This window comes from Scyliorhinus torazame, chromosome 12 (genome assembly GCF_047496885.1).
Source record: "Scyliorhinus torazame isolate Kashiwa2021f chromosome 12, sScyTor2.1, whole genome shotgun sequence".
NCBI classification, from domain to species: Eukaryota; Metazoa; Chordata; class Chondrichthyes; order Carcharhiniformes; family Scyliorhinidae; genus Scyliorhinus; species Scyliorhinus torazame.
In genome coordinates this window covers 80,178,743-80,322,921 of record NC_092718.1, presented here as the reverse complement: position 1 = coordinate 80,322,921, position 144,179 = coordinate 80,178,743, and the positions used below count along the sequence as shown (strand labels likewise).

The following is a 144,179-nucleotide window of genomic DNA, read 5'->3' as shown; positions in this document are numbered from 1 at the left end:
CTGATCTCAGCCACATTCCTGGGCCCTGGAGCTTTTAAAAAATAAATAAATTTAGAGTACCCAATTCATTTTTTCCAATTAAGGGGCAATTTAGCGTGACCAATCCACCTACCCTGCACATCTTTAGATTGCGGGGGCGAAACCCACGCAAACACGGGGAGAATGTACAAACTTCACACGGACAGTGACCCAGAGCCGGGATCGAACCTGGGACCTCGGCGCCATGAGGCAGCAGTGCTATCCACTGCTCCACCATGCTGCCCGGCTCTGGAGCTTTCTTAATCACTCCAACTTTCCCTTCCACTGGAAATAAGCCTGATGCAGTAATTCTGTGACCGCGATATACCATACTCGGTGCCTGGAAAATGCACTTGCTCCGCTTCAGATGCAGTCCCACCTCTGAAAACCCTTTTAAAACTCGTTCCAGGTTTCTGAGGTGCTCCTCAGTTTTACCTGTAATTAAAATGTCATCTAAGTTGATTTCAACATGAGGAATGCCTTGTAACAGCTTGTCCACCATCCTTTAGAAAATCGCTAGACTGGAGGATACGCCAAAAACTAACGATTATACTTGAACAAGCCTTCATCCGTGTTGCTGGTCACGTATTGCTTTGAATCTTCCTCCAGCAAGATTTGTTGATTGGTCTGGCTCATGTCCAGTTTTGAAAATATCTTGCCTTCTGCAAGGATTGAAACGAGATCTTCTATCCTCAGCAAATGATCAGCTTGGAAACCTGATTATTGGTAAGTTTGTAATCCCCACAGTAGCGCACAGTAGCATCACTTTTAAGAACAGGGACAATTTGAGTTGCCCAAGGTGAAAGCTGAATGGGCTCAATGATTCCCAGCCTTTGCAGCCGCTCTAGGTCCTCCTCCACTTTGCTTTTCATGGCGTACGGCACTGCCCCCGGTTTGAAAAAGCAAGGAACTACCCGAGGATCTACGAACAATTTAACTGTAGTGCCCCGCAGTGTGCCCAGTTCATCTTTGAAAACCTCAGGATATTTCTGAATGACATGCTCTGCCACTTTTGTGTGCTTTATCTCACCCCAGTTCAACTGAATTTTCCTGAACGAACTAGGCCCTAGTAGACTAGGTCCATGTCCTTTTACTACCCGGAGCCATGTTCTTGCTTCTTGGCTGTTGTATGCAATGTCCACCTCTAACGTTCCAATCAGTGGCATCGTCTCACCAGGGTACCTTCGAAAGTTGATTCCTGTCTGAGTCAAGGCTGGTACCTGCTTAGAGCCCCAAATCATCCTGACGATCTCCTCACTGATTACAGATGCAGAGGCTCCTGTGTGCACCCCGTCTTGATTTGCTGTCCATTGACCTCCAATTTTAGCATAAATAAGCTCTGCACGCCCCTCACTCATATTAAACATGTCGTAATAATACTCCTCTGATAGTCTGAGTGTTCCAAGCAATGTGCCGTTGACTGATGCTTCCTTGCATTCGAAGTCCTCTGTTCAACCTTCGACTTTTTCTTAGTACCCCTGCATTTCTTCGCTAAATGCCCTTTGTGTTCCATTGGTGACAAACAGTGCCCATTAACTTACAATGATTCACATACTGTGACCCTCCACACCTGAAACACTCCACTGTCTTCACATTGTTACTTGCAGCTTCTTTTTCTACTTGATGCTTGTCGTCATTGGCCTTCTGAATATCTTTTGCATTATTAGTATTCATTTCCATGCCCTGTGAAATTTCTAGAGCCTTCTCAAAAGTAATTGTGGCTTCTCCCAGCAAACGCTGCTGAATGCTATCCTCATTAATGCCACAAACTAGTCTGTCCGGAAGCAGGTCTTCCAAAACTGCTCCAAACTCACAATGTTTGGAAAGCTGGCACAGTTCAGCAACAAAGTTAGATACAGACTGTCCTGTCTTACAAAAAATGACTGTGGAATTTGAAACAAAACCAGAAAATACTGTATAATCTCAGCAGCTCTGACAGCATCTGTGGAGAGAGAAAGGAGCTAATGTTTCAAGCCCGAACGATTCTCTGTCAAAGCTTGTTTATTTTCAGAATTCAGCATCCACAGTAATTTGCTTTTATCTTCATCTGAAATTTGAAAAGTTGTATAATTACTGAGGGCTGAGGATTATGGTGATTCTGAATGAGTGTAACTGAATCCACAAATGAAATGTCCCCTGTTTTCCATACTAAATTTCTCACTAGCATGCAAGACTTTGCCCCAGGAGAATTGAGCATTTTCTAGCCTTGTTTACGATCCCATTTGCCAAGGAAAAGTGTTCCACCCTTTCCACACATTCAGTCCAGTTCTCCTTCATCTCCTTCTCTTCCACAAACTCACTAATAGACCCAAACATGGACATGGGGTTGCAAACTTGTCTTACTTTGTTAACTAACTAAAACTTCGCTCTAAACATCCTTCAAATTTTCTTTATTCTCGTTGCCAAAAAGTTGTGGTACCTTTACCACAAAAAGGAAGTCGAAACATACTGTGAAATTTAATCTTCTTTAATATATAACAATAATGAGGTCTAAAGTACAGTACAGACTCAAAAATGGAGCAGCTAGCTAAACATTGAAAGAACAATAACTGAGTGAATCAGAAGCCATGGCAGTTAAATACGAATATACATAGGTAACAACAACTAATAATATCACAGCACTTACTGATGACATCAGCAATGGATTTAATAAGAAGATGCATAATAATAACACTGAACAAGGTTAATAATTAGGAATCAAAAGGATTATACGAAAAAAACAAGACACATAACAGTAAAATAGCGAGGAAATTATATCGATGTGGACTAATTATGTTCTAAGCCTGCTTTCCCTCAACTCTACAACTCGTAATGACCGTTCTGTAAATATTCGTGTTGAGCCGACAGGCTGAAAATTGACTCGAACAGCAACTCATATTTATTTATTACCTGAACACCATAAAACTTCAAAAGGTGCTTCAAAGTCACAGAATAAAGCAAGATGAATCAATGCTGACACTTTGGTGCCCTACTGAGGGAGTGCTGCACTGTCAGAGAATCAATGCTGAGGGAGTGCTGCACTGTCGGAGGGTCAGTGCTGATGGAGTGCTGCACTGTCAGAGGATCAGTGCTGAGGGAGTGCTGCACTGTCAGAGGGCCAGGACTGAGGGATTGCTGCACTGTTGGAGGGTCAGTACTGAGGGAGTACTGCATTGTCAGAGGGTTAGTGCTGAGGGAGTGCTGCACTGTCGGGGGGTCAGTACCTTGAACATAGAACATACAGTGCAGAAGGAGGCGAATACAACACTAAGTAATCCTTTAAGCTTTCCTTTTAACATCCATAAGACTTAAAACACATTTTACCAGAAGCACATCAGGTTAAAGTCACTACTGTTGTTAGTTTTAAATCACCAGGATCGATTTACAGTCTTTAGATTACAGAGAGATACTCTAATACGCCTTCTGGCTGTGACTGCAGCTGTCCAGCTCTGAAAATGAAACAAAAATGCACCCTGCAGCAAACACGGTAACACGCAATACCTTATGGACAGAGACTAAAACAAAAGCAAAAAGCTGACAGACAGTCCAGCTCCACCCACTCTCTGACATCACTGCAGTAATAAACACCCATTTTGTAAGGGTACTCTCACTACAGATACTTATATACACACGCCCATTTATAAACACCCATTTCTTGAAGATACTCTCACATGACACCTCCCCCCAAGAAAAAAAAACCCAATCAACTTCAAGATGATTTCATTTTTCACCTTTTCACTAACCTTTAAGAAATGCACACAGTAAATATACTTTTTTGTTTCAAAAAACAACACACGCAAACAGGTATAATAATATAGTCCATTTCTTTTTTTTTCTTCTTCCTCCAACTGAAATTGCTTTCTTTCATCACATTCATGACAAAGCATCGGCTATCACGTTTTCTCGTCCTGCCACATGTATTATTTTAAAATGAAATGGCTGTAACAATAAACTCCAGCGAAACAGCCTTGCATTGTTATTCTGCAATCGCTCCTGTAATGTGACAGTAACTTTAAGAAATGGATGTTTAAGCAATGTACCTTTAAGAAATGGAGCTGATCATATTACTGAAGTGAGGGTGGGGGGAGCTGAGCTACTTCTGCTGTTTTGAGTTTCAGTTTGAGAAGGCAGCTGGGAATGTCTGTGTGTTTTGCTGTGAGCTGCAGGAAGAAACACAGAGCTGGTCTGTTGATGTCTGCAATCAAAAGACTATAAATATATTGAATGTAACCTAATGTGTTCTTATTTTTGACGGTTTGAAGTCTTTTGGATGTTTAAAGGAACAGTTTGAAGGATTATTTAGTGTTGTAGTCTTTTGGGGTTATCTTTGAAGTAATGGGTGTTAAGATATTCAATGTTTGGATTTAAAAGGTTAACTTGAGTTCATAGAATAAACATTGTTTTGTTTTAAAAACCATTTGCCCATTTCTGCTGTATCACACCTGGTGAGTACGCCGTGTGCTTCCCACAATCTATTAAAAGTTGTGGGTCGGTTGAACTCCATGAAACACTTTGGGGTTCTGTAAACCCGGACCCATAACAATTGGGGACTCATCCGGGATGAAAGTCTATCAATTGGAGTGGCTTAGTGAACTGAAAGACAGTGAGGGGTGAGCACATTGTGGTTGCTTTTCAGGTGTGGTATTTTAGTTTAAGTGGGGAGTGTGTTGTGGACAATGGCTCTTTCAGAGGCTCAGAAGTTTTTGGGGGTGGACACGGTAACACGCAATACCTTATGGACAGAGACTAAAAGCAGACAGTTAGATTTGGCAAAAGCATTGCAGTTAACATTGCCTGGCAAAATGCGAAAAGATGAGGTACTTACCATGGTAGCTGAGCATTTACATTTGCCTGAGATACATTCTGACTCATTAGAAATGGCAAAGCTCCAGTTGCAGATTAAGCAATTTGAACATGAAAAAGAATTAAAGCACCTTGAATATTCAATGAGAGAAAAAGAAAAGGAGAGAGAAGAAAGAAACAAAGATAGAAATAGAGAGGAAAAAGAAAAGGAGAGAGAAGAAATAAACAAAGAAAAAGAAAGAGATAGAGAGGAAAGGGAAAAAGAGAGCGAGTTTGAACTTCATAAAATGGCTATGAAACATGAAAATCAGCGTAAATTGGCAGTTCTCACTACATCAGGAATTGAATTTTTAAACTCCTCCAAAAGTACAATTTCTCTGAGAGCTTCATACGTTTGGTCTATTTTCTTTTTTTTTTTTTAATTTTATTCTCCTTTTTCACGTTTTCTCCCACATTTACACCCATCAACAATAAACAATAATCAACAAGATATGTCAATCCCCATAATAACAACTATCCCATCCCCCCACCAACCCCCAAACCTCAACCCGCCTGTTTACATAAACAAATGACAAAAAGGAATCAGGGATTACCCGTAGTCACCCTTAATCTACACGGCTCTTCACCCACCCACCCTCCCACCCCCACCCCCCAACCAACGCCATCCAGCCTCTAAGAGAGTACCGTACATGATACCCCAAAGTTGTACCCCCCCCCCACAAGTCTCCAGCTCCTCCTGTCCAATGCCTCTTGTAAAACTCCTCCTCCCAACCTCTGTTCCCTCCCCCAGCCTCGGTTCCCTCCCCCCAACTTTCCACCCCGGCTAGACCACTCGGACCCCGTTCTGTCAGGCTCCGATGGCCGCAGCCCCTCCCCCCACCTCACTCCCGTTCACTGGCCGGCTTAAACCGGCCAGCGTGGAGGCCCCCGCCTGGGTTCCTTTCCCCCTTGCCCAGCCCTAGGAAAGCCCAAAGATCCCCTTTTAGCACACAAACCCTGCATATCCACCTACACCCCAAAGAGCCCTCCTTTTGAGTGAAAGTCCCGTCCCTTCCCTTGTCCAAATATATGCAACATTGGCCCCTTTAGCCTCTACACCCGCGCGCAGCGATACAAAAAAAAAAGAAGAAAATAAAGTCATGAGGTTACATCGGCACATGACCATTCCTCAATTTGTCAGTTCTGCCACAGTCCTTCTGCCTTCGCAAACTCCTCCGCTGCTTCCGCCGTTCCAAAATAAAAGTCCCTGAGCGTGTAAGTCACCCTCAGCTTCGCTGGATATACAATGCCGCACTGCACCTTGCCAATGTACAGTGCCCTCTTCACCCAGTTGAAGGCAGCCCGCCTCTTCGCCAGCTCCACCGTAAAGTCCTGGTATACACATATACCAGCTCCAGCCCACTGCACCACCCGCTTCTGTTTGGCCCAGCTCAGGACCTTCTCCTTCACACTGTACCTACGGAAGCACAGAGTCACTGCCCTTGGCGGCTCACTCGCCTTTGGTACAGGCCTCCACGACCGATGAGCCCGATCCAGTTCATATCGGGAGGGGTCCTCCCCCTCCCCCAGTAGTTTTGCCAGCATCGCGGCAAAATACTCAGTCGGCTTCGGTCCTTCAACTCCTTCGGGCCCCACGACCCTCAAATTCTGTTTCCTGGATCTGTTTTCCAGATCTTCCATTTTTCCTCTCAGATTCTTGTTCGTGTCCATCACCTTCCGCATCTCCTTCCCCATCGAGGCAAGTTGATCACCGTGCTGCAATACCGTCTCCTCCACTGCCTTCAGCGCCCCCCCCTTGCTCTCGCACCTCCGCCACTGCGCTCGCCACCACCGTCTTCACCGGGGAAACCACCTCCTCCACCAGCACATTCAAAACCTCCCTCATCTCCTTCCTCACCATCTCCATACATTTCTCAATCTGCGCCAACTGCTTTTGGAATTCCGCAGCCATCACCTTAGTTAGTTCTTCAGCCATGAGCAATGCGGCCTCCCCTGGTGCTCCAGCCTCCATTTTCTTTGTTGACCTTTCCCCTCTCCAACGGACTTTCAGCCGCTTTTTTCCCGGCCGTTTGTTTGGTGATTTTCGACATCCTTCTTCTCCTTGCGCTATCCCCCGACTTTTACTGCCGTCGCTGGCCCTAGGACCGGGCATTACTCCGCGCAAATGCCGTTCCCGAACGGGAGCCCTCCAATGTGCGGCTGCCTCCCGCCCGCCGTCACTGGAAGTCCGTTTGGTCTATTTTCAAAGCCCTTATCCACCTATCAAAATTATCTGTTTGATCCTTTCAAACTCCATGTATGTTTGACCAGGTTCTTTCCTTAAATTTCTAAACCTTTGCCTGTCGGCTTCAGGCACTAGTTCAGATGCACCTAAGATGGATTTTTTCACCTCCTCATACGTCCCAGATACCTCAGATAGTGATGCAAATACTTCACTAGCCCTACCTACGAGCTTTGTTTGAATCAGTAATGGGCAGCACGGTAGCATTGTGGATAGCACAATTGCTTCACAGCTCCAGGGTCCCAGGTTCGATTCCGGCTTGGGTCACTGTCTGTGCGGAGTCTGCACGTCCTCCCCGTGTGTGCGTGGGTTTCCTCCGGGTGCTCCGGTTTCCTCCCACAGTCCAAAGATGTGCAGGTTAGGTGGATTGGCCATGATAAATTGCCCTTAGTGTCCAAAATTGCCCTTAGTGTTGGGTGGTGTTACTGGGTTATGGGGATAGGGTGGAGGTGTTGACCTTGTGTAGGGTGCTCTTTCCAAGAGCCGGTGCAGACTCGATGGGCTGAATGGCCTCCTTCTGCACTGTAAATTCTATGTAAATACCCTCATGCCCTGTGGCCATTTCATTTGTTCAGCCACCTTCTCAAATGAAATGAAAAAGGCTTTTACCTCCTTCTCATCAAACCTTGGCAATGCTTGGACATATTTAAATATATCCCCACCAAGCCTTCGACTATGACGCTCTTTCTCTTTATCCTCATCACTATCCTCCAATTGTACGTTTCCCTTTACATCCACCAATTTTAACTTACTGTCACATTTCATGGCCATTTTCTGAAGTTCAAACTCTCTCTTTTTTTCCCTTTTCTCCCTTTCTCTTTCTTTTTGTTCTGCGAGGGCTATTCTTTCTTTGTTTCTTTCTTCTCTCAACTTTTCTTTTTCCCTGATCTGCATCTCCCTTTCTTTTTCTCTCATTGCGTATTCAAGCTGCTTTAATTCTTTTTCATGTTCAAATTGCTTGATTTGTAACTGAATTTTTGCCATTTCTAATGAGTCAGACTGTATCTCAGCTAGCGCCGTAAGTACCTCTTCTTTTCGTATTCTGTCAGGTAATGTTAACTGCAATGTTTTTGCCAAATCTAAAAGCCAGTTTTTAGTCTCTGTTCGCAAGGTACTGCGTGTGACCGTCTCCACCCCCAAAAACTTCAGAGTCTCTGAAAAAGCATTGTCCACAACCCACTCCTTACTTAAACTGGAATACCACACCTGAAAAGCAACCACAATATGCTCACCCCTCACTGTCTTGAAGTTCACAAAGCCAACCCAATTGATAGACCTTTATCCCCCTCGAGCCCCCAATTTATTACGGGCCAGGGTTTAGAGAACCCCAAAGTGTATCATGGAGTTCACCTGACCCATAACTTTAAATAGATTTTGGTTATGGGGAGCACAAGGGCCCACTTTACAGGTGTGGTGCAACAGAGAGCTAAAGTATGTTTAAACAAAAACAATGTTTATTCTATGACTCCAGTTAACATTTTTAAACACAAGCAATAAATATTTTAGCAACTATCAACTCAAATACGCCTCCCAAAGAATACAGTACTCTATAAGTAACCCTTAATTTTTCCTTACAACATCCATAAGACAAAAGACCCTTTTTACAGAAAGACAACAGATTTAATTTCTCTACCGAGAGCAGTTATCATTGTTAAATTAACAAGTGATCTGAAGGCATTGTTTTCATACAGAGAGAGATCAGAATTACACCTTGTTTCTCTGGATGCGGTTCCCAATCTGCAAAATGAAACCAAACATACACTGTAGCTGCTAGCGAAAGTAAAACAGACAGACAACCCAGCTCCACCCACACTCTGACATCACTGCAGCTAATTGACAATTACCCATTTCTTAAAGGTACACCCACTGCATCTATTTGATAAACACCCGTTTCTTAAAGGTACACCCACTACATCTATTTGATAAACACCCATTTCTTAAAGGTACTCTCACATGACAGCAGGTACGATGGTCGGCGCAGGCTTGGATGGTCGAAGGGCCAGTTCCTGTGCCGCATTGTTCATTGTACGCGCACCCTTCCCCCTAGAGTATTTCTCTGGGGTCAACCCTCGGTTATATTCACTCCCTGACCATCTTCTCCCCCCCGCCCGATCAGAGTCCGATCTTCACCGTCGCTGTGCTTGGGGATCACCCCACCTTCCACAGAATAGGGGGTAGTCCCTCACCAACCACACACCCTCGTCCTGTCATCTGTCCTTGGACACCCAACATATTGGCATTGTGTTCCTGCTGGTTATAACCCACCGGTCTATCCAGAGCTAGAAAGTAGCCCCTCCGAGGAATACACACTCGTCCTGTTCTTCAACACATTCGGGTCGTGGAGTAACGGCATTTCCCCCGCCCTACCCAGGGATGCACAGAATCATTCAAAATGCTCGATTAGTGGACTGGCGGCATTTCCCCCGCCCTACCCAGGGATGCACAGAATCATTCAAAACGCTTGGGTAGTGGAGTAGCGGCATTTCCCCCACCTTGCCCGGGCTCCCACAGAATCATTCAAAACGCTCGATTAGTGGAGTAGCGGCATTTGCCCCACCCTGCCCGGTGTCCCACAGAACCATTCAAAGCGCTCGGGTAGTGGAGTAACGGCATTTCCCCCGCCCTGCCCAGGGACCCACAGAACCATTCTAACGCTCGGGTAGTGGAGTAGCGGCATTTGCCCCGCCCTACCCGGGGTTCCACAGAACCATTCAATATGCTCGATTAGTGGAGTAACGGCATTTCCCCCGCGCTACCCAGGGACCCACAGAATCATTCAAAACGCACGATTAGTGGAGTAACGGCATTTCCCCCACCCTACCCGGGGACCCCACACATTCTTTGCCTGCCAAGGACCCTCCGCCCCTCTCTCACCATTTACCCCTCCTTTTCTCCGACTCCCACTATCTGGAATCGCTACTACGGACCAGAAGCGTTGCCCCACACCCCACTGTTTGGTTGTGGGGCGGACAATGTATTCAGTGACTCAGGTCACAACTCATCCACTCCTTCACTCTCCTGCAGAGATCCCTGTTCCTGCGCTGTATTGTTCTTTGCACCCTTCCCCTAGTGTATTTCACTGGGGTCGATCCACGGTTATATTCACTCCCTGACCACCGTCTCCACCCTCGCCCGATCAGAGTCCGATCTTCACCGTCGCTATGCTTGGGGATTTACACTTAGCAACCCAATGGTGATTGCTGCTATGAAGGAATCGGGCTGCCCTACAATTGGCAACCCCCCTCCCTCCCTCCTCAGGTCAGACCTCTGTGCCCCTGGGACAAATCCATATCCAACTGGCCGCCCTGGAGTTCCGCTGGTTAAGCCAGACCTCAACCAGCATATGGTTACGTTAAGAAGGGGATGGTCGAATACAGGTTCCGACCACTCCAAGCCTCAGGCTGTGTTGGGTTTGAACATGTTTAGATGAAATGTGGAAAATGGGGAGGGTCACGGACAGTGACAATATGAACAAATAGAATGAACGTAGACATTAGGTGTGCAATAATAACAGAAACTATGCTTGGCTCCCTGGGGCGCCCGGAGACAGAGCAACCCCAGGATGTCACCCAACAGATACAGAAGGCACAGCCAGAAGTTGGTGGGATGATTCCTGGGATTGTGGCTCTGACCTTCGGAGACACCCCGTTGTTCGACTCCGCCCCCAGCTGGCTGATCCTGTTTACGTTGATCTACCTCATCATCCTCACGGTCCAATTCCGGAGGTGGACAGCAGAGATCACGGAGCGCCAGAACATGGGACCCATGTTTACTGCACAGGCCCCTTTAATTCAGCAAGACCAATGATCACACTTGTTTTGCACTGAGTATCCAGGTTGGCTTGTAGGCCTTTGTAGAACTGTAAATTCTTAAGGCCAGCCTGTTTATATTGATCTGCACTGCTGTCTGTATGTTCTGTAGCTTGTACCGGACAGTATTCCTCCACTTCTGTATTAGGTTTTCGATATTGTCCCACCTTTGCATTAGACTGCCAATTGTATCTTACAGATCGGACACTTCCATTTCTCTGAACATAGTAGGTCCGTTATGGAATGTATATTTATATTTATATTTGTTATTCATGTATTCTGTATTAGGGAGTTGTGCATGTAGAGCAGGGTCTTACCTAACGGGCAGGTGACTGGGGATGCAGGGTATGTAATGGTCCGAGTGTGTGATCCACCACGGTTCGCCTTAAAGATCAGGAGGGGGGATGTGTGAACTTCTGAAATGGCCGCCCGCAAACACAGTGAGCACCACATGGACACAGGTTGCAAATGTACAAAGCTGCAGGTCAGATGGAGCCTCGGGACACAGCGGTTGAACGTAGGAGGGGGCCGTTCAGACCCTCGGGTCTGCTCCGCCATTTGCTCTCTTGACCACCGTATGGTAAACACCATGAGTGATATATTGTATGTATTACGGCACTGCCCGTATATTACAGGTACGACGGTAAATCCCTGCCTGCTGGCTCAGCCCAGCAGGCGGCGTATAAAAGTGTAAGCTCTCCTGTGCTGCAGCCATTCTGGTTCCAGCTACAGGAGGCACAACATCTTGTGCAATAAAGCCTCGATTGTTCCACCAATCTCGTCTCATGGTAATTGACGGTACATCACACCGACGGCAATATCTACACCAGCCAAGGCGAGGAACATCCACGCCATCCACAGAGGGACCAGAACCGGGGACACAGACAACCAGCGACAGCCATCCAGCACTGCCAGACGATGGATTCCAGATAAGGCCATCTGTGGTCTATATTTGCCAGTCACTGGATGTGAAGTTAGGGGCGTTCTCGTGTGTTAGTTTAGAGTGCAACTTGTATGTGTGTGTTCACTGTGTGCGCGTGTAATAAACTATTACCGTATTAAACAACTTATGTGGTCATTTACCCATCATACACGGATTACAGACACACACGGTGGTTTAGAAGGTACAACAGGGGTCGGGGGGGGGGGTGGGAGGTGGGGTGGATGGTGTACACAAATTTGTCATGGGGATGCGCAACTAAGCAGGATCTCAATTGCCGCTGACCTCCACCTCGGTGACCTCCCTTTCCCCCGGGCCGCCGATCATGTCCAGTGCCCTCTGCTCGGGCACGGTGAGGGGCCACAGGTCTGGTGGTCCCACTCCGGTCATCTCCCGCTCCCAGCAGTTGTGAGTGGCCTTCTCCTGGGGGAGGGGGGAAACGCAAACAACGACAGTGTTAGACGGTCCGACGCATGCAGACCAGGGATGAGGTGAATGATGGCATCAGCGGCCAGGGCACCCGGCCATTGCGGCTGGCATGGGTGCTGGTATGTGGAGAAGTGTGGGTCCATCCATTCCCTTGGGGGGAGTTAAGGTTATGGGTGTATGTGTGGGGGGGGGGGGGGGGGAGGGCGGCTTAGTGCCAGGGGCAGCCAACTCACCCTGAGGGGTGGTGTAGTATCTCCCAGCACTGCTGCTCAGTCTGGGCAACTTTGCCCATGACACTGACCGCCTCTGCCACCTGCGCTCAGGCTGAGCGAACAGTGGCGCCTGCTGGCCTTCCTCCCGGGCTGGTGTACAGCGTCATCCTTCTCTCCTCCACGTGAGGTTTGCTAGTGTCACACGGGAAGGTTTAAACTAGTATGGCAGGGGGGTGCGCACGGGAGCAATAGGTCGGAAGGTGAGAGCATTGAGGGAGAACTAGGGAATAGGGATAGTGTGGCTCTGAGGCAGAGCAGACAGGGAGAAGTTGCTGAACACAGCGGGTCTGGTGGCCTGAAGTACACATGTTTTAATGCAAGAAGTATTACGGGTAAGGCAGATGAACTTAGAGCTTGGATTAGTACTTGGAACTATGATGTTGTTGCCATTACAGAGACCTGGTTGAGGGAAGGGCAGGATTGGCAGCTAAAAGTTCCAGGATTTAGATGTTTCAGGCGGGATAGAGGGGGGATGTAAAAGGGGTGGCGGAGTTGCGCTACTGGTTACGGAGGATATCACAGCTGTACTACGGGAGGACAACTCAGAGGGCAGTGAGGCTATATGGGTAGAGATCAGGAATAAGAAAGGTGCAGTCACAATGTTGGGGGTTTACTACAGGCCTCCCAACAGCCAGCAGGAGATAGAGGAGCAGATAGGTAGACAGATTTTGGATAAGAGTAAAAACAACAGGGTTGTGGTGATGGGAGACTTTAACTTCCCCAACATTGACTGGGACTCACTTCGTGCCAGGAACTTAGACGGGGAAGATTGTGTAAGGAGCATCCAGGAGGGCTTCTTAAAACAATATGCAGACAGTCCAACTAGGGAAGGGGCGGTACTTGACCTGGTATTGGGGAATGAGCCCGGCCAGGTGGTAGGAGTTTCAGTAGGGGAGCATTTCGAGAACAGTGACCACAATTCAGTATGTTTTAAAGTGCTGGTGGACAAGGATAAGAGTGGTCCTAGGGTGAATGTGCTAAATTGGGGGAAGGCTAATTATAACAATATTAGGCGGGAACTGAAGAACATAGATTGGGGGCGGATGTTTGAGGGCAAATCAACATCTGACATGTGAGAGGCTTTCAAGTGTGAGTTGAAAGGAATTCAGGACCGGCATGTTCCTGTGAGGAAGAAGGATAAATACGGCAATTTTCGGGAACCTTGGATAACGAGAGATATTGTAGGCCTTGTCAAAAAGAAAAAGGAGGCATCTGTCAGGGCTAAAAGGCTGGGAACAGACGAAGTCTGTGCGGAATATAAGGAAAGTAGGAAGGAACTTAAGCAAGGAGTCAGGAGGGCTAGAAGGGGTCATGAAAAGTCATTGGCAAATAGGGTTAAGGAAAATCCCAAGGCTTTTTACACGTACGTAAAAAGCAAGACGGTAGCCAGGGAAAGGGTTGGCCCACTGAAGGATAGGCAAGGGATTCTATGTGTGGAGCCAGAGGAAATGGGTGAGGTACTAAATGAATGAATACTTTGCATCAGTATTCACCAAAGAGAAGGAATTGGTAGATGTTGAGTCTGGAGAAGGGTGTGTAGCCTGGGTCGCATTGAGATCCAAAACGACGAGGTGTTGGGCGTCTTAAAAAATATTAAGGTAGATAAGTCCCCAGGGCCTGAATGGATCTACCCCAGAATATTGAAGGAGACTGTAGAGGAAATTGCTGAGGCCTTGACAGAATTCTTTGGATCCTCACTGGCTTCAGGTGATGTCCCGGAGGACTGGAGAAGAGCCATTGTTGTTCCTCTGTTTAAGAAGGGTAGCAAGGATAATCCAGGGAACTACAGGCCGGTGAGCCTTACTTCAGTGGTAGGGAAATTACTGGAGAGAATTCTTCGAGACAGGATCTACTCCCATTTGGAAGCAAATGGACGTATTAGTGAGAGGCAGCATGGTTTTGTGAAGGGGAGTTTGTGTCTCACTAACTTGATCGAGTTTTTCGAGGAGGTCACAAAGATGATTGATGCAGGTAGGGCAGTGGATGTTGTCTATATGGACTTCAGTAAGGCCTTTGACAAGGTACCTCATGGTAGACTAGTACAAAAGGTGAAGTCACACGGGATCAGGGGTGAGCTGGCAAGGTGGATTCAGAACTGGCTAGGTCATAGAAGGCAGAGAGTAGCAATGGAAGGATGCTTTTCTAATTGGAGAGCGGTGACCAGTGCTGTTCCGCAGCGATCAGTGCTGGGACCTTTGCTGTTTGTAGTATACATAAATGATTTGGAGGAAAATGTAACTGGTCTGATTAGTAAGTTTGCAGACGACACAAAGGTTAGTGGAATTGCGGATAGCGATGAGGACTGTCAGAGAATACAGCAGGATTTAGATTGTTTGGAGACTTGGGCGGAGAGATGGCAGATGGAGTTTAATCCGGACAAATGTGAGGTTATTCATTTTGGAAGGTCTAATGCAGGTAGGGAATATACAGTGAATGGTAGAACCCTCAAGAGCATTGAAAGTCAGAGAGATCTAGGAGTACAGGTCCACAGGTCTCTGAAAGGGGCAACACAGATGGAGAAGTTAGTCAAGAAAGGATACGGCATGCTTGCCTTCAATGGCCGGGGCATTGAGTATAAGAATGGGCAAGTCACGTTGCAGCTGTACAGAACCTTAGTTAGGCCACACTTGGAGTATAGTGTTCAATTCTGGTCGCCACACTACCAGAAGGATGTGGAGGCTTTAGAGAGGGTGCGGAAGAGATTTACCAGAAAGTTGCCTGGTATGGAGGGCATTAGCTATGAGGAGCAGTTGAATAAACTCGGTTTGTTCTCACTGGAACGACGGAGGTTGAAGGGCGACCTGACAGAGGTCTACAAAATTATGAGGGGCATAGACAGAGTGGATAGTCAGAGGCTTTTCCCCAGGGTAGAGGGGTCAATTACTAGGGGGCATAGGTTTAAGGTGAGAGGGGCAAGGTTTAGAGTAGATGTACGAGGCAAGTTTTTTACACAGAGGGTAGTGGGTGCCTGGAACTCGCTACCGGAGGAGGTGGTGGAAGCAGGGACGTTAGTGACATTTAAGGGGCACCTTGACAAATACATGAATAGGATGGGAATAGAGGGATACGGGCCCAGGAAGTGTAGAAGATTGTAGTTTAGTCGGGCAGCATGGTCGGCACGGGCTTGGAGGGCCGAAGGGCCTGTTCCTGTGCTGTACATTTCTTTGTTCTTTGTTCTTTGTCCAGGAAGGTCTCCAACTCAGCGTCACTGAACGGTGGCGCTGCTCTCCTGCCAGCCATCTTGTACTGTCAGAGGGTCAGTACTGAGGGAGTGCTGCACTATCAGAGGGTCAGTACTGATGGAGTGCTGCATTGTCGGAGGTCAGTACTGAGGCAGTGTGCATGTCGGAGGGTATGCACTGAGGGAGTGCTGCATTGTCGGAGGGGCTGCACTGAGGGAGTGCTGCATTTTCGGAGGGTCTGCACTGAGGGAGTGCTGCAGTGTCGGCGGGTCTGCACTGAGGGAGTGCCGCATTGTCGGAGGGTCAGTACTGAGGGAGTGCTGCATTGTCGAGGGTCAGTACTGAGGGAGTGCTGCATTGTCGGAGGGTCAGTACTGAGGGAGCGCAGAGCTGTCAGAGGGTCAGGACTGAAAGCGTGCTGCAATGTTGGAGGGTCCATTGTCCATCCAACACAGTATCCACCCAAAACTCACAAATTGAGATACATCCAGTGCTGATTTACAAAGCAGGAGAATGGATTAGGGGCCCTCAGAAGTCCCACATTATCACCGTCATGAATCACTGATTAGCCTCACCTTCCTGTTTGCTCTTTAACACAGCTGATTGCCTCGTTTGAATCAATCTAATGGGTGCAAATTGTGACTTCATTGCCCCAGGGGCCTCTTTAGATCCTCATTTTCAAAGGGATGTCTTTAAATCCTCATTTTCGAAGGGATACCTTTGGATCCTCATTGTACAAGGGATTATTTCTGATCTAAACCCCATATTGTTATATTGTTGATTCTGATGCAGGATTGTAGACTGACTTGTCCCCAATCTCAGCACTGACTCCGCTCCAGCAGACACTGAAACACACAAGCAAAGTGCTGAGCACTGCATGTGTCGGAGGTGTCATTGTGTTAGGTTTTCGACCTTCACAGTCTATGTTTTGGTTGAAACTGAACTGTGACCCACACTAAACACTGGTGTAAACCACAATCTTCTCTTCAATTCATGATTTCAGCAGAAGAGGTAGTGTTGTTGAAAGGGAACTTGTTCATCGTATCATTGAATCATATAGAACTGCAGCTGGCTATTCAACCCATCATAGCTTTGCCAGCTCTATAAAGGAACCAGACAATTAGTCAAAATCTTCCGCTCCTCCCCCATAGGCCTGAAAATGTTTCCTCTTCCAGTCTAAATCCGAATGCATGAACACAATCCGCCCCATCTCCTCTCGGACTGAATCAACCATCACTGAGCCATGAGACATAACCAGTTGTTGTGATCTGGAATGTGCTGCCTGAAAGGGCAATGGAAGCACATTCAATAGGAACTTGCAAAAAATGGAGAATTGGATAAACACTTAAAGATTTGCAGATGATCCAAAGTTGGGTGAGAGGGTGAGCTGTGCGGAAGACACAGAGATGCTTCAGCAGGATTTGGACCGGTTGAGTGAGTGGGCACATGCATGGAAGATGCAGAATAATGTGGATAAATGTGAGGTTATCCACTTCGGTAGCAAAAATAGGAAGGCAGATTATTATTTGAATAGGTGTAAATTGAGAGAGGTGGATACTCAGCAAGACCTTGGTGGCTTCGTGCATCAGTCGCTGAAAGGGAACGCGCATATACAGCAGGCGCAAATGGCATGTTGTCCTTCATAATAAGAGGATTTGAGTTTAGGAATAGAGATGTTTTACTGCAATTGTACAGGGCATAGGTGGTCACACCTGGAAGATTGTGTGTAGTTTTGGAGTCCTTATATGAGAAAGGATGTTCTTGCTATGGAGGGAGTGCAGCAAAGGTTTACCAAGCTGATTCCTGGGATGGTGAAACTGTTGTATAGGAGAGACTAAATCATTAGGATTATATTAATTGGAGTTCCGAAGAGTGAGAGGGGATCACACAGAAACTTACAAAATTCTAACAGGATTAGACAGGGTAGATTCAGAAAGAATTTCCCGATGATGGGCCTGTCCAGAACTAGGGGTCATAGTTTGAGGATAAGGTGATAACCTTTTCGGACTGAGGTGAAATGACTTCACCCAGAGAGTGGTGAATCTGTGGAATCCGTTATCACAGAAATTAGTTGAGGCCAAAAGGCTGTGTAGTTTCAAGAAGGAATTCGATATTGGGGTTAGCACTGTGGCTCACAGCGCCAGGTTCCCAGGTTTGATTCCTGGCTTGGGTCACTGTCTGTGCGGAGTCTGCACGTTCTCCACGTGTCTGCATGGATTTCCTCCGGGTGCTCCGGTTTCCTCCCATTGTCCAAAGACGTGCAGGTTAGGTGGATTGGCCATGCTAAATTGCTCTTAGTGTCCAAAAAGGTTAGGAGGGGTTATTGGGTTAGGGGGATAAGTTGGAAGTGAGGGCTTAAGAGGGTTGTTGCAGACTCGATGGGCCAAATGGCCTCTTTCTGCACTGTATGTTCTTTGTTATTCTATGTTTTATGATTTAGCTCTTGTGGTTAAAGGGATCACGGGATATGGGGGGGGGGGGAAGGCGGGATCAGGGTATTTAACTTGATGATCAACCATGATCAAAATGAATGGCGGAGCAGGTTCGAAGGGCCAAGTGGCCTCGGCCTGCTTCTATTTTCTATGTTTCTATCATTGTGAAAGAGCGGGAGATTGGGACTGTGGTACTGTAGGTATTATGGTACCTGATAGGCTAAAGCACCATTGGTGGAAACTGTATGCTTTCTATTGGTTAGAATGTATGATAGCTCCGCCCTGCTAGGCGGGGTATAAGAACCCGTGCCGCCCCAGCAGCCTTCATTCTGTACCTGAGCTGCTGGGGGAAACATCTAGCTTATTAAAGCCTTCAGTTGGACTACAACCTCACTTCAGTGGTCATTGATCGTGCATCAATTTAATAAGCTAGTTTTTTAAGAAGAAAGGATGGAGCTCCGAATCAAGCCGGAGTGTCTGCAACTTAGCCCCCACGCACCAAACTCAGCGGCAATCTTCAAGCACTGGCTGGTGTGCTTTAAAGGGTATCTCGGACGGCCGAAAACGCACCCACGGGAGAGCAGAAACTGCTTGTCCTGCACTCAAGGGTGAGCCCGGAGATTTACACGCTCATCGAGGAAGCGGAAGACTTCGATGCAGCAATAGAGCTGCTAAAAGGACACTATATTCTCCCGGTAAACCAGGTATTCGCCCAGCACCTGCTTGCAACAAGGCGACAAACCCCTGGGGAATCGCTGGAGGAATTCTACCGTGCACTCTTGGTGTTGGGAAGAAGCTGCAGCTGTCCGCAAATTTCGGCGAGCGAACACATGGAACTCTTATTCCGGGACGCTTTCGTGGCAGATATGCGATCTTCACAAATCCGCCAGCGTCTGTTAGAAAAGGACACCCTGGGTCTCAGGGAGGCACGGGCCCTTGCAGGCTCCCTGAACGTGGCCTCCAGGAACGCCCGCGCTTACGTACCCGACCGCGTGGCAGGCCCCTGGGCAGCGTGGAACCCCTCCGCGGCCGACCCCGAGACTTCCCCCATTACCACACAGGCCTGCGCTGCAAGGCGGCCTGACAACCCCGAGGGACCCCGCTGCTACTTTTGCGGGCAGGCCAAGCACCCCCGCCAGCGCTGCCCGGCCCGCGCATCCACCTGCAAGGGATGCAGCAAAAAGGGCACTTTTGTGGGGGTATGCCAGGCCCGTGCGGTTGCCGCGTTCTCCGGCGGCGAATGCGGACCGCAACCACAAACCTCTCCATGGGCCCCATGCGGCCAGCGGTCGTCGCCATCTTCAGATTCCAGGGCCATGTGCGGACCCCGGGCGCCGCCATCTTGTTCCACGGACGCCACATTGGAGGGACGGGCGCCACCATTTTGTGCACCCCCAGCCATGTGCAACCAATGGGAGCCGCCATCTTGGATGAACCCCCAGGACCCCAGCTCGGCTGACCACGCACTGCCCGAAGAGAACTCTCAACTGCTGCGATTAGCCTCGGTGACTCTGGATCAGTCTCGGCCTCGAACACTCTCAATTGCTACGACGACCGTATTCATCAACGGGCACGAGACGTCCCGCCTAATCGACTCTGGGAGCACGGAGAGCTTCATACACCCTGACAAGGTTAATCAAAAAATCTCCCTGGCTTCTGGTTCACACTCAGTGGAGATGAAGGGGTTTTGTGTAGCAAACCTCACAGTCCAGGGAAGGGAGATCAATAATTTCCGTCTCTACGACCTTCCCCACCTCTGCGCGGCTACACTCCTGGGTTTAGACTTCCAGTGTAACCTTCAACGTCTGACCTTCAAATTCGGCGGCCCTATACCCCCCCTTACTGTCTGCAGCCTCGCGACTCTTAAGGTCGACCCGCCTTCCCTGTTTGCGAACCTCACCCCGGATTGCAAACCCGTCGCCAGCAGGAGAATACGGTACAGTGCCCAGGACCGGATCTTTATTAGGTCAGAGGTCCAAAGGCTACTGAGGGAAGGGGGCCATTGAAGCCAGTAACAGCCCCTGGAGAGCTCAAGTAGTGGTGGTAAAGACCGGGGAGAAGCATAGGATGGTCATCGACTACAGTCAGACCATCAACAGGTTTACGCAGCTGGACGTGTACCCTCTCCCCCGCATATCCGACCTGGTAAACAGAATTGTGCATTATAATGTCTTCTCCACGGCGGATCGTAAGTCCGCCTACCACCAGCTCCCCATCCGTACTAGTGACCGCAAATACACTGCCTTCGAGGCAGATGGGCGGCTCTATCACTTCTTAAGGGTTCCCTTCGGTGTCACCAACGGGGTCTCGATCTTCCAACGCGAGATGGACCGAATGATTGACCGGTACAGTTTACGGGCAACATTCCCGTATCTCGATAATGTCACCATCTGCGGCCATGACCAGCAGGACCACGACACCAACCTCCGAAAATTTCTCCAGACCGCTAAAATCCTTAACCTTACATACAACAAGGATAAATGCGTGTTTAGCACCGACCGCCAAGCCATCCTCGGCTACGTAGTGCGAAATGGAGTTATAGGCACCGACCCTGAACGCATTCGCCCCCTTTTGGAGTTCCCCCTCCCTCATTGCTCCAAGGCCCTGAAACCTTGCCTCGGGTTTTTTAGCTACTATGCCCAATGGGTCCCCAACTATGCGGACAAGGCCCGTGCCCGATCCAATCCACAGCTTTTCCCCTGTCGATAGAGGCCCGCCAGGCCTTCAGCCGCATCAAAGCAGACATTGCAAAGGCCACGATGCATGCCATCGACGAGTCCCTCCCCTTCCAGGTCGAGAGCGATGCGTCCGACGTAGCTCTGGCGGCCACCCTCAACCAAGCGGGCAGACCCGTGGCCTTCTTCTCTCGTACCCTCCATGCTTCCGAAATCCGCCACTCCTCAGTCGAAAAGGAGGCCCAGGCCATAGTAGAAGCTGTGCGACATTGGAGGCATTACCTGGCCAGCAGGAGATTCACTCTCCTCACGGTCCAACGGTCGGTTGCTTTTATGTTCGATAATGCACAGCGGGGCAAGATACAAAACTCAAGATCTTGCAGTGGACGATCGAACTCCACCTACAACTACGAGATCTTGTATCGTCCCGGGAAGCTAAACGAGCCTCCTGACGCCCTGTCCCGCGGCACATGTGCCACCGCACAAGTGGACCGCCTCCGAGCCCTCCACGAGGACCTCTGCCACCCGGGGGTCACTCGCTTTTTCCATTTTGTCAAGACCCGCAACCTGCCCTACTCCATCGAGGAGGTCAGGACAGCCACCAGGGACTGCCAAATCTGCGCAGAGTGCAAAGCGCACTTGTACCGACCAGAGAAAGCGCACCTGATAAAGGCTTCCCGTCCCTTTGAACGCCTCAGCATGGACATCAAAGGCCCCCTCCCCGCCACCGACCGCAACACGTATTTCCTGAACGTGATTGACGAGTACTCCCGGTTCCCATTCGCCATCCACTGCCCTAACATGACAGCAGCCACCGTTATCAAGGCCCTCCATAGCATCTTTGCACTGTTCGAGTTCCCCGCTTACATACACAGTGATAGGGGGTCCTCCTTCATGAGCAACGAACTGCGTTAATTCCTGCTCAGCAAGGGCATCGCCTCGAGCAGGACGACCAGTTACAACTCCCGGGGTAATGGACAGGTAGAGAGGGAGAACGGAACGGTCTGGAAAACCGTCCTACTGGCCCTACGGTCCAGGAATTTCCCAGTCTCCCGCTGGCAAGAAGTCCTCCCGGATGCCCTCCACTCCATCCGGTCACTGCTTTGTATGACCACCAATCAGACACCTCACAAACGTCTCCTTGTCTTCCCTAGGAAGTCCTCTGGGACCTCGCTCCTGACCTGGCTGGCAAAACCCGGACCCATCCTGCTCCGAAAATACGTGCGGGCGCACAAGTTGGTGCCGTTGGTCGAGAGGGTCCATCTATTCCATGCTAAACCCTAGTACGCCTACATGGCGTATCCCGACGGCCGACAAGATACGGTCTCCTTACGGGACCTGGTGCCCGCCGGAACCCCATGCACATCCCAGCCACCAGTCCCACCCTCCCCTCCACTGCAGCACATTACAGGAGGACTGGTCCTTCCGCCGGCCCAGTCTAGACCCCCCCACCCACCAAAGCCTCCCGCAGGCGCTCCCTTCCCAGGTCAACCGTTTTCCCCACCAGCACCGTCTAGGGGTGCCGAAGTTGCCATGGAGATCAAAGCCACACTCCCGGAGTCACAGACGCCCGAGCCTCCACCGGAGTCACCACCGAAGCTTCGACGATCACAGAGGACGACCAGGGCCCCCGATCGACTGATTGCTTCATTTTAATTGTAAATTGTAAATATAAACGATCAAATGTACATAGCTATCAGAATTGTAAATAGTTACTAAATACTGTACGGAGGTATTACGATACCTCCATAACTAATTATACCATGTTGCCATGTTTTGTAGTTTCAGGCCACCACCCCGCTGGACTCTTTTTTAACAGGGGGTGAATGTGATATTATAGGTATTACGGTACCTGATCGGCTAAAGCACCATTTCTATTGGTTAGAATGTATGATAGCTCCGCCCTGCTAGGCGGGGTATAAGAACCCATGCTGCCCCAGCAGCCTTCATTCTGTACCTGAGCTGCTGGGGGAAACATCTAGCTTATTAAAGCCTTCAGTTGGACTCCAACCTGACTTCAGTGGTCATTGATCGTGCATCAGGGACCAATTGGATCACTCTACTAATGAACCAATCAGATCATAGATCATAGAATTTACAGTGCAGAAGGAGGCCATTCGGCCCATCGAGTCTGCACCGGCTCTTTGAAAGAGCACCCTACCCAAGCCCACACCTCCATCCTCGGGGTTTTGTATAGGCCTCCGAAAAGTTCCAGAGATGTAGAGGAAAGGATTGCAAAGATGATTCTGGATAGGAGCGAAAGCAAAAGGGTCGTTGTTATCGGGGACTTTAACTTTACAAATATTGACTGGAAACGCGATAGTTCCAGTACTTTAGATGGGTCCGTTTTTGTCCAATGTGTGCAGGAGGGTTTCCTGACACAGTATGTAGATAGGCCAATGAGAGGCGAGGCCGTATTGGATTTGGTACTGGGTAATGAACCAGGACACGTGTTAGATTTGGAGGTAGGTGAGCACTTTGGTGATAGTGACCACAATTCGATTACGTTTACTTTAGTGATGGAAAGGGATAGGTATATACCGCAGGGCAAGAATTATATCGGGGGGGAAAGGCAATTATGATGCGTTGAGGCAAGACATAGGATGCATCGGATGGAGAGGAAAACTGCAGGGGATGGGCACAATGGAAATGTGGAGCTTGTTCAAGGAACAGCTACTGTGTGTCCTTGATAAGTATGTATCTGTCAGGCAGGGAGGAAGTGGTCGAGCAAGGGAACCATGGTTTACTAAAGCAGTCGAAATACTTGTCAAGAGGAAGAAGGAGGCTTATGTAAAGATGAGACACGAAGGTTCAGTTAGGGCGCTCGAGAGTTACAAGTTAGCTAGGAAGGACCTAAAGAGAGAGCTAAGAAGAGCGAGGAGGGGACATGAGAAGTCCTTGGCAGGTAGGATCAAGGATAACCCTATAGCTTTCTATAGATATGTCAGGAATAAAAGAATGACTAGGGTAAGAGTAGGGCCAGTCAAGGACAGTAGTGGGAAGTTGTGCTTGGAGTCCGAGGAGATATGAGAGGTGCTAAATGAATATTTTTCGTCAGTATTCACACAGGAAAAAGACAATGTTGTCGAGGAGAATACTGAGATTCAGGCTACTAGACTAGAAGGGCTTGAGGTTCATAAGGAGGAGGTGTTAACAATTCTGGAAAGTGTGATAATAGATAAGTCCCCTGGGCCAGATGGGATTTATCCTCGGATTCTCTGGGAAGCTAGGGAGGAGATTGCTGAGCCTTTGGCTTTGTTCTTTAAGTCATCTATGTCTACAGGAATAGTGCCAGAAGACTGGAGGATAGCAAATGTTGTCCCCTTGTTCAAGAAGGGGAGTAGAGACAACCCCGGTAACTACAGACCAGTGAGCCTTACTTCTGTTGTGGGAAAAATCTTGGTAAGGTTTATAAGAGATAGGGTGTATAATCATCTGGAAAGGAATAATTTGATTAGACATAGTCAACACGGTTTTGTGAAGGGTAGGTCGTGCCTCACAAACCTTATTGAGTTCTTTGAGAAGGTGACCAAACAGGTGGATGAGGGTAAAGCAGTTGATGTGGTGTATATGGATTTCAGTAAAGCGTTTGATAAGGTTCCCCACGGTAGGCTCCTGCAGAAAATATGGAAGCATGGGATTCAGGCAGATTTAGCAGTTTGGATCAGAAATTGGCTAGCTGGAAGAAGACAAAGGGTGGTGGTTGATGGGAAGTGTTCAGACTGGAGTCCAGTTATTGGTGGTGTACCACAAGGATCTGTTTTGGGGCCATTGCTGTTTGTCATTTTTATAAATGACCTGGAGGAGGGCGTAGAAGGATGGGTGAGTAAATTTGCGATGACACAAAAGTCGGTGGAGTTGTGGACAGTGCGGAAGGATGTTACAAGTTACAGAGGGACATAGATAAGCTGCAGCGCTGGGCTGAGAGGTGGAAAATGAAGTTTAATGCAGAAAAGTGTGAGGTGATTCATTTTGGAAGGAATAAAAGGAAGACGGCGTACTGGGCTAATGGTAAGATTCTTGGCAGTGTGGATGAGCAGAGAGATCTCGGTGTCCATGTACATATATCCTTGAAAGTTGCCACTCAGGTTGAGAGGGTTGTTAAGAAGGCGTACGGTGTGTTAGCTTTTATTGGTAGAGGGATTGAGTTTTGGAGCCATGAGGTCATGTTGCAGCTTTACAAAATCTGGTGCGGCCTCATTTGGAGTATTGCGTGCAATTCTGGTCGCCGCATTATAGGATGTGGAAGCATTGGAAAGGGTGCAGAGGAGATTTCCCAAAATGTTGCCTGGTATGGAGGGAAGATCTTATGAGGAAAGGCTGAGAACTTGAGGCTGTTTTCGTTAGAGAGAAGAAGGTTAAGAGGTGACTTAATTGAGGCATACAAGATTATCAGAGGATTGGATAGGGTGGACAATGAGAGCCTTTTTCCTCGGATGGTGATGACTAGCACGAGGGGACGTGGATTTAAATTGAGGGGAGATAGATACAAGACAGATGTCAGAGGTAGGTTCTTTACTCGGAGAGTAGTAAGGGCGTGGAATGTGCTGCCTGCAACAGTAGTGGACTCGCCAACACTAAGGGCATTCAAATGGTCATTGGATAGACATGTGGACGATAAGGGAATAGTGTAGATGGGCTTTAGAGTGGTTTCACAGGTCGACGCAACATCGAGGGCCGAAGGGCTTGTACTGCACTGTAATGTTCTATGTTCTATGTTCTATCCCCATCACCCAGTAACCCCACCCAACACCAAGGGCAATTTTGGACACTAAGGGCAATTTAGCATGGCCAATCCACCTAATCTGCACATCTTTGGACTGTGGGAGGAAACCGGAGCACCCGGAGGAAACCCACGCACACATGGGGAGAACGTGCAGACTCCGCACAGATAGTGACCCATGCCGGAATCGAACCTGGGACCCTGGAGCTGTGAAGCAATTGTGCTAACCGCCATGCTACCGTTCTGGCACAATGGGCCGGATGGCCTCTTTCTGTGTTATAATTCTGTGATTCAAGAGATTTTTAGTGCATTGTCAGTCATGGACTAACAGGAAAGCCGTGTAAATTTCTCACCTTTCTACACTGTGCTTTATCCTATCTTCACTTTACAGTTTCATAATTTCCTTATTGTGGTGACTGTTGGTGAAACTGGGCAGGAGGTGTGGGGGCTGCACTCTCTGTTTGGTTTGATTGCTGCTGCGTTGAACTCATGGAGACTGCTCAATGAAATGAGATTTTCTCATCTCCTCCATCTCTCAGGTTTAGAGAAAGAATATCACAGCTTAAGTTCCATAAGACCATAGGCGTAGGCCATTCAACCTCTCTCGCCTGCTCCGCCATTCAATTGGATCATGGCTGATTTGACATTCCTCGCATCCACTTTCCTGTCCTTGCCATGTCATCCTCGATTCTCTTACTGATCAAGAATCTATCTATCTCGCGAGTAATATAAGACGGCTGTTGAACGTGGTGATGAATCCGTTGGGGGCTCTGGTACCGGAAGTGGTGGTGTCCATGGACACGGAGAAGGCATTTGATCGGGTGGAGTGGCGGTACTTGTTCAAAGTTTTGGGAAGGTTTGGGTCGAGATTTGCGGCATGGGTGCGGTTGCTGGATGCGACACCAAGAGCAAGGGTGAGGACAAATGATATGAGTTCACAAAGCATTGACTTACACAGGGTTACGAGGCAGTGGTGCCCGCTGTCGACGTTGCTGTTTGTGCTGGCCATAGAGCTGTTGGCGATGGCTTTTAGGGGGTCGGCGGAGTGGCAGGGAATTATGAGGGGACGGAGGGAGCATCGGGTGTCGCTCTATGCCGATGACTTCTTGCTGTATGTTTTGGATCCGTTGGAGAGTATGGGAAGGATTATGTGCTTGCTGGGGAGGCTTGTAGGGTTCTCGGGGTACAAAGTGAATGTAGGGAAAAGCGAGGTATTCCCGGTGAATGAGCTGGGACAGCGGGCTAATTTAGGGGGGATGCCATTTTAAGTGGAACTTAACGAAGCTGGTGGAGGAGGCCAGGGAGGATCTTAAGAGATGGGATAAGCTGCACTTAATGTTGGCGGGTAGGGTCCAAGTGGTGAAAATGAATATTCTGCCGAGGTTCTTGTTTATCTTTCGGGCTCTCCCAATCGTTATACCAAAGGCCTTTTTACGGAAAATGGACACAATCATTTCGGACTTTGTATGGGCGGAAAAGGTGCCGAGGGTGGGGAGGACACTACTACAGAGGCAGAGGTAGCAGGGGGGGATTTGTTATGGGCCAGGGTTTAGAGAACCCCAAAATGTATCATGGAGTTCACCTGACCCAAACTTTTACTAGATTGTAACTGCATTAACCTTTCTATAGTCCACACACAACCATTGGGTACCGTCTGATTTTGGTACCATCACTGTGGGTGAGCTCCATTGGCTGCAACCCACTTCAATTGTGCATTTTTAAGCATACTCTCATTCTCTTTGTTAACCTGTGCCAATTTTAAAGGGTTAAGCTGTATGGATGTTTGATTGGAACAGCATTTCCCACATCTACATCATGTATAGCCATGTTAGTACTTCCCAATTTATCTCTACAAACTTGCCCAAGTGATATCAATAACTCTTTCAGGTCAGTCCATTTTTTCTCTGGCAGGTAACTCAACAATTTATCCCAATCTTTTAGAACATCCTCGTTTTCCAATTTAATTTGAGGTATGTCAAATTCACAGTCATTTGGATTTGGTTCGTCACTTTGAGTTAGAATCATTAAAACCTCCTCCTTTTTCTCTCCTTCCCTTTCAAAGTACCTTTTAAGCATATTCACATGACACACTCGGTGAGTCTTCCTTCTCTCTGGTGTTTTTACCACATAATTCACCTCACTTAATTTCCTTTCAATCTGATAAGGTCCACAAAACTTTGCTTTTAAAGGTTCACCTACCACTGGTAACAACACTAAAACTTTATCTCCACAGGCAAAACTACGAACTTTGGATTTCTTGTCCGATACCCGTTTCATCACATTTTGTGCCACTTTTAAATGTTGTCCAGCCAATTCACCTGCTCTATTTAGTCGTTCCCTAAAATGTGACATGTAATCCAATAATGTAAGTTCCGATTTCTCACTCACCAATTTTTCCTTAATCAATTTAAGTGGTCCTCTTACCTCATAACCAAAAATTAGTTCAAAAGGACTAAATTTGGTTGACTCATTAGGTGCATCCCTAATTGCAAACAGTACGAATGGAATTCCTTTATCCCAATCCTCTGGATAATCTTGACAATAAGCCCTCAACATTGTCTTTAATGTCTGATGCCACCTTTCTAATGCTCCCTGCGATTCTGGATGGTACGCAGTAGTTTTAAATTGTTTTATTCCGAAGCTATCCATAACTTCTTTGAATAAAATTTGATCCTTGATCCGATTGAATTTCTGTGGGTAGTCCATGTGTAGTAAAGAATTTAAGTAATTCCTCCACAATCGTTTTAGCTGTAATATTACGTACTGGAATGGCCTCTGGAAACCTAGTAGACACATCCATTATCGTCAAAAGATATTGATTCCCACTTTTTGTTTTGGGAAGAGGTCCTACACAATCAATTAAGACACTTGTTAAAGGTTCCTCAAATGCTTGAATGGGTATTAAGGGCGCTGGTTTTATCACTGCTTGAAGTTTCCCTATCACTTGACATGTGTCACATGATTGACAAAATTTAACCACATCTTTATGTAGTCCAGGCCAATAAAAATGTTCCTGGATTTTAGCTTGAATTTTCCTTATCCCCAAATGATCTCCCACTGGTACCTCATGTGCAACTCGCAACACCTCCTTTCTATGCCCTATCGGCAATGCTACTTGATGAACCTCTGCCCACTTTTCATCCGCCTGCATATGTAAAGGTCTCCATTTTGTCATCAAGACATCCCTTTTACGGTAACATCACTCTGGTATACACGCAGATTCCTCTTCCATGTATGCTTTCTGATACATCTGTTTTATTTCTACATCTTTTTGTTGTAACTCCGCCAATTTTCCTGAACTAAAAATATCCGCCTCATCCTTCACCTGTTCTTGTTCTTTTTCAACCATCTGATCAAAAATCGTTTCTGATAATTGCACTTCAACTTCATCTTCACTCTTTGATTTCTCCTCTTGTCTTAATCTGTAACCTTGCGGCGACCTTGTTACTACACAATCCGGAAAAATCCCAGTATATTCGTCCTTCAACACTTCAGTTGTCTGATTTTCCACTGGCTTATCAACCACAGTAAGCATCACTCCCACCTGCGATCCAGCTATATCATTACCCAAGATAAACTGTATTCCTGGACAAGATAGTTTCTCTCTTACTCCTACTACCACTTCACTACTCTTCACTGGACTTTCCAACCTTACCTTATATAATGGAACGCTACTCCTCTCACCCTGAATTCCACATATCACCACCTTTTCTGGCAACATTCTTCCCAACTACATAACTCCTCATCTCTTACCATTAAAGATTGACTAGATCCCATATCTCTTAAATTTGTGACTTCTTTACCTGCTCCTCCTGATACACATGAGTAAACTTTACCCACACAAGTAAATTCTTTAAAGAGATCTGGCACCTTCTTATCACCTCTTGATCAGGCTGTACAATCTTTTGCACCTCCTCGCTTCACTTGGGCTTTCCTTTACCACTTTCACATACCCCACTGTCTTATCCTGTTTTACCACATCATCCTTCCCAGTGCTTTTCTTCAACCACCAACACTGTGACTTTACATGGCCTAGTTTATTACAGTGAAAACATTTGAAACTTTTCATGTCCCTTCCACCCTCCTGGATTTCTTTTCTAATCTGAAGTACACTCTCCTTATTATCTCCCATCACATCACCTTTACCTTTACCACTTGAGTATTTCTCATGTCCCCAGTTTCTATCCCTCACAGACTGAAACTGATGTCGGAAACCAAGCTTTGCTTTATGAACTAATTCATAATCATCTGCGATTTCTGCTGCTAATCTCACAGTTTTAACCCTCTGTTCTTCCACATGAGTTCTCACTATATCAGGAATTGAATTTTTAAACTTCTCCAAAAATATAGTTTCTCTGAGAGCTTCATACGTTTGGTCTATTTTCAAAGCCCTTATCCACAGATCAAAATTACTCTGTTTGAGCCTTTCAAACTCCATGTATGTTTGTCCAAATTCTTTCCTTAAATTTCTAAACCTTTGTCTGTAGGCTTCAGGCACTAGTTCGTAAGCATCCAAGATGGATTTTTTCACCACCTCATACGACTCAGATACCTCCTCTGGTAGTGATGCAAACACTTCACTAGCTCTACCTACCAGCTTTGCTTGAATCAGTAATACCCACATGTCCTGTGACCAAGTCACTTGTTTAGCCATGTTCTCAAATGAAATGAAAAAGGCTTCTACCTCCTTCTCGTCAAACATTGGCAATGCTTGGACGTATTTAAATAGATTCCCACCAAGCCTTCGACTTTGACGCTCCTTCTCACTCTCCTCATCACTATCATCCAACTGTACGTTTCCCTTTACGTCCGCCAATTTTAACTGACTGTCATGTTTCATGGCCATTTTCTGAAGTTCAAACTCTCCCTCTTTATCTTTTTCCATGATCTGTATCTCCCTTTCTCTTTCTTTTTGTTCTGCTCGGGCTATTCTTTCTCTTTTCCTTTCCTCTCTCTCTTTTTCCTCTCTCTCTCTCTTTCTTTTTCCTCTCTCTCTCTTTCGTATTCAAGCTGTTTTAATTCTTTCTCATGTTCCATTTGTTTAATTTGTAACTGAATTTTTGCCATTTCCAATGAGTTAAACTGTATCTCAGGCAACTTTAAATGCGAAGCCACCACCATAATTACCTCATCTTTTCGATATTTGTCAGGTAATGTTAACTGCAATGTTTTTGCCAAATCTAACAGTCTGCTTTTAATCTCTGTCCGTAAGGTACTGTGTGTGACTGTTTGCACCCCCAAAAACTTCAGATCCTCTGAAAGAGCCATTGTCCACAACACACTCCCTACTTAAACTGAAATACCACACCTGAAAAGCATCCACAATATGCTCGCCCCTCACTGTCTTTAAATTCACAAAGCCAATCCAATAGATAGACTTTTATCCCCCTTGAGCCCCCAATTGTTATGGGTCAGGGTTTAGAGAATCCCAAAGTGTATCATGGAGTTCACCTGACCCACAACTTTTACTAGATTGAGGTATGGGGAGCACATGGCCCACTCGACAGGTGTGATACAGCAGAAATGGAAAAATATTTTTTTAAAGCAAACCAGTGTATATTCTATGAACTCAAGTTAACCTTTTTAAAACAAACAGTGAACATCTTAGCAACCATTAATTCAAATACAACCCCCAAAGAATACAACACTAAGTAATTCTTCCTTTCCTTTTAACATCCACAAGATTTAAAACACCTTTTACCAGAAGCACATCTGGTTAAAGTCACTACCGTTATTAGTTTTAAATCACCAGTATCGATTTACAGTCTTTAGATTACAGAGAGCGACTCTAATACACCTTCTGGCTGTGGCTGCAGCTATCCAGCTCTGATAACGAAACTAAAACACACTCTGCAGCAAACAGCCTAAAACAAAAGTAAAAAGCTGACAGACAGCTCAGTTCCATTCACTCTCTGCCAGCACTGCAGTAATAAACACCCATTTCTTAAAGGTACTCTCACTACAGATATTTATATACACACCCATTTATAAACACCCATTTCTTAAAGGTACTCTCACTACAGATATTTATATACACACCCATTTATAAACACCCATTTCTTAAAGGTACTCTCACATGACAGTTGGCATTGCCGAACTTGCTTCATTATTATTGGGCGGCGAATGTGGACAAGGTGTGGCGGTGGTGAGAAGGAGAAGGGGTGGTGAGAAGGAGAAGGGGTAGAGTGGGTTAGGATGGAGGAGGAATCTTGGAAGGCAGTGTTTTTCAAACTTTTCTTCTTCATAATTTCTGGTGATAGGTTAATCATTTTTTGATTGAACCTAAAAGCATCACAGCCTCTCTCCAATGATTGGTCTTACTAAAACCTCTGTTGAAGAGGCAGGAAACTCCAACGTCCAATACTTTGAATCTAGTTTGCATAATGACATATAAATCAAGCATCTCGCTCAGGCATTGCAACACACAATGCCAAGAACTTCAGAATGAGATCAGACTCAACAGTCCCAGTTTCCATTGTCACAAAAACCAAAAGTGATTTAGCCACATCAAATTCATCACGAGTAGACAATAGTTGCTCCATCATGGTTACTTCAAAACGAGTTTTATTGTACCTTTCTACTTTCAATTTCTTCCAATCGTCTATCCTTAAAGGCTTTATTGGAACTGACGTTGTTGTAACTTTAGCTACTGTTGAAACAGCACCCAATGTGTCCCCCGTTTGGCTTTATGCGAACTACACTTGTCCTGGCTACTAGGCTGTGAATAAAGGAAACAAAAAGCCGATCTCGCCCCAATGACAGTTATTTCTTGTTTAGTGTCTGCTGCTTTCCTCTTGCTTCCATTATTCTGTTGGTGCTCAGTTGACATTAAAACTTTTGTCGAGATGCACAGCTGTGGGGCAACGCAACAGGATAAAAGCGTTGCTGCACCTTGGTGCGGTGCGAACAGAAACCCAATGACACACTGCAAACGGGGGACAACAGCATGGAGGGAGGGGGGGGAGTCTGAGCCGACTTGGTGAGCAGCGATTGAAGGGGCTGCTCTCTTTAACCTCAGCCTCTGCCTAAACATCAACTCAGCACAATACATTCACTTAGAGACTTTACCACACTGACAGAGGCCTTGGAAGTGGCGCCAGGTTGGTCGCTTCCCCCGAGATCAGGACCACCGCAGGAACGGTATGACCGATCGATCCGCGACCCTCCCAACACCCAACCGCGATCCAAAGTTAGGGATTTTATGCAAAAGTTCTGGAGGAGGTTCCTGAGATTGCCGGGATACACGCTGCTGGAGCGACTGCTGCTTCCGGATGTGGAAGGGGAGAGAAGAATTGGGGATATAGAATATAGCACATGCAGTGCAGAAGGAGGCCATTCGGCCCATCGAGTCTGCACCGATCCACTTAAGCCCTCACTTCCACCCTAGCCCCGTAACTCAATAACCCCTCCTAACCTTTTTTAGTCACTAAGGGCAAGTTATCATGGACAATCCACCTAACCTGCACGTCTTTGGACTGTGGGAGGAAACCGGAGCACCCGGAGGAAACCCACACAGACACGGGGAGAACGTGCAGACTCCGCACAGACAGTGACCCAGCAGGGAATCAAACCTGGTGATTGTGTGAAACTAGAACCTTGCATCTGATAGGAATATGCCGTCTGGCCAGGCTGGGGTGCAGCAAATCCTGGGCTGTAACTAAGGCATCCAGTCTGTGGTGCAGATTGCGCTTGCGGTAGTCCTCCTTCGGTCTTGATTCCATTAGTGGGCAATCCGTAATGCTGGCCTGTTTGAGAATATGCTGCATAGACTGCTGGCTGCTGCATGCCTGAATACTGGGTTTGTCCAGCATGAGCTGTCATTGGCTGCACTGCTGGTGTGGAAAAAATGTGTGGACATAGCTGTGGTGAATATTGGTGTATTCCTCTTGGACTGTAGCAGCTGCTTGTTATTACTGACCCAGTGTAATTGTTAAGTGATCCATCTCCTGTCATTGGGGCATCTGCTGTCACCCTGAGCGTGCCATCACTGAGGTTGCGGCACTCCCTGTCTGGAGTAAAGTCCGGCTTACGTGAATCAGAGTCGGCGTTTGGTTGCTCCCCATCTGGAGTGTGGTCTGTTTTAACTGAGTCAGTGTTGGTTTGTTGATGCTCCCCGTCCGGAGTCTTAGCAGGTTCACTGGAGTCAGCTGAGATTTCTTGAAGCTGCACGTCTGGAGTCGGAACATGCAGGAATGCATTGGCTTGTGGAGGTTCGAGCGAATGAGGGTGGAAGTATCGTGGTGTCACTGGACTCACCAGTGGTCTCACAGTGATCGGTGAGTGCCTCTGTACACACTAGCTGAGGTCTGTCACTTTGCACATCTTGCATGGGAAGTGGGATGCTGTCGTCACTCGTCTCACATACTGTGGGTAGAGCCTCAGTAGCTGCTTGTTGTTCACTTGGGTTGGGTAAATTGTCAGAGTCTTCATCTGGTGGTGCAAACAATGTGGGTGGACTGTCATTGTCTTGCGGTTGTCCTTCATTTGGGCTTAGACTGTCATTGTCGCTTTGTTCTTCACTGTAGCATGATAGACCGTCATGGTCGACCTGCTGTGCACTGGAGCATGGTAGACTGTCATAGTCTTCTTGCTGTTTAGTTGAGAATGGCAGACTTGCATCGTCTGCTGCTAGTTGGTCAGAGAAGGTTGCTAGACCCTCATGGTCTTGTTCCTGCAAGGACTGCGTGTCGGAGTCTTGCGTTACTTCTATCGTGGAGGCTGTCCACAAGCTCGCCGCGGAGGCTTGTGAAACTGGAGTCACGTCTTGTGTGTGCAAGGACTGCGGTGTGGAATCTTGCGTTTCTTCTATCGTGGAGTCTGTCTATGAGCTTGCTGTGGAGGCTTGTGACACTGGAGTCACTTCTTGCTCGTGCAAGGACTGCGGTATGGAGTCTTGCGTGTCTTCTTTCTTAGAGTCGGGAATCCTGAGCGGTGCGTGGACCACGCTCTGTGTGGCAGCAGGCCGCTCTCTGTGGGCTTGTACCGCTCTCTGTCTCTTGGTGTCAGGCCGCAGCATCATCCTGCACTCACGAGTTGGGATGTCATATCTGCTGGGCTGAAGATTCTCAAATCCGAAGAACGAATCCGCGTCTGCGTCGGATTCAGTACGGGGGTCGCCAATGTGCAACACGTCTAGTTGCGGTTCGGATTTGGTACTGGGGTAGCCTCCCAAGGTGAAAGGTTCGTCCGAGTCGTAGTCTTCTAGGACCATATCATCACTGTTTGCGTCAGAGCCGGCATTGGGCTCGCGAGGTCCAGAGAAAATGTAAAGGTCGGTATCGAAGTATTCAAGGTCGGAATCATCGGTTTGTGCGTAGGTAACTGTTTGTTGCAGGGTTCTTCGGAGGTTAATTTCATTTCCTGGTTCAAATTGAGGCATTGTGCTGTCATTCCAGGTGAAAGAAGGTTGTTTTACAGATTTAAAAGATTTTTTCTTTGATTTGGGACGTTTCCCCTTTAAATGGGCATGGTCCGGGGCCTCTGACGTCATGACGCATGTGACGTAGCGCGTAGGAAGCGATTGCGCATGCGCAGATCGCTGTTCCTTTACTGATGGCCGTTTTCGTGATTGTGCATGCGCGTTGTCTTGCGCATGCACAAACGGACCTTCCCGTTCTATGCGCTTCTCGCGCAACTGTGCAAGTGCAGACCTTTTAGAAAGATGGCCGCCGATCAAAACTGTTCTTTGCTCCGGGATCTCGGCATCGTGGTGAGTACTGGCGCTTCTCTTACCTTTTCTTGCTGGTTGGAGTGTGTTTCCCTCACAGTATTTGCCAAATTTGTCCAGGACTTCTGTCCTGGCACCGGCGATGGTGAGGAGAAGCTCTGTTTTTTCAGCATCGGCCATGTCTTCTAGTTTGGCTGCTACCAGGAAGATTTCAAACTTTTGCCGGAATGCCAGCCAGTTTTCGCGGAGATCGCCGTGGCACTGGAGCCGCTGCGGAACCCGGATCTCGAACATCTTGCCTGGGTATCGTTGCTGGTTGTCACTGTACACTGAGGTATGGCTATATGGATTGAAACAGTTCAGGCCTGGTACCATGATTTGTTATGTTGTAGGTGTAACAAAAGCAGCTTCCTTGTGGTGCACTTGACAAAGGAAGGTTCAGACGTGGAGATAACTTCAACACGTTTATTAAACTATTTGCACTTCTATTACTCGGGTTCGACACTACTGCTAATCCTACTATAGCTACCCAGACTGACTAACCAGTTGCTGCAATCCACGTGGTGGGTGTAATATTGAATCAACCCTTTGTCTGTACTCACTGACTGTCTCCACTGGAAAGAGGCAGATCATGTGTGTGGTGTCCTTTATATATGGGTTGGTGTAATGCCCCCCTGTGGTCGTGTCACCTCCTTGTGTATCATGAATGTCTATTGGTCGTGTCCTATCTATTTGATCTATTTGTTGAGTGTGTGTGTGATGTCTCTTGTGCTCCCTCTCGTGTCTAGCTAGCCTACATGTATTTACATTGATGCACATCACCACAGAGGTTACAGAGATCGGGATGGTTGTTGGGCCTGGAAGAGGCTATAGAATTGTGGAGATTTCAGGGCCTGGAGGAGGTTCAAGCTCTACAATCACAGAGTGATGAAAACCTCCATTTTGGATCCCGATTGGGGACTGGGGGATGGGGGGGGGGGGGGGGGGGGCTGAAACATCGGAGTCATTCAGGTGAATCTGAGTAAACAAAAACATAGAATAGAATCCCTGCAGTGCAGAAGGAGGCCTTTTGGCCCATCGAGTCTGCACTGGCCCTTGGAAAGAGCACCCTAACTAGGCCCACGCCTCTATCCTATCCCCCATAACCCAGTAACCTCACCTCATTTTTGGACACTAAGGGGCAAGTTAGCATGGTCAATCCACCTAATCTGCACATAATTTGGACTGTGGGAGGAAACCCACGCAGATACGGGACGAACGTGCAAACTCCACACAGACAGTCACCCAAGGCCGGAATTGAACCCGGGTCCCTGGCGCTGTGAAGCAGCAGTGCTAACCACTGTACCACCGGCATGAATCAAATCAAGTAATTCCAGAAAATCTCAGCACCTCTGTCAGCATTTGTGGAGAGAGAGAGAGAGAGACAGAGTTAATGTTTTGAATCCAATATGACCCTCCTTCAGAACATGGAAATTCAACCCTTTCCCCCCGGTGGACAAAGGGCGACAGAGAGAGTTTCCCTTACCACAGCTCTGTCACATTTCAGAAAGACAATCACCTCAGGACACCCCAAAGTGATTTGCAGAAAACTAAGGACTTTTTTTGTGGCACAGTCAAATTGTAAAGCTGGCAATGCGACAGGCCATTTGCGCACAGCACACACAGCAATGTAATAATGACCCAGATCATCTGCATTTTTTAAAGTGATGTCGGTTGAGTGATAAATGTTGGTCCCTGGACATTGGGGGAACTCCTCTACACCCACCCCCATCACTCTTCTTCCAGATAGTGGCCATCTGAAGTGTCTGCCCTGTGCCTGTTCCAGGATCATGAGTTTCAAGACCCAACAGTGGCTTCACATCAAGTCCATCCAATCGGACACAGGAACTGATCCCATGAACTCTCAGGCTCTGTCTCAAGCTTATTGTTCCCTCTTGGCATGAGGGGAATGGTGGGTTCGAGAACATCTTTCATTAGAAACCTGCCAGAGCAACATTGTAAACCGGTAAAACTGGTCCACTGTCACTGAACGAGATTGTTAATGTGCACAAAATGCTACCCTTGGTTGTAACTGTGTGTAATATGGTAAACAGTGGAAATGTCCCTGTCTCCGAGGCAAAGCTGTGATACTGGAGCACCACCACTGGAAGGAGGGTGCAATTGAATTACAATGTGATGTGTGTAGATGGAATTTTTCTCAACAAATGACGACACTGGATTTTCAATAATGAGAAGGACATGTGGCAACAGGAAGTGCTGCCTTGGAGATAGCAATATTATTTTGAGTGTGAAATTTAATTTGAGAGATGTACAGAACCATCTGAATATCTTATTGCTTGTATGAATAGGCATAAAATTCTGCAGAATTCATTTCAATTTCTTGCAATCTGTGACAGAATGAAAAAGGTGCAGCATTCAGAAAGCAAGTTCGCAACTAATACAAAGGTTGAGCAACATCAAATTTTTGTTCATTACCATTTGACCCCATTGTCTTCACATACCCCAAAACCCCTCTCCCCGTTTCACACTCAGTTTCTCTGGAATCTGCTGATCCCTGTGTATTCCGTGTCCTCACTGGTGCGCACAGTCCCGTCACCACTGGGCAGCTTCGAGAAGTTCATTTTGGTGCAGAGGGGGTCATCGGGTTTGTAGCTATGCCCATGGAAAAGCGAGTGAAAGCAGGTGCACCGACTCTCATCTCCGGTACTATAGGGGAAGGAAGGTCAAAGGGAAATGTCATTATGGCCACAAGATTCCCCAGTTTATATTGGGATGTGATTCAAATTCAAAAAGTTTAAGCAGAATCATTCAGGTAAAGGAGGACATTCAGCTCAATTGGTCTGCACTGACACTCCACATCTGCCTCATGACTCTAGTGCCGTTCGTTCCCTTGTCTTTTTCCCCCTCGCCCTGTAGAAAGTTTCTGTTCACAATCATCTTACGCCCTCTTGAATGCCTCGATTGAAACTGCTTCCACCACACATTCAGGCCGTGCATTCCAGACCCCAACCAACTTGTTAAGTGAAAAACAGTTTCTCACATCTCATTTGCTTCTCTTGCAAATTTCTTTTAAATCTGATCCTACTCGATCCTTTTAGGACAGGAATAGTTTCTCCCTATCTGCTCTGTCCAGCCCCCCTCGATTTTGAACACTCTGATCAAATCACCTCTTAGCCTTCTCCTCTCCAGGGAGAACAATCCCAAATGATATATCCGTGTATCTGCAAGTTATCTTCAATGACAGTGAATTTGACGATGTTCTCCAAATTGATCCGGTACATTTTGCACAATACAAATCACAGTAGCTACCAGGAGAAATGGTGAAAGGTCCTACAATGCAGAAACTGTGGAAACTCGCCATCGAAAGACGGTCAGATTCAATTTGAGGAACATGTGATACCATTTTAGTCTTATTGCCATTAGCCACGCATCTCCCAGGCAGGCAGAGCATAGGTTGGATGAGAAAACTCAAACTGTCGATTGGCTAATTATGAACAATAGTACTGAGGTCGTCACCAAGAAGGACAAGACATTGAAGAGCATATCTCAAGTCAGCACAAAAAACCACTGATTCCACATGAAGTTCCTCCCCATCCTTGGTCCAAAATCACATCTGACCTCTTTCAAGTGTATGGTACTGACTTCATCCCCAACATTGCCGATTTCCCAAGTACCCTATTGTTCAACAATTGCACATTATATCAAGTACAACTGTCACGTACACTCTTATGTGTTATGTTCAGTTTATTTGGCATGCCCAGAAAAATCATGACATATAACAAGTCATAATTTATTGTAAGCCGTTTCAGGATAAGTGTGAGAAGTGGGCTATTGATCACACTACTTCTCCTCATTACCCTAGATCTAATGGCCTTTAACTACAACTATTCCATCACCAGCAGAGCTCATGTTTGGTAGATTGGTGCGCACCAATTTACCGACTCTTACCCATTCTGTTCTCTCAGGAAACAGACAGCAACTTTCAAAACTACCAATAGTTTTGAAACTACCAAGATGACCAATATGCACAATAAATGTGAGAGTACCGAAGTTCCAAGTTTACAGTGGGAACAACAAGTTCACATCCAGGATCCCACAGTAGGTTTGTGGCAACCAGCCGAGGTGACAAGGATGTGTTCAGAACCAGGCCCCTATGAGGACAACACACGCAAAGTCACAATGAAGAATAACGCAGGACAAATCAGATCCATTCTAGCTCCTTAACTGCTGTGCGGTCCAATTGCATCAAGGACAAGAGCACAAAGTAAACCAGGAACAACATAAATAATGACAATCCCACAGATCACTGTGCATGATTAATGAAACCTTCAGAAACAGTTCCTATTGCAAGATCTGGGCCTACTAGCAGATTACCTTTATGGATGAGAGACTTGTAGATGATCAGTTCAATACACTTTAGTGGTAAATAAACATGAATATATTTTATGCCCATGGATATATATTATGCCCTTTGGAAGGGGGATTTCTCTTTAAAAAGAAAGGGGGATGCTGTATAATGCCTTTCAAAGTACAACAGCATTATATCACAAAAATTTGTCATGTGATCCAGTCTTAGTTTCACTTTTGGTTTGAGCAGAGCACACACATGTTTTCAAGTTTAATCCCTCTGTATAACTGTTCTCATGTGTCTAGTCTCAATAAAGGAATCCACAATATATTTACATGATCCCTGACAAATGATTGCTGCCTTGAGTCCTGTACTATAAATAATCCTAAGATCTCAGATCACTATAATAACATGACATTTCTTCTAACACACCCATCCCAGCTTTGTCCCCCATAGCCCAAATATTTTTCTCTTCACATATTTTTCCAATTCCTCTTTTGAAAGTTCTGATTCCATCTGCTTCCACCACATTCCATATCACAAGTTGAGTCTTCACCTGGATACAGGACAAAGAAAGACACACTCCGGATCATCAGGGGCAAAGAGACCACTTACGGGAGGGGCCAATGATGCTTAATCCAAGGGAAAGGATCATTCACTTAGGAAAAAAGATTGAAGTCGATACTTTAGAGAAACATCAATTTGAACCTTCACACTTACTTTTTCACATTCACAAAGATTAAGATTCCAGCCACAAAAACACTCAACATGATCCCAGCCATGAGTGATCCAACTGGCCATTTTCTGGAGCCTCTACCTGTAAAAACAACCATTAATTACTGCGCCACACTTATAGAATGACGCTCTGATATATCTTGAGAAGCAATACACTCAATTTTGAAATATTAATTCTCGGGCAATGTTGACATTTATTGTCCATCCTTAGTTTCCCCTTGGGAAGTGGGTGGGGATCTTTCTCCTGAACCACTGGTTTGGCATAAACTGGGAGATCAGTTCAGAGGGCAACATAAAAAGTAACAATTTTGGTGTCAAAAAACCATCCACTCTTGGCAACAGTTTCAGAACCGCTCAGACAGTAGGAACATGAGGAGTCTATTCAGCCCCTTGAGCATGTTCCACCATTCAAGGAGATCATGGGTGATCTGTGACAGGGCACCTTTTCGCCATATACATAATACGTTTGGATACCAAATCTCATATTTGAATTTAACAATGGGTCTAAACACAGAAGTAAATTCAAAATTTCTCCCAGCCTCTGTCATAAGGGTTTCCGAAATTCATTCCTGAAAGGTCTGCCTCACAGTTTTAAACTCTATACCCTGATCCTTGACTTTCCAACCCACGGAAACGGTTTCTCTTTAATGACCCTTATCTGCTCTCATTAATATCTTGATATGAATAACTTACCTTCTTAGGTAAGAGTGCTTGAACGTAATGTCATGATGCTGTTAGATGTGCATGTGTGATTAATCTTCCGTCTGCTGCTAAGTATATATTGAATTACTTTAAAGGGACCTTTAAAATCAAGCAGAAGACACCGACTTATGATGGCTGACACAGGTCACCTGATATCTGGTATTACCAGTTGGAAATCGCCAATGTGAATTGCAATTAGGACATGTAGAGACAACCCCTTGTGGAATGTCATGCCTGCTGATGTCTATGATTGGTATAAATTTGTACAGAAACATGCTGGCCTCACTATTTGCATTTCTATAAAGCACACCTTTCAGGCAGAAAGTCCACCAGGACAATGGCTATATAAAAAGTGTTATGCCTAATTTATCACAGGAAAGAATGGTCAATACAGAAGTGATAAATAATGAAAGGGCATCGGCAATAAAGTAGTAACCAGGGGATTTCCAGACATGAACTAATCAAGTATATTTTCAAATAAGTCATCTGACCAGGATAAGGATTTTGAAAGATACCCAAGCTGTTAAAAACAGAATTGGAAGAAGTTTCCCAGTGGAGCAGTAACACCATCTCTCTCTCTCTCTCTCTCTCTCTCTCTTGTCCTCTCAAGTTCAAGACCCCATAACATTTTGGAAGCCACAGAGTGATTGAGAAATTCCATCAAAAGGTGCCTCGGGTACAATGAAATTGACTTTTGGAAATAACAATTTACATTTAAAAAAGAGATGGTCTCCAGAAATTGCAGTTCACACCAACTTCAAATCCAATGCAATTTCAAGACACCCGTGAAAAAATTTGGCTTCAGCCTCAAGATACCAGCAAATGATTCATAAACAGAAAACTCTCTATTTTTCCCTTTTATCATCAAATCGTAAATTCAACCCAAAACTAACCCCATAGTATAACTTGTTATTTTGCATGTGGGAATGTCTGTATGCGGATTTGTGTGAGAGTGAGTGTTCAAGAGAGTGTTTGCGGTGTGTGCGCGCATGTGTGTGTCTGTGTTTGTATGTGTGTGTCTGCATGTGAGTGTTTGTATGTGTGCATGTTCACCATTTTAAATAACTATATCTTATCTGGGTGGATTTTCTGCTCAGTAAAAACTATCCCCTTTGTGTTTAAACACGAGAAAGCCTGTCAGATTGGTTTGTTTGCAATCAGCACATAAACAGTTCAGCACAGATATTTTTTCATACCTTCATCCTGATAATTGAGGATCAGAGATCAGATAGATACTCAACATCTTTTACCAAAGTTCGGGGAGTCTAAAACTAGAGGGCATAGGTTTAAGGTGAGAGGGGAGGGATACAAAAGGGTCCAGAGGGGCAATATTTTCACAGAACGTGGTGAGTGCCTGGAACGAGCTGCCAGAGGCAGTAGAAAAGGCATGTATAATTTTGTCTTTTAAAAAAGCATTGAGACAGTTATATGGGGAAAATGGGTATTGAGGGATATGGGCCAAATGCAGGCAACTGGGACTAGCTTTGTGGTGAAAACTGGGCAGCATGGACAAAGTTGGGCCGAAGGGCCTGTTCCATTCTGTAAACCTCTATGACTCTTAATTTACAAAAATATCTTCCTCTGATCAAAAAGAAAGAAAAGCCAGGTGCTGACACATGTGATCCCCAGTTGGAACACTGGTTTGTGTAATTTATATCCATTTTCAATGAAACAGCTTTGTTTGCGGGGAGCGAGTTCCAGATTTCCAATGGTCTTTGGGTGAAGAAATGCTTCCTGACATCACCCCTGAACGGCCTGACTCTAATTGATTGAGTGTTGACATTGCCACATGAGGTCAGGTGATTAAAAGCTGCGTCAAATAGGTTAGTTGTAAAGAGCATCTTAAAGGAGCTGGAGAGAGAGATGGAGAGGGTGAGGGAGGGATTGTAGAGTTTAGAGATAAAGCCAGCTGAGTGGAGGTCTATCCTTAACCATTCTCTCACCTCTGACCCACAGATACACCTTGAACATGGCTTCCCCATGTGTGTTTCGAACCGAGCAGGATACCATCACTCCCTTCTCATCCTGGGGTCCCGTCAGGATCAGGGAGCCAATCACCAGGTGCCCATCTCTGACCCGCCTTGACAACAGACGTCCGCGTGTTTGGTTACCACTGATTTTGGCAGGGGGCAGGTGCCAGGTGAGGTCTCCGGGCGGATTGGAGTTGGCCACACAGATGCAGGTGACCCCTTCTGACCTCCGGGTGCACTCCAACTCCTGGGAAATCTCCGGATTATCTGAGGAGGGAAGAACAATGCTGAGACAATGTCGTAGCAGAGTTAGCGTGTAAGATAAAAACACACATCCGTGCCTTTGTTACCTCCAGTCCCGACCATCCCAACCTTCTCCAGTCCAGACTTCCATCTTCCAATCTCCATAAACTTCAGCTCATCCTAAACTCTTTGGCCCCTATGTCCTAACTCACACTGAGTCCCGTTTACTCATCAACCACTTTTGATTGCTGAGACACAATTTTTTTTTAAATTAAAAAAAAATCCAATTAAGGAAAAATTTTAGCATGGCCAATCCACCTACGCTGCACACCTTTGTGGGGGTGAGTGCCACCCGGACACAGTTCACTGAGAGACACGGTGATCCCTGTAACCTTCTCCAGCTCCTACAACCCTATCTCTGTAATCTCCTCCAGTTTCTACAACTCTCCCTCTCTACAACCTCCTCCAGCCCCTACAACCCTCCCTCTCTCTTTGACCTCTTCCACTCCTACAATCCTCCCTATGTCTGTAAACATCTGCAGCCCTTACAACCCTTTCTACCTCTGAAACCTCCTTCAGCTACTACAAGCCTCCCTATTGTTAAGCTCTAATGGTAACTCTATAATAGAACTAAAATAATGGAACTATAATAGAACTCTTTGGGCGAAATTCTCTCCAAACGGCGCGATGTCCGCCGACTGGCGCCCAAAACGGCGCCAATCAGACGGGCATCGCGCCGCACCAAAGGTGTGGAATGCTCCGCATCTTTGGGGGCCGAGCCCCAACATTGAGGGTCTAGGCCGGCGCCGGAGGGATTTCCGCCCCGCCAGCTGGTGGAAAAAGCCTTTGTTGCCCCGCCAGCTGGCGCGGAAATGACATGTCGGGGCGGCGCATGCGCGGGAGCGTCAGCGGCCGCTGACAGTTTCCCGCGCATGCGCAGTGGGGAGAGTCTCTTCCACCTCCGCCATGGTGGAGACCGTTGCGGAGGTGGAAGGGAAAGAGTGCCCCCACGGCACAGGCCCGCCCGCGGATCGGTGGGCCCCGATCGCGAGCCAGGCCACCATGGGGGCACCCCCCGGGGTCAGATCGGCCAGCGCCCCCCCAGGACCGAGGTGCCCGCCCACAGTGCCTTGTCCCGCCGGTAAATAGGTACTCTAATTTACGCCGGCGGGACAGGCAATTTATCGGCGGGACTTCGGCCCATTCGGGCCGGAGAATCGAGCGGGGCGGGGCCCGCCGAACGGCGCGGCCCGATTCCCGCCCCCGCCGAATATCCGGTATCGGAGACTTCGGCAACCGGCGGGGGCGGGATTCACGGCGGCCAACGGCCATTCTCCGACCCGCTGGGGGGTCGGAGAATGACGCCCTTTGACTCTAAATTGATGTGTTCAGCAATTACTTTTCCAACAACACCACAGTGCCACCTGTATCCCCTTTATATTTGACACATTCTATTAAACAATAAGTGTGGTTAATCAAACAATTAGAACCCCAATTCCAAATGAAGTATTGGATATTGGATTTGTTTATTGTCATGTGTACCAAAGTACAGTGAGAAGTATTTTTCTGCGAGCAGCTCAACAGATCATTAAGTACATGAAAAGAAAAGGAAATAAAAGAAAATACATAATAGGGCAACACAAGATACACAATGTAACGACATAACACCGGCTCGGAAACATTAACTCTTTCTTAACACCTCTCTCTGTAACCTCCTCCAGCCCTTTCAACCCTCCCTATCTTTGCAACATCCTCCAGCCCGAAAACCCTCCCTATCTCTGTAACTTCTTCCAGTCTCTGCAAGCTTCCATATCTCTTTAATCTCCTCCATCCTCAAACAGACCTCCTGTATCAGCCTCGAGAATGCCCTCTGATTTCCATCGCTTCACCTTTGGCAGCCGTGCCTCCAAGTGCCTGGGAGGCTCTAAGCTCTGGAATTCCCTCCCTGCGTCTCTCTGTCTCCTTTTGTCCACATTTCAGACATTCCTCATGAGATAGAGGAATCTGTCTCTTTCTCCGAGATTTGAGCACCCGTATCTAATATCTCCTTCTGTATCGCGGAAAGGCAAAGGGTGAAAAAACCACAGCGGTTCTGCTAGTAATGCTAAAATGCAGCAAGTGGGCTGGCCTCAGACAGAAGGTGCTGCTGTTTTAAGAAGAGCCAGATAGAGTTAAATGCTTACATTGCACATCCAGGTGGGTAATGTTGGAGGTGCTGTTACCCAGTGGGTTCCTCACTGTGCAGTAGAAACTTGCATCATTCTCCCGTGTTACAGGATTGAAGGAGAGAGTGCGGCTACTTGTGTTTAACTGGGTGCTGGTGTTCCCCTCGATCCTGAACCAGGTGTAATGGGATATCGGTGGGACACTTTCACTGGAGCAGGTTAATGTGATATTGCTTCCCTCTCTTATCCCATCAGTGGATCTGCTGATGGACACCATCGTCTCCTGTGGGGGATCTGGAACAAGAAAAGAGGGAAATCAGCAGTTAATCCCCAAGCCCCACAACCCTCTGAGATCTCTGTGCCCCTCCAATTCCGGCCCCTTGGACATCCTCCCATTCCCATCGTTCCACCATTGGCGGCCGTGTTTTCAGCCACCTTGAACCTAAGTTCTGGAATCCCCTTCCTCGTTTCTCACCTCCTCAGAACTGGATCTGACCCCGAATCACACCAGGAGATATTAGGGACGGGTGAACAAATGCTCGGTCAAAGAGGCAGGTTTTAAAGAGCGTCTGAAAAGTTCTGAGAGGGTTGGAGATTGGCGATCGGAATTTCCCATCCAGTCTGTGGATGGTCAAGTACAGAGATTGGAAATGAAAGCCCGCTAGCCTTGTCCTGACAACAACTGAAGGAGAACTGAGAATAAAAATAAAAGAGGAAGAAGAAAAATTGGATGAGTGGATAACATTGGGATGTGGACTGAGGGGGGATTGAAGGAAACCAGAGAAGAATCAAGACGATGCCAATGGCTCCACTAACACTGTCAAGATAATGAATGAGTGAATGCGATAATGAATGAAAGAATGTATCTCCACACTCAAGTTTCACAGTGATAGTTATGGACCCCTCCACTGCTCCATATTCATTCTCTACCGCACACTTCTCATTTCCAGTGTCTCTGGATGTAACGAGAGGAATCACCAACCACATCTTGTGTGTGTGTGTGTGTGGTCTATGTGTGTGGACTGTATGTGTGTGGTTTTTGTGTATCTGTGTGTGTGTGTGTGGTCTGTATGGGTGTTTGTGTGTGTGATCTGTGTGCGCGCCTTTGGTCTGTGTGTATTTAGTCTGTGTGTGTGTTCTGTGTGTGCGCATGTGGTCTGTGTGTATGGTCTGTGTGTGAGTGAGTGGTCGGTGTGTGTGTGTGGTCTGTGTGTGAGGTCTGCGTGTATGTGTGTGTGGTCTGTGTGTATGTGGTCTGTGCATCTGTGTATGGTCTGTGCGTGTGTGTGTGGTCTGTGTGTGTGTGCGTTTGGTCTGTGTGTATTTGGTCTGTGTGTGTGTGGTCCGCGTACTCGTGTATGGTCTGTGTGTGTGGTCTGTGTGCATCTGTTTGGTCTGTGCGTATTTGGTCTGTGTGTGTGGTCTGTGTGAGCGCATGTGTGTGTGGTCTGTGTATGAGTGTATGGTCGGTGTGTATCTGTGTGTGGTCTGTGTGTATGTGTGTATGTGGTTTGTCTGTGTGTGGTCTGCGTGTATGTGTGTGTGGTCTGTGTGTGTCTGGTCTGTGTCTGTGGTCTGAGTGTGTGTGTTTCGTCTGTGTGTATTTGGTCTGTGTGCATGGTCTGTGTGTGTATAGTCTGTGTGTGTGGGTGTGTGTGCATGTGGTCTGAGTCTGTGTGGTCTGCATATGGGTGGTTTGCATGTGCGTGTGTATGCACGTGCGGTCTGTATGTGTGGTCTGTGTGCATATGTGTGTGTGTGGGGTCTGTGTGGACTATATGTGTGTGTGTGGTCTGTGTGTGTGGTCTGTGTGTGTGATCTGTGTGTGCACGTTTGGTCTATGTGTATTTAGTCTGTGTGTGGTCTGTGTGTGCGCATGTGGGCTGTGTGTGTGTTGGCTTTGCGCATGTGGTTTGTGTGTATGGCCTGAGTGTATAGTCTGTGTGCATGTGCTTGTGCACATGGTCTGTGTGTGGGTGTATGTGCTTGTGGTGTGCATGTCTATGTGGTCTGCATGTGTGTGGATGGTGTGTGTGTGTTTGCACGTATGGTCTGTGAGTATATGGTCTGTGTGTGGACTGTGAGTGTGTAGTCTGTGTGTGTGTGTGTGGTCTGTGTGTGTGCGCATGGTTTGTGTGTATGGTCTGTGTGCATGTGATCTGTGCGTGTGCATGTGGTCTGTGTGTATTTGGCCTGTGTGTGGTCTGTGCGTGTGTATGGTGTGTGTGTGTGTTTGGTCTGTGTGTGTGTGGTCTGTGTGTGCGCATGTGTTTGTGGTCTGTGTATGTGGTTTGTGTGTATGTGTGGTCTGTGTGTATGGTCTGTGTGGGTAAGGTCTGTGTGTGAGTCGTCTGTGTGAGTGTGTGGTCGGTGTGTATCTGCATGTGGTCTGTGCATTTGTGTGTATGTGGTTTGTGTGTAGATGGTCTGTGTGTGTGATCTGTGCGTATGTGTGTGGTCTGTGTGTGTGGTCTGTGTGTGTGTGTCTGAGTGCATGTGGTCTGTGTGTGTATAGTCTGTGTGCATGTGGTCTGTGTGACTGTGGTCTGCATGTGTGTGGTTTGTGTGTGCGTGTGTATGCACAAGCGGTCTGTGTGTTCTGTGTGTCGACTGTGTGGTCTGTGTACATGTGGTCTATTTGTGGCATGTGTGAGTGGTGTGTGTGTGGTCTGTATGTGTGGACGGTGTGCGGTTTTCGTGTATCTGTGTGTGGTCTGTGTGTGTGATCTGTGTGTGTGTTTGGTCTGTGTGTATTTAGTCTGTGTGTGTGTGTGTGGTATTTGTGTGTGTTATCTGTGTGCATGTGGTCTGTGTGTATGGTCTGAGTGTGTATAGTCTGTGTGCTTGTGCGCGTGGTCTCTGTGTGGGTGGATGTGCATGTGGTCTGTGTGTGTGGTCTGCCTGTGTGTGGATTGTGTGTATTTAGTCTGTGTGTGTGGTCTGTGTGTGCGTGTGGTCTTTGTGTGTGTTATCTGTGTGCATGTGGTCTGTGTGTATGGTCTGAGTGTGTATAGTCTGTGTGCTTGTGCGTGTGGTCTCTGTGTGTGTGGATGTGCATGTGGTCTGTGTGTCTGTGTGGTCTGCCTGTGTGTGGATTGTGTGTGTGTTTGCGCGTGCAGTCTGTGTGTGTGTGGACTGTGTGTGTGTGTAGTCTATGTGTGTGTGTGTGGTCTGTGTATGGGCGTGTGGTCTGTGTATGGGCGTGTGGTCTGTGTATGGTCTGTGTGTGTTGTAATTGAAAATGTGGAATGATGTGTCATTTGAAACATGGAAGTCTGGCAATATCTGGTCTGAGAGAAACATGAGAGGATACAGGGAAAGATCCCACAAAGGGTTAACAGCAGCTGCAAAAAGCAGGATTATAAAATGCAGATTCCTTCTCCCAAACAGGCTTAGCAAACAAACAGGATTTTTGTATGAAGCTAAAAACAATGGTTCACACCTTCATTGAAATTAACCATCTTAGTAAGCATTTGGAAAAACATGGATGAGGGTTTCAGTTGAGTTAGGTGATAAATGTAAACCTTTCAAGTTATAACCAAGTGGATTTTTAGCATTACGCGAAAAGCAATGATTCACACCTTCATTGAAGCAAAATCAGTAGATAGAAAAGAATGACTAGGGGGACAAATATATAGATGTGAAGCACTGCTGACATCAGGTAAATTAAAAGAAAATTGGAGACTATCAGTCTACGAGAAACATAATTTAAAGCCAAAATCAAAGTCAAAATTATGAGCTGGGGACACAACTTGAAAATAAAACTGTAGAAATGACAGGGATCGAAATTCACATGGCTATTGAAATCAAAGCATTTTTGAACATCACAGAGGACACAATATAAACAGACCTGAGAGGTGAGGTCAACCCAAAATGAATACTTTGTTGTATTAGAATGTTTCGATCAAAGATACTTTTTATAATCCAAGTGAAATAAAGATTACTTTATGAAAAAGCCATAAAAACGTAATAACTGTTAGAAAGAGAATATAACCCCAAAGACCAGAGCAGGAACTTCCAGAACTCAGCGAGAACTTAGAGAGAGAGAGAGAGAACCTCACTCGGTGATGGGAAAGCAACATCGGAAGATCGAGCAGCCCAGAAGAAACGAGCCGAAGATCCGAAGTTAAAGAAAACTGATTGTCAAGAAAGACTTGAAAGTCTGCAACTGGTCCCAACAAGACAAGGGGCGGCATTACAGCAGCGGGACTTTGGCCCATCGCGGGCCAGAGAATCACCGGGGGGGGCCCGCCAACCGGCGCGGTGTGAATCCTGCCCCCGCCGGCCGCCAAATTCTCCGGCACCGGAGATTGGCGGGGGCAGGAATCGCACCGCGCCGGTTGGCGGGCTCCCCCCGATGATTCACCGGCCCGCGATGGGCCGAAGTCCCGCTGCTGTAATGCCAGTCCCGCCGGCGTGAATTAAACCACATACCTTACCGGCGGGACTAGCGGCACGGGCCGGCTCCGGCATCCTGGGGGGGGGCGCGGTCAATCTGGCCCCAGGGGGTGCCCCCACGGTGGCCTGGCCCATGATTGGGGCCCACTGATCCGCGGGCAGGCCTGTGCTTATCCCTTAATTTCAGATCTAGACTGAAAGGGACCGCCAGTCACAGTTATAACGAGAACAGTTAAAAAATCCAAAAAATGGCAATTCGGGTGATCCTCTTGCCCTGGAATATGGGTGAGAGAGATGGAGCATGGAACAGAAGTGGAGAGAATTAAAAGAGCAGAGGAATTCTTGGGAGAAAACAGTTTCTCAGGAAGGAGACATATCATTCTTTGTCAGGGTGCCTAGAGCCCTACAGAATAGAGATCCAATCGGGATCCTTACAGCATTGTGTAAATTTGCATTTGAAAGAAAAGCTGATTCACTGATTTTGTTTGGACCCAAGCAGAAGCAAGCGGCTGCTCAAGTGGGCAGCACGGTAGCATTGTGGATAGCACAATTGCTTCACAGCTCCAGGGTCCCAGGTTCGATTCCGGCTTGGGTCACTGTCTGTGCGGAGTCTGCATGTCCTCCCCGTGTGTGCGTGGGTTTCCTCCGGGTGCTCCGGTTCCCTCCCACAGTCCAAAGATGTGCAGGTTAGGTGGATTGGCCTTAGGTGATAAATTGCCCTTAGTGTCCAAATTGCCCTTAGTGTTGGGTGGGGTTGCTGGGTTGTGGGGATAGGGTGGAGGTGTTGACCTTGGGTAGGGTGCTCTTTTCAAGAGCCGGTGCACACTCGATGGGCCGAATGGCCTCCTTCTGCACTGTAAATTCTATGATAATCTATGATAATCTATGATATACTCTAGATTAGTAAAACATTTTGATCAAGACAATATGAAAGAAGTAACTCAAATTCCTAGTGAATACAAAATTAAGCCCAACCTGGCAAAAGAGTATTGAAAACAGTTGCAAAACAAATGAGACGTTAGAAATGGAGGAAGATTTAAGTCGGGGGGTTAATGTTAATTTATTATTTACGTACAGGGGGGAGGGGGTATGGAGGGTTGCTTTTCTAGACTGTGTTTTGTACTTAACCCGGTTGGGTTCTTTTTTCATTTTGTTTTTGATATTTTATGAAAACCTTAATAAAAATTATTTTTAAAAAAAGAAATAGAGGCAGATGAGTGTTAAAATCAGATAGCACTGAAAACAGTAGGGCTGCAAACGAGTGCGCTACGTGAAAGCAGAAGTGAAACGGGACAGATGGAAATTTTAAAACTCCTGCACCAAGGAGGAAAACAGATACAGTTAGTGGCAGGGGATTTTGTGAATGCCAAAGAGATTCTGCAGGTCAATCCTTCCAATATGGAGGGGAAATTAGGAGCAGGAATATCGGGAGTATTAGCTCACAAGTTTAACCTGGAGTTACAGCAGAGAATGGATGAGGAAATAACAGAAAGAGGAGGAGTTTGAGATTCTTCGAATCTCACTCAGGAGTGCAATGACAGAAGGAGGAGGCTTAACAGGCCTTAACTGTATGATGTACATCAATGATAAGGAAAATAAACCAGTTCAAAAAGAAAAAGGAAAGAAATGGTGGCAAAAGAAATCCGGAAGTCCTGGAGAGGGCACTTCTGGAGTATCCAAATGAAAATAGAAAGTACAAATTAAAGAATAGGGCCCTCTCCACCCTTGACCTGTTCATTTGACTTTTCAGATGGAAAGCAAAATATATATAATACAAACAAACCGGTTCGCACGAAGAAAGAGAACTACACTCCAGAGAAGAATGTTTTAGACAGGATTTGGGGGAAAACTAATGATACAATTGGCTACATATTTGAGGGAATTAAATGACAGAGCCCGGAGGAAAACTTTACGGGTTATAAACAAATCAAAATATTAAATTATTACTGAGCAATGAAACCTCCTGTCATACATCTTTAACTGGACATAAGCTGATGGATGATCTGTGGTCTCCACGGGGTATGTGTGCCGTTCAAGAACTTGATCAGCATTTCTAAACTGTGTGAACGTTTTAATAGAGGGGGAATAGTGGTAGTTGAGTGTGATTTCTTGATTTAACTGCACAGAACATAACAAATAATATTGATGTTGTTTACACGCCATATTTAGTATGTAATGACTATTGGTCCCAAAGCCACAAAGGGATGTGTCGATATTGTACTTTATCTTTTAGTGTTAAAATTGTGATAACAGTTGCAGATATGTAAAGTTGTAACACACAGTCTATTTGTGTGGTGAGGTAATGAGTAATGTAATAAGATAAGACTTATTTTTTTGTTTTTACTGTGTATTTAACAATAGGGAGAATTTACTTGGAAGAAGAAAAAGTGATAGTTAGAACATAGAATATAGAACATTACAGCACAGTACAGGCCCTTCGGCCCTCGATGTTGCGCCAACCTGTGAAACCACTCTCAAGCCCATCTACACTATTCCCTTATCGTCCATATGTCTATCCAATGACCATTTGAATGCCCTTCGTGTTGGCGAGTCCACTACTGTTGCAGGCAGGGCATTCCACGCCCTTACTACTCTCTGAGTAAAGAACCTACCTCTGACATTTGTCCTATATCTATCTCCCCTCAATTTAAAGCTATGTCCCCTCGTGCTAGACATAACCATCCGAGGAAGAAGGCTCTCACTGTACACCCTATCCAATCCTCTGATCATATTGTATGCCTCAATTAAGTTACCTCTTAACCTTCTTCTCTCTAACGAAAACAGCCTCAAGTCCCTCAGCCTTTCCTCATAAGATCTTCCCTCCATACCAGGCAACATTCTGGTAAATCTCCTCTGCACCCTTTCCAATGCTTCCACATCCTTCCTATAATGCGGCGACCAGAATTGCACGCAATACTCCAAATGCGGCCGCGACAGAGTTTTGTACAGCTGCAACATGACCTCATGGCTCCTCAACTCAATCCCTCTACCAATAAAAGCTAACACACCGTACACCTTCTTAACAACCCTCTCAATCTGGGTGGCAACTTTCAGGGATCTATGTGCATGGACACCGAGATCTCTCTGCTCATCCACACTGCCAAGAATCATACCATTAGCCCAGTACTCTGTCTTCCTGTTATTCCTTCCAAAATGAATCACCTCACACTTTTCTGCATTAAACTCCATTTGCCACCTCTCAGCCCAGCGCTGCAGCTTATCTATGTCCCTCTGTAACTTGTAACATCCTTCCGCACTGTCCACAACTCCACCGACTTTAGTGTGATCTGCAAATTTACTCACCCATCCTTCTACGCCCTCCTCCAGGTCATTTATAAAAATGACAAACAGCAGTGGCCCCAAAACAGATCCTTGTGGTACACCACTAGTAACTGGACTCCAGTCTAAACATTTCCCATCAACCACCACCCTTTGTCTCCTTCCAGCTAGCCAATTTCTGATCCAAACTGCTAAATCACCCTGAATCCCATGCCTCCGTATTTTCTGCAGTAGCCTACCGTGGTTTACTAAAGCAGTTTTGACCTCTCCTTTCCTGTTTTTAACCTCAGCCCATACTACCTCAGTAGACGAGTCCTCATTAAACATCCTTTCTGCCACCGTAATACTGTCCTTGACTAACAATGCCACCCCTCCCCCTCTTTTACCACCTTCCCTGATCTTACTGAAATATCTAAACCCCGGCACCTGCAACAACCATTCCTGTCCCTGCTCTATCCATTGCTCCGAAATGGCCACAACATCGAAGTCCCAGGTACCAACCTAAGTGGCAAGTTCACCCACCTTATTCTGGATGCTCCTGGCATTGAAGAAGACACACTTTAAACCGCCTTCCTGCCTGCCGGTACACTCCTGTAACTTTGAAACCTTACTCATGACCTCACTACTCTCAACCTCCTGTATACTGGAGCTACAATTCAGGTTCCCAAGCCCCTCCTGAACTAGTTTAAACCCTCTCGAAGAGCATTAGTAAATTCCCCCCCCCCCTCCCCAGGATATCGGTACCCCTCTGGTCCAGGTGTAGACCATCCCGTTTGTAGAGGTCCCACCGACCCCAGAATGAGCCCCAATCATCCAGAAATCTGAAACCCTCCCTCCTGCACCATCCCTGTAGCCACGTGTTCAACTACTCTCTCTCCCTATTCCTCGTCTCGATATCACGTGGCACGGGTAACAACTCAGAGATAATAACTCTGTTTGTCCTAGATCTAAGTTTCCACCCTAGCTCCCTGAATTCCTGCCTTACATCCCGATCCCTTTTCCTACCTATGTCGTTGGTACCTATGTGGACCACGACTTGGGGCTGCTCCCCCTCCCCCTTAAGGATCCCGAAAACACGATCCAAGACATCACGCACCCTGACACCTTGGAGGCAACACACCAACCGCGAGTCTCTCTTGTTCCCACAGAATCTCCTATCTATCCCCCTAACTATGGAGTCTCCAATGACTACTGCTCTACTCCTCTCCCCCCTTCCCTTCTGAGCAACAGGGACAGACTCTGTGCCAGAGACCTGTACCCCATGGCTTACCCCTGGTAAATCACCCCCCCCCCCCCAACAGTATCCAAAGCGGTATACTTGTTACTAAGGGGAACGACCACAGGGGATCCCTGTACTGACTGCTTCCTCCCAGCCCCTCTCACCGTCACCCATCTATCTGGATTCTTCGGAGTAACTAAATCCCTGAAGCTTCTATCTATGAACACCTCTGCCTCCCGAATGATCCGAAGTTCATCCAGCTCCAGCTCCAGTTCCCTAACGCGGTTTCTGAGGAGCTGGAGATGGGTGCACTTCCCACAGATGATATCCGCAGGGACACGGACGGCGTCCCTCACCTCAAACATTCTGCAGGAGGAACATTGAACTACCTTCCCTGCCATCCCCTCTAGATAAAAAAAGAAAAAGAAAGAAAGAGCTTACCTGTTATTCCCTCCCCTTCTCAGCAAGCACTCACTCAGCAACCTCTGCGCCCCGCACGATAACACCTGAGGGAAAATAAAAGAAAAACTACTTACCAGTCACCAGCCAGTCCCTTACCTGCAAGCTGTAACGTCATGATTCAACTTCTTTCGACTTCTACCTGCCCTCCAGCCTTCCTCGTGATCTTTACAGCGGTTGTTTTTTTTTGGTTAGCGGAGGGGGTAGGGAGGGAAACACTAAAGAAGTGTTTCGGGTTTAAGGGTCACTTGACAACAGCTCTTCCACAAACCACCTTCTAGTTAGGGTGAGCACATGGACGTATGCAAATTTCCCCAGCAACAGCCAATCAGCAACTCTGCTCTACTGCTCTCTGCTGGATCGATGTGGGTTTGCGAATACTGTTGGCATATTATGTTGCAAATGTTGCAATGGAAAATATACACTTTCATGTTGTAATGGATATGATAACGGACGAAAGGGATTTGGAGGAAACTTAGCAGAAAGATATTCTCTTCATGTACACCAGGGGCTGGCAGACATACATGGTCCAGGACAATGTTAGACATTAATGGGGAAAAGTCAGGGATAGAAACAGGATCGATTGAACCTTCTCAATTAATGAAGCAAGGGAATCAGTGGGTGGTACATGATATCATAATTTACCATTCCAATGAGACACGGAAAGCATTTTGGATGATGGAGAAATGGGACACTATACAGCCAGTGATGGACAAATGATCCTTTTAGGTACTGATGGACTGAGTTGTGTGCTGTTTCTAAGGGACATGAGGAAGCTTCTACGGTGCTACTACCCCAAGGAAATAAAATGCTTTGGAGGGAGTAGAACACACGGATATAGCTATTGCGTTACCTTCCTGAGCGGCTGCGGCTATGGTTCATGGTAATTGGACTTGAGGGAAGAACGAAGAAAGAGTCGATCGACACTGGTCTGTGAGATGGATAAATTTACAAATTGATTTCCGTGTACAATTTAAAATCACAACATGTGCATACAAATGTCAAAGATAGGGGATATATGATCGTCAGTACAATTAGATGGGGGGATAATTGACCAAACGATCTAGTTATGTTTCAAATGTCAAGATGGGGTGTAATTGAAAATATGGAAAGATGTGTCATTTGAAACATGGAAGTCTGGCAATATCTGGTCTGAGAGAAATGTGAGTGGATACAGGAAGAAACCCACGAAGGGTTAACAGCAGCTGCAAAGAGCAGGGTTAAAAAATGCAGATTCCTTCTCCCAAACAGGCTTAGCAAACAAACAGGATTTTTGTATGAAGCTAAAAACAATGGTTCACACCTTCATTGAAATTAACCATCTTAGTAAGCATTTGGAAAAACATGGATGAGGGTTTCAGTTGAGTTAGGTGATAAATGTAAACCTTTCAAGTTATAACCAAGTGGATTTTTAGCATTACGCGAAAAGCAATGATTCACACCTTCATTGAAGCAAAATCAGTAGATAGAAAAGAATGACTAGGGAGACAAATATATAGATGTGAAGCTCTGCTGACATCAGGTAAATTAAAAGGAAATTGGAGACTATCAGTCTACGAGAAACATAATTTAAAGCCAAAATCAAAGTCAAAATTATGAACTGGGGACACAACTTGAAAATAAAACTGTAGAAATGACAGGGATCGAAATTCACATGGCTATTGAAATCAAAGCATTTTTGAACATCACAGAGGACACAATATAAACAGACCTGAGAGGTGAGGTCAACTCAAAATGAATACTTTGTTGTATTAGAATGTTTAGATCAAAGATACTTTTTATAATCCAAGTGAAATAAAGATTACTTTATGATGAAGCCATAAAAACGTAATAACTGTTAGAAAGAGAATATAAACCCAAAGGCCAGAGCAGGAACTACCAGAACTCAGAGAGATCTTAGAGAGAGAGAGAGAGAACCTCACTCAGAGATGGGAAAGCAACATCGGAAGACCGAGCAACCCAGAAGAAACGAGCAGAAGATCCAAAGTTAAAGAAAACTGATTGTCAAGAAAAACTTGAAAGTCTGCAACTGGTCCCAACAAGACAAGGGGCGAAATTCTCCGGAAACGGCGCGATGTCCGCCGACTGGCGCCCAAAATGGCGCAAATCAGTCGGACATCGCGCCGCCCCAAAGGTGCGGAATGCTCCGCATCTTTGGGGGCCGAGCCCCAACATTAAGGGGCTAGGCACGCGCCGGCCGAATTTCCACCCCGCCAGCTGGCAGAAAAGGCCTTTGGTACCCCGCCAGCTAGCGCAGAAATGACATCTCCGGGCGGCGCATGCGCGGGAGCATCAGCGGCCGCTGACGGCATTCCCACGCATGTGCAGTGGAGGGAGTCTCTTCCGCCTCCGCCATAGTGGAGACTGTGGCGAAGGTGGAAGGGAAAGAGTTCCCCCCATGGCACCGGCCCGCCCGCGGATCGGTGGGCCCCGATCGGGGGCCAGGCCACCGTGGGGGCACCCCCCGGGTCCAGATCGTCCCGCGCCCCCCCCAGGACCCCAGAGCCCACCCACGCCGCCTTGTCCCACCGGTAAGGTAGGTGGTTTAATCTACGCCGGCGGGACAGGCATTTTATCGGCGGGACTTCGGCCCATCCGGACCGGAGAATCGCGGGGGGGGGGGGGGCCGCCAACCGGCGTGGCACGATTCCCGCCCCAGCCGAATATCCGGTGGTGGAGAATTGGGCAACCGGCGGGGCGGGATTCACGCCAGCCCCCGGCGATTCTCCGACCCGGCGGGGTGTCGGAGAATCCCGCCCAAGATCTTTTCTACCTATCTAAAAAAATAATTAATCTTTTTTAACTTGAAAATAATGTTAAGTTCAAGTTGATAACCTGAAAGAGTGGTTATTATTACCATTTTGAAAGTTTACTTTACTTTACTCAGCAAGCCGGACCCATAGGTAAGCTACTATGGGTAAGTAAATACAATTCTTCAATGAAGATACAGGTTATGCCAGGAGATAACTTGAAACATTAGTTCAACCCGAATAGCACCCGCTTAAGTCTGCATAGGAGTCAGGGAGTTCGAATCCCTGCTCAGTTAGAATATATTGACCCTTTTATAGGGGGAAATTCTAAGAGTAGTGGTGAGGTAAAAAATACAGTGTGTGGTCTGTGTGTGTGCATGTGGTCTGTGTTCATGTGGTGTATGAGTGTGGAGTGTGTGTGGTCTGTGTGTATGTTGTCTGTGTGATGCACATCAATGTATATAGTTATCCATCAATGTATATAATTATTGGTACGAAGTCTGACCAGCAGGCGGCGATAGAGATCCACCATGTGACTGGAGGATTTAGCAGTATTTGTTTACCATTTGTATCATAGTTCATTAGTTATATTTCCACGTGTTCATCTTGTTAATAAATTACATAACTAGTCAAAGAACTAGATGTTCTGTGTGCATCTGTACTACGGCCACGACACAGAACAGTCTGTGTGTCTGTGTGTGTCGTCTGTGTGTGCGCGTGTTGTCTGTGTGTGTGTCTGATGTGTGTGTGCATGGTCTGTGTGCATGTGATCTGTTTGTGTATGGTCTGTGTGTGCATGTGGTCTGTGTGTGCATGGTCTGTGCGTGCATGTGATCTGTGTGTGCATGGTCTGTGTGTGCCTGTGGTCTGTGTGTGTGCATGTGGTCCGTGTGCATATGTGTATGTGTGTGGTCTGTGTGTGGTCAGTGTGTGTGTGGTCTTTGTGCGTGTGTGTGTGCATGTGGTCTGTGTGTGTATGTTTGGTCAGTGTGTGTGTGGTCTGTGTGATTGTGTGCATACGTGTGGCCTGTGTAGTGTGTGTGATGTGCACTTGTATGTGTGTACTGTGTGTGTTCAGCTTGTGTGTGGGATTGTGAATGGTCGGGTCCCGAAGTCATGAAAGAGGTCATAAACTGTGGAAATCAAACTTCATTTTTGTGATTATTTAAAGATGGATTTTGCTGAAATAATCGATGGCTGGATTGGCCAGAGTTTCTGGAAATTTCCAACAGCAGTTACAGGGACAAAGTGTTCTAACTTGTTCCTTGTGGAATCTCACACCTCATTGTAAGAACGTATTGTGAACCAGTGGGCGAACAGTCGATATTCTCCATGAAGGAGCACCCTGGATTTTGATTTTCTGGATTCGAGCAATCATGTCAACTGCTTCTTCTTAGTGTTAATGTATTTATAATTGAACAATCCTCTTTTCCATCCCATACTGTATACCTGTGTGTAGGTGTAACTTGTGATCATTCCCCCTCCCACCCACCCACCCCCAGGTTTGAATGTGTGAATAAACATAACTGCTGAACCTCCGGCCCCTCATCACAGCAGAGCAGTGGGCTCTGGACCTGAATGGCGGGCCTGGGGAGAGGGCAGTCACCAAGGAGGAGGTCGGCATCAGGCAAAAAAGTGAGACCCCACTGAGTTGTGGTTTCCGTGGCAATGTGTGTCACCACACCCACCCCCCACAGCCACCACAACCTCTACACCCACATGCACGCCACCCCCACAACCCTCACATGCCCCCCATAGCCCCCTCCACTAACCCCACAATGCCCCCACACTGCCCTCTCCACCCTGACAACACCCCCCACTCCCCCTTCACCACCACCACCCCAACCCGCGATCCAATCATACGTCTTGTCTTGTGTCTTGCAGGATCACCTGCCGATGAGGCGGGCGCTTTTCATGTCTCCCGACCCCAAGCCCAGGAGGAGATCAGCGAGGAGGAGGACATGGACATGAACGGCAGCCCTCGACCTGCAGCAGGAGACACGCCGGAGCACAAGTCCGATGATGACACTGACTTCTCGTCACAGCTGTCTCCAACACCCTCCACCATCTCTGAGGCACTCACCTCGGTTGGGCAATCTAGTGAAGATGATCTTGGGGCATGATCTGGTGGCTCACCACACATCTGATCCAGTATAGCAGGTGGAGGTAGGAACTCCTGAGGGGGCGGACGGTCAGAATATGGCCTGACCCCAGAAACTAGCTGCCTTCCAGATGGGTTTAGCGCTTCTGGGAAGGGCGTTTCCATCTCAAGTGGAGATGCAGTCACAGAGCCAGGGACTACATGAGGGGTTGATGGTGAACATCCAGCACCTGCAGGTGCAGCTGGAGGAGTCCAACCGCCTGAAGGGGCAGGAGGTGGTGCCGACTATGCGTGACACCCAGGCTAACACTGCACGGGTGGCGTCTGCAGTGGAGACCTTGGGGGCAAAGGTTTCGACCATGGGTCAAGATGTCCAAGGTCTGGCTTACACCGTGTGGGCATTGGCTGAGGCCCCGGATAGTGCTGCCCTCTCACAGGCAGCCCTGTGCCAGGACCACCTGGATATTTCAGCGGCGCTCCTGAGTGTGGCCCAGTCACAGCGGGCCATGGCTAAGGACGTCGGCAACATTGCCCTGGCAGTGGCCGACATGGTACAAACCAGGGAGAGAGATGGCGCAGTCACTGGCTGATGTGGCACCGGCCCAGAAGGTGGTGGCAAAGTCACAGCATGATGTGGCGCAGTCCCAGAGGGAGGCGGTCCACTCCCTGTCCTCCATGGCCATGAGCATTGAGACCTTGGTCGAGATGGGAGTGGGCCTCCAGGACTGGCAGCACCAGGTGGTGGGGGAGCCTCAAGGATTAGCCCCACTCGCACCCCCATCCCATTGAGTAGCCCGGGGGGGGGGGGGGGGGGAGGGATGGGATCTCTGTGCTGTTAGCCAGGCCCCCTAGTTGGTGAACCTGGAGGCAATCAGCGCTAACCTGTCCGCGTTGGCCCTGGTGCACACATCGTCCGGTCTCCCCTGTCGGGCCCCATGCGCTGCCTATCCTCACCCTCCCATGCATCCTCCTCATTGGACGAGGGCTGGTATTCATCCCCCTCCTCCAGCACATCGCCCCTCTTCTGTGCGATGTTGTGGAGGACGCAGCAGGCCACCACGATGTGAGAGACCCTCCTCGTGCTATACTGGAGGGCCCGTCCAGAGTGGTCCAGGCACTAGATCTGCATCTTCAGGACGCTGAAGCACCGCTCGCTCCATCGTGCCCCTGGTTGCTGCATGTGTATTGTTGTAGCGGGTCTCCGCATCGGTCTATGGCCTGCGGGTAGGCGTCATCAGCCACGACCGCACAAAGTAACCCCTGTCACCCAGGAGCCAAACCCCAGTTGGTAGGTGAGTGGGAGGCCTTGAAGAGGTAAGGAACCATTGAACAAAGAACAAAGAAAAGTACAGCACAGGAACAGGCCCTTCGGCCCTCCAAGCCCGTGCCGACCATGCTTTCCGTCTAAACTAAAATCTTCTACACTTCCTGGGTCCGTATTCCTCTATTCCCATCCTATTCATATATTTGTCAAGATGCCCCTCAAATGTCACTATCGTCCCTGCTTCCACCACCACCTCCGGCAGCGAGTTCCAGGCACCCACTATACTCTGTGTAAAAAACATGCATCGTACATCTCCTCTAAACCTTGCCCCTCGCACCTTAAACCTATGCCCCCTAGTAATTGACCCCTCTACCCTGGGGAAAAGCCTCTGACTATCCACTCTGTCTATGCCCCTCATAATTTTGTAGATCTCTATCAGGTCGCCCATCAACATCTGTCATTCCAGTGAGAAAAAACCAAGTTTATTCAACCTCTCCTCATAGCTAATGCCCTCCATACCAGGCAACATCCTGATGAATCTCTTCTGCACCCTCTCTAAAGCCTCCACATCCTTCTGGTAGTATGGCGACCAGAATTGAACACTATACTCCAAGTGTGGCCTCACTAAGGTTCTGTACAGCTGCAACATGACTTGCCAATTCTTATACTCAATGCCCCGGCCAATGAAGGCAAGCATGCCGTATGCCTTCTTGACTACCTTCTCCACCTGTGTTGCCCCTTTCTGTGACCTGTGGACCTGCGCAGTGTGTGAGGATGAAGGCCTCGTGCACGCTATACGGGTATCGGGTGCAAGACGTGCATGATGCACATCTCATGGTCACACACCAGCTGCCCGTTCATCGAGTGGAACCCCTTTTGGTTTGTGAAGAACAGCTTGTCATGGGCCAATGTTCAGAGGAGGAAATGCATCCTGTCGATCACCCCCTGCCCGGGTATCCTGGTGGGCTTGGTCCACATTGAAATGGATGTATTGTGGCGACTGGGCATATAGGCCCTCTGAGACGATGTGGATGCACCTGTGCACTGAGCTCTGCCAGATTCCAGACAGGTCCCCACTCGGCACCTGGAAGCACCCCGCTGTCTAGAGGTTCAGGGCGATCATTACCTTGGTGACCATTGGGAGCGGGTGTCCTTACCCATTCCCCCACGGTGTCAGGTGCGCCATGATCAGGCAGATATGTTGCACTGTCCCCTCGCTCAGCCGGAGTCTTCGGTGGGCGATCATAAGAACATAAGAACTAGGAACAGGAGTAGGCCACCTGGCCCTTCGAGCCTGCTCCGCCATTCAATGAGATCATGGCTGATCTTTTGTGGACTCAGCTCCACTTGCCCGCCTGAACACTATAACCCTTTATTCCTTTATTCTTCAAAAAACTATCTATCTTTATCTTGAAAACATTTCATGAAGGAGCCTCAACTGCTTCACTGGGCAAGGAATTCCATAGATTCACAACCCTTTGGGTGAAGAAGTTCCTCCTAAACTCAGTCCTAAATCTACTTCCCCTTATTTTGAGGCTAAGCCCCCTAGTTCTGCTTTCACCCACCAGTGGAAACAATCTGCCCGCATCTATCCTATCTATTCCCTTCATAATTTTATATGTTTCTATAAGATCTCCCCGCATCTTTCCAAATTCCAATGAGTACAGTCCCAGTCTACTCAACCTCTTCTCATAATCCAACCCCCTCAACTCTGAGATTAACCTAGTGAATCTCCTCTGCACACCCTCCAATGCCAATACGTCCTTTCCCAGGTCAGGAGAACAAAACTGAACACAATACTCCAGGTGTGGCCTCACTAACACCTTATACAATTGCAGCAGAACCTCCCTAGTCTTAAACTCCATCCCTCTAGCAATGAAGGACAAAATTCCATTTGCCTTCTTAATCACCTGTTGCACCTGTAAACCAACTTTTTGCGACTCATGCACTAGCACATCCAGGTCTCTTTGCACAGCAGCATGTTTTAATATTTTATCATTTAAATAATAATCCCTTTTGCTGTTATTCCTACCAAAATGGATAGCCTCACATTTGTCAACATTGTATTCCATCTGCCAGACCCTAGCCCATTCATTTAAACTATCCAAATCCCTCTGCAGACTTCCAGATCACGATTCTCCCATCGAGCGGCTAAGTGCCGACGCCGGCGAAAAAACGGGAGTGTTTTACTCCCGCATCGGCACCCGTTCCGGGACCCCATTCTGCAGTCCACAGGGCGCTAGCACAGCGCTGGAGCGGTCCACGCTGTTCCAGCTACCGATCCCGGCCTTAACCTGGTGCCGCGGGGTCCGCGCATGCGCAGTTGGGATGGCGCCAACTAGCATATGCGAAGTGGCCTGCTTCCCCACGCCGGCCCCGATGCCAAATGGCACAGGGCTACAGGAGCCGGCGCGGAGGAAAGGAGGCCGGGGGATAGAGAGGCCGGCCCGCTGATCGATGGGCCCCAATCGCGGGCCAGTTCACTATGGAGGCCCCCCCTGGGGTCGGACCCCCCTCCCCCAAACAGGCCGCCCCCAGACCCTACATCGCCACGGTCCAGCCGGCTCAGAGGATGTTAGAACGGCGGCGGCGGGACTCGGCTTTTTGTTGACGGCCGCTCGGCTCATCCGGGCCGGAGAATCAGCACCGCCGGCCCATGCCAAACCGGGCCGGAGAGTCGGTGCATACCCCGACCGGCGCCGCGCCGACCACACCACCGCCGATTCTCCGCACTACAGAGAATTGCATCCCGGCGTTGGGGCGGCGTGGCGCAATTCGTGTGGCGCCGCGCCGATTGTCCGACCCAGCGGGGGGGTCGTAGAAGTCCGCCTCCAGTAACCTCTGCACTTTTTGCTTTACCACTCATCTTAGTGTCGTCTGCAAACTTGGACACATTGCCCTTGGTCCCCAACTCCAAATCATCGATGTAAATTGTGAACAGTTGTGGGCCCAACACTGGTCCCTGAGGGACACCACTAGCTACTGATTGCCAACCAGAGAAACACCCATTAATCCCCACTCTTTGCTTTCTATTAATTAACCAATCCTCTATCCATGCTCCTACTTTCCCCTTAATGCCATGCACCTTTATCTTATGCAACAACCTTTTGTGTGGCACCTTGTCAAAGGCTTTCTGGAAATCCAGATATACCAGATCCATTGGCTCCCCGTTATCTACCGCACTGGTAATGTCCTCAAAAAATTCCACTAAATTAGTTAGGCACGACCTGCCCTTTCTGCGCCCATGCTGCGTCTGCCCAATGGGACAATTTCCATCCAGGTACGTCACTATTTCTTCCTTGATGATAGATTCCAGCATCTTCCCTACTACCGAAGTTAAGCTAACTGGCCAATAATTACCCGCTCTAATTTCTACCTACTTTTTTAGACGGATGGCCACCTTGCAGGCTACAGTAATGGCTGTGCGTGCCTGGACACCCCCTTCCCGTGAGGCCCCCCCACTGCACTCCCCCCTCACCACCACCCCCGCCAGCCCTGCCAGCGCCAGGACCGGCAGCCTCTAAGTGCCTTACCTCCTCTCTCCCCCTCGCCAGCTGTGCCACCTGTTTCCTGATTTTTAAAACCACAAGTGACACTCGCCATCAGGAATTCCCCCGCAGAGGTGCAGCATTGCAGACATTACCGGGTCAGGCCCGCAAACGATACGCAAATGGCGTTTACTGGTCATGTGGAGTAGAATGCATTGACGCCGCTGGCGAGGCGATGGAGCATTGAAAACTGGCACGAACCCGACACCCGCCACTATTTTGGCTTCATGACCGATTCTCTGCCGAATCACCTTTCTCGATTTTGGCTTCGGTCCGCAGAGAATCCTGTTTGTAACAAGCACAACAGGTAATTTATGAAACAATAAAAACCTCTGCTTACTGCCAGATGGTGAGAGAATAAAGGAGCCGAAAGCAAAAATGCTGGAAAATCTCAGCAGGTCTGGCAGCATCTGTAAGGAGAGAACTAAGCTCCCATTTCGAGTCCAGATGACACTTTTTTGAGAATAAAGGAGTTCAGGTTCGCCTCTCTCTCATGTCTATAACAGTACACATACTGCTTATGCGTACCTGCTTGTGCATGCGTGCATGCCTTTACATGTGTGTGCTTGGGGGGGGGGTGTGTGCGTGATGTTGAATCCTGCGTGTAAAGAGCAGGAATACAGAGATTCCGTGATGCTTCGAAAAACAAATAAAGATCGGTTACATTGACCGTGAAGCACTTTCAGGTGCAAAGAATGTGAAAGGTGTGATATCAATGTATGTTCCTTCACCACAAATCAATTACTCCAGACAGGCTGTTCAGTACTGAGGGAGTGCTGCACTGTCAGACAATCAGTAATGAGGGAGTGCTGCACTGCCGGAGGGTGGATACTGAGGGAGTGCTGCATTGTCTAAGGATCAGTATGGAGGGAGAATTATACTGTCAGGGTCAGTACTGAGGGAGTGCTTCTCTGTCGGAGGGCCAATACTGAGGCAGCACTGCACAGTCGGAGAGTCAGTACTGAGGGAGTCCTGCACTGTCTGAGGGGCAGTACTGAGGGAACGTTTGCTGTTGGGGTTGGTACTGAGGGAGTGCTGCACTGTCAGAGGGTGTCATGTGAGAGTACCTTTAAGAAATGGATGTTTAAGAAATATGCCTTTAAGAAATGGAACTGCTCATGTTACTGAATGATGTCAGAGTGTGGGGGGGGAGCTGAGCTATACTTCTGCTTTTTAATTTCAGTTTGAGAAAGCGGCCTCGGTGTGTCAGTGTGTTTTCAGTGAGCTGCATGAAGAAACACAGAGCTGGCCTGTTGATTTCTGCAATCCAAAGACTATAAATATATTGAATGCAACCTAATGTGCTCCTATTTTTGAAGGTTTGAAGTCTTTTGGATGTTTAAAGGAACAGTTTGAAGGATTATTTAGTGTTGTAGTCTTTTGGGGTTATCTTTGATGTAATGGTTGTTAAGATATTCAATGGTTGTTTTAAAACGGTTAACTTGAGTTGATAGAATAAACATTGTTTTGTTTCAAAAAACACTTGTCCATTTATGCTGTATCACACCTGTAGAGTGGGCCGTGGGCTCCCCACACCACAATCTATTAAAAGTTGTGGGTCAGTTGAACTCCATGCTACACTTTGGGGTTCTCTAAACTCTGACCCATAACTGAGGGAGTGCTGCACTGTCAGAGAGTCAGAACTAAGGAAGTGCTGCCCTGCCGTAGGGTCAGTACTCAGGGAGTGCTGCACTACCGGAGAGTCAGTACTGAGGGGGAGCTGCAATGTCTAAGGATCAGTACGGAGGGAGAACTGTCATGTCAGGGTCAGTACTGAGGGAGTGCTTCTCTGTCGGAGGGCCAGTACTGAAGCAGCACTGTACTGTCGGAGAGTCAGTACTGAGGGAGTCCTGCACTGTCTGACGGTCAGTACTGAGGGAACGGTTGCTGTTGGGGTCAGCACCGAGGGAGCGTTGCACTGTTGGATGGTCAGTACTTAAGGAGAGCTGCACTGTTGGTACTGAGGGAGTGCTGCACTGTCGGAGGGTCAGTACTGAGGGACTGCTGCACTGTCAGACAATCAGTAATGAGGGAATGCTGCACTGTCAGAGAGTTAGAACTGAGGAAGTGCTGCACTGTCGTAGGGTCAGTACTGAGGGAGTGCTGCACTGTCAGAGGGTCAGTATTGAGGGAGCGCTGCACTGTCAGAGGGTCAGTACTGAGGGAGTGCTGCACTGTCAGAGGGCCAGTAGTGAGGGAGTGCTGCACTGTCGGAGGGTCAGTGCTGAGGGGATGCTGCACTGTCAGACAATCAATACTGAGGGAGTACTGCACTGCTGGAGAGTCAGTACTGAGGGGGAGCTACAATGTCTAAGGATCAGTACGGAGGGAGAACTATACTATCAGGGTCAGGACTAACGGAGTGCTCCTCTGTCAGAGATCCAGTACTGAGGCAGCACTGCACTGTCGGAGAGTCAGTGCTTAGGGAATGCTGCACTGTCAGAGGGTCAGTACTGGGGGAGTCCTGCACTGTCTGAGGGTCTGTATTGAGGGAACGGTTGCTGTTGGGGTCAGTACTGAGGGAGTTCTGCACTGTTGGATGGTCAGTACTTCTGGAGAGCTGCACTGTCGGTACTGAGGGAGTGCTGTACTGTCAGAGGGCGTCATGTGAGAGTACCTTTAAGAAATGGTGCCTTTAAGAAATGGAACTGCTCATGTTACTGAAGTGATGTCAGAGTGTGGGGCGAGCTGAGCTATACTTCTGCTTTTTGAGTTTCAGTTTGAGAGAGCAGCTTGGGTGTGTCTGTGTGTTTTCAGTGAGCTGCATGAAGAAACAGAGCTGGTTTGTTGATTTCTGCAATCCAAAGACTATAAATATAGTGAATGTAACCTAATGTGCTCCTAATTTTGAAGGTTTGAAGTCGTTTGGATGTTTAAAGGAACAGTTTGAAGGATTAGTTACTGTTGTAGTTTTTGGGGGTTATCTTTGAAGTAATGGGTGTTAAGATATTCAATGGTTGTTTTAAAAAGGTTAACTTGAGTTGATAGAATAAACATTGTTTTGTTTTAAAAAACACTTGTCCATTTATGCTGTATCACACCTGTAGAGTGTGCCGTGTGCTCCCCATATCACAATCTATTAAAAGTTGTGGGTCAGTTGAACTCCATGCTACACTTTGGGGTTCTGTAAACCTGGAACCATTACAATTGGGGGCTCATCCGGGATAAAAGTCTATCTATTGGATTAGCTCAGTGAACTTAAAGACAGTGAGGGGTGAGCGTATAGTGTGGTTGCTTTTCAGGTGTGGTATTTTAGTTTACGTGGGGAGTGTATTGTGGACAATGGCTCTTTAAGAGGCTCAGAGGTTTTTGGGGGTGGACACGGTAACATGCAGTACCAGACAGACAGAGACTAAAAGCAGACTGTTAGATTTGGCAAAACATTGCAGTTAACATTGCTTGGCAAAATGCGAAAAGCTGAGGTACTGAGGTAGCTAAGCATTTACATTTGCCTGAGGTACATTCTGACTCATTAGAAATGGCAAAGCTCCAGTTGCAGATTAAGCAACTTGAACATGAAAAAGAATTAAAGCAACTTGAACATGAAAAATAATTAAAGCCGCTTGAATATGCAATGAGAGAAAAAGAATAGTACTGGCAGAGCAAAAAGAAATAGAAAGGGAGATACAGATCAGGGGAAAAGATAAAGAGAGAGAGTTTGAACTTCAGAAAATGGCCATGAAACATGACAGTCAGTTAAAATTGGCAGACGTAAAGGGAAACGTACAGTTGGATGATAGTGATGAGGATAGTGAGAAAGAGAATCAAAGGCGAAGGCTTGGTGGGGACCTATTTAAATATGTCCAAGCATTGCCAAGGTTTGACAAGAAGGAGGTAGAAGCCTTTTTCATTTCATTTGAGAAGGTAGCTAAACAAATGAAATGGCCACAGGACATGTGGGTATGACTGATTCAAACAAAGCTGGTAGGTAGAGCTAGTGAAGTGTTTGCATCACTACTGGAGGAGATATCTGGGACGTATGAAGAGGTGAAAAAATCCATCTTAGGTTCATATGAGCTAGTGCCTGAAGCTTACAGACAAAGGTTTAGAAATTTAAGGAAATAATTTGGTCAAACATACATGGAGTTTGAAAGGCTCAAACAGAGTAATTTTGAGAGGTGGATAAGGGCTTTGAAAATAGACCAAACGTATGAAGCTCTCAGAGAAATTATACTTTTGGAGGAGTTTAAAAATTCAATTCCTGATGTAGTGAGAACTCATGTGGAAGAGCAGAGGGTTAAAACTGCGAGAAATGGCAGATGATTATGAATTAGTTCATAAATCAAGGCTTGGTTTCCTACATCAGTTTCAGCCTGTGAGGGATAGAAACTGGGGACATGAGAAATACTCAAGTGGTAAAGGTAAAGGAGATCTGATCATAGAATTTACAGTGCAGAAGGAGGCCATTCAGCCCATCGAGTCTGCACCAGCTCTTGGAAAGAGCACCCTACCCAACGTCAACACCTCCACCCTATCCCCATATCCCAGTAACCCCACCCAACACTAAGGGCAATTTTGGACACTAAGGGACAATTTATCATGGCCAATCCACCTAACCCGCACATCTTTGGACTTGTGGGAGGAAACCGGAGCACCCGGAGGAAACCCACGCACACACGGGGAGGATGTGCAGACTCCGCACAGACAGTGACCCAAGTCCGGAATCGAACCTGGGACCCTGGAGCTGTGAAGCAATTGTGCTATCCACAAGGCTACCGTGCTGCCCCTGATGGGAGATAATAAGTAGAGTGTACCTCAGATTAAAAAAGAATCCATGAGGGTGGAAGAGAAATGAAAAGTTTCAAATGTTTTCACTGTAATAAACTAGGACATTTAAAATCACAGTGTTGGTGGTTGAAGAAAAGCACTGGGAAGGCTGATGTGGTAAAACAGGATAAGACAGTGGGGTTTGTTGGAATGGTAAAGGGAAGCCCAAGGGAAGCGAAGAAGGTGCAAAAGATTGGACAGCTTGATCAAGAGGTGATTGATAAGAAAGTGCCAGATCTCTTTAAATAATTTACTTGTGTGGGTAAAGTTTACTCATGTGTATCAGGAGGAGCAGATAAAGAAGTCACAATTTTAAGAGATACAGGAGCTAGTCAATCTTTAATGGTAAGAGATGAGGAATTATGTAGTTTGGGAAGAATGTTGCCAGAAAAGGTGGTAATATGTGGAATTCAGGGTGAGAGGAGTAGCATTCCATTATATAAGGTGAGGTTGGAAAGTCCAGTGAAGCGTGGTGAAGTGGTAGTAGGAGTAACAGAGAAACTATCTTGTCCAGGAATACAGTTTATCTTGGGTAATGATATAGCTGGATCGCAGGTGGGAGTGATGCCTACTGTGGTTGATAAGCCAGTGGAAAATCAGACAACTGAAGTGTTGAAGGACGAATATCCTGGGATTTTTCCGGATTCTGTAGTAACAAGGTCGCAAAGTCACAGGTTAAGACAAGAGGAGAAATCAAAGAGTGAAGATGAAGTGGAAGTGCAATTATCAGAAATGATTTTTGTTCAGATGGTTGAAAAAGAACAAGAACAGGTGGAGGATGAAGCGGATATTTTTAGTTCAGGAAAATTGGCGGAGTTACAACTGAAATATGTAGAAATAAACGGATGTATCAGAAAGCATATACGGTAGAGGAATCTGAGTGTACACCATAGTGTTATTACCATAAAAGTGATGTCTTGATGAGAAAATGGAGACTTGTACATATGCAGGCAGATGAAAAGTGGGCAGAAGTTCATCAAGTAGTATTGCCGGTAGGGTATAGAAAGGAGGTGTTGCGAGTTGCACATGACGTGCCAGTGGGAGGTCATTTGGGGATAAGGAAAACTCAAGCTAAAATCCAGAAACATTTTTATTGGCCTGAACTACATAAAGATGCAGTTAAATTTTGTTAATCATGTCACACATGTCAAGTGATAGGGAAACCTCAAGCAGTGATAAAACCAGCGCCCTTAATACCCATTCTAGCATTTGAGGAACCTTTTACAAGGGTCCTAATTGATTGCGTAGGACCGCTTCCTAAAACAAAAAGTGGGAATCAATACCTTTTGGATAATGGATGTGTTTACTAGGTTTCCAGAGGCCATTGCAGTACGGAATATTACAGCTAAAAAGATTGTGGAGGAGTTACTTAAATTCTTTACTAGATATGGACTACCCACAGAAATACAATCGGATCAAGGATCAAATTTTACTTCAAAGTTATTCAAAGAAGTTATGGATAGCTTAGGAATAAAACAATTTGAATCAACTGCGTACCATCCAGAATCGCAGGGAGCATTAGAAAGGTGGCATCAGACATTAAAGAAAATGTTATGGGCTTATTGTCAAGATTATCCAGAGTATTGGGATAAAGGAATTCCATTCGTACTGTTTGCAATTAGGGATGCACCGAATGAGTCAACCAAATTTAGTCCTTTTGAACTAATTTTTGGTAATGAGGTAAGAGGTAAATTGATTAAGGAAAAATTGATGGGTGAGAAATCCGAAATTATATTATTGGATTATGTGTCAAATTTTAGGGAACGATTAAATAGAGTATTGAATTGGCTAGACAACATTTGAAAGCTGCACAAAATGTGATTAAACGGGTAGCGGACAAGAAATCCAAAGTTTGTAGTTTTGCCAGTGGAGATAAAGTTTTAGTGTTGTTACCAGTGGTATGTGAGCCTTTAAAAGCTTGGTTTTGTGTACCTTATCTGATTGAAAGGAAATTATGTGAGGTCAATTATGTGGTTAAAAACACCAGATAAAAGGAAGACTCACCAAGTGCGTCATGTGAATATGCTTAAAAGGTACTTTGAAAGGGTAGGAGAGAAAAAGGAGGTTTTAATGATTCTAACTCAAAGTGACGAACCAAATCCAGATGACTGTGAATTTGACATACCTCAAATTAAATTGGAAAATGAGGATGTTCTTAAAAATTGGGATGAATTGTTAAGTTAAGTTCCAGAGAATAAACGAACTGACCTGAAAGAGTTGTGGATATCACATGGGCAAGTTTGTGGAGATAAATTGGGAAGTACTAAAATGGCTATACATGATGTAGATGTGGGAAATGCTGCTCCTACCAAACAACATCCATATAGACTTAATCCTTTAAAATTGGCAGAGGTTAACAAAGCGATAGAGAGTATGCTTAAAAATGGCATAACTGAAGTGGGTTGCAGCCAATGGAGCTCATCCATAGTGATGGTACCTAAACCAGACGGTACCCAATGGTTGTGTGTGGACTATCGAAAGGTGAATGCAGTTACAAGAACGGACTCTTATCCTATACCACGTTTGGAGGATTGCATTGAGAAAGTGGGACAATCCGCTTTTATTTCTAAATTGGATTTACTTAATGATAAATTGCAGGTACCTTTATCCGAAAGGGCGACGGAGTTTCAGCTTTTGTGACTCCAGATGGTATATACCAATTCAAAGTTATGCCATTTGGCATGAAAAACGCCCCAGCCACATTTCAACGGGTAACTAATGCAGTATTTTCAGGATTACCCAATTGTGCGGTCCACATCGACGATCTGGTAATTTTCAGCCAGACATGGAAAGAACATTTACAACCTCTGATGGAGTTATTCGATCGACCTCAGGTGGTGGGTTTGGTGATAAACCTAGCAAGAAGTGAATTTGGAAAAGCCCAAATCACATTCCTTGAGGAGTTTCCGATGCCCTCAAGATGAAGGGAAATAATGCGATTTCTTGGCATGAGTGGATTTGATCGAACCTTTGTGCAAAAGATTTGTAGCGTGATTGCTCCACAGATGGACTTGCTGATGAAACGTCAAAAATTTCAATGGACAGCGGAGTTTCAACAGACATTTGACTGCCTGAAAGCTGTGGTAACTGATGTTCCTGTATTGAAGAATTGCAAGGGACTCTGTGATCAGATTGAACTGAAGTATCTAACTTTAAAGAGAAATGCCGAGGCGTAGAGGAATGGATGGATCGTGCAAAGACTTTCTTGTTCAAAGAGACTGTCAATCGGGAAGGATTTCGGTTGGAGGAAGAAGAATGATGGATCATTGAAAACTGGCACGAACCCGACACCTGCCACAATTTTGGCTTCATGACCGATTCTCTGCCGAATCACCTTTCTCGATTTTGGCTTCGGTCCGCAGAGAATCCTGTTTGTAACAAGGTAATTTTTGAAACAATAAAAACCTCTGCTTACTGCCAGATGGTGAGAGAATAAAGGAGCCGAAAGAGAAAATGCTGGAAAATCTCAGCAGGTCTGGCAGCATCTGTAAGGAGAGAACTAAGCTCCCATTTCGAGTCCAGATGACACTTTTTTGAGAATAAAGGAGTTCAGGTTCGCCTCTCTCTCATGTCTATAACAGTACACATACTGCTTATGCGTACCTGCTTGTGCATGCGTGCATGCCTTTACATGTGTGTGCTTGGGGGTGTGTGTGCGTGATGTTGAATCCTGCGTGTAAAGAGCAGGAATACAGAGATTCCGTGATGCTTCGAAAAACAAATAAAGATCAGTCAACTTACATTGACCGTGAAGCACTTTCAGGTGCAAAGAATGTGAAAGGTGTGATTTCAATATATGTTCCTTCACCACAAATCAATTACTCCAGACAGGCTGTTCAGTACTGAGGGAGTGCTGCACTGTCAGACAATCAGTAATGAGGGAGTGCTGCACTGCCGGAGGGTGGATACTGAGGGAGTGCTGCATTGTCTAAAGATCAGTATGGAGGGAGAACTATACTGTCAGGGTCAGTACTGAGGGAGTGCTTCTCTGTCGGAGGGCCAATACTGAGGCAGCACTGCACAGTCGGAGAGTCAGTACTGAGGGAGTCCTGCACTGTCTGAGGGGCAGTACTGAGGGAACGTTTGCTGTTGGGGTTGGTACTGAGGGAGTGCTGCACTGTCAGAGGGTGTCATGTGAGAGTACCTTTAAGAAATGGATGTTTAAGAAATATGCCTTTAAGAAATGGAACTGCTCATGTTACTGAATGATGTCAGAATGTGGGGGGGAGCTGAGCTATACTTCTGCTATTTAATTTCAGTTTGAGAAAGCGGCCTCGGTGTGTCAGTGTGTTTCCAGTGAGCTGCATGAAGAAACACAGAGCTGGCCTGTTGATTTCTGCAATCCAAAGACTATAAATATATTGAATGCAACCTAATGTGCTCCTATTTTTGAAGGTTTGAAGTCTTTTGGATGTTTAAAGGAACAGTTTGAAGGATTATTTAGTGTTGTAGTCTTTTGGGGTTATCTTTGATGTAATGGTTGTTAAGATATTCAATGGCTGTTTTAAAAAGGTTAACTCGAGTTGATAGAATAAACATTGTTTTGTTTCAAAAAACACTTGTCCATTTATGCTGTATCACACCTGTAGAGTGGGCCGTGGGCTCCCCACACCACAATCTATTAAAAGTTGTGGGTCAGTTGAACTCCATGCTACACTTTGGGGTTCTCTGAACTCTGACCCATAACAGAGGGCCAGTACTGAGGGGGTGCTGCACTGTCAGAGAGTCAGAACTAAGGAAGTGCTGCACTGCCGTAGGGTCAGTACTCAGGGAGTGCTGCACTACCGGAGAGTCAGTACTGAGGGGGAGCTGCAATGTCTAAGGATCAGTAAGGAGGGAGAACTGTACTGTCAGGGTCAGTACTGAGGGAGTGCTTCTCTGTCGGAGGGCCAGTACTGAAGCAGCACTGCACTGTCGGAGAGTCAGTACTGAGGGAGTCCTGCACTGTCTGACGGTCAGTACTGAGGGAACGGTTGCTGTTGGGGTCAGCACTGAGGGAGCGCTGCACTGTTGGATGGTCAGTACTTAAGGAGAGCTGCACTGTCGGTACTGAGGGAGTGCTGCACTGTCGGAGGGTCAGTACTGAGGGACTGCTGCACTGTCAGACAATCAGTAATGAGGGAATGCTGCACTGTCAGAGAGTTAGAACTGAGGAAGTGCTGCACTGCCGTAGGGTCAGTACTGAGGGAGTGCTGCACTGTCAGAGGGTCAGTATTGAGGGAGCGCTGCACTGTCAGAGGGTCAGTACTGAGGGAGTGCTGCACTGTCTGAGGGTCAGTACTGAGGAGGAGCTGTGATATGACCATCAATTCACACGAGACGGAGAGTTGAAGTGAACAGTGGTTTTAATCAGCTAGAACTGTGCCTGCCTACGACTGCTCTGCACTGAGAGCTGACTGCAGGCAGCAGATCTATATACCTCCCCCGAGGGGGTGGAGCCATAGACGGAGCCCACAAGGGCACCAACATGATACAATGCGATGTAATGTAATACAATGGTGAATGGTTGCAGTAATACATTCATCACATTCACCCCGTTAAAAATTGAAGTCCAGCGGGGGTGAAGTGCGCTCACAGGTTGAGTCTGTCGGGCGCCTTGATCGTTCGCTGCGATCACCTGAGCTCTGGTTTCACTGTGGGCACGGGTATTGAACTCGTCGCTGCGGGCACGGGTGTTGAACTCGTCGCTGCGGGCACGGGTGTTGAACTCGTCGCTGCGGGCACGGGTGTTGAACTCGTCGCTGCGGGCACGGGTGTTGAACTCGTTGCTGCGGGCACGGGTGTTGAACTCGTCGCTGCGGGCATGGGTGTTGAACTCGTCGTTGCGGGCACGGGTGTTGACTCTGGGAGCGTGTCTTCTGAAGCTTCTTCCCTGTAGATCGGCGATGGGGGCGGTGTTCGGTGTAGGGTGGGGGGGGGGGTAGGTGATGGTCGCAGGGGAACTGGCTGGTGCCAGGTCCCAGAGGGAGACTGTATCTTGCCGGCCGTCGTGGTGCCACGTAGGCATACTGAGGGTTGGCGTGAAGGAGCTGGACCCTCTCGACCAGGGGGTCGGACTTATGGCTCCTCACGTGCTTTCGGAGGAGAACAGGCCCCGGTGTCGCCAGCCAGGACGGAATCGAGACCCCGGAGGTGGATTTCCTGGGGAAAACAAATAGGCGGTCATGAGGGGTCTCGTTCGTGCCTGTACAAAGGAGTGACCTGATGGAGTGGAGCGCGAACGGGGAGGACCTCCTACCAGCGGGAAACTGGGAGACTCCTGGACCGTAGGGTCCGGAGGATGGCCTTCCATACCGTTGCGTCCTCCCTCTCCACCGGGGGTTGTAACTGGTAGTCCTGCTCGAGGCGATGCCCTTACCGAGCAGGTACTGACGCAGTTCATCGCTCATAAATGAGGAGCCCCGGTCACTGTGGACGTAAGTGGGGAAACCGAACAGGGTGAAGACACTATGCAAGGCCTCAATGACAGTGGCCACGGTCATGTCGGGGCAAGGGATTGCGAACGGGAAGCGGGAGAACTCATCAACGACGTTGAGAAAATACGCGTTGCGGTTGGTAGAGGAGAGGGGCCCTTTGAAGTCGATACTGAGGCGCTCAAAGGGCCAGGAAGCCTTCACCAGGTGGGCCTTAACTGGTCGATAGAAGTGAGGCTTACACTCCGCGCAGATTTGGCAGTCCCTGGTCATGGTCCTGACATCCCCAGTGGAGTAGGGCAGGTTGCGGGCCTTGATGAAGTGGAGAAGCCGGGTGACCCCCGGGTGACAGAGGTCATTTTGGATGGCCTGGAGTCGGTCATCTTGCGCGCTGGTGCATGTGCCGCGGGACAGGGCATCTGGGGCTCGTTGAGCTTCCCTGGACGATATACAATATCATAGTTAGAGGTGGAGAGTTTGATCCCCACCTCAAGATTTTATCATTCGTGATCTTGCCCCGCTGTGTATTGTCGAACATGAAGGCTACCGACCATTGGTCGGTGACGAGGGTGAACCTCCTCCCAGCGAGGCAGTGCTCTCCAGTGCTGCACAGCTTCCACGATGGCTTGAGCTTCTTTTTCGACTGAGGAGTGTTGAATCTCGGAGGCATTGAGGGGACGGGAAAAAAAGGCTACGGGCCTGCCTGCCTGGTTAAGGGTGGCGGCGAGGGTGACCTCTGACACGGTAGCCTTGTGGATAGCACAATTGCTTCACAGCTCCAGGGTCCCAGGTTCGATTCCAGCTTGGGTCACTGTCTGTGTGGAGTCTGCACGTCCTCCCCGTGTGTGCGTGGGTTTCCGGGTGCTCCGGTTTCCTCCCACAGTCCAAAGATGTGCAGGTTAGGTGGATTGGCCATGATAAATCGCCCTTAGTGTCCAAAATTGCCCTTAGTGTTGGGTGGGGTTACTGGGTTATAGGGATAGGGTGGCGGTGTTGACCTTGGGTAGGGTGCTCTTTCCAAGAGCCAGTGCAGACTCGATGGGCCAAATGGCCTCCTTCTGCACTGTAAATTCTATGATGATAATCTAGTCTCTCTCCACCTGGAAGGGGACGGACTCGTCCACCGCACACATCGCGGCTTCGGCAATATCTGCCTTGATGCAGCTGAAGGCCTGGCGGGCCAGAGGGAAGATGGTGGCTTTGCTAAGTGGGCGGGCTTTGTCCGCATAGTTGGGGACCCACTAGGCGTAATAGGAAAAGAACCCGAGGCATCTTTTCAGGGCCTTTGGGCAGTGGGGGAGGGGGAGTTGCAGGAGGGGACGCATGCGGTCAGGGTCGGGCCCTAGGACTCCGTTTTCCACGACATAGCTGAGGATGGCCAGTCGGGTTGTGCGGAAAAAGCATTTCTCCTTGTTAGAGGTGAGATTGAGGGCTTGGCCAAACTTCTGAAGGTTGGCGCGTGGTCCTGCTGATCATGGCCGCAGATGGTGACGTTGTCCAAGTACGGAAATGCGGCCTGCAGCCCGTACTGGTCCACCATTCGGTCCATCGTTCTTTGGAAGACCGAGACCCCATTGGTGACGCCGAAGGGGCCCCGGAGGATGTGGAAGAGGCGGCCGTCTGCCTCAAAGGCCATGTAATGGCGATCTTCCGGGCGGATTGGAAGCTGGTCGTATGCGGATCTACTGTGGAGAACACCCGGTAGTGTGCAATCTGATTCACCATGTCCGCTATCCGGGGAAGGGGGTACGCCTCGAGTTGCATGTACCGATTTATAGTTTGGCTGTATTCTACAACCATCCGGTTCTTTTGCCCGGTCCTGACGACCACCACCTGAGCTCTCCAGGGGCTATTACTGGCCTCGATGGCCCCCTCCCTCAGGAGCCGCTGGACTTCTGACTTGTTAAAAGTCCTGTCCTGGGCACTGTACCGCCTGCTCCTGGTGGTGACGGGTTTACAGTCGGCGCTGAGGTTCGCGAAGAGTGAGGGAGGGGCGACCTTAAGGGTCGCGAGGCTACATACGTTGAGAGGGGGTAGGGGCCCGCCGAACTTCAGGGGCTTCTGAGGTTGCACTGGAAATCCAGTCCCAACAGGAGAGGGGTGCAGAGATGGGGGAGGACAAATAGTTTAAAATTGGCATACTTGGCGCCCTGTATCGCGAGCTTCGCGACACAGTACCCCCGAATTTGCACCGAATGTGATCCGGAAGCGAGGGAGATTGTTTTGCAATGTGGAGGAAATTTGTAGAGAACAGCGCCTTACCGTGTCTGGATGTATAAAGCTCTCCGTGCTCCCAGAGTCAAACAGGCAGGGCGTTTCGTGCCCATTAACCCGGACGGTCATCATCGAGTTCCTGAGGTGCTTGGGCCGTGACTGGTCGAGGGTGACAGCGCCGAGCTGCGGGTAGTCGGTGTGGTCGGAAGTGGTGGGGCGGTCCCAAGATGGCTGCCCCCGTCAGTCGCACGTGTCGGGCGGCGTTGAAGATGGTGGCCAAGATGGCGGCCCCCATGAGTCGCACGTGTTGGGTAGGGTTAAAGATGGCTGCCCCCACGGACAGCACAAGGCTGATGACGCGTCTGGAGGGGGCGGTGCCGACAGGCACGCCGCCATGCTGCGGGGTCTGTGGGCCTGTGAGTCTGAAAGTCGGGCCTGTGATTTAGAAGATTTGGATCTGGCCAGGCAGACTTTGGCAAAGTGTAATTTCTTGCCGCAGTCGCTACAGGTCACGTTCCGAGCTGGGCAACGCTGTCTGAGGTGCTGGTCCTGGCCGCAGAAATAGCAGGGCAGCCCCCCGGGTTGGACGGGCAGCCGCGCGGCACAGGCCTGGGGCACCCTCTGAGCGGGTGTCCACGAGGGGATCGCGTGGCCAGAGGGGAAAGCATTGAGGCTCTGAAACGCTACTTCTAAGGAGGTGGATAGTTTTACCGTCTCTTCTAGGTCGAGGGCGCCCTTTTCGAGCAAGCGCTGTCTGACATAGTTGGACCGGACTCCAGCCACATAGGTGTCCCGGATGGTGAGTTCCATGTGCTGCGAGGCCGTGACGCCCTTGTAATTGCAGTTTCTTGCGAGTACCTTCAGGTCGCGTAGGTATTCCTCCAGCGATTCCCCGGGGCGTTGACGATGAGTGGTGAGGAGACGCCGCGCGAACACTTCGTTCACCGGCCTCACGTTCTGCCTTTTCAGGATCGCGACCCCGTTTGCGTACGTGGTCGCTTCCTCGATCAGCAAGGAGATTCTGTGGCTCACCGGGCGTGGAGGAGACTCAGTTTCTGTTCCTCGGTGACGGTGGGCGAGGAGGAGGTGGTGAGGTAAGCCTCAAAACAGCGGAGTCAGTGCGAAAAAATTCCTTTGGCTTCTGCTGCCTGAGGGTCGAGTTCCAGTCGGTCAGGTTTGAGGGCTGCTTCCATAGCGATATTGTAGCTGGTTAAATTGATGCGACCATCAATTCACACGAGACGGAGAGTTGAAGTGAACAGTGGTTTTAATCAGCTAGAACTGTGCCTGCCTGCGACTGCTCTGTACTGAGTGCCGCCGACAGGCTGCAGGTCTATATACCTCCACCGAGGGGGCGGAGCCATAGGAGGAGCCCACAAGGGCACCAACATAATACAATGTAATGTAATACAATGGTGGGCCACAGGCGGAGCCCACAAGAGCCTCAACATACTACAATATAATGTAATGTAATACAATGGTGAATGGTAGCAGTAATACATTCACCACAAGCTGCAATGTCTAAGGATCAGTACGGAGGGAGAACTATACTGTCAGGGTCAGTGCTGAGGGAGTGCTGCACTGTCGGAGGGCCAGTACTGAGGCAGCACTGCACTGTCTGAGGGTCAGTACTGAGGGAACGGTTGCTGTTGGGGTCGGTACTGGGGGAGTGCTGCACTGTCAGAGGGTCAGTACTGAAGGAGTGCCGCACTGTCAGAGGGTCAGTACTGAGGGAGTGCTGCACTGTCAGAGGGTCAGTACTGAAGGAGCGCTGTACTATCTGAGGGTCAGTAATGAGGGAATGGTTGCTGTTGGGGTCAGTACTGAGGGAGCGCTGCACTGTCGGAGGGTCAGTACTGAGGGAGTGCTGCAATGTCAGAGGGTCAGTACTGAGGGAGTGCTGCAATGTCAGAGGGTCAGTACTGAGGGAGTGCTGCACTGTCAGAGGGTCAGCACTGAGGGAGTGCTGCACTGTCAGAGGGTCAGTACTGAGGGAGTGCTGTTGGAGGTACAATATTCATTGAATCCCAACAGAGAATTCCTGCAGTGCAGAAGGAGGCCATTCGGCCCTTCGGGTCTGCATCGACTATCTGAAAGAGCACCCTACCTGCTTCCGTGCCCAAGCCCAGAACCTTACCTAACCTAAGAGTCTCTGAGGGCAACGTAGCATGGCCAATCGATCCATCCTGTACATCTTTGGATTGTGGAAGGAAACAGGAGTACCCGGAGAAAACCCACGCAGACACGGGAAGAAAGTGCAAATCCTCTGACGCTCTGACAGTGCAGCACTCCTTCAGTATTGAACTTCTGACAATGCAGCATTCTCTCAGTACTGACCTTCTGACAGCGCAGCACTCCCTCAGCACTGACCCTCTGACAGTGCTGCACTCCCTCAGTACTGACCCTCTGACAGAGCCGCACTCCCTCAGTACTGACGCTCTGACAGTGCAGCACTCCCTCAGCACTGACCCTCTGACAGTGCAGCGCTCCCTCAGTACTGATGCTCTGACAGTGCAGCACTCCCTCAGCACTGACCCTCTGACAGTGCAGCACTCCCTCAGTACTGACCCTCTGACAGAGCCGCACTCCCACGATATTGAACCTCTGACAGTACTGACTCTCCGACAGTGCAGACTCTGGGAAAAAGTGCAAACTCCACACATACTGAGGGAATGCAATGCTGTCGGAGGGTATTGATCCAGTTGTTGTAGTCCACATTGTACCAACGACATAGAGAGAACAAGGACAGTCATTCTGCTAAGCGGGGATGAACAGCTCGGAGCTAAATTAAAAAGCAGAACCAAAAAGGTAATAATCTCTGGATTACTACCTGACATATGAGCTAATTGGCGCAGGATCAATAAGATTAAGGAGGTAAATGCGTGGCTCAAAAAATGGTGGGGGAGAAATGGGTTTGAATTCATGGGACACTGGCACCAGTACTGAGGAAGAGGGGACCTGTTCTGAAGGGATAGTCTTCATCTGAATCATGCTGGTTAGAAGGAGACCAGGTCTTGGAGTTGAATATCCAAGGGTACGCAGTATTTCGGAAAGATAGGATGAAAGGAAAAGGAGGTGGCAGAGCCCTGCTGGTGAGGAAAGGGATCGGTGCTGTGATGAGAAATTACATAAGCACTGGAGATCAAGATGTCGAATCAGTCTGCGTAGATATAAGAACTGACAAAGGGAAGAAGTCCTTGGAGGAGCAATCTGTAGGTCCCCAAGCAGTCGTTCTACAGTGGCACACAGTACAAACCAGGAAATACTGGAGACTTGCAAGAAAGGTACGACAATCAGAATGAGAGATTTTAATATGCACATAGAGTAGAGGAATCAAATGGCAAGGGTAGCCTGGGGGCAGAGTTCATTGAATGCATCAGAAATTGTTTCCTGGAACAGTATACTGGGGAACCAACCAGGGAGGAGGCTACTCTCGATTTGGTATTTTGTAATGAGGAGAGATTAATTAATGACCTCATAGTTAAGGATCCACTAGGGAGTAGTGACCATAGTATTGTCATGTGAGGGTACCTTTAAGAAATGGGTGTTTATTAAATACCTGTAGTGGGTGTACCTTTAAGAAATTGTTTTTTGTCAAATAGCTGCAGTGATGTGAGAGTGTGGGTGGAGCTGGGCTGTCTGTCTGCTTTTACTTTCGCTTTGAACAAAAGCTGGGGTATGTCTGTGAGTTTTTGTTTCGTTTTGAGAGGGGAGAGCTGCAGTGAAAGCCAGCAGATGTGCATGAATATCTCTAAAAGTTCAAGAGTGTTAATTTGAGTGATTTCAAAGTGATAACTGCTCTCAGTAGGGAATTTAAACCTGATCTCTGTGTTAAAGAGGGTATTTGTCTCATGGATGTCGTAAGGAAAGATTAAGGGTTACTTATAGAGTACTGTATTCTTTGGGGTGAGTATTTTAGTTGATGGTTGCTAAGATGTTTATTGTGTGTGTTTAAAAATATTAATGGGGTTCTTAGAATAAGCATTGTTTTTTGTTTAAAAATACTTTTAACTCTCTGTTGCACCACACCTGTAAAGTGGACCCTTGTACTCCCCATAACCAAAATCTATTCAAAGTTATGGGTTAGGTGAACTCCAAGATACACTTTGGGGTTCTCTAAACCCTGGCCCGTAACAATGTGGTAGAATTCAAGATTCAGTTTGGGGGCGAGAAAATGGAGTCCCACACGAGTGTTTTGGAATTAAACAAAGGAAATTACATAGGCTTGAGGACAGATTTGACCCATATAGACTGGGCAGGAAGGCCAGAAGTTAGGACATCTGATTAACAGTGGCAGTTGTTCAATTCCTCACAACTAAAATGTATCCCAGTGAGGAAGAAAAATGGGAAGAGGGGTAAAAAACATCCATGGCTAAACAAGGAGGTCAATGACAATTTAAAGACAAATACTAAGTTATATCATATTGCAAAGGCCAGTGGCAGGCTGGAAGATTGGGACACTTTCCAACATAACAAAGGGATGATAAAAGAGTTATAAAAAGAGCTAAGGTAAATTATGAAAAAGACCTAGCACAAAATATCAAAAAGAATAGCAAAAGCTTCTACAGGTACATAAAAGGGAAGAGAGTCGCTAAGGTGAATGTTGGCCCTTTGGAAGATGAAACTGGTGAGTTAATAGTGGGGAAAACAGAAATGGCAGAGATGCTGAATCAATACTTTACCTCCATTTTCACGGTGGAGGACACAAGTATCATTCCTACAGGAGTGGGCAATTCAGAGGTAATAGAAAGGTGGAACTTGGAACAATCAGCATCAATAGGGAAATGGAATTCAACAAACTCTTGGGATTGAGGGCAGACAAGTCCCCAGGGCATGGTGGCCTACATCCTAGGTTGTTAAAGGAAGTGGCACCAGAGATCGTGGATCCATAGGTTATGATATTCCCAAATTCCATGGAAAGGTTCCAGTGGATTGGAAAATTGCTAACATAACTCCCTTATTCAAAAAGGGAGGGAGGCAGAATGTGGGAAATTACAGACCAGTTAGTTTAACATCTGTTGTTGTAAAATTGTTGGTATCAATTATCAAGGATGTAATATCGGGACATTTGGAAAGCCAAAGTGCTATCCATCAGAGTCAGCATGGGTTTATGAAGGGCAAATCATGTTTGACTAATTTCCTTGAATTCTTCAAAGATGTAACAAGCAGAGTGGATAATGGGAATCCTGTAGATGTAGTATATCTGGACTTCTGGAAGGCGTTTGATAAGATGCTGCACAGAAGGTTAATTCACAAGGTGAGATCACATGGGATTATGGGTCATTTATTAGCTTGGATAGAAGACTGGCTGAAGGACAGGAGGCAGAGTCGGGATAAATGGGTCTTTTTCTAGATGGCAAGGTGTAACTAGTGGGGTGCCACAGGGTCCAGTCCTTGGGCCCCAGCTATTTACAATCTGTATTAATGGCTTGGATACAGGGAAGGAAGTTCTACAGCCAAATTTACAGATTCCACAAAAATAGGTGTGACAGTAAGTCGCAACGAGGAAATAAGAACCGCAAAACTGGATATAGATAGGTTAGGAGAGTGGGACAAAATGTGGCAGATGGAGTTTAACGTGGATAAGTGTGAGGTCACACAATTTGGTCAAAAAAATGGGAAGGCAACTTATTATCGAAATGAGGAGAGACTTTGGGATGCTCCGATGCAGAGAGATCTGGGTATTGTTGTGGGCAAGTGTTCAGAAAACATCAAAGTATATTATGGAGTTCACCTGACCTATAACTGTTTGTTTGGTTACGATGAGCACAAGAGCCTGCTTTTCAGGTGTTATTCAATAGAGTTCTGAGGCACCTTTAATTAAAAAAACAAGCTTTATTCTAATAGTTTAGTTAACATTTGTATAAGCACACACAGCAAGAACTTTTATCAAGTACAAACATAAAGACCCAACACAGCTACAGTAATATATGTTTAACCCTTAATGAATTCCCCTTTAACTGTTCCAATTCAATAACAAAATACAAGTAAAACCAGGAATCCCTTTTCAAAGATGTGGCCCAGCACACGGCATACTTACTGGTATAACAGTTAATTTAACATCTGTTGTTGGAAAATTGTTAGAATCAATTATCAATGACGTAATATCAGGACATATGGAACGCCAAAGTGCTATCCATCAGAGTCAGCATGGTTTTACGAAGGGTAAATCATGTTTGACTAATTTGCTTGAGTTCTTCGAAGATGTTACATCTTCGAAGAACTCAATGACTTGTTATTGATACTCTGTTCCCCTTTTCAAATGGCAGGTTTGAATTCTTCCAGAAAGCAGACTGGGAGCAGCTTTTAAAATGAAGATAGAGAGACACTTCTTTAAATCTGTGCAGCTCAAAACCAGTCCAAAAACTCAATCTGAAAGTAAAAACTTACAGAGCCACAGCCCAGCTCCACCCACACAATGACATCACTGAAGCCATGTGATAAGACAAAAACATTTATTGAAGGGACACTCCCATGACAGTATCCTTGTGCATGAGTCACAGAAAATGAGTATACAGGTGCAGCTGATAATAAGGAAAGCAAATGGAATGTTGGCATTTATAGCAAAAGGAATTGAGTATAAAGGTAAGGAAGTGTTGTTGCAACTATACAGGGCATTGGTAAGACCGCACCTGGAGTATTGTGCACAGTTTTGGTCCCTTATTTGAGGAAATGTATAGTGGCACTGGAGGCAGTTCAGAAGAGGTTCACTAGATTGATTCCAGAGTAGAAAGGTTTGTTGTATGAGGAGATATTGAGCAGTTTTGGGTTAGGGTTAGGCCTATACTCTCTAGAGATTAGAAGAATGAGGGGAGATCAAATTGAGGTACACAAGATGCTAAAAGGTATGGGTAAAGTAGAAGTGGAGCAGATGCTTCCTCTTGTGGGGCATTCTAAAATGAGAAGTCATAATCTTAAAATAAGAGGTCGCAACTTTAAAACAGACTTGAGGAGAGACGACTTCTCCTAAAGGGTTGCGGATCTGTGGAATTCGCTACCCCAGAGTGTGGTGGATGCAGGGACAGTGAGTAAATTTAAGGAGGAGTTAGCAGATTTTTAATTGATAATGGGTTGAAGGGTTATGGAGAACGAGCAGGGCAGTGGAGTTGGGGCCAAGATGGGATCAGCCATGATCACATTGAGAGTGTTAGGCTCGGGGGGCTAAATTACTCCTGCTCCTAGGTCATGTTTCGAGGGAGCAGATGCTGTGGCTGATATCGCAATCCAGCTCTTGGTCTGTAACATTGGAGGTAACAGATGAGGAACGTTTCACCCATGATAGAATGGCGGAGCAAACTCGATGGACTGAATGGCCTAATTCTGCTCCTATATCTTATGAACTTATATATTGAGGAAAGGATGCGTCGTTGGAAGGTCAGTACAAAGTGAGAAGTGTGCTGTTAGAGGGCCAGTACAGATTGAGCATTGTAATGTCGGAGGGTCAGTACTGAGGGAGCGCTGCACTGTTGAATTGTTCGTACTGAGGGAGTACTGCACTGTCAGAGGGTCAGTACTGAGGGAGTGCTGCAATGCCATAGGGTCAGTACTGAAGAAGTGCTGCCCTGTCGGAGGGTCAGTCCTGAGGGAGTGCTGCAATGTCATAGAGTCAGTACTGAGGGACCGTTGCACTGTCGAGGGTCAGTTCTGATGGAATGCTGCACTGTCAGAGGTCAGTACTGAGGGAGTGTTTTACTGTTGGAGGGTCAGTACTGAGGGAGTGCTGCACTGTCAGAGGGTCAGTACTGAGGGAGCGCTGCACTGTCAGAGGGTCAGTACTGAGGAAGTGCTGCACTGTCGGAAGGTCAGTACTGAAGGAGCGCTGCACTGTCGGTGGGTCAGAATTTAGGGATTGCTGCAGCAGTGGTGATTTCTGGTCAGTAAAAGACAAATGATCCTTTGCTAAGTAGATTACTGTTTATGGTAACTTGTTGTGCACAATCTAGCCCATTAACGCTTATGTAGAATGAAAGATACCCTTACTTACATTGCACAGTTAGTACGAGGGTCCGCTCTGATGTAACAGATGGATATCTCACTCTACAGGTGAGATTTTGTCCGTGGTGTTTGAGTGATGGGGTCAGGCTCAGAACAGAAGTATAGGTCAGAGTGACGCCGTGCTGAGTTACAGTGTTTGAGACTGATCCAGGTACGTCAGTGGGAGTGTCCCAGGTTAAGACAGGTGCTGTTCCATTGCACGTTGTGTTGAAGGTGCAGCTTATGTCCACACGCTTTCCTGCAATAATTTCAGCAGGGGATATCCTGGGTTTATCTGTGAAATCTAACACACAGAATGGATCCTTTTTGATAAATATAATGTGAAGCATCAGTTCAATTAGAAATCATAGTCCCACAAGAGAAAGCCCTTCTACAAGGATGATATCAGATACTTCAGTGTTTATACAATCAGTTCAGAATTAGATATTTTTTTTTTTTAGTAAACATTTTATTGAGGTATTTTTGCTTTTACAACAACAACAAAATAAACAATATACATGAATCTCTAAACATATGCAAAAGCCGTCTCCCTCCCTTACACGTCCCACCTTTATTAACCCCCTATTCTGAGCTAACCCTTCTGCTGACGATGAATTTTCCGCAAGGCGAAGAAGTGGCTGAACGGTTGCCACCTCCGGGTGAACCCTAACAGTGACCCTCTCATGGCGAACTTAATTTTTTCCAGACAGAGAAAGCTAGCCATGTCCGATAGCCAGGTCTCTGACTTCGGGTGCTTTGAGTCCCTCCAAGCTAGTTGTATCTGTCTCCGGGCTGCCAGGGAGCAAAGGCCAGAACATCTGCCTCTTTCTCCTCCTGGATTCCCGGATCTTCCTACACCCCGGAAATCGCCACCTCTGGACTCGGTGCCACCCTTGTCTTTAACACCATGGACATGACATCTGCAAACTCCTGCCAAAATCCCCTAAGCTTCGGACATGTCCAGAACATGTGGACATGGTTCACTGGCCCTCCCGCACACTTTGCACACCTATGTTAACCCCAAAGAATCTGCTCATCCGGGCCACTGTCATGTGAGCCCGATGAACGACCTTGAATTGTATCAGGCTAAGCCTGGCACATGTTGTGGACGCGTTGACTCTACTCAACGCGTCTGCCCACAGACCCTCCTCTATCTCTCCTCCCAGCTCCTCCTCCCAATTGCACTTCAGCTCCTCAGTCAGCTTCTCCTCTGACCCCATAAGTTCCTTGTAAATGTCAGAGATGCTCCCTTCTCCTACCCATCTTCTAGAAACTACCCTGTCCTGAATCCCCCTCGGTGGTAGGAGCAGGAAGGTTGAAACCTGTCTTCATAGGAAGTCCCACACCTGCAGAAACCTGAATTTGTTTCCCCTCGCCAATCCAAACTTCTCTTCCGGCGCCCTCAAACTCGGAAAGCTCCCCTCTATAAACATATCCCCCATCCTCTCAATCTCTGCTCTCCACCAAATCTGGAACCCCCCATCCATACTTCCCAGGGCAAACCGGTGATTATTACAGATTGGGGCCCAGACCGATGCTCCCTCTGCTCCCACATGCCTCCTACATTGCCCCCAGACTGTCAGGGCTGCCGCCACCACGGGGCTGGTGGAGTACCGTGCTAGCGGGAACGGTAGAGGCGCAGTTACCATCGCCCCCAGACTGGTGCCCTTGCATGAAGCCGCCTCCATACGCTCCCATGCCGATCCTCCCCCCCCCCCACCCACTTCCTGATCATGGCTATATTCGCTGCCCAGTAATAGTTACTAAAATTTGGCAGCGCCAGCCCGCCCTCTCCCCAACTCCGCTCAAGCATTAGCTTCCTTACCCGCAGGGTCTTGCCTGCCCAAACAAAGCCAGTGATCACTTTGTTGACCCGTTTAAAAAAGGACTGCGGAATAAAGATGGGGAGACACTGAAATATAAACAGGAATCTCGGGGGGGACCGTCATCTTCACCGTCTGAACCCTCCCAGTCAGTTACAACGGAAGTGCGTCCCACCTCCGAAAATCGTCCTTCATTTGGTCCACTAGCCGGGCCAGATTCAATTTATGCAGCTGGTCCCATTCCCGCGGCACTTGTATGCCTAGGTACCTAAAACTTCCCCCTACCACCCTAAACGGCAGCTCCCCCCAATCGCCTCTCCTGTCCCCTCGCCTGGGGCCCAAACATCTCACTTTCCCCCATAGCTTATACCCCGAAAACTGGCCAACTCTTCCATCCCCTCTATTGGGTCCGATACATACAGAAGCAGGTCATCTGCATGAAGCGAGACTCGGTGCTCCACCCCCCCCCGGACCGGCCTCTTGAAGCTCTCAGAGCAAGTGCCAGCGGCTCTATAGCTAGCGTGAACAACAGTGGGGAGAGGGGACATCCCTGTCTCGTCCCCCGGTGCAGTCTAAAATATTCCGATGTTGTCCTATTCATCCGTACGTTTGCCACAGGAGCCTGATACAGCAACCTGACCCAGTAAATAAAGCCCCGCCCAAATCCGAACCGTCCCAGTACCTCCCACAGATATTCCCATTCTACTCGATCAAAGGCCTTCTCTGCGTCCATTGCGCCCACTACGTCCACCTCCCTACCTTACGAGGACATCATGATCACGTTTGATAGCCTTCTTATATTGGCCACCAACTGCCTACCCTTAACTAACCCTGTCTGGGTCCTCCCCAATAACGTCCGGAACACCATCCTTAATCCTGGAGGACAAAATTTGGGCCAACAGTTTGGGATCCACATTCAACAAGGATATCGGCAGTAGGACTCACACAGCTCCGGGTTCTTGTTCCGCTTAAGGATCAGTGAAATCGTGGCCTGTGACATCGTCGGGGGCAGCACCCCTCTCTCCCTTGCCTCATTGAACGTCCTCATCAACGGTCCCAATATCCCAGAGAACTTTTTATAAAACTCCACTGGGTACCCATCTGGCTCCGGGGCTTTACCCGACTGCATGGCCTTCAGACCCTCCACTATCTCATCCAACCCGATCGAGGGCCCCAGTCCTCCTACCAGCTCCCCGTCCACCTTTGGGAAATTCAGCCCCTCCAAGAAGTGCCTCATCCACTCCGGCCCCGTTGGGGGTTTCCACCTATACAGCCTACTGTAAAAATCCTTAAACGCCTTATTCACCTCTGCTGAATCTCCAACCAGGTTCCCATCTCCATCATTTACTTTCTCTATTTTCCTGTCTGCCTCCCTCTTTCTGAGCTGCTGTGCAAGCATTCTGCTGGCCTTGTCTCCATACTCATAGATCGCCTCCCTCACCTTTCTCAGCTGCTCCACTGCCCTCCCTGTGGTTAACAAGCCAAACTCCACCTGTAGCCTCCGCTGTTCCCTTAAAAGCCCTGCCTCTGGGGTCTCCGCATACCTCCTATAGATCTGTAGTATCTCCTTTACCAGTCGGTCCATCTCTGTCCTGTCCACCTTCTCCCTGTGGGCCCGTATCGAGATCAGCTCCCCTCTAACCACCACCTTCAGTGCTTCCCAGGCCACCGCTGCTGAAATTTCCCCCGTGTCGTTGATCTGCAGGTAGCTCTGCAGGTAGCTCTGAATACATTTCCTCAGCCGCTCACACACCCCTTCGTCAGCCAAAACTCCCACATCTAACCTCCAGTGCGGGCGCTGGTTACTGTCTTTACTAACCTGCAGGTCAACCCAGTGCGGGGCATGGTCTGAGATTGTGATCGCCGAGTACCCCGTGTTCACCACCCCCGTCAGTAAAGCCCTGCTCAGAATAAAGAAATCAATCTGGGAGTACACTTCATGCACGTGTGAGTAGAATAGAACTCCTTCACCCTCGGCTGCCCAAATCTCCATGGGTCACCCCCCCCCCCCCACCACCATCTGCTCCATGAACCCGCTTAGTTCCTTTGCCATTGCTGGCACCCTGCCCGTTTTCGAGCTTGACCGGTCCAAGCCAGGGTCAATAACTGTGTTGAAGTCCCCTCCCATGACCAACTCGTGCGAGTCCACGTCAGGTATCTTCCCCAGCATCCTCTTTGTAAACTCCACATCATCCCAATTTGGCACGTACACATTTACTAATACCACCTGCACCCCCTCCAGTTTCCCACTGACCATAATGTACCGATCTCCTACATCCGAAACTATTCTCCCCACCTCAAACACCACCCGCTTATTGATCAGGATCGCGACCCCTCTCGTCTTTGAATCTAGTCCTGAGTGAAAGACCTGACTGACCCAGCCTTTCCACAATCTAATCTGGTCAACTACTCTAAGGTGCGTCTCCTGCAACATGACCACGTCCGCCTTCAGTCCCCTCAGATGCGCGAACACGTGTGCCCCCTTGACCGGCCCATTTAGCACTTGTACATTCCAGGTGATCAGACTAGTTGGGGGGCTCATCCCCCCCCCCCACTTTGCCGATCATCCATCCCCTTTATCGGTCCAGCCTTCAGCCCGTGCTCTGCGTCTCCACCGGCCCGCCCCCAGGCAGCCTCCGTCCCCAACTTCCTCTCTGTCCCTTAGCACAAGTCCCTCCCTCATCAGCAGAACATTTTCCACCCCTTCCCCCCCTAGTAACAACACAATATAACTCAACACCTTTAATAAATCTAACATATGCACACACCTCCATTACGCTTCTGTGAGCTAGCCCGCCCAGCTAGCTTGGTGACCCCCACCCCTGGCGCCGAAAAGTCTTCCATCTATTGTTCCCCCCCTCCAACCACCCCCCCCAGCTTATACATTGATATTCCAATGACAAACAACCCCAACACAATTGCCTGACAGAAAAAACAGGAAGAAGAAAAAAATGAAAACGCTAACAAAGATCAAGTAAGAGATCCAAAATCTAAACAAGCACACCTCCATCTCCCAACAGTGCAAATGTAAACCTTAACTCACTCAGCTCTGCCACTGGTCCCAAATCAATACAGAAGGCATTACAGACAGCTTCCACAAAATGAAAAATTAGAAACGTTTTTGAAAGACATGAATGTTGCAGCAAAGTTCAAAAGTTCTCAGTCCACCACCAGTCCTTTCCTTTTCACGAAGTCCAGCACGTCCTCAGGCGACTCAAAATAAAAGTGCTGTTCCTCGTACGTGACCCAGAGAAGGGTCGACCTGATCTGATTAAAGCCCGCTCTTCGCCTGGCCACCTCCGCACTCGGGTCTTGGTAGATCCGCAGGATACTGTTGCCCCATTTACAGCTACGTGCCTGCTTGGCCCACTGTAGAATGCGCTCCTTATCCAGGTGCCACTGGAATCTCACCACCATTGCCCTCGGTGGGTCTCCCATTCGCGGCTTCCTCGCGAGTGCTCTGTGAGCTCTGTCCACCTCCAAGGGTCGGGGATGCCCCATCCCCCAGCAGCTTCTTGAACATGGCCGCTATGTTTGCCCCAGCGTCCGCTCCTTCAGATCCCTCCGGGAGACCAACGATTCTCAAGTTCTGCCGGCGGGACCTATTGTCTTGGTCCTCCACCTTCTCCAGGAGCTTTTTCTGCTGGTCTCTCAGCATCCCCACCTCAACTCCACCGCGGTTTGATGTTCCTCCTGGTCAGCCAGCGCCTTCTGTACTTTCTGGATCGCAGGATCTTGGCCATCCAATCTAAGCTCATCTGCTCAATTGACTCTTTTATCGGGTCCAAGCAGTCCCGTTTCTGCTTAGCGAAGCCTTCCTGAATAACTTGCATCGTACGACGTACTCCTTCATTGCCGCCACCAGAAGTCCCAGAATTTGATATTTTAATGCTCAATTGATTGTCCGGCACTCAGCTTATTTCACTTTCACTCAAAGTCCATTGAATGCACAATCTCCAGTGAGGTATTTCAGAAAGCTTTGACGACATAGATATGCTCAAATAAAGAGTTTAATGAGCCGATGGATCCCCCATGGAGAGGTTGCAGTTCAGTGAGTTGGACAGTGTATCGATATGGCCAGTATTGTGTTAGCTCAGTCAGGAAAGGTGAGTGACCAGGGTGCGGGCAGGATTGACAGCGAGTGACGAAGAGTCAAGCAAAAAGAAAAACAAACAAAATAATAAACAAAATATATGGGGCGGGATTCTCCGTCACGGGATCCTGCACTTCATCGGCAGCACACCCACGCTCGACGGCATGGGATGGCCGCAATCTGAAACCCCCTCGGCCAACTGCTGGAATGGAGGATCCCACTGCCGGCGGGTGTGTACTGCACCTTAAAACGGGGCTTGTGGGATGGAGAATACCCCCCACGGGCTACATTGGAATACCGACTGCAGCAAAACATCACTCGGAGGGAAGTGTGTCATGCTGTCATCACTCAAAGACAAATTGCAGCATCCCATTTGAGTGATTGAATGAATAAGCTTCCTGTAGCATATTGAACCATTATTTAAGCATTTACTCGCTGCAAATTCAGAAACAAAGCAATTTTGTGTTTTTTATACTATTATTTTTTCTTCTCTTCTTTCTCAGCCTGTTCAATCTGTATGTACATTTCAAGGAATCTTTTCCCAGTATAAGTTGCTATGTCAACATTTATAATTGGCTCTGTGTATGTGTTTCTTTTTGTTCATTGATAGGGTGAATTCACAATGTAAATTGTTGAGTATTTATCGCACAGCACTTACCATAAATGTGAAGCTGGGTTGGAGGCAAATAGCTGTAGCTGTTCCAGTTGTCAAGTTCTATTCTGAAAAAATAAGGTCCTGCATCTTGACGTCTGATGTTGTTTATAATCAGGGAACAGTCGCCGTCTTTCAGGTCTCCAGACAGCTGGGTCCGATTGCGGAACTGTGGCAACTCGTGAATCTGATCCTTGGAGTGAAATATTATGGACCATGTTCCCCATTCGTCATTATTATACCAGATTCCGAGTTGGAGTTGGTTTGCCAAATGTGATGGATAACTGTAATGACATGGAATCTGTGCACACAAACCTTCCTGTGCTGTCACCTCTCCTGGAGTGTTGCCTTTCCACTCTTGTGACAGTCCAACTGGGGAGAGAAATATCAATAGTTAATGCTGGATGGCTTGTGGATCATCGAGACTCTATAGTCATCCCCTCTGTCACAGAATCTCAGAATCACAGAATACTACAGTGCAGAAGAAGCCCTTGTGCAATAGAGAGCATTCTATTTGGCTGCATCACAGCTTGGTATGGCAACTGCTTGGTCCAAGATCGCATCAAACTGCAGAATGTGGTGAACTCAGCCCAATGCATCACACATGCCTGCCACCCCCACATTGATTCTGTATACACCTCCCGCTGCCTTAGGAAGGTAGACAGCATTATCAGGGATCCCTCCAACCCAAGCTTTGCCTTCTTCCAGACCCTTCCATCAGGCAGAAGATACAGAAATCTGAAGACCCGCACATCCAGACAGAGGAACAGCTTCTTCCCCACAGCTACCAGACTCCTCAACGACTCCCCCTCTGACTGATCTGTTCCCTGAAAGAACACTTTTTACAACGTCCTATGCTGCTCTTGCTCATGTATTTGCTTTGTTTGGCCACTTGTTCCGCACTCTAACCAATCACTGTTTGTCGGTGTACCATTTGTAAATGTACTCTGTTGATTATTTTTTTTTGTCTACTACATACGTACTGTGTACATTCCCTTGGCCGCAGAAAAATACTTTTCACTGTACTTCGGTACATGTGACAATAAATCAAATCAAATCAAATCAAAGCCCTTCGGCCCATCTAGTCTCACCGATGCATGAAAGGCCCTGACCTGCCCACCTAATCCCATTGCCAGCACTTGGCCCATAGCCTTGAATATTATGCCATGCCAAGTACTCATCCAGGTACTTTTTAAAGGATGTGAGGCATCCCGCCTCTACCACCCTCCCAGGCAGTGCATTCCAGACCCTCACCACTCTCTGGGTAAAAAAGGTTTTCCTCTAATCCCCCCTCAACCTCCCACCCCTCGCTTTGAACTCGTGTCCCCTCGTAACTGACCTTTCAACTAAGGGTAACAGCTGCTCGCTAGCCACCCTGTCCATGTCCCTCATAATCTTGTACACCTCAATCAGGTCACCCCTGCTCGAGAGAAAACAACTCATGCCTATCCAAGCTCGCTTTATAACTTAAATGTTCCATCCCAGGCAATATTCTGGTGAATCTTCTCTACAGCATCTCCAGTGCAATCTCATAATGTGTCTCTGGTGCCCAGAGGCTGCAGTGTGGGCCATCTACAGGACACAAAAGGAACTCCCCAAGGTTTCAAAACAGATGGAAGAGAATCCTGGACACTGGAGTGGACAAGTTCATTCCACATTGGCTCATGGTCCTCACTGTTTAGTGAAGTCTGTCTTCCAGCCAACACAGTGTGTACAAATGCATCAATTGAAATACATTCAGTGCTGATTTCCAAGGCAGGACAATGGATGAGGGGCCCTCAGAACTCCGACCATCATCTCCATCATGAATCACTGACTAGCCTCACCTCACCTTCCTGGCTTCTCGCTGTCTCAAACAGCGGTTCTTGAACCTTATTGGTTCAAAGAGTCCTTTTCAGATGGATTATAAATCACGGATCCCAAATCGAATTTCTAATAATCGATTATTGTCACAAGTAGGCTTCAATGAAGTTACTGTGAAAAGTGCCTAGTCGCCACATTCCAGCGCCTGTTCGGGGAGGCCGGTAGGGGAATTGAACCCGCGCTGCTGGTCTCGTTCTGCATTACAAGCCAGCTGTTTATCCTACTGTGCTAAACCAGCCCACAATGCTGGTGAGCAATTCTCACACACGGCTACTGTGGTAAGAGAGTTTTAATAATGAGTTAAAGGAAACCGGTAAGTGTTTCGAGTCACAGTTTGATGATAATGTGACTGATGTAGAGACAGCAGAGAAACCAGGCATCCAGGGATAAAGGATAAGTGTGACTGCATAGAATTACATGAGATATAGAGGCCAAGAAACATGCCATTCGGCCCATCTGCTCCATGCCAGTGTTGCTGCTCCTCACGAAACTCCTCTGGCCCATCACTCCCCCCTTTTATTGCTGTCCTCCTGTCATTTGTTGCAGTCCTCCTCATTGCTGATTGGCCACCCCCATTAACATTCCCATCTGTTAGGGCAGCATGGTGGTGCAGTGCTAAGCACTTCTGCCTCACGGAGCCGAGGACCCGGGTTCGATCACGGCTCTGGGTCACTCTCCATGTGGAGTTTGCCCATTCTCCCTATGTCTGTGTGGGTCTCAACCCCACAACCCAAAGATGTGTAGGGTAGGTGGATTGCCACGCTAAATTGCCCCTTAATTGGGGCATTCAAATTGGGTACCTTAAATTTAAAAAAAATATTCTCATGTGTGTGACGATTAGGTGATTTTCACAGTCACTTCATTGCAATGTTAATGTAAGCCTACTTGTGACACTGTGGTGAATGTATTCACCATAATGCATGACACTGTAACCATTGTATCCACCTAATGTAACCTTTGACCTGGAATTGGTGATACGAGTTGCTTCCAGGTACTGTACTGTAACCCCGGTGGGCTCCGCCTCTGGATCCGCCCTCACCGGGGCCACATATAATCCGGCCACCTGCGGGTGGCACTCATCTGCACAACCGACTCTGGCTAGGCAAGTTCACGACTAACAAAGCCTTATGTTCACTCGCTCTCTCGGCCTCTTGGTGAATTGAAGGTATATCAATTTATTAGTCGTAGACAGCACCATGGAAGCCGCTCTAAAGCCAGACAGGCTCGAACTCGACGCCCACATGTCCGAAGCCAAGGAAATATTTGAACATTGGCTTTGATGCTTTGAGGCCTACATCGACTCCTCCACAACGGCTCCCTTGGAGACCCTCAAAAACTGCGACTCCTCCACGCTCGGATGAGCCATCGAATCTTGGTAATGATTGAGAAAGCAGCCACATACGAGGAGGCGGTCGCAACCCTCAAGACGCACTTCGTGAAGCCCGTAAACGAGGTGTTCGTTAGACACCTCCTCACTACTCACCGTCAGCGCGCCGGAGAATTGCTGGATGAGTATCTGGAAACCCTGACTCTACTCGCGAGGAACTGCAGCTATCAAGATGTGATGGCAGAGTAGCATATTAACTCACAGATCCGGGACACCTACATGGCGGAGGTCCGCTCGAACTATATAAGGCAGCGTCTGCTGGAAAACGGGATCTCTGACCTGCGGGACACGGTAAAGCTAGCTACCTCGCTACCACATGGCCTACCAGAACCTTAGCGCGTTCCCTGCGGGCCCGACGAACCCCTCGTGGACACTATCGTCACGACCCCCGTCGGACCCGCCTACATCGCAGGCCTGCGCCGCGCGTCTGCCAGCCCAGCCCGGAGAACCGCAATGCTACTTCTGCGGCCAGGGCCAACACCCTCGGCAGCGTTGCCCAGCCCGCTCAGCGACATGCAACGACTGCGCGAAAATGGGGCACTATGCAAGAGTCTGTCTGGGCCGACCTAAGGCCCAGAAATCTAAAACGCACCAGGCCCGACCTATGGACTCACAGGCCCGCAGGCCCCGCAATGTGGCTGCGTGCCTGCCCGGAATGCCTCCTCCAGATGCATCATCGGCATCGTGCGAGTCGTGGGGGCTGCCAGCTTGGCCGCCGGCCCCAACACCAACCGACATGTGCGACACATGGGGGCTGCATCTTGGCCGCCGGCTCCGGAACCGACCGACACGTGCGGCCAATGGGGGCGGCCATCTTGGTCGCCATCTTCGATCTCATCCGACACGTGCAACACATGGGGGCCGCCATCTTGTGACTCCACCGACCACGCAGGCTACCCGCAGCTGGGCGCGGTGACCCTCGAGCAGTCGCAGCTGAAACCGCTAAAGGACTCCATGATGGTTGTCCGGGTCAACGGGCACGAGACTCCCTGTCTCTTCGACTCCGGGAGCACGGAGAGCTTTGTCCACCCCGACACGGTAAGGCACTGCTCCCTCGACACCTACCCCGCCTCACAAACAATCCTCCGGGTCTCATTCGGTCCAGATCCGGGGGTACTGTATCGCCAATCTCGCGATGCAGGGAACGTATACCCGCTTTAAGCTCTACGTCCTCCCCCATCTCTGCACTCCCCTACTGCTCGGATTGGATTTTCAGTGTAATCAGCGAAGCCTGACCCTACAGTTCGGCGGACCCTTGCCCGCCCTTAGAGTATGCAGCCTCGCGACCCTCAAGGTCTCCCCCCCTTCACTCTTTGCGAATCTCACTCCTGACTGTAAGCCCATTGCCACCAGGAGCAGGCGGTACAGCTCGCTAGACATGGTATTTATCAAGTCGTAGGTCCAACGACTGTTGAGTGAAGGGATCATAGAGGCCAGCAACAACCCCTGGGGAGCGCAAGTGGTGGTCCTCCGGACCGGGGAAAAAAACGGATGGTTGTGGACTACAGCCAGACAAATAACCGGTTCATGCAACTTGATGCGCACCCCCTCCCCCGCATAGCCGAGATGGTCAACCAGTTCGCGCAGTACCGTGTGTTCTCCACGGTCGATCTGAAGTCGGCCTACCACCAGCTCCCAATCTGCCCGGAAGAGCGCCACTACACTGCCTTTGAAGCAGCCGGCCGACTTTTCCACTTCCTCAGAGTCCCCTTCGGTGTCACTAACGGGGTCTCGGTCTTTCAGAGAACGATGGACCGAATGGTGGACCAGTACGGTTTGCGGGCGACATACCCATACCTGGACAACGTGACCATCTGCGGCCATGATCAGCAGGACCATGACGTCAACCTTCAGAGGTTCCTCCAGGCCGCCCAATCCCTCAATCTTACATACAACAAAGAAAAGTGTGTCTACCGTACTACCCGACTGGCCATCCTTGGCTACGTTGTGGAGAACGGAGTCCTAGGGTCCGACCCCGACCGTATGTGCCCCCTCACAGAACTCCCCCCTCCCACAGCCTCAAGGCCCTAAAACGATGCCTGGGGCTGTTCTCCTACTACGCCCAGTGGGTCCCCAACTACGCGGACAAAGCCCGTCCACTTATTCAAGCCACCAGGTTCCCCCTGATGGACCAACATCACCAAGGCCGCAACGCACGCGGTGGACGAGTCCGTCCCTTCCAGGTAGGGAGCGATGCATCAGACGTCGCCCTACCCGCCACCCTCAACCAGGCGGGCAGGCCAGTAGCATTCTTCTCTAGGACCCTCCACGCTTCCGAAATCCGACACTCATCTGTCGATAAGGAAGCACAAGCCATAGTGGAAGCCTGCTGGAGGTGCTACCTAGCCGGTAGGAGGTTCACCCTCGTCACCGACCAGCGGTCGGTCGCATTCATGTTCGACAACGCACAATGGGGCAAAATAAAAAATGACCCTGGCCGAGAGGGTCCAGCTGCTCCACGACAACCCCTAGTACGCCTACATCGCACGAGGACGGACGGCAAGATACGGTCTCCCTACGAGACCTGGCACCAGCTGGTTCCCCTGCCAACGTGCCCCCCGGTACCCTCCCCCATGCCCAGCACCCGGTACGCCCCCCTGGGTCTCCTGTGCTGTCCCGCGCCGACACTGCCGACACCCACCACCCCGTGTCTACCCTCACACCCCAACCGTATCCGACTCGCCGGACTGAGGCTCCAGCTCTAGACACAACGCCCCTGGAGTCACCACATGCAACAACCGTGCCCGCCGCACCACCAGAGCTGAGGAGGTCGAAGAAAACGATCCGGCCTCCAGTGAGACTGAATATGTAATGACCCCATGTCACCCCCGCTGGACTTGAATTTTTAACAGGGGGTGAATGTGGTGAATGTATTCACCATAATGCATAATGCATGACACTGTAACCATTGTATCCACCTTATGTAACCTTTGACCTGGAAGTGGTGATACGAGCTGCTTCCAGGTACTGTACTGTAACCCCTTTGGGCTTGGGGCCATATATAACCTGCCACCTGCGGGTGGCACTCATCTGCATAACCGACTTTGGCCAGGCAAGTTCACAACCAATAAAGCCTTATGTTCACTCGCTCTCTCGGCCTCTTGGTGAATTGAAGGTATATCAGACACTCATAAAGATTATTATTAAAAAAACTGAACTGCTTTTAATGTGGTTAAGGGTTGTCTGTTAATGGAATACCTAGCCAATCAGATCCCCAGCTCACATCCCGTGCAAACAATTATAGGCCCAATCAGAATGAACAGCAACCTCACCCCATTTGTTTAACAGACTCATAGCAGGTTTTAATCTTAATTTTACAGGAGGTAAGTTTGCTGAAACGGACGAGTTTCCTTTTTCTCTGAAAGGTGGAAGAGAGCTCACACAAATGTGACAATCTGGGGAATATTTGACGGATCCGTGAGAACTGCACCGAGTTTCTCTGTGTTAATTAATTGTGCAAGGGATTTACACAATTTCAGTCAGACAAGGTCATAAGAAATAGCAGCAGGAGCAGGCCATTCAGCCCATCGAATGTGTTCTGCCATTCAATAAGCACATGGATGCTATTATTGTGATATCAACTCCACTGTCCTATCTGCACCCATCCCACCCCCGCGCTCCCCCGATAACCTTCAAAATCCAACTCAGTGCTGATTATATTAAGTGAGCCGCAGCCTCCACTGCTGTCTGGGGAGGGATTCCACAGACTAACCACTCTCTGAGAGAAGACATTCCTCCCCATCTCCCGCCTAAATGGGAGACCCCTTATTTTGAATGTGTGCCCCTCCAGTTCTAAATATCCCAACAAGATTGAAACATCTGCTCAGTATTTACTCTATAAGTCGTCTCTTCTATGTTATGAACCGGCCCATTTCCAGTGATTGAGCCAGTGAGAGATTAACATCAACAGATGTTGGACTTGCTCAGCAGGTCAGGCAGAGCTAACTGTGACTAGTCCACTGCATGTGTCCAAACTGAATGTCTTCCAGTATCAGAGCAGCAACCACCCGCCCCCCTCTCCTCCCACTACAATTCAATCTGAGGCAGGTTACTGCGAACCCTCATGGCTGAGGGGCCCATCGCCTCAAAGAGGGGTGAGCCTTGCGGAGCACACGGGGATGACGTCTTGTCAGCTACTGGTGTGGGGCTAACATTAACTCCCTTTGTTTATACAAAACGAATGGTTTTCCATTTGTTCCACATTTCCTGTTTTCTCTGGTATCGTTTTCTAAGGAATTGCTTTGGATCTTCATTGTCTCAGGAATCTCTTTGGATCTTGATTGTCTAAGGAATCTCTTTAGATGCCCATTGTCTCAGGAATCTCTTTGGATCTTCATTGTCTAAGGAATTATTTCTGATCCAAACCCCATATTGTTGTATTGTTGATTCCGATGCAGCATTGAAGACTCCCCAAGTTCAGCATTGACCCCACTCCAGCAGACTCTGAGACACACAAGCAAAGTGCCTCTAGCCTGAGCTGTGCGTGTGGTGAAGGTGTCTCTGTGTTGGGTTCGTGACCTTCACAGATGGTCTCACTGTGTTCTGGTTGCAATTGAACTGGGCCCCACACAAAATGCTGACACCAGAAACCTCTTGTTCCCTGTTCTTCTCAAACATCCATGACTTCCGCAGGAATCTGAAGAGTTGCTGATCAGAAACTAAAAACACCAAATGATGGGATCATACAGAGAGGGAGGCCATTCGATCCATCGTGTCTGTGCTGGCTCTTTGAAAGATCAGTCTAATTAATCCCACATCCCCCAACACTGCTTTTCCCCCCACAGCCAGGGAAATGTTTCTCCAAAAAGTAGTGATCCAATTCCCCCTTTGAAAGTGCTGATTGAATCTGCTTCCACCATTGTTTCTGGTGGAGTCGATGTCAATCCTGCTGTCACTCAGGGAGTCAGTGTCCATCAGATAGCACAGGGGTGATGGGTCAATGGGACTTGGTGTGAGTTTGTCCACTGGGTCACTGCTGAATTGGTTCCCAATCAGAGATCAATAAGAATGATCTTTTAAAAAGAATATTATCTATAAATCTATCTGAGCTGACAATATTACCTCGGAGAAGTGTCAGAAGGAGGTATGATTTCCCGATCATTGTCGACTCCCAGATATTTCATCAACTTCTCACTCTCAGGCTCTGAAAGAGAAAGGAGTTAATGAGACCTCACCTCTTGTCCGACAGCTCTCGAGTGATCAGAACTGCTTTTGGACAATGTCTTCACAGGCTAATTTGATTCTGCAGAGAGTTACAAGGCTTTAAGAAAGAAAAATAATGAAGGACTTGCATTTCTATAGCAATTTCACCACCTCAGGACGTCCCAATGTATCTGCACTTCACTCGTCCCTTGAACTAGAAAACTGTTCTGTACAACAGACTTGGGCTTCACACTCCAGTTTCAATAATGAATAGAAATATTTCAAAAGCAGCAATCATTGAAATCTGTCTTTATAAAGTCACAATATCAACAAAGAACAATATTGGTCATGGAAGTGAATTCCAATCATTATGTTACTTACCCAAGACCTATCTGACTGCTCGCTGATGGATTAACTTCCAACACACTCTGCTTGGGGTGAATGAACTCTTCCTGTGCTGCTAGCTCTGTGTATCTAATTTAGAAATGTTGATGTGTCACTGTGAGTCAAAATGGGGATGGAACAAAGTTAGAAAACAGCTGGTGTTTTAAGTTGTTTGTGAGCTGTTCACCCTTTGTGTCCTGTCCCTGTGATGATATTTCTGCTCAAGGAGCTTGTGCCATTGGTCAGAGAGTTTTGCACCCTCTCCCCTCACTGAGACAGAAGGTCATGGGTTCAAGAAACCATTCAGAGATTTGGTCCCCGTAAAGCATACCAACGCTCCTTAGTGTCAACTGTTGGAGGGTCAGTACTGAGGGAGACAGCCTGAGCATTTCAATCAATTGTGTTAATAAATGTAATACTGTTCATTACCCAAATACTTCTTACAATCTAATACAGCATGAAAACGTGCAGCATTCAGAAAGAACATTCTGATCTGATTACAAAATTAAGCAACATCACATTTATGTTTATTGCTATTCGACCATGTTGGCTGCACACAGTGAGACAATGCCTTGGTTATGATGTGTCCACACAGTAGGACTGGGGAGCACCAGGAATCAGAAGGAGAATCACTGGTTCTATGATAATTTCTCCTCCACTGTCGAGAAAAACACAGAAAGAAATCATCACTCACTCTCCACTTTCAATCTCTCACTCTGGCTGAAAAATCAAACTGAATATCACTGCGACATTTGCTGTAATATTGATCCATCCACTGGGATTAAATGGATCCTGAATGTTGTCATTGCAAACACTCTAATAATGGACAATCTGAACTTTCAGCTTAGCATGGAACATTGGTGAGAATGGATCATTGACCTGGTTGACTCCCAGTCCAATGTTTTTCTCCATTGCTGTGTGTAGGATTGCGTTGTAGAAAAATCCGGAATCGTTTACAACAGGGTGGAAATCCATCTTGGAAATGTGTGCAAATCGGGCAGGATCGCGACTGACTTACCTTCCCCACTTAATACACAGTCCTTGGACAGATATCTCTGGCGGGCGGGGGCAAAATCGGGAAAGGCGATGGAGCGGAGAATCAGTCTTGGTGCCGGATCTATGGCCGGCTCCAGGTTCATGCCAAATCACAGTTCTCTGGTGCCTCGACAGTGGCGTCAAAACATTCCCCACACGCGCAGTAAACGCCATTTTCATATAATCAGCGGGGGAGGGAGGTGTGGTAGAAGGTTACCAGGGGACAGGCATGGGTCCGGGACAAAGCTGCACGGGGCCAGGCTGACCAGGTATTGACTATCATTGCCGCGGCCTGCATGGCAGCCATCTTGCTACACATTCCACTGACCACCTACCTTGGCACGTGGTTCAAAATAGTGACTCCGGCTTTATGGGTGCCCCCACATCCCACCCTCCGCCACACTACCCCCCACCTACCCGGCCACCATCCTCTGGCAGGATATTACGTGGCCCACCCAAGGGCAATGCCCACAGTAGTCCCTAAGAGGTGCACGGGATGGGGGCCACGGAGTGTACCGCCGGCAAAGGCTGCACCAGCCATTGGTACCCCTGATAGCAGGGATGAGTGCCAGGGCCTGAGGCCCGCACGATGCTGGGCACGGATGGGCCCAGGGGTGCGGAGCGCAGAGCGCCAGGGGAAACGGCCAGGTGTGGGGATGGGGAGGAAGGGGACATGTGGGGGTAGAGTCCACAGTGCAGACTGGGTCCACCGTAGACCATTGAACCTGGTTGGGCACGGGGGTATGCGCCGAGCTAACATGTTGGCCTTTCACCCCCTGCAGACAATGGATATTGGAAAACAAGCAGCAATGGTGGCCTTCCTGCTAGTCACCACAGCCCTGGGGGATGACCTGAGGCTGTGCATGCTGGAGCTGCTCGAAGAGGAGGAAGCTGCAGCAGGGGATCCTGCCAGCCACCCAACAGGCCGAGGAGGAGGCGGAGGAGGTGGAAGAGGAGGTTCAAAGGAGGCGCCACATGAGGCCTCGCGTGTACTGGCAGTGCCTGTCATTAGAGGACCTGCCGGACCGGGCATGCCGTCGGAGACTCTGACTGAGCATATCTGACAGATGATGGCGCACCTGGCACCGTGGGGGTATGTGGGAGGACACCTGCTCCCAGTGACCATTGTTGCTGCTAACTTTAGCCTTAGTTTAATTGCTCTGTTCTATCACCTTTGCTCTTGAGTCGCCAGGTATCTTTCTGTACCGCCACGTGGTTCAAGTCCGAGTAATAATCAATAATCCAACACACCGCTTAGTAAGAGTTAAATCAACGCACATTTATTATATACAGTAATCAATACTCATGCATAAATTCTACGTCTAAGCTACTTCCTACAACTAACAGGCCAATACTTAACTTGCAAATGGCCCACCAGGTCAGGGAAACAAATGGCCTTTTGTTTGGGTTCTGAGCCTGCGGGATTCGAAGCTGGTACAGATCGATAGCTAGGAGCGCCTATCTCGTAGCGAGCGTTGAAGTAAGACTTACGATTTGAGCGGCTGTTGCAGAAGGCTAGCAGAAGGGTCGCAGCAGGGTGCAGAAGGGGTAGCAGAAGGGTCGATTTGAACTTGGACTCTATACTTATAGTCCCCAGGGGCTTCCCGCCTTTCGGGGCGGACCCTGTACCTGGTTCCAAGTGATTGGACTTTGTCCCAATCACTTGGTTCGATATTCTCCAATGCTGGAGCGATTCCTTGATCGATGGGCGGTCTTGGGGTGATCGTTCACCTCCCTTTGTGTAGGCTCCTGTTGGCGCCGAAAAGTCTGGGTTGGCTTTGTGTGTCTAATTTGTTGCACATTGTTCCCGGGGATTGCTCATTAGTATTCAGATGGCTGGTGTGTTGTTATGCTGATGGCTGCAGGTATCGATCTTTGTCTGGCCTTCCCAGAGACGAATACACAGTTTTACCTGCTGCTGCTTGTTTTAGTCCTGTTGGCTGATTTTCCCATCAGCCTTCTCCGTTCGCCATTTTAAATCGGGGTTAGCCATTCTAAATCGGGAGTTAGCCATTTTAACTGGCTACACCATCAAGACCACGGTCGCTTTGAACTTCTACACCATGGGGTCCTTCCAGGCATTGAGTGGGAATCTGTCTGGGATCTCACAGACCTCGGTGCACAGATGCATCCTCGCCATCACGGAGGCCCCATATGCCCAGTCGGCACTATACATCCATTTCAATGTGGACCGAGCCCACCAGGATACCTGGGCAGCGGAGTTTGCCGCCATCGCCAACATGACCCGGGTCCAGGGGATGATCGACAGGAAGGCATGTCCCCCTACGAGCACCTGCAGATGACAGGTCAGTCCTCACAAAACAAAAGGGGCTCCACTCGATGAATGTGCAGCTGGTGTGTGAATATCAGATGCACATAATGTGCTTCTGTGTTTGATACCCGAGCAGTGTGCACGACGCCTTCATCCTGGCACATTCAACAATTCCTGACCTCTTAGAGGTGTCACCCTGGCTGGTGGGTTGACTTCTGGGCAACAGGGGTTATCCGCTGCAGTCGTGACTGATGATGCCTATCCGGAGGCCACAAACTGGTGCCCATACAGCAACCAGGGCATGATCGAGCGCTACTTCGGCATCCTGAAGATGTGGTTCAGATGCCTGGATCCCTCTGGAGGGGCCTTCCAGTATAGCGCGAGGAGTTTCATCTGCATCGTGGTGGCCTCCTGCGTCCTCCACAACATTGTGCAGCAGAGGGGCGATGTGCTGCAGGAGCAGGATGTTCTCTGCCCCCCCCAATGTTGTGTAGGATGCAGGAGGCCACCACGATGCAGATGAAACTCCTCGCGCTATACCTGCCTCACTACTGGGTGTGGACTCGGGGTTGGCAGTAACAGTGGGTGTGGCCCATGGGATGGAGGATGATGCCAACCTGCTCTGCAATGAGCTCTGGTGCTCCACATCATTTGACAACGTCTGGCTCCTACCCACAGGAGCACTTTCCACCGCCCACCTGGGTGATCCTTGCATGCGAACTGGCCATTTCATCACACAATCCCATCAAAGCCCTGGGGTGGCAGAGGTGGAGACAGTGGGGCGGCAATGTGGGGGGGATTGGGAGGGGTTGGGACACCAGAGCGGTGACCGGTGAGCTCTGGCTGAACGGTCTCTGGGCTAACCCCACCCACAATGCCCGGCCATCCCCCCCACCATCCTGCCTTCTGCGATGAGCCCAGAGCAGCCCATCCCTCACACCCAGCAGACAGAGCACCGAGGCAGGTTGTAAAGTTGTTCATAGATGTTTAATGTGAACAAATATATACAGATTTGTGCCCTAGCCCCTTTCGCTATACTGTGCCCTGCACCCATGCCAACTCAACTGGTGTCTAACTTTCTGGCCTTATGGGCCCCAAAGCTACGTCTAGACAGATCCCCAGGCAGCACTTCAGAAGTGGAGGTGGCCTGCTGTGATTCCCGCCCTGTGACTTGTATCCCCGTTGGTGCGCGTCTTTACGGGCGACCCGGGCTGGATGGGCCCAGCTGCTGCTCGGGCGTCCCGGGTGGCGTGGTGCCACCCTGTTTTTCCCACTGCCCACCAGATGCACCAGGGACAGGAGGGGGGAGTCCGATGCGCTGCGGTTCTCTGGCACCTCCCTCGGGGTGCCCAATGGCCCCCGGGCTACTCCTTTCGACGGGGGTGGGAGCGGAGCCATCCCCAAAAGGCTACCTGCCACCTGGCACTGTCAGTCCTTGAGGCCCGCTCTGGTCTCGATGAGGGTCTGCATGCTCGTGGCCATGGCGCACAGGGAGTGGACCATCTCCTTCTGGGACTGCGCCATATCACACTATGACTGTGTCACTACTTTCTGGGACTGTGTCACATGAGCCAGTCACTGCGCCATCTCCCTCCAGAACTGGGTTGCCTCCCTCTGCCTGTGCCATGTCGGCCAGCGCCTGGGCAATGCCACCGACAATCTCAGCCTCGGCCGCTGTGTCTGGGCCACACTCAGGAGCGCAACTGCAATGTCCAGGTGGCTCATGGATTCCTGTGAGAGAGAAGCCCTGTCCTGGGCCTCAGCTACCACCTGCACAGGTTGCCCCAGGCTTGGACACGTTGATCCATGGCCAAAACCTTTGCCCCTAATGCCTCCACCGTGGACACCACCCATGCGGTGTTGACCTGGGTGGCACGCATGGTCGGCATCAGCTCCTGCACGCGATTGTACTCCTCCAACTGCACCTTCAGGTGCTGGATACTCGCTAACAACCCCTCACCTGGTCCCTGTCTCTGTGACTGAATCACCACAATCAATGGGACCATCCTTTCCAAAAGCCTGAAACCCGTTTGGATGGCAGCTGGTCCCTGGGGTCGGGTCGGCCTCTGACCATCCGCCCCCTCGGGTGGTCCTACCTCCACCTGCTGTACCAGAGCAGCTGTGTGGTGAGCACCAGAGGGTATCCCAGGCGCCTCGTCACTCAAGTGCCCATCCGAGGTTACACACGTGACCCGTGGAACCGCAACTCAGCGGGGTCTCACATCCTCACCCGATGTCGCCCTCTGTCCTGGCGGCTGCCCTTTCCTTGGCCCTCTGACCATTTCCAGTGACTTCTGTTCTGCTGCAGTGAGGGGCCGCAGGTCCGGTTGTCCCTCTCCTGTCTTCTCTCGCTCCCAGCAGTTGTGAGCCGCCTTCGTCTGGAGGGGGGTTGGGGGGCAGAAAACGTTCTGTATTAGACAGTCTGAGGACAGAGCGGTCGCCAATACGGAGGCTGGCGGAAGCTGCAGAGGTGACGAACCACCGGGCTCCAGCTGGAGGCCCTGTCAAATGTGAGTTGTTATTGTCTTACTGACTGACCCATCTTTCACACTGTCCATTCCCTCCCAGGAGAATACCTCAGACGTGAGCTTCGAGGAAGACAAGATTGAGGTGTCACAGCTGTCAGCCCCACCCTCCGACGGTGCAGATACACACACCTCGACGGGAAAGGTTAGTGGTCAGGCTTCTGGGGTTCAATCTGGTGAGCACCACACAGCTGCTGATGTACATCAGGTGGAGGCTGGAACCCCCAGGTTAGACAGCAATCGGAGGTCTGCTGGATCCCTGACCCAGCTGTGTCCCAGCCTGAAGCTGAGCTTGTAAAAGAGGTTTTGCCAAGCTGATGGAGACATTAGGGTGTGGCTAGGACATTCGGAGAGAAATGTCAGCGACACTCCAGCACGTCCATAGCCAATTAGAGGTGTCCAAGAGGATATGGTCACAGGAGATGTCACTAGCAATGTATGGCACTGAGGCCAACATCGCGAGGGCCGCTGATACATGACATCAGCACCATTAGTGGAGGTGTCCAAGGAATCGCAGTCGGTGACGGCCGTGGCTGAGGGTGTCAGCGGTATGTTGGCCTCCCTGGGGGATGTCACCCAGCACCAGGCTAACCCTGATGAGGTTCTGCGGGACATGTCCTGCCAGCAGATGGGGATGGCCGAGGCGCTACGGAGCTTGTCCCAGTTGCAGGTGGGCATTGCGCTGGAGAGCATGTCCCAGTCACTGATGAGCATTGCCGAGGACTGGGCACTGAGCGGAGGAGGGGGCGCTGAGTGCCAACCCGTACCCATCCCATGGAGTTACGATGGCGGTCACCGGCACTCCCAGTTCCACCCCTCTGATGAGGCTGCTTACCGCCAGCACCTGGAACAGGGCAGTACAGCTGTGCATGTGCTGTCGACAAGTGAGCGGGGCCCTCCGGCCTTAGAGCCCCCAGAGAACGCCCGCCAAGACCACGGGATGAGATAAGCTGCTGGCTGCCTCTACCTCTGGTGTGCATCCGGGGACACACCTAGATGTCGCAGTGGAGCTCGGAGGGCAAAGCACATTGAGGATCACCGGAGGAGGTGGTGGGTAGGTAGGTAGGGGGTGAGAGGGCGTGGTGGTGGGGGGGGATGGGACCATCGGGTAATGGGGGAATTGTTGCACACAATAAACACCCTTGTGCCCAAACAGTACGATGCCTCTATCACTTCCTCCCGTAATGCAGGCCGACCTCTGAAACCTTGGCCCATCTATCCAGGCCACCCTCCTCCCCGTGGCAGTCAACCACCCCCTGCCGAGGGCATGCCCCTGGAGCTGTGTCCCATCCCCTGGGTGTTTGGATGTTGGCTGCTGTGTGTTTGGTGTTGCCTCCCGCAGTGTTCAAGCACAGTGTCCAGGCATCACAGTGTGATTGGGATGCGAGGCAATGATGCCCACATGCTACATGGCGCGCCCACCCACGGGAATCCACTTGGGTTGTGTGAAATGCTCACTTAACCACAATTGCCAATTCCCTGTTAGCAATAGCCATCAGCCGCATGGGCTTAGCGAAGGGACCCCACGCCCCACTAAGCACTGGGGTGACAAGCCCAGCGTTCCGGGCTCTTTGCCTGTGAGCAAAGATTGCTACTTCCCTCCTCAGCTCCCCGCAGAGGCCCTTGCGGCAGGTTCACGTTTTCAAAAGGAGTACGAATCAGCGCCAACGTGACCACTTGCTGGGAAGGTCGACGAATGACGGGACACCGTTGGATATTGGTTTCGCGCCACACTACGGCGAGATCCCGGGAGTGAACTGGTTGCATCGCAAACTATTTGGTGCCTGACGTGGTATTCACCAACCTCGTTTAGTGAGAGTGACAGCACAACAAGGCCAGAGAATCACTCCCTTGGTTTCAGGAATGGATAACCCGGCCCCCAATCTTTACCCAGAGAGTGGGGAGAATGTGGAACTCACTCCCACAGGGAGTGGGGAGAATGTGGAACTCACTCCCACAGGGAGTGGGGAAAATGTGGGACTCACTCCCACAGGGAGTGGGGAGAATGTGGGACTCACTCCCACAGGGAGTGGGGAGAATGTGGGACTCACTCCCACAGGGAGTGGGGAGAATGTGGGACTCGCTCCCACAGGGAGTGGGGAGAATGTGGGACTCACTCCCACAGGAACTGTGGAGAATGTGGGACTCGCTCCCACAGGGAGTGGGAAGGATGTGGAACTTGCTCCCACAGGGAGTGGGGAGAATGTGGGACTCACTCCCACAGGGAGTGTGGAGAATGTGGGACTCGCTCCCACAGGGAGTGGTGAGAATGTGAGACTCCGTCCCACAGGGAGTGGGAAAATTGTGGTCAGCACTGTGGGTTACACCGTCCGGACCGGCCTGCAGTGCAGGAGAAAACCGCACAACCTCCTCTGGGCGGCCAGGATGAGTATGCAGCACTGTGCCCCTGGCACCAACCTCATCCCACACACCCATAGCCCGAGCACCCCCCTCCAGCCGGAGGGCGGCCCAACCCCCACCCTCACCACATGCCGGCACCCATTCCGGCCGCCATGGCTGGGTGCCCTGGCCGCTGAGACCACCAGCCACCCACCCCCTGGGCTGCATTCATCGGACTGTCCAACACTGTCGTTTTCTGTTTCCCACCCTCCCCCCAGGGGTAGGCCGCCCATAACTGCCGGGAGTGGGAGAAAACTAGAGGTGGGCCGCCGGACCTGCGGCTCCTCACTGCGACAGAGCACCGTGCCCTGGTTGTGGTTGGCACCCCTGAGGGAAGGGATGTCGCCAGGGTGGAGAACGGCCGCAGGCGAGGAAGTGAGACCCCGCTTAGTTGTGGTTCCCCTTGAGACATGTGTCATACCCTCCCAACACCACCCCCACACCACCCTCACCCCCACCCTCATCCCCACCCTCACTCCCATCCTCAACCCCACACCACCCTGACCCCCAAACCACCCCCTCACCACCCTCACCCCCACCCTCACTCCCATCCTCAACCCCACACCACCCTGACCCCCACACCACCCCCACACCACCCTCACCCCCACCCTCATCCCCACCCTCACTCCCATCCTCAACCCCACACCACCCTGACCCCCACACCACCCCCTCACCACCCTCACCACCCTCACCCCCACCCTCACTCCCACCCTCACTCCCATCCTCAACCCCACACCACCCTGACCCCCACACCACCCCCTCACCACCCTCACCACCCTCACCCCCATTCTCACCCCCACACCACCCTCACCCCACACCACCCTTACCCCCACACCACCTTCACCCCCACCCTCACCCCCACATGACCCTCATCCCCACACCACCCTCACCCCCACCCTCACTCCCATCCTCAACCCCACACCACCCTGACCCCCACACCACCCCCACACCACCCTCACCCCCACCCTCACTCCCATCCTCATCCCCACACCACCCTGACCCCCACACCACCCCCTCACCACCCTCACCACCCTCACCCCCACCCTCACCCCACCCTCACTCCCATCCTCAACCCCACACCACCCTGACCCCCACACCACCCCCTCACCACCCTCACCACCCTCACCCCCATTCTCACCACCACACCACCCTCACCCCACACCACCCTTACCCCCACACCACCTTCACCCCCACCCTCACCCCCACATGACCCTCATCCCCACACCACCCTCACCCCCACCCTCACCCCCATCCTCACCCCCACCCTCACCCCCACCCTCACCCCCACCCTCACACCACCCTCACCCCCATCCTCACCCCCACGCCATCCTTACCCCCTCCTCCCCAACACCCCGTGGTCTGATCATGTGCCTTGTCTTGTGTCTTGCAGAAGTTGCTGGTGATGGGGTAGGTCCATCTTGTGTCCCCTGCTCCCAGCCAGTGCTACAACCTGAACGCCTCGAACAGAGGTGATGGCACCGACACAGAGGGGAGCCACATGCCTGTGACCCAGGACACTGCGGAGCTAGAGTCCGGGGATGATGCAGATTTCCCGTCGCAGCTTGCTCAAGCACCCTCCACGTCCCAGAGAAATTCACCTCAGTTGAGCACTTGAGGGAAGAGGCTTCTGGGACACTACCTGGTTCGCACTTCACAGCTGATCCTGCACAGCAGGTGGAGATGGGAGCACCCAAGGGGGCGGACAGTCAGAGGGCAGGCTAACTCCAGGAACTAGCTGCCATCCAGATGGGTTCTGGGCTTCTGGAAGAATCGCCGGGGGCGCAATTGAACGTGGAGATACAGTCGCAGAGCCAGGGACTACATGAGGGGTTGTCGACGAGCATCCTGCACCTCCAGCTGCAGTTGGAGAATCCTCCCAGGCCAACATCTCTCGGGTGGCATTCGTAGTGGAGGCATTGGGGGGTGACGCTTTTGGCTATGGATTAGCATGTCTAAGGCATAGGGTACTCTGTGTAGGCCGAGGCCCAGGGCAGGGTTGCCCTGTGGCTTGCAGCCATGTGCCCGAGTCATCTGGGTATCACAGCGGAGCTCCTGAGCTTCGCCCAGTCACAACAGGCCATGGCTGAGAATGTGGCGGCTTTGCCCAGGTGCTGGCCAACGTGGCGCAGATAGAGAGGGAAGTGGCCCAGTCCCAGAGGGAGGTGACGCAGTCATTGGCTGATGTGGCACAAACACAGAAGGTGGTGGCACAGTCGCAGCGTGATGTGGTGCAGTTCCTGACGGAGATGGTCCACTCCCTGTGCTCCATGACCGTGAGCATGTAGACCCTGGTCGAGACGAGAGCGGGCCTCCAGAACTGGCAGCGCCAGGTGGCGGGGGTACATCAGGGGATAGCTCCGCCTGCACCCCACCCATGGAATAGCCCGGTGGCCATTGAGCACCCTGTGGGAGGAAGTGGTGATGCAGCCCCTGCCGGTGACATCTGCAGGGAAGATGTCGGAACACCGCAGCATCTTGGACTCCCACCTCCCTCCTGTCCCTGGTGGATCTGGTGGGCAGTGGGCAGAACAGGGCAGCACCACGCCACCTGGGAGACCTGAGCAGTAGCCAGGCCCATCAAGGCCCAATCGCCCCAGAAGACAGCCGCCAACAGGGACCCAAGTCGCAGGGCAGGAATCGCTATAGGCCACCTCTACTCCTGATGACCCTCTGGGGATCCAGCTAGATGCAGCGTTGGGGCCCTTATAACCAGAAAATTAGACACCAGTTAAGTTGCTACAGGTGCAGGGCACAGTATAGCGATAGGGGCTGGTGTTCAAGCATCTCGGTTGTTGTAAAGGAGAAAGGAGTTCTGCTTCTCCACAAAACACCATTATTTCTTTGATCCAACTTCAAACACAAATCTCCACCAACAAATACTGCCACCTGTAACCCCTTTATATATCAGTGATTTCGATTGGGGAGTTGGTGGGAGGGAGCAGGTACGATAGCAGCAGTTAAGGGGCATCTAGACAAATATATGAAGAGTGTGGGAATGGAAGGATACGGACTCCGTAAGTGCATACGGTTTTCGTTTAGGCAGGTACCAAGCTTGGTGCAGACTTTGAGGGCCGAAGGGTCTGTTCCTGTGCTGTATTGTCCTTTATTCTTTGTTCTCTTATATCTACAGATTTGCATTCTCATACCTTAGTGGCTAATAGAGCCAAGAAGATCTTTAAAATAACCTTTCCTGCTGTAGGTGAATCCACCCTTAAATCCTGATCTTCTAAGTTTTCTGCAAATCCTCTTGCCACAAGCCTGGCCTTTGCCTTATAAATTCCATCCGGAAGAACCTTTTCCGTGCAAACCCATCTGTGACATAGAGCTCTTTGTCCCCTCTCTGGTACTTCCATGTATTCCCCAAATTCACTCCAACTATGCAGTTCTTGCTGTTTGGCACCTTTGATAACTTTTTCATCTAATTTATTGGAGGCCACCAAAATCTCACGAGCATGTGGGCTTCTACTCCTAGTAGCATTTGTAGTCTTACCCATATTCCGAGACCTTGATAAACTACGTCCCCTATCCTGCCTGGCATCTCGTTCTGTACTGCCACTGCTTGATCTTTCACTCCTGCTGTGGGATGTCCGTTCAATAGTTGTCGATCTTTTCCTGTGATCATGTTCACTATCTGAACTGGCACTTCGTTTCTGTGCCCTCCATTTTTGAACTTTGTGTTCCCAATGCATTGTCTTGACACCCTCCCCTGTATTCTGTACATTCAATCAGTGTTTATACTTTCCAGTGGCCTTACCTGCTCGACTAACAACAGTTGCATCCTTCCATTGATTCGATCCTTCAGGCAAATATGTCACTTTTGTACCAACCTTTGGCAGTTGTCCTTCGGAAAAATGGCCTGTTCTAATTCATCAGATGCATTATGTTCCTCTACAGGTGCCCTGGCCGGGATTCTCCGACCCTGTGTCGGGTCGGAGAATCCCCAGGGGGTGCGAAAATCACGCCACGCCACCCCGACGCCGGCTCGCCGATTCTCCAACACTGATTTTCAGGCGCCCGTGGGATTGCCCCCGCGCCTGTCGGGGGCCATTGAAAGCGCCCCCCCCCCGACGATTCTCCAGGCCTCGACGGGCCTGAGCCGAGTTCAGCCGTGTGCCGACTGGCGTGGGTTACGCATGGTTCCACCCGACGGGATGTTGGAGATCTGTCTGTGGGAGCCGTCCTGGTAGGGGGGGCGGGGGATCCGATCCCCGGGGTGGCCTCCACGGTGGCCCAGCCCGCGATCAGGGCCTACCGATCAGCGGGCGGGCTGGGTCCGTGGTGGCCTATGTTCCTCCACGCCGGGTCCCTGTAGGACTCTGCCATATTGCCCAGGCGTGGAGACGGGAACCCACGCGCATGTGCAAACTCACGCTGGCCGTAGCATGCATGCGCGAACTCGTGCCGACTGTGGCATGCCGGCTTACGGGCGCCGGAGTGCGGAGGCCACTCCGGCGCCGTACTAACCCCCTGGGAATGGGTGGATAGCTGCCAGGTGAGGCCCGTTGACTCCGGAGTGGCTCATGCCACTTTTCACGCCGGCGCCCGAACTTGGCCACAGGATTGGAGAATCCCGGCCCCTGTCTATTTCAGTTAACTGGTCTTCATAATTCTGTAACATATGCATATCAGATGACCCTGGTTCCTCATCATGTTCGTCTGCTCTTTCTAAATTTGCAAGTTTGTAATCTTTACCCATTATCCTTGATGAATATACCCTAACAGTCTGATTGCCACCTTGCAATACAATTGTTTTGCCATCTATGCCTATGATCTTCCCTGGGCCTTTCCATTCATTAAAATTGGCTCTCTTATAGTATACTATGTCTCCTTGCTGAAAAACGGTATTTGATGGCCGTACATGATGCCTTAAAGCTCTGTGAATTCTTTCAGAGATTTCTGCTTCCAAAAAAGCTTTTCTGTTTCTATGTAATGCATTTAAATGCTCAGCAAGCTGGAGGCTGGTCATTCAAAATGGACGGAATTTTAGAATTTCAACCAAATACTAATTGATAGGGACTACAGCCCGCACTCATCTGCAATAAATTCTTTGCATGTACTGCCCATGCTAAGGCTGAATTTAACTTGCAATTTGGTCGATCTGCCAAAATTCTTCGGAGCATGTCATCTATTACAGCATGGTTTCTTTCCCATACCCCATTACTAAATGGGCTTTCTGCAGCCATACTCATGACTGTGATATTCATGTTTTCACACATATCCCTAAACCCATCATTAGCAAATTCCCCCCCATTGTCTGAAAGGAATTTTGCCGGTGGGCCCATTCCTGTCCCTATCCATTTTCTCACAATCTGATCCAGAATTACTCTTGTTTCTTTACTACATACGATGGTTGATTGACAAAATCTGGTCGCTAAATCTACAAAAAGCAAAATAAATGTATTGTTTGCTTTATCCCAGATCTTAAGGTCCATGGCCACAATGTCATTAAAATGAGAGGGGCCATATTGTTGGAGAGGACAGTGTGAAACAGACTGGTAAGCTCAAGGAAATACTTGTTAAGAAGGAAGATGTGTTGGGCATTTTGAAAAACTTGAGGATAGACAGGTCCCCCGGGCCTGACGGGATATATCCAAGGATTCTATGGGAAGCAAGAGATGAAATTGCAGAGCTGTTGGCAATGATCTTTTCGTCCTCACTGTCAACAGGGGTGGTACAAGAGGATTCGAGAGTGGCGAATGTCGTGCCCCTGTTCAAAAAAGGGACTAGGGATAACCCTGGGAATTACAGGCTAGTTAGTCTTACTTCGGTGGTAGGCAAAGTAATGGAAAGGGTACTGAAGGATTGGATTTCTGAGCATCTGGAAAGACACTGCTTGATTAGGGATAGTCAGCACGGATTTGTGAGGGGTAGGTCTTGCCTTACAAGTCTTATTGAATTCTTTGAGGAGGTGACCAAGCATGTGGATGAAGGTAAAGCAGTGGATGTAGTGTACATGGATTTTAGTAAGGCATTTGATAAAGTTCCCCATGGTAGGCTTATGCAGAAAGTAAGGAGGCATGGGATAGTGGGAAATCTGGCCAGTTAGATAACGAACTGGCTAACCAATAGAAGTCAGAGAGTGGTGGTGGATGGCAAATATTCAGCCTGGATCCCAGTTACCAGTGGCGTACCGCAGGGATCAGTTCTGGGTCCTCTGCTGTTTGTGATTTTCATTAATGACTTGGATGAGGGAGTTGAAGGGTAGGTCAGTAAATTTGCAGACGATACGAAGATTGGTGGAGTTGTGGATAGTGAGGAGGGTTGTTGTCGGCTGCAAAGAGACATAGATAGGATGCAGAGCTGGGCTGAGAAGTGGCAGATGGAGTTTAACCCTGAAAAGTGTGAGGTTGTCCATTTTGGAAGGACAAATATGAATGCGGAATACAGGGTTAACGGTAGAGTTCTTGGCAATGTGGAAGAGCAGAGAGATCTTGGGGTCTATGTTCATATATCTTTGAAAGTTGCCACTCAAGTGGATAGAGCTGTGAAGAAGGCCTATGGTGTGCTAGCGTTTATTAACGGAGGGATTGTATTCAAGAGCCGTGAGGTGATGATGCAGCTGTACAAAACTTTGGTCAGGCCACATTTGGAATACTGTGTACAGTTCTGGTCGCCTCATTTTAGGAAGGATGTGGAAGCTTTGGAAAAGGTGCAAATGAGATTTACCAGGATGTTGCCTGGAATGGAGAGTAGGTCTTACGAGGAAAGGTTGAGGGTGCTAGGCCTTTTCTCATTAGAACGGAGAAGGCTAAGGGGCGACTTGATAGAGGTTTATAAGATGATCAGGGGAATAGATAGAGTAGACAGTCAGAGACTTTTTCCCCGGGTGGAACAAACCATTACAAGGGGACATAAATTTAAGGTGAATGGTGGAAGATATAGGGGGGTGGCAAAGGTATGTTCTTTACCTAGAGAGTAGTGGGGGCATGGAATGCACTGCCTGTGGACTAGTTGAGTCGGAAACATTATGGACCTTCAAGCAGCTATTGGATAGGTACATGGATTGCGGTAGAATGATATAGTGTAGATTAATTTGTTCTTAAGGGCAGCACGGTAGCATTGTGGATAGCACAATTGCTTCATAGCTCCAGGGTCCCAGGTTTGATTCCGGCTTGGGTCACTGTCTGTGCGGAGTCTGCACATCCTCCCCGTGAGTGCGTGGGTTTCCTCCGGGTGCTCCGGTTTCCTCCCACAGTCCAAAGATGTGCAGGTTAGGTGGATTGTCCATGATAAATTGCCCTTATTGTCCAAAATTGCCCTTAGTGTTGGGTCGGGTTACTGGGTTATGGGGATAGGGTGGAGGTGTTGACCTTGGGTAGGGTGCTCTTTCCAAGAGCCGGTGCAGACTTGATGGGCCGAATGGCCTCCTTCTGCACTGTAAATTCTATGATAAATTCTATGATAATCTATGATAAAATCTCTGGCCAAGGGTAGAGTTACTATCGGTCATGATGGTGTGCTTCTGTACTTCCTACAAATCTCACAGCGATCACTAACGTGTTCTATCAGCTTAGTATAGTCTTCATCCCATACCCCTACATCCTGTAAAAAATGGGATGAGGTCCTACAATCAGAATTTAGGGAGTTAGGAGATAAGTTAAAAAGTAGGACCTCAAAGGTAGTAATCTCAGCATTGCTACCAGTGCCACGAGACAGTCAGAGTAGAAATTCAAGAATAGTCAGAATGAATACGTGGCTTGAGAGATGGTGCAGGAGGGAGGGGGGTTCAGATTTTTGGGACATTGGAACCGGTTCTGGGGGCGGTGGGACAATTACAAATCGGATGGTCTACACCTGGGCAGGACTGGAACCAATGTCCTAGGGGGTGCTTTTGCTAACACTGTTGGTGAGGTTTTAAACTAATGTGGCAGGGGGATGGGAACCAGATTAGGAAGTTAGAGGTCAGTAAAGAGGCAGCAACTAAAGCCAGAAAGGTACTAGATAATAAACTTAATGTGACTAAGGGGAAGAGTAGGCAGGGAAGAGATGAAGAACGCAAAGGGACAGGTGGTCTGAGGTGCATTTGTTTTAATGCGAGAAGTGTAGCAGGTAAGGCAGATGAACTTAGGGCTTGGATTAATACCTGGGACTATGATGTTATTGGTATTACGGAGAATCGGCAAGGCCCCTGAAACAGCGGGTCGGGCCCGCTCATGAGATGCCAAGGGTGTTTACTGTACGTGCGTTCTGGAATAATAATAATAATCGCTCATTGTCACAAGTAGGCTTCAATGAAGTTACTGTGAAAAGCCCCTCGTCACCACTTTCCGGCATCTGTTCAGGGAGGCCGATACAGGAATTGAACCCGCGCTGCTAGCCTCGTTCTGCATTACAAGCCAACTGTTTAGCCCACTGTGCTAAACCAGTCCCAGGCATTAATGCCACTGTCGAGGCAACAGAGAATTGCGATTTGGCGTGAAACAGGTGGCGGCCACGATTTCAGCGTCTGAACCAATTCTCCGCCCAATTGCGTTTCCCGATTTCGGCGTTGACCGACAGAGAATTCTGCCCGGGAACTGTCTCCATGCTGGCTGGTACACATGTCTTTATCCAACACTAAATTGACCCTGGGTGCTGGTCATCTGCTCTCTTACATCTCTGCGTGGGCAGTACCGTTCTCAGTCCCACATTAACCCTTTCTGTGCCAGACCCAACTGGATCATAGGAAAAGTGGACATTGGAAAGTGAGAACAATACACAAAGCTTTGAACAAACAGGAATCCCCTCCCTAAAGCTCTCAGTTTAAGACACAGCTCAAACTTTGATACCAAGCCACATAGGTGGAGGCAAAGGTAGGTCAAATGATACTGGCTGCAGATGATCTGGTCTGCATCACATTGATGTTCATGGGGTCTTGCTGTGCACAATCAAGACCATTCCAGCCAATGTAGAATGTATCATGACCTTACTTACCTTGCATAGTCAGTACAAGGATGCGCTCTGATGAAACAGATGGATATCTCAGTCTGCAGGTGAGATTTTGTCCGTGGTGTTTGAGTGATGGGGTCAGGGTCAGAACAGAAGTATAGGTCAGAGTGACGCCATGCTGAGTTACTGTGTTTGAGACTGATCCAGGTACGTCAGTGGGAGTGTCCCAGGTTAAGACAGGTGCTGTTCCATTGCACGTTGTGTTGAACGTGCAGTTTATGTCCACGTGTTTTCCTGCAATAATTATAGCAGGGGATATCCTGGATTTATCTGTGAAATCTGACACACAGAGAATGGAGCCTTTTAGATAAATATAATATAAACCATCAGTTCAAATAGAAATGACAGTCCCACAAGAGAAAGCCCTTTTCCAAGGATGATATCGGAACAGTAAGATTACAATGATCATTGAAGAATTTCCTATTTTTAGACTTGGTGAAGTTCTGTCACTCAGCTTAATGCATTTTCACTCAGTGACGCTTGATTTGACCGCACTGGGTGAGGGCGGAGGAACAGCTCACAGCTCGGGGAGAACAGGTTCATCACTTTGTCCACAATCTGCCAAAGTTAAATTAAATCCTGTCCCGGCAGGGCAAGAACAATTGGAAACTATTGCTTTGAATAGGTTTAAATTGAGAGAGGTGAATACTCAGTCACTGAAAGCAAGGTACTGCAGGCAGTAAGAAAGACAAAGGGTATGTTGGCCTTGATCGGGAGAGGATTTGAGTATTGAATTGAGATGTTTTACTGCAATTGTATAGGGCAATGGTGAGGCCACACCTGGAGTATTGTGTGCAGTTTTGGTGTCCTTATCGGAGGAAGGATATTGCTTACAGAACATACAGTGCAGTAGGAGGCCATTCGGCCCATCGAGTCTGCACCGACCCACTTAAGCCCCCACTTCCACCCTATCCCCATAACCCAATACCCCTTCTAACCTTTTTGATCACTCAGGGCAATTTATCATGGCCAATCCACATAACCTGCACGCCTTTAGACTGTGGGAGGAAACCGGAGCACCCGGAGGAAACTCACGCAGACACAGGGAGAACGTACAGACTCCGCACAGACAGTGACCCAGCGGAGAATCAAACCTGGGACCCTGGTGCTGTGAAGCCACAGTGCTAGCCACTTGTGCTACCGTGCTGCCCACGGCTATGGAGTGAGTGCAGCAAAGGTTTACCAGGCTGATTCTTGGGATAGCGGAACTGTCATATGATGATAGACTAAATCAGTTAGGATTATATTCATTGGAGTTTAAAAGAGTGAGAGGGAATCACATAGTAACTTACAAAATTTGAACAGGATTAGACAGGGTAGATTCAGAAAGAATGTTCCTGATAGTGGGGGATGCCAGAACTAGGGATCATAGTTTAAGGATAAGGGGTAAATATTTTAGGACGGAGGTGAAGAGAAATTTCTTCACCTAGAGAATTAGATATAGCTCTTGGCAATAAAGGGATCCAGGGATATGGGGGGGAAGGCAGGATCAGGGTATTGAACTTGATGATCAGCCATGATCATGATGAATGGCGGAGCAGGTTCGAAGGGCTGAATGGTCTCCTACTGCTTCTCTTTTCTATGTTTCTAAAGCAGCAGCTTAAACAGAATCAGAGTTCTGTTGGACTGGAATCATTAACTCTGTTTCTCATCACACAGACACTGACAGATCTGCTGAGATTTTCCAACATTTTCTGTTTTTATTTCAGCTCTCCGGCATCTGCAGTGTTTTGTTTTTCCTGGAATCAGATGATCAGGTCATTGATCACATTGCTGTTTGTGGGACCTTGCTGTGCACCATGTGATGAAGGTAGAAATTTCAGTTATATATATTTTTAAAAATAAATTTAGAGTACCCAATTCATTTTTTCCAATTAAGGGGCAATTTAGCGTGGCCAATCCACCTACCCTGCACATCTTTTGGGTTGTGGGGGCGAAACCCACGCAAACACGGGGAGAATGTACAAACTCCACATGGACAGTGACCCAGAGCCAGGATCGAACCTGAGACCTCGGCGCCGTGAGGCAACAGGGCTAACCCACTGCGCCACCGTGCTGCCCGGAATTTCAGTTATATTGACCGGAATTCTCTGGACATTGCAATACATTTTCCCCGTTGACAGTGCATTCCCGTCATTGGGTTTCATGGTAGCATTCGGTGGTTACAATGGTAAATCCCATTGACAAGCGGCGAGAAGATATAATCCCGCCAGCAGCGAATGGCACGCCACTGAGAAACATATGACTGGAGTACCGGAGCATCTCGCTCATTGTATTTTATGAGTTTGGTGTAGTAAGGGTTAAAAGCTAGGCTTAGGATGTGACTGCTGCAGTAATATTTTTTTTAAAAATTCTGGTTTATAAGACCAGCAGATATTTTGGCTGCAGAGGTGAAATTAAAGCATCGTAAAAATTAAATCATCATTTATTCCATCATGAATATTGTTTACCTGAAGTTGGGCTGATGGAATTTGTTCAAGTAAAGAAGGTTCCCTGGAGAGTCGATAATAAAAGACATTGGACGGGATTCTCCTCCTTCCCAGCAATCGGCTAATGAGGTTTCCCATTGTGGGCACCCCTATGCCATCGGGAAATCCGCAGGCGTGAGTGCGCAGCCGGCAAAGTGGAGGATCCCGCCGATGGAGAATCCAGCCCATTGTGTTTGGCCTTTGTAAGATAATGTAGTTGATGGGAGGAGCCAGGGCTGAAGCAGTCAGGTGTTGAGTTTCAGTTTTGGAGTTCAGTTAAAGATCTGTCTATGAAGAGACCAGCAGCTTCTCTCAAAACAGTTTAGTTAAAGAATTGCCTATGAACAGAACAGGAGCTTTTTGCCCAGGGCTAGCAGGTTATACAGTGGTCTGAGACAGACAACAATCTGCAAGCTGTTTCCTTGACTGGAGCTTTCTCTCTCCCACTGATCAGTCTTTTAAAAGGAACTCAATTCAAGTGTACAGCAGTGAACCCTGTATTTGCTAGCTGTATTTAAAAGTGGATTTTGTCCTGATATGGGTTTTGCTTGAGTGCAGATAAAAAATAGCAGTGGGGAGTCAGTGTTTGGTTTTATTGTTTACTCTTGTTTAACTGGTAATTTTGATCTTAAAGTTAGTTAGTAATACTGTGTTGATAATAAAGTTTTGTTTTAATATACTATATCCCTATTTGTGTGTGGAATCATAGCTGGAGCAAGGTATTCTTTCCTGACAGTCTTACAAATTAAGCTGAATTTTGGAGGTTTATATCCGGTATCCTATTACCTGCTGGGGGTCAGGTCTGGGATCATAATGACCAATTAATCATTAATAAATCCAGTTGGGATTTCAAAAGGTATTTATTTACCACAGATTATTCAGAATGTGTAATTTAAGAATTAGTTCATTGTATGTGAATTACTTTGGGATGTGTTGCAGTGGCGGAAGGTTGCTGTAGAATTGTGAGTCTTTCTTTTTTCGATGCATAAGACTTTTAAACAGCATTAGAGAGATTGATGGGAGTGGATAACCTGATAACATTGATGGACGCAGTCAATACATTTAATCATTGATATTAAAGTGTGCATTGAATGTGGGAACTTCAGATATATATTGCATTACATATATTTGTTGCAGTAAGGGTTAAAAGCCTGGGTTATAGAACATACAGTGCAGAAGGAGGCCATTCGGCCCATCGAGTCTGCACCGACCCACTTAAGCCCTCACTTCCACCCTTTCCCCGGAACGCAATAACCCCTCCTAACCTTTTTGGTCACTAAAGGCAATTTTTCATGACAAATCCACCTAACCTGCACGTCTTTGGACTGTGGGAGGCAACTGGAGCACCCGGTGGAAACCCACGCAGGCAAGGGAAGAACATGCAGACTCCGCACAGACAGTGACCCAGCGGGGAATCAAACCTGGGACCCTGGCACTGTGAAGCCACAGTGCTATCCACTTGTGCTACCGTATGCCCTAGTTAGTGTGTGTATGACAGCTGTAGGAAAGGTGTTTTTAAAAATCCTGGACCAGCAGACACTTTGGCTACAAACGACAATTAAAGCATCGTAAAAGTTGGGCGATTGAAATTTTGTTTATATGAAGATGGTTCTCATGGGAGTAGATAATTGGAGACATTGGGCTGTATTCTCTGTCGGCGGGATCCTCCGTTTCACTGGCAGCATACTCATGCCCACAGATTTTCCTAGGGCGTGGGGGTGCCCACAATGGGAAACCCCATTAGCTGGCTGCCGGGACGGAGGACCCCGCTGCCGGCGGGGGCGCACCACATCAGAAAAGAGGTGCGACAGGATGGCGAATCGCACCCAGTGCGTTTAGCTTCAGTAAGGCAATGACTTAATGGGAGGAGCCAGGGACTGAAGCAGTCAGGTGTTGACTTTCAGTTCAGTTAAAAATTGTGATGCGAACAGAGCAGCATTTCCTCCAAAAACAGTTTAGTTAAAAAGTGTTTTGCCTGTGAACAGAACAGCAGTTTGTGAAAGACTGGCAGGTTAATCAGTGATTTGACACAGATATGAAATAACATAGAATCTGCAGGCTGTTTCCTGAAGAATCTCTCTTTCAAAGCTATTTATCCAAGACATCTCTTTACAACAAGTGATCCTGGGTTGGCTAACTGTATTTAAAAGTGGATTATGACCTGAGCTGGGTCTTGCTTGAGTGGAGATAAATATTGAGAGTTGAGATTTATCCTTTCATTGTCATTGCTAAGCATTGTTTAACGAGTAATTGTAAGTTATTTTCTTGTATGCTGTAAATGTCATTTTAATCCTGTGTTACAAATAAAGTTTGTTTAAATATATCATATCCCTATTTATTCTTGGGATCACTCCTGGAACAAATAATCCCTTCCTCACAGTCTTACAAAGTAAATAAAATATTGGGGTTTCTGTCCGGTATCTGAGCAACTGTTGGGGCCTGGTCCAGGATCGTAATACATGCGTATTTCAGTTTGCTTTGTGAATGAATTGAAGCTATCACTGTCATGATATTCAAACACACACATCATGATAGACAGACCAACAGACCAATTAGCACACATAACACGACAGCCAATCACAGACAAGGGCAGACACAGTATAAGACAAGAAACATGACACCTGGTGGACAGTCCATCAGGAGACAAGGACAAGGACAGGACCCGATTAACAAGACACTCACACAGTCACCACGTGCTGAGTACCAAGACAGATCTGTAAATAACAAGTTGGAATAAAACTGCGTTGTACCAATCGCAACCGTGTTGGTTCATCTGTACCTCAGAGCACCCAACACCACAATCACCAGGAAATTGACAATCAGACACTGTGTTATAATGAGTGCTTTATGTCATAGTTTCTGTTATTCCCCATTGAGCGTTGAATGTGAATTGTTGAGGAAACAACACAGAACTTACCAGAAACGTGAAGCCGGGTTACACAACAGTGGTTGCATTTATTCTTCTGGTCTAATCCTATTCTGAAAAAATAAGGTCCCGCATCTTCCCGTGTGATGTTGTTTATAATCAGGGAACAGTCTCCCTCTTTCACGTCTCCAGACAGCCGGGTCCGATGGCGGAACCATGGAAGCCCGTCATTGTGATCCTTGGAGGAAAGGCGAGGTGAGCATTGTATATCAGTGTCTCGTAGATTCCTACTTGTGATTGGTTTGCCAGATGTGATGGATAAATGTAATGACATGGAATCTTTCATTTTCATTTTCATTTTTAATTTTCATCTGGACACACAAACCTTCCTGCGCTGTCACCTCTCGTGGAGTGTCACATTTCCACTCTTGTGACAGTCCAACTGGGGAGAGAAATGTCAATATTTAACACGGGATGGTTTGTAGATCCACTAGACTCGATATCCACCCCCTCTGTCCCTGGTGCCCAGTGGCTGCAGTGTGGACCATCTACAGAACACAAGAAATTCCCCAATGTTTCACAATGACTGGAAGAGAATCCTGGACACAGGAGTGGACAAGTTCATTCCACATTGGCTCGTGGTCCTCAGGACCCTGGTGAGCGAAGCCAGTCTCCCATCCTACACAGAGTCCACAAGTCACACAGGGTAACTGAGTAAATGTCTCATCTTTCTACCGCAGCACGGTAGCGTTGTGGATAGCACAATTGCTTCACAGCTCCAGGGTCCCAGGTTCGATTCCGGCTTGGGTCACTGTCTGTGCGGAGTCTGCACGTTCTCCCCGTGTGTGCGTGGGTTTCCTCCGAGTGCTCCGGTTTCCTCCCACAGTCCAAAGATGTGCGGGTTAGATGGATTGGCCATGATAAATTGCCCTTAGTGTCCAAAAAGGTTAAGTGGGGGTTACGGGGATAGGGTAGATACGTGGGCTTGAGTAGGGTGCTCTTTGTAAGATCTGGTGCAGATTCGATGGGCCGAATGGCCTCTTTCTGCACTGTAAATTTTATGATTCTATGATTCTGCAAGATGCCCTGCAGCTGCGAGAGCGGAGGCCTCTCAGAGAGGAGGCGGAGACTGCAGCAGAGGAGTGGGCTGCAGAGGTGCAGGTGGCAGAGGGGCAGGTGGCAGCCGCACAGGCTGGAGGGATGGCTGCCCAACAGGCCGAGGAGGAGGAGGAGGTGCCAAGGAGGCACCGGATGAGGTCCCGTGTGTACGGCAACCGCATGTCGTTCGAGGACCTGCTGGACTGGGCATGCAGATGAGCAGAGAGACTGTCAGAGAGACTGTCAGACACATCTGCCCGATGATGGAATACCTGGCACTGCGGGCTATGGGGGAGGACACGCGCTCCCGGTGGCTGTCAAGGTGATGGTAACCCTCAACATTTACGCCACGAGGTCCTTCCAGTCATCGAGTGGGATCTGTCCGGAATTTGACATACACCGGCACACAGGTGCATCCGTGCCGTCACGGACGCCCCGTATGCCCAGGCAGAGCGGTACATACAGTTCCATGGGGGCTGCCCCCACCAGGATGCCCAGGCAGCTGGGATCACTGCCGTCACCGGGATTCCCCGAGTCCAGGGGGTGATAGATGGGATGCAAGTCGCATTATGGCCATTGGCGGATAGTAGGCCACTGTACACGAACAGGAAGAGCTACCGCTCGATGAACATTCAGCTGGTGTGCATTATGCATGTCTGCACCCGATACCCGGGCAGCGTGCACGATGCATTCATACTGGCACACTCAGTGATCCCCAACGTGTTTGGGGGCACCCCTCCCGGCTGCGGGACTGGCTGCTGGGCGACAGGGCTTACCTGTTGCAGTCGTGGCTGATGACGCCTATACGGAGGCCACAGACCGCTACAATGATGCCCATACAGCGACCAGGGCTGTGGTTGAGCTGTGCTTCGGGGTCCTGAAGATGCGCTTCGGGTGCCTGGACTGCTCTGGGGCGGCCCTCCAGTATGAGGCTAGGAGGGTCGCCCGCATCGTGGTGGTCTGCTGCATCCTCCGCAACATCACGCAGCAGAGGGGCGATGTGCTGGAGGAGGATGAGGAGAAAGGGCAGGCCTCGTCAGGCGAGAAGGATGAGGGGAAGGGGGACATGGGGCCCGGGCAGACACGGGAGGCCGCCAGGGCCAGCGCGCACATGACGTCCTCGTCGCCTCACATTTCACTGACTAGGAGGGGGGAGGGAGGTTGCTGGCCAGGGGCATGGGCACCACTATCCCAGACCCACACCCCCTCACCTCCCACACCACCAAACCAGCCGCATGCACCCCCCCCTCCGTATTACATAGCTGCGGTGTGACGAGCCGGGGGTACTGGGTTGGCAGTGACAGCGGGTCTGTCCATGGTATGGAGGATGATGACAACTCGCTCTGCGATGAGCTCCGTGCTCCACATCGTATGACAATGTCTGACTCATGCCCACAGTAGCACCTTCCACCTGGGTGACCCCTTCATGCGCGCTGGTCAGTCCATCACATGGTCCCGTCGAGACCCTGAGGTGGGGGTGGAGGGGAGGGAGCACGGTCCACTCACAGGGCCTTCACTCGTCCCCGAACCCCCTCTCCCACTGGCCAGCACTGATCGCTCCACGCCCACACCCATCATAAAGAGCCCCAAGCCAGGTTTCAACGGTGTTAACAGGTGTTTATTGTGAACAAATATATACAGTCTGGGCCCTCGGCCACATAACTAAACTGTGCACTGCACCCATGCCAACTTAAGTGGTGTCTAACTTTCTGGCCTTAAGGGCCCTAACACTTCGCCTAGGTGGTTCTCCAGATGGTGAAGGAGTGGAGGCTGCATGCTGTGACTCCTGCTCTGCGGCAAGGATCCCCGTTGGCGCACCTCTCCTGGGGCGACCTGGCCTGGATGGGTACGGCTGCTGCTCGGGCGACCTGGGTAGCGTGGTGCCACGCTGTTCTGCCCGCAGCCCACCAAATGCACCAGGGACAGGAGGGGGGGGATGTCTGAGGTGCTGCGCTGTTCCGGCATCTCCTCTGTGGAGTTCACTGGCATGGGCCCCAGCACCTCCTCCTCCCTAGGGGTGCCCGATGGCCCTCGGGCTACTCCATGGTGCGGGGGTGCGAGCGGGGCCACCCCGAGGCCCCCCGCCACCTGGCACTACCAGTCCTGGAGGCCGCTCCGGTCTTGACAAGGGTCTGCACGTTCGCGGCCGTGGAGCACAGGGAGTGGCCCATCTCCGTCTGGGATTGTGCCACCACCCTGAGGGTCCGTGTCACATCAGCCAGTGACTGGGCCACATCCCTCTGGGTGAGGGCCATGTCGGCCAGTGTCCAGGCCACGTCCCTCTGGGTGTGGGTCACGTCCCTTTGGGTGTGGGCCACGTCCCTCTGGGTGTGGCCAACGTCACTCTGGGTGTGGGCAACATCCCTCTGGGTGTGGGCCACGTCCCTCTGGGTGTGGCCAATGTCACTCTGGGTGTGGTCAACGTCGCTCTGGGTGTGGGCCACGTCCCTCTGGGTGTGGGCAATGTCACTCTGGGTGTGGGCAACGTCCCTCTGGGTGTGGGCCACGTCCCTCTGGGTGTGGGCAACATGACTCTGGGTGTGGGCAACGTCACTCTGGGTGTGGGCAATGTCCCTCTCGGTGTGGGAAACGTCACTCTGGGTGTGGGCAACGTCACGCTGGGTGTGGGCAATGTCCCTCTCGGTGTGGGAAACGTCACTCTGGGTGTGGGCAACGTCACTCTGGGTGTGGGCAATGTCCCTCTCGGTGTGGGAAACGTCACTCTGGGTGTGGGCAACGTCACTCTGGGTGTGGGCAATGTCCCTCTCGGTGTGGGAAACGTCACTCTGGGTGTGGGCAACGTCACTCTGGGTGTGGGCAATGTCCCTCTCGGTGTGGGAAACGTCACTCTGGGTGTGGGCAACGTCACGCTGGGTGTGGGCAATGTCCCTCTCGGTGTGGGAAACGTCACTCTGGGTGTGGGCAACATCACTCTGGGTGTGGGCAACATCACTCTGGGTGTGGGCCACGTCGCTCTGGGTGTTGGCAACGTCCCTCTGGGTGTGGTCAACGTCACTCTGGGTGTGGGCCACGTCACTCTGGGTGTGGGCAACATCACTCTGGGTGTGGGCCACGTCACTCTGGGTGTGGGCAACATCACTCTGGGTGTTGGCAACGTCACTCTGGGTCTGGGCCACGTCACTCTGGGTGTTGGCAACGTCACTCTGGGTGTGGGCCACGTCACTCTGGGTATTGGCAACGTCACTCTGGGTGTGGGCCATGTCACTCTGGGTGTGGGCAACGTCATTCTAGGTGTGGGCAACGTCCTTCTGGGTGTGGGCAACGTCACTCTGGGTGTGGGCAACGTCCTTCTGGGTGTGGGCAACGTCACTCTGGGTGTGGGCCACGTAACTCTGGGTGTGGGCAACATCACTCTGGGTGTGGGCAACATCACTCTGGGTGTGGGCCACGTAACTCTGGGTGTGGGCCACGTCACTCTGGGTGTGGGCCACGTAACTCTGGGTGTGGGCAACGTCACTCTGGGTGTGGGCCACGTAACTCTGGGTGTGGGCAACGTCACTCTGGGTGTGGGCAACGTAACTCTGGGTGTGGGCAACGTCACTCTGGGTGTGGGCAACGTCACTCTGGGTGTGGGCAACGTCACTCTGGGTGTGGGCAACGTCCTTCTGGGTGTGGGCAACGTCACTCTGGGTGTGGGCAACGTCACTCTGGGTGTGGGCTACCTCCTTCTGAGTCTGAGCCACGCCAGCCAGTGCCTGGGCAATGCAGCCGACGTTCTCAGCCATGGCCTGCTGTGACTGGGCCATGCTGAGGAGCACCGCTGCGATATCCAGGTGGCTCTGGCACATGGCTGCCTGTGAGAGGTTAGCCCTGTCCTGGCCCTCGGCCCCCGCCTGCACAGAATGCCCCAGGCCTTGCACACGCTGACCCATATCCAACACCGTCACCCCCATTGCCTCCACCACGGACGCCATCCATGCAGTGTCGGCCTGGGTGGCACGATCCTGCATCTGGATGGACTCCTCCAACTGCCTGTGCAGGTGCTAGATGTTCACCGCCATCCCCTCCTGTCGTCCCTGGGCCTCTGACTGTACCGGCACTGTGGCTGGGACTGGATGTTCCAGAAGCCCGGGACCTGTCTGGACGGCAGCTGGCTGCTGGGGCTGGGCTGCCCTCCGACTGTCCGGCCCCTCGGCTGCTCCTACCTCCACCTGCTGTGCTGGATGTGATGTGTGGAGCGCACCAGATAGTGTCCCAGGAGCCTCTTCACTAATGTGCCCAACCGAGGGGATAGTCTCTGAGATGGTGGAGGGTGTTGGAGACAGCTGTGACGGAAAGTCAGTGTCCTCCTCCGACCCGAGCTCCGGGGTCTCCTAGTCTCGGGCGGAAGGCTGGTGTTCGGGCTGCTCTCCCTATCAGTGCTCGGCCGGCCGGGGGGCACCGTCTCTGGCACTGGCTGGGGGCGGGGGGCTACAGATGGACTGGGCCCATCTCCGGCAGCTCCTGTAAGACACAAGATGACATATATGGTTAGACAGCGGGCCGGGGGAGGGGGTTAAGGGTGGGCAGTGAGGGGGTGTGAGAGGGGTGTGGGGGGATGAGGGGTGAAAGTGAGGGGGGTTGAGGGGTGAAGGTGAGGGGGGTGATGGGTGAGGGTGAAGGGGGTGAGGGGAGTGCGGGGGCGGGTCCACAAATCTGTCATGAGGATCCGCAACTAAGCAGGGGGTCTCACTTGCTTGCCTACCGCCCTCCCTTTCCTCCAGGCCGCCGACCACGTCCAGTGCCCTCTGCTCGGACACGGTGAGGGGCCGCAGGTTTGGTGGTCCCAGAAGACCAGAAGACCAGAAGACATAGGAGCAGAATTAGGCCACTCGGCCCATCGAGTCAGCTCTGCCATTCAATCATGGCTGATATTTTCTCATCCCCATTCTCCTGCCTTCTCCCCATAACCCCTGATCCCCTTATTAATCAAGAACCTATCTATCTCTGTCTTAAAGACACTCAGTGAATTGGCCTCCACAGCCTTCTGCGGCAAAGAGTTCCACAGATTCACCACCCTTTGGCTGAAGAAATTCCTCCTCATCTCTGTTCTAATGGAACGTCCCTTTAGTCTGAGATGGTGTTCTCTGCTTCTAGTTTTTCCTACAAGTGGAAACATCCTCTCCACGTCCAGTCTATCCAGGCCTCGCAGTATCTTGTAAGTTTCAATAAGTTCCTCTCTCATCCTTCTAAACTCCAACGAGTGAAGACCCAGATTCCTCAAACTTTCCTCATAAGACAACTTCTTAATTCCAGGGATCATTCTTGTGAACCTCCTCTGGACCCTTTCCTAGGCCAGCACATCCTTCCTTAGATATGGGGCCCAAAACTGCTCACAATACTCCAAATGGGGTCTGACCAGAGCCTTACACAGCCTCAGAAGTACATCCCTGGTCTTGTATTCTAGCCCTCTTGACATGAATAACATTGCATTTGCCTTCTTAACTGCTGACTGAACCTGCACATTAACCGTGATAATCGTGACCAAGGACTCCCAAGTCCCTTTGTGCTTCTGCTTTCCGAAGCATTTCCCCATTTAGAAAATAGTCTGTGCCTAAATTCCTCCTTCCAAAGTGCATAACCTCACACTTTTCCACATTGTATTTCATTTGCCACTTCATTGTCCACTCTCCTAGCCTGTCCAAATCCTTCTGCAGCCCCCTTGCTTCCTCAATGCTATCTGTCCCTCTACAGATCTTTGTATCATCTGCAAACTTAGCAGCAGTGCCTTCAGTTCCTTCTTCCAGATCATTAATGTATATTGTGAAAAGTTGTGGTCCCAGCACAGACCCCTGAGGCACACCGCTAGTCATCCTGAAAAATACCCCTTTATCCCCACTTTCTGCCTTCTGCCAGTCAGCCAATCCTCTATCCATGCCAGGATCTTACCCTGAACACTGTGAGCTCTTAACGTATTTAACAGTCTCCTATGCGGCACCGTGTCAAAGGCCTTCTGGAAATCTAAATAAACCATGTCCACTGGTTCTTCTTTGTCCAACTTCCTTGTTACCTCCTCAAAGAACAGATTTGTCAGACATGACCTCCCTTTGACAAAGCTGTGCTGACTCAGTCCTATTTTACCAATCCCCTCCGGTCTTCTCCCACTCCCGGCGGTTGTGCGCCTTCTCCTGGGGGGGGTGCAAACACAGTCAACGACACCGTTAGACAGTCCGACGCATGCAGCCCAGGGGTTGGGTAGATGATGGCATCAGTGGCCAGGGCACCCGGCCATTGCGGATGGCATGGGTGCTGGCATGTGGGGCAGGGTGGGAGTTTGGCCCTCCCCCGGGGGAGGGGGGGTCCGGGTTACATGTGTGTGGGGGAAGGAGGGACTAGTGCCAGGGGCACAGCGTTGCCTACTCACCCTGGCCATCCTGAGGAGGACATGCAGTTTCTTCCTGCACTGGATACCAGTCCGGACGACAAAGCCTAATATTCACTCGCTCTCTCTGCTTCTCGGTGAATTGAAGGTATATCAATTTATTAGTCATGAACTTGCCTAGCCAGAGTCGATTGTACAGATGAATGCCGCCCACAGGCGGCCGGTCTATATATGGTCCCGGTAAGGGCGGAGCCAGAGGCGGAGCCTGTCATAATACATGTATATAATGGAGTGCAGACAGGTAGTGATTGACACACAGGATGACCAGTAAGCACACAGAACAGAGCAGCCAATCACCAGACAGGACACGACCACTATAAAGCCAGAGGGCACCAGTTTTCCCGCTCTCTGGGGACCCAACCTCTGAGACAGTCAGAGTTGGTGAGCTGGCCAGTGCAAGCACCGTGTGGTAGCTAGTAAGTCTGGTTAGGCTAGTATCAGGTCTCCAGTCAAGTCAGCATAGTGTCAACCCACAGTTGAACATGTATAATAGTTTGGATGTTGAATAAAGTCGTGTTGCACCTTATCAAGTGTTGGAGGTCTGTCACTCGCTACACTGCATTAAGTGCAGTCCACATCGACCCAGCCTACCCAACACATCATGGTACCAGTGAGTGATGCTGAAAATTGAAGGACCTACCTTGAGTGAATCAGCGTTGACCAGCAAACAGCCAGCAAACAGGTGACATGGAAAACGTCCGCCCTCCTCCGCAGCTCCGCATCGCCGGCAACCCCTCGGTGCAAATTGGAGGATCTTCAAACAAAAGTTCCAACTCTATCTCGAAGCCACCGACCTCGAGGTCGCATCGGACGCCAGGAAGATCGCACTATTCCTCTCCACAGCCGGGGACCACGCCATCCACTTCAAAACCCCCTTACATTCGCTGAAGGCGAAGACAAGACGGAATTTAAAACAGTCCTATTGAAGTTCGACAGCCACTGCGGCATTGAGGTGAATGAGAGCTTTGAACAGTACGTTTTCCAGCAGAGGCTTCAGGGTAAGGATGGACCTTTTCAATCCTTTCTGACCCATCTCCGCATCCTCGCGCAGTCATGTAACTATGACTCGACCACTGATCCCATGATCCGGGATCAGATCGTTTTCGGAGTCCCATCCGATTCCCTTCGCCAGCAGCTCCTGAAAGTCAAGCAGCTCACCCTCACCATCCCCATCGAAACGTGTGTTCTCCACGAACATGCTAACAATCGGTACTCCCACAACAGGGCGGCAGAAACAGCAAAGCTAACCTCCCACGAGGCGGAACGGGTGCAGGCCATCGCACAAATGCAGGGCCTAAGTATCGGCGAGAGTGGCCATTTTGTGCGCTTTTCCCGGGCCCCTGCGCATGCGCGCACGACCGAGGGGAGGCGAGACCAATGACCAGACTGCGCAGGTGCTTACGTCGTTTGACCGCACTGCGCATGCGCGATGGCGCACAGAACGCGCTGATATTGGCGTCATGACGTGTCCGAATTGTGGCTCCGCCCATTTAAAGCGGCAATGTCCGGCAAAATCACGACGGTGTCTACAGTGTGGCAAGCTTGGCCACTACGTAGCCCTTTGCAGATCTGCTCCACTGCCCAGCATCCAACGATCCCAGCCAAGGTGCAGAAGCATCAGTTCAATACAGCAGGCCATGCCAGACTCCGACCCCAACAGCCCAACAGATCCTGATGCTGCGTGCCTCAAATCTCCATACCGGGTGGGCATCATTACGAAGCATGCGCTGCCTTTCTCCAAGACAGCGAAGCACCTCCCGATCCTCAGCGTGGATCCTGACGATGAGTGGTGTGCTGTCCTCATAGTCAACAAGTTTCGCATCCGATTCAAACTGGAGACTGGCGCATCGGCGAACCTCATCTCGAAATCCGATCTTGACACCATCCGCGTCAGACCAAGCATTTTTCCACCGATCTACCAACAATCCTGCTGACGTCTGCGACCACCGCATTGGCGGCGGTCCCGCCTATCCAAGTGCAGGCGGCCCCTGATCCACCCTTGAGGCAGTCAACCATAATTCGTCACCCACCGCAGAGACTAAACTTATAGACTGAACTTTTGCACAATTTTACCTTATCGTGTTGACTTCTGTAAATGTCGTTTTTACCGTTTCATCTGCCCTATATCTGCACTAGTGACACCATCCTGTGTACATAAGTTCATTTTAGCACATTCTGTACACAGTCACGCACATATACACATCCACACGCACATGCACCTTAATATTTATTATCTAACCACAAACAATAAGAAAAAAAAGAGGGGGAGATGTCATAATATACATCTATGTGTACAATGGAGTGTAGACAGGCAGTGATTGACACACAGGATGACCAGTGAGCACACAGAACAGAGCAGCCAATCACCAGACAGGACACGACCATTATAAAGCCAGAGGGCACCAGTTTTCCCGCTCTCTCTCGGGACCCAGACACTGAGACAGTCAGAGTTAGTGAGCTGGCCAATGCAAACACCATGTGGTAGCTAGTAAGTCTGGTGTGGTAGTATGTATTGGGGGTCATGTGGGACTGGAAGCCCTAATGTCATTGGCTGACAGATCCCGGGTCCTGGTTGGCCGTTGACCTCTAGGTCCGCCCTGAAGGCGGAATATAAGAAGCCGGAGTCTTCCCCCGCAGGCCAGTTTACTATCGAGCTGTGGGGGGAACAGACACGCTTAATAAAGCCTCATCGACTTCACTCTATTCGTCTCACGGAGTCTTTGTGCGCTACAATTTATTAAGCGTGCCTAAAAAGGACTATGGAGCTCAGGATCATTCCGGAATGCCTGAGGATCAGCCCCCACGCAGTGAACGCGGCAGCAGCCTTCAAGCACTGGCAGACTTGCTTCGAGGCCTACCTCAGAACGACCACCGGCCGGGTCTCAGAAGACCAAAAACTGCAGGTCCTGCACTCAAGGGTGAGCACGGAGATTTTCTCCCTCATCGAAGACTCGGAGGATTTCCAGACGGCGTTCGCAGCACTGAAAAGTCTCTATGTCCGCCCAGTTAACCAAATCTACGCTCGCTACCAGCTCGCGACGAGACGGCAAGCTCCCGGAGAATCGATGGACGAATTCTACGCCGCGCTGCTGATTTTGGGACGAGCCTGCAGCTGCCTGTCGGTGAACGCAAACGAACACACGGACATGTTAATGCGCGACGCTTTTGTGGCAGGTATGCAATCCTCCCAAATCCGCCAAAGACTTCTAGAAAAAGAGTCGCTAGGACTCTCAGAGGCCCGGGCCCTAGCAGCCTCCCTAGACGTGGCCGCGCGTAATACCTGCGCCTACGGCCCTGACCGCGCGGCGACCCATTGGGCCCCATACGTACCCGTCGCGGCAAACCCCCTACCTCCCCCCGGACACCCCACAGGCTTGCGCGGTCCAAACGCCGAGTCGCACCGGGGGCGCCCGCTGTTATTTCTGCGGCCAGGCGAAATACCCCCGACAGCGCTGCCCGGCCCGCGCAGCTATCTGCAAAAGCTGCGGGAAAAAGGGCCATTATGCGGTTGTGTGCCGGTCCCGCGAGGACGCCGCTGTCCCGGGAGCACAGGGAGCCCTGCAAGCAGTTTACGCGCCCCAACCCCCCCAGCACGCCATGTACGACCCACAGGCGCAGCCGCTCTGGGTCCCGACCACCGTGGTCCCGGGAGAATTGGGAGCTCTGCACGCCACCTACGCTCCCCAACCCCCCTCCCCGCAGCCCATGTATGACCCGCCGCCGGCGCTACCACTTTGGGTCCCGGCCAACACTCTCCATGGAGAGGAGGGAGTTTTGCGCGTCCCTAACGCCACCCTAACCCCCACCCCGCGCCCCACGCCTGACCCGCCGGCCGCTGTCCCCGGTGAGGGAGCTCCGCGCGGTCCTAGCGCTCGCGGTTCTAGCGCTCGCGGTCCTAGCGCTCCCCAGCCCCCCCAGCACACCATGTGCGACCCGCAGACGCCGCCATTTTGGGTCCCGGCCACCACGAGGGGAGGAGGGGCGCCGCCATCTTGGACCGCCCCAAACCTGTACGACGCGTGGGGGCGGCCATTTTGTCCACCCCCGCTGCCGTCTTGTGACCCCCCAGCCACGTGCGATGTATGGGGCGGCCATTTTGTCCATCCCCGACGCCATCTTGGACGGCAACAACGGACCCCACTCCACTACTACAACCACGTCTCGCTTCAATCACGCTCGATCAAGCTCGGCCCCGGACACTCCAGACGACGACGACAACGGTGCTAATAAACGGCCACGAGACGCCATGCCTAGTCGACTCCGGGAGCACGGAGAGCTTTATACACCCCGACACGGTAAGACGCTGTTCCTTGACCACCTATCCCAGCGCACAAAAGATTTCCCTAGCTGCAGGATCCCACTCCGTACAGATCCAGGGATTCTGCAAAGTTACCCTAACGGTGCAGGGGAGGGAGTTCAAAAACTACAAACTAAACGTCCTTCCCCAACTCTGTGCCCCCACCTTGCTGGGATTAGATTTCCAATGCAATCTACAGAGCCTTATGTTCAAATTCGGCGGCCCAATACCCCCACTCACTATCTGCGGCCTCGCGACCCTCAAGGTGCAACCCCCGTCCTTGTTTGCGAACCTCACCCCGGATTGCAAACCCGTCGCCACTAGGAGCAGACGGTACAGCGCCCAGGACCGGACCTTCATTCAGTCCGAAGTCCAGCGGCTACCAAAGGAGGCCATAATCCAGGCCAGCAATAGTCCCTGGAGAGCGCAGGTGGTAGTAGTGAAGACAGGGGAGAAACAAAGGATGGTCATTGACTATAGCCAGACCATCAACAGGTACACACAACTAGACGCGTACCCTCTCCCCCGCATATCCGACATGGTCAACCGGATTGCCCAATATAAAGTCTTCTCCACCGTGGACCTCAAGTCCGCCTACCATCAGCTCCCCATCCGCCCAAGTGACCGCAAGTACACAGCCTTCGAGGCAGACGGGCGATTATACCATTTCCTACGGGTCCCTTTTGGCGTCACAAACGGGGTCTCGGTCTTCCAATGGGAGATGGACCGAATGGTTGATCAACATGGGTTGCGGGCCACATTCCCGTATCTCGACAATGTAACCATCTGCGGCCACGATCAGCAGGACCATGACGCCAACCTCCAAAAATTCCTCCAGACCGCCAAAGCATTGAACCTCACGTACAACGAGGACAAGTGCGTTTTTAGCACCGATCGGCTAGCCATTCTGGGCTACGTAGTGCGCAATGGGATAATAGGCCCCGACCCCGAACGTATGCGCGCACTCATGGAATTTCCCCTCCCGCACTGCCCAAAAGCCCTGAAACGCTGCTTGGGGTTCTTTTCATACTACGCCCAGTGGGCCCCCCAGTACGCAGACAAGGCCCGCCCCCTAATACAGACCACGACCTTCCCTCTGTCGACAGAGGCTTGCCAGGCCTTCAGCCGCATCAAAGCGGATATCGCAAAGGCCACGATGCGCGCCATCGACGAGTCCCTCCCCTTCCAGGTCGAGAGCGACGCCTCCGACGTAGCTCTAGCGGCCACCCTTAACCAAGCGGGCAGACCCGTGGCCTTTTTCTCCCGGACCCTCCACGCCTCAGAAATCCGCCACTCTTCAGTAGAAAAGGAAGCCCAAGCCATAGTGGAAGCTGTGCGACATTGGAGGCATTACCTGGCCGGCAGGAGATTCACTCTCCTCACGGACCAACGGTCGGTAGCCTTCATGTTCGATAATGCACAGCGGGGCAAAATCAAAAACGACAAGATCTTAAGGTGGAGGATCGAGCTCTCCACCTTCAACTATGAGATTTTGTATCGTCCGGAAAGCTGAACGAGCCGTCCGATGCCCTATCCCGCGGCACATGTGCCAACGCACAAATTAACCGCCTCCAAACCCTCCACGAGGACCTCTGCCACCCGGGGGTCACTCGGTTTTACCACTTCATCAAGTCCCGCAATCTCCCATACTCTTTAGAGGAGGTCCGTACAGTCACAAGGGACTGCCACATCTGCGCGGAATGCAAGCCGCATTTTTTCAGGCCAGGTGGAGCGCACCTGATTAAGGCTTCCCGCCCATTTGAACGCCTCAGTCTCGATTTCAAAGGGCCCCTCCCCTCCACCGACCGCAACGCATATTTTCTTAATGTGGTGGACGAATACTCCCGCTTCCCTTTTGCCATTTCCTGTTCTGACATGACCGCGGCCACAGTCATTAAAGCCCTGAACAGCATCTTCACACTGTTCGGTTAACCCGCTTACGTCCACAGCGACATCACTCTTTCATGAGTGATGAGCTGCGCCAGTTCCTGCTCAGCAAGGGCATAGCCTCAAGCAGGACGACCAGCTACAACCCCCGGGGGAACGGGCAAGTAGAGAGGGAGAACGGCACGGTCTGGAAGGCCGTCCTACTGGCCCTACTGTCCAGGGACCTCCCAGTTTCACGGTGGCAGGAGGTCCTCCCGGACGCTCTCCACTCCATCCGGTCGTTATTATGTACGAGCACTAATCAAACGCCTCATGAGCGTCTCCTTGTTTTCCCTAGGAGGTCCTCCTTTGGAACGTCGCTGCCGACCTGGCTGGCGGCCCCAGGACCCATCCTGCTCCGAAAGCATGTGCGGGCACATAAGGCGGACCCGTTGGTCGAAAGGGTTCACCTCCTCCACGCGAACCCCCAGTACGCCTACGTGGAGTACCCCGACGGCCGACAGGACACGGTCTCCCTACGGGATCTGGCGCCCGCCGGCAACACGCACACACCCCCGACATCATCAACCCAACCCCCCCCGTTCCTGCCACCGCCGCACCCCGCGACCGCCCCCTTCCCAGGAGGATCGGTCCCCCTCCCCTCAGCACCGACCAAGAATAAAGCCCAAGCTGAAACCGTAAGGCTCCTGGAGGCGACGACAACGGTACAAGCACCACCACCACCGGGGCCGAGGCGATCGACACGGACGACCAGACCACCCGACCGACTCGTGGCGTCGATCTAAAACTAAATATGGACTTTCACAAGAACATTTTGCTTTTCTTCCCATACCCTCTGTAAATAGTTGCAACAGGACAAAATTGTACAATACTGTATTGCCTTGCGAATGTTTTTTTTTCTTTTCCTCCCAGGACCAGCCCTGTAAACCCTTACCACCATACGAAGCATCACCTCGCCGGGTTCATTTTTGACAAGGGGTGAATGTGGTAGTATGTATTGGGGGTCATGTGGGACTGGAAGCCCTAATGTCATTGGCTGACAGATCCCGGGTCCTGGTTGGCCGTTGACCTCTAGCTCCGCCCTGAAGGCGGAGTATAAGAAGCCGGAGTCTTCCCCCGCAGGCCAGTTTACTATCGAGCTGCGGGGGGAACAGACACGCTTAATAAAGCCTCATCGACTTCACTCTATTCGTCTCACGGAGTCTTTGTGCGCTACATCTGGTTAGGCTAGTATCATGTCTCCAGTCAAGTCAGCATAGTGTCAACCCACAGTTGAACATGTATAATAGTTTACTGTTAAATAAAATCGTATTGCATCTTATCAAGTGTTGGAGGTCTGTCTCTCGCGACACTGCATCAAGTGCAGTCCACATCGACCCAGCCTACCCAACACATCAGAGCCCACCGGGGTTACTGTACCTGGAAGCAGCTCGTATCGCCACTTCCAGGTCATAGGTCATAGGTTACAGTATCATGCACACATTAGGTGAATACATTCACCACACACCGTTTTTGCTGTAATAAAACACCACTGTTCCCACGCCAGTATCAGCACTTAGTCTCAGAAACGGAGAATCCAGCCCTGGTCTCCAGATGAGGTCTAACTCATGTCTTACTCAAGTTTAACATGACCTCCTCACTCTTGTAATTCATCCCCCTGTTAATAAAACTCAGGATATCGTCTGCTCTCTCATCCTGCCCTGCCACCTTCAATGACTTGTGTACATTTACACCACGGTCCCTTTGTTCCTGTGCCTCCTTTAGAGTTTCTCCCTTTATTTTATACTGTCACTCCACACTCTTCCTGCCTCTATGAATCTCCTCACACTTCTCTGCATTGACCTTCCTCTGTCACTTGTCTGCCCAATCTACCATGTCCTGATCCTTCTGAAATTCAAGACTGTCCTCTTCACGGATGACAATACTTCCAAACTTTGTACCATGCACAAATTCTGAAATGGTGCCCCAGACCACAGACTAATTCATTAACCTATATCAGGAAAATCGAGGGTTCGAATACTGAGCCCTGGGCAATTCCACAACAAAGGGAGGGGGAGACTTACCTGGACACTGTGTTTCAGGAGGCAGTCACACCTGTCAGAGTAAGTCGTTTAAATCCTGCCAGTGGCCAGGGACAGCAGGGTGTGACTGCAAGTCAGGCAGGAAATAGGGAACCAGCAGTCAGGAACTCAGGAGCCTCAGCCCTTGACCCTGTCCAACAAGTATGAGGCACTTGCTCCCTGTATGGATGGCGGACAGGGTTGCAGGAAGGATGACTCAGCTGACCAAGGCACCATGGTTCAGCAGGCCATTCAAGGGGAGGGAGTAAATAGGCAAGTTGTAGTTGTAGGGGATTCTATTATCAGGGGGATAGATAGTATCCTTTGTGAGCAGGATAAAGAGTCCCACATGGTATGTTGCCTGCCCGGTGCTAGGGTGCGGGACATCTCTGACCGGCTTGAAAGGATACTGGAGAGGGAGGGGGTGGATCCAGTTGTTGTGGTCCATGTTGGTACCAACAACATAGGCAAGTCTAGGAAAGAGGACCTGTTTAGAGATTATAAAGAGCTAGGATTCAAATTAAAAAACAGGTCCTCAAGGATCATAATCTCCAGATTACTGCCCGAGCCACGTTCAAATTGGCATAGGGAGGCAAGAATAAGGGAAGTTAACACGTGGCTGAAAGAGTGGTGTGGGAATGAGGGGTTCCTTTTCATGGGACACTGGCATCAGTTTTGGGACAGGGGGGACCTATACCGTTGGGATGGTCTCCACCTGAACCGAGCTGGGACCAGTGTTCTGGCGAAAAGAGTAAATAGGGTGGTCAATAGGACTTTAAACTAGAGATTGGGGGGGAAGGAAAAGTCAGGGAACCAAGAGGTGAAGTAATCAGTGGGAAGCGTAGCTGCTTAGGAATACAAAAAAGCACAAAAAGACAGAACTCAGGGGAGGTTACAATAGTCCCCATCTCACAAAATATGACACAGTGTATGGAAAGGCCCAGTAAACCAAGGTCCACCACTCTAAGAAAACGAAAAGGGACGATCAATAGAGAAAGGTGCTGTATTTAAATGCGCGCAGTGTACGGAACAAGGTAGATGAGCTTGTGGCCCAGATTGTGACTGGCAGGTATGATGTGGTAGGCATCACAGAGACGTGGTTGCAGGGGCTCAGGACTGGCATTTAAACATCCAGGGATTCACAACCTATCGAAAAGACAAGTTAGGAATGAAATTAAATCAATAGCACTAAACGACATAGGGTCAGATGATGTGGAGTCTGTGTGGGTAGGGTTGAGGATCCACAAAGGCAAAAAAACCATAATGGGAGTTGTTTTGTTATGTTTCCTTTGTAACATAAGCGGCTTCCTTGTGTTGCATTTGTCAAGGAAGGTCGAGACGTGTAAATAACTTCAACTCATTTATTTACACTATTTACACTTTTATAACTTGAGTTCGACACTACTGCTAATCCTATTGTAGCTACCTAAACTGATGAACCAGCTGCTGTCTTCCATGTGGTGGGTGTAATATTGAATCAACCCTGTGCCTCTCCTCACTGACTGTCTCCACTGGCCAAAAGGGCTGATCATGTGTGTGGTGTCCTTTATGTATCGGTTGGTGTAATGCCCCCCTGTGGTCGTGTCACCTCCTTGTGTATCGTGAATGTCCATTGGTCGCCTCCCATCTAACTTATCTATTGGGTGAGTGTGTGTGTGTGATGTTTCTGGTGCTCCCTCTAGTGTCTGTCTAGCTTACATGTACTTACAGTGATGCACATCCCCACAGAAATTATGTACAGGCCTCCTAACAGTGGTCAGGACCAGGGGCACAAAATGCACCACGAAATAGAAAGGGCATGTCAGAAAGGCAAGGTCACAGTGATCATGGGGGACTTCAATATGCAGGTGGACTGGGTAAAAAATGTTGCCAGTGGACCCAAAGAAAGGGAATTCATTGAATGTTTATAGGAGGGCTTTTTGGAACAGCTTGCGATGGAGCCCGCGAGGAAACAGGCCATTCTGGACTTAGTGTTATGTAATGAGCCAGACTTGATAAAAGATCTTAAAGTAAGGGAACACTTAGGAGGCAGTGATCATAATATGGTAGCATTCAGTCTGCAATTTGAAAGAAAGAAGGTAGAATCAGATGTAAAGGTGTTACAGTTAAATAAAGGTAACTACAGGGGCATGAGGGAGGAACTGACTGTAGCGCACAAAGACCCACGAGAGACGAATAGAGATGAAGTTGATGAGGCTTTATTAAGCGTGACTTGTTCCCCGCAGTTCAGCAACAGACTGGCCTGCGGGGGAGAACTCCTGGTTCTTATACTCCGCCTTCAGGGCGGAGCTAGAGATCAACAGCCAACCAGGACCCGGGATCTGTCAGCCAATGACATCATGGCTTCACAGTCCCACATGACCCCTAATGCATGCTACCACACTGACGAAAATCGACTGGGAGCAGAGCCTAGTGGGAAAGACAGTAGAACAGCAATGGCAGGAGTTTCTGGGAGTAATTGAGGACACAATTCAGAGGTTCATCCCAAAGAAAAGAAAGGTTATCAGAGGGGAATTAGGCAGCCATGGCTGACAAAGGAAGTCAGGGAATGCATCAAAGCAAAAGAGAAAGCCTATAATGTGGCAAAGAGTAGTGGGAAGCCAGAAGATTGGGAAGGCTACAAAAACAAACAGAGGATAACAAAGAGAGAAATAAGGAAGGAGAGGATCAAATATGAAGGTAGGCTAGCCAGTAACATTAGGAATGATAGTAAAAGTTTCTTTAAATACATTAAAAACAAACGGGAGGCAAAAGTAGACATTGGGCCGCTCCAAAATGACGCTGGCAATCTAGTGATGGGAGACAAGGAAATAGCTGAGGAACTAAATACGTACTTTGCATCAGTCTTCACAGTAGAAGACATGAGTAATATCCCAACAATTCAGGAGAGTCAGGGGGCAGAGTTGAATATGATAGCCATCACAAAGGAGAAAGTGCTAGAGAAACTAAGAGGTCTAAAAATTGATAAATCCCCGGGCCCAGGTGGGCTACATCCTAGAGTTCTAAAGGAGATAGCTGAAGAAATAGTGGAGGCGTTAGTTATGATCTTTCAAAAGTCACTGGAGTCAGGGAAAGTCCCAGAGGATTGGAAAATCGCTGTTGTAACCCCCCTGTTCAAGAAGGGAACAAGAAAAAAGATGGAAAATTATAGGCCAATTAGTCTAACCTCAGTTGTTGGCAAGATTCTAGAATCCATCGTTAAGGATGAGATTTCTAAATTTTTGGATGCGCAGGGTGGGATTAGGACAAGTCAGCATGGATTTAGTAAGGGGCGGTTGTGCCTGACAAACCTGTTAGAGTTCTTTGAAGAGATAACAAATAGGTTAGACCAAGGAGAGCCAATGGATGTTATCTATCTTGACTTCCAAAAGGCCTTTGATAAGGTGCCTCACGGGAGACTGCTGAGTAAAATAAGGGCCCATGGTATTCGAGGCAAGGTACTAACATGGATTGATGATTGGCTGTCAGGCAGAAGGCAGAGAGTTGGGATAAAAGGTTCTTTTTCGGAATGGCAACCGGTGACGAGTGGTGTCCCGTAGGGTTCAGTGTTGGGGCCACAGCTGTTCTCTTTATATATTAACGATCTAGATGACGGGACTGGGGGCATTCTGGCTAGGTTTGCTGATGATACAAAGATAGTTGGAGGGGCAGGCAGTATTGAGGAGGTGGGGAGGCTGCAGAAAGATTTAGACAGTTTAGGAGAGTGGTCCAAGAAATGGCTGATGAAATTCAACGTGGGCAAGTGCGAGGTCTTGCACTTTGGAAAAAAGAATAGAGGCGTGGACTAATTTCTAAACGGTGACAAAATTCATAATGCTGAAGTGCTAAGGGACTTGGGAGTCCTAGTCCAGGATTCTCGAAAGGTAAACTTGCAGGTTGAGTCCGTAATTAAGAAAGCAAATGCAATGTTGTCATTCATCTCAAGAGGCTTGGAATATAAAAGCAGGGATGTACTTCTGAAGCTTTATAAAGCATTAGTTAGGCCCCATTTATAATACTGTGAGCAATTTTGGGCCCCACACCTCAGGAAGGACATACTGGCACTGGAGCGGGTCCAGCGGAGATTCACACGGATGATCCCAGGAATGGTAGGCCTAACATACGATGAACGTCTGAGGATCCTGGGATTATATTCATTGGAGTTTAGGAGGTTGGGGGGAGAGCTAATAGAAACTTACAAGATAATGAATGGCTTAGATAGGGTGGGCGTAGGGAAGTTGTTTCCATTAGCAGGGGAGACTAGGACCTGGGGGCACAGCCTTAGAATAAAAGGGAGTCACTTTAGAACAGAGATGAGGAGAAATTTCTTCAGCCAGACAGTGGTGGGTCAGTGGAATTCATTGCCACAGAGGGCGGTGGAGGCCGGGACGTTGAGTGTCTTTAAGACAGAAGTTGATAAATTCTTGATTTTTCGAGGAATGAAGGGCTATGGAGAGAAAGCGGGTAAATTGAGTTGAAAGCAGCCATGATTGAATGGTGGAGTGGACTCGATGGGCCGAATGGCCTTACTTCCTCTCCTGTGTCTTATGGTCTTATGGTCTAAATGTTATTCCAATCTAAAAACCATCTGTTGCCCACCACACTGATTTCTGTCTCTCAGCCTATTTCGTATCTAAGTGTCAACTTTCCCTTTTATCCCATGAAATAGAATTTTGCTAACAAGTCTGTTGAACTATACTGGGTATGATTCTCCAGAACGATTTCTAAGTATGTTAGCGAGCTGGAACTGCTGGGAGCTTCCCTGCGCTGCCCTCAGTGAGGCCAACAATGTTATTCAACGTTAATTGGTCCACTTAACGCGACTCCACGGGTTTCTTTCCCCAAACGAAGGCACACCAGCCAATTCGCCGGGACCGTG

The 144,179-nt window shown here is 49.3% G+C and overlaps 1 protein-coding gene and 1 pseudogene across 1 annotated transcript; both read right to left on the bottom strand.

The window, feature by feature from the left end:
• Window positions 1–37,503: 37,503 nt before the first annotated feature.
• LOC140387200 (sialic acid-binding Ig-like lectin 13) lies at window positions 37,504–101,164 on the bottom strand. The gene is made up of 8 exons (XM_072470183.1): window positions 101,101–101,164; window positions 100,639–100,720; window positions 92,334–92,699; window positions 85,770–86,063; window positions 45,392–45,667; window positions 42,939–43,232; window positions 40,279–40,375; window positions 37,504–37,916 (listed from the first exon to the last, which is right to left on the bottom strand). The coding sequence occupies exons 2-8, from the start codon at window positions 100,676–100,678 to the stop codon at window positions 37,739–37,741; spliced, it is 1,545 nt and encodes a 514-aa protein (XP_072326284.1). The 5' UTR covers window positions 100,679–100,720; window positions 101,101–101,164; the 3' UTR covers window positions 37,504–37,738.
• Window positions 101,165–101,741: 577 nt separating this feature from the next.
• Window positions 101,742–127,916, bottom strand: LOC140387065 (myeloid cell surface antigen CD33-like; annotated as a pseudogene).
• Window positions 127,917–144,179: the final 16,263 nt, after the last annotated feature.

What these genes read in the sequence shown, in the direction of transcription:
- LOC140387200 (XM_072470183.1), bottom strand. Translation starts at nt 100,678, where the DNA reads ATGATCGGGAAATCATACCTCCTTCTGACACTTCTCCGAG. An exon ending in TACCCACCTGGATGTGCAAT is followed by an intron (nt 43,233 to 45,391) that starts GTAAGCATTTAA and finishes TTCCCTCCTCAG; the next exon opens with ATAATCCGGAGATTTCCCAG. An exon ending in GGTGTATCTGTGGGTCAGAG is followed by an intron (nt 40,376 to 42,938) that starts GTGAGAGAATGG and finishes TTGTTTTTACAG; the next exon opens with GTAGAGGCTCCAGAAAATGG.